The sequence below is a fragment of the Diceros bicornis genome, chromosome 15, assembly GCF_020826845.1.
Source record: "Diceros bicornis minor isolate mBicDic1 chromosome 15, mDicBic1.mat.cur, whole genome shotgun sequence".
Classification (NCBI taxonomy): Eukaryota; Metazoa; Chordata; class Mammalia; order Perissodactyla; family Rhinocerotidae; genus Diceros; species Diceros bicornis.
The window spans coordinates 37,297,832-37,440,857 of record NC_080754.1 but is presented as its reverse complement, the minus strand read 5'-3'; the positions used below and the strand labels follow the sequence as shown (position 1 = coordinate 37,440,857).

At 42.5% G+C, this 143,026-nt stretch overlaps 6 protein-coding genes and 1 long non-coding RNA gene across 11 annotated transcripts in view; 5 read left to right on the top strand and 2 right to left on the bottom strand.

Annotated features, from left to right (window-relative positions):
• The window catches only part of TBCCD1 (TBCC domain containing 1), a 23,289-nt gene extending 7,314 nt beyond the window's left edge, over window positions 1-15,975 (bottom strand). The window contains exons 1-6 of the mRNA XM_058556162.1: window positions 15,926-15,975; window positions 12,919-13,297; window positions 9,443-9,598; window positions 3,527-3,893; window positions 1,497-1,683; window positions 847-1,344 (exon numbers count right to left, since the gene is read on the bottom strand). Of these exons, the coding sequence (XP_058412145.1) occupies window positions 847-1,344; window positions 1,497-1,683; window positions 3,527-3,893; window positions 9,443-9,598; window positions 12,919-13,254 (1,544 nt within the window). The 5' untranslated portion in view covers window positions 13,255-13,297; window positions 15,926-15,975. The remainder of the gene's footprint in view (window positions 1-846; window positions 1,345-1,496; window positions 1,684-3,526; window positions 3,894-9,442; window positions 9,599-12,918; window positions 13,298-15,925) is intronic.
• Window positions 15,976-19,038: 3,063 nt separating this feature from the next.
• DNAJB11 (DnaJ heat shock protein family (Hsp40) member B11) lies at window positions 19,039-36,592 on the top strand. The gene is made up of 10 exons (XM_058556161.1): window positions 19,039-19,240; window positions 21,892-22,048; window positions 25,793-25,890; window positions 27,627-27,759; window positions 31,805-31,947; window positions 32,705-32,787; window positions 33,449-33,506; window positions 34,642-34,753; window positions 35,213-35,372; window positions 36,133-36,592. The coding sequence occupies exons 1-10, from the start codon at window positions 19,173-19,175 to the stop codon at window positions 36,195-36,197; spliced, it is 1,077 nt and encodes a 358-aa protein (XP_058412144.1). The 5' UTR covers window positions 19,039-19,172; the 3' UTR covers window positions 36,198-36,592.
• A 17,449-nt stretch (window positions 36,593-54,041) lies between these two features.
• On the bottom strand, window positions 54,042-66,632 carry LOC131414881 (uncharacterized). 2 transcript variants are annotated; one of them, XR_009222256.1, is made up of 3 exons: window positions 66,321-66,632; window positions 58,165-58,246; window positions 54,042-57,813 (listed from the first exon to the last, which is right to left on the bottom strand). It is a non-coding gene; the product is annotated as an uncharacterized LOC131414881 (long non-coding RNA). The 2 variants fall into 2 exon arrangements; XR_009222255.1 differs by having other exon boundaries at window positions 54,042-58,246.
• AHSG (alpha 2-HS glycoprotein) lies at window positions 64,863-71,824 on the top strand. Its single transcript, XM_058556159.1, has 7 exons — window positions 64,863-65,075; window positions 67,337-67,447; window positions 67,800-67,884; window positions 68,235-68,398; window positions 69,579-69,680; window positions 70,603-70,686; window positions 71,299-71,824. Exons 1-7 carry the CDS (start codon window positions 64,863-64,865, stop codon window positions 71,632-71,634), a joined length of 1,095 nt encoding a protein of 364 aa, XP_058412142.1. The 3' UTR covers window positions 71,635-71,824.
• Window positions 71,825-86,073: 14,249 nt separating this feature from the next.
• On the top strand, window positions 86,074-95,836 carry FETUB (fetuin B). Of its 3 annotated transcripts, XM_058555578.1 has the most exons (7): window positions 86,074-86,298; window positions 86,639-86,749; window positions 88,068-88,155; window positions 90,558-90,721; window positions 91,431-91,544; window positions 94,702-94,782; window positions 95,465-95,836. In XM_058555578.1, the coding sequence occupies exons 1-7, from the start codon at window positions 86,074-86,076 to the stop codon at window positions 95,834-95,836; spliced, it is 1,155 nt and encodes a 384-aa protein (XP_058411561.1). The 3 variants fall into 3 exon arrangements, with proteins under 3 accessions (XP_058411561.1, XP_058411562.1, XP_058411563.1); XM_058555579.1 differs by lacking the exon at window positions 86,639-86,749; XM_058555580.1 differs by lacking the exons at window positions 86,639-86,749; window positions 88,068-88,155 and having other exon boundaries at window positions 86,074-86,302.
• Window positions 95,837-103,303: 7,467 nt separating this feature from the next.
• On the top strand, window positions 103,304-113,196 carry HRG (histidine rich glycoprotein). The gene is made up of 7 exons (XM_058555577.1): window positions 103,304-103,495; window positions 105,232-105,348; window positions 106,209-106,308; window positions 107,491-107,657; window positions 109,197-109,277; window positions 111,084-111,185; window positions 112,276-113,196. The coding sequence occupies exons 1-7, from the start codon at window positions 103,304-103,306 to the stop codon at window positions 113,194-113,196; spliced, it is 1,680 nt and encodes a 559-aa protein (XP_058411560.1).
• A 3,693-nt stretch (window positions 113,197-116,889) lies between these two features.
• On the top strand, window positions 116,890-139,555 carry KNG1 (kininogen 1). Of its 2 annotated transcripts, XM_058555576.1 has the most exons (11): window positions 116,890-117,193; window positions 119,703-119,813; window positions 120,813-120,897; window positions 124,378-124,550; window positions 125,666-125,773; window positions 129,921-130,005; window positions 131,151-131,323; window positions 135,241-135,348; window positions 135,465-135,551; window positions 137,285-137,362; window positions 139,329-139,555. In XM_058555576.1, the coding sequence occupies exons 1-11, from the start codon at window positions 117,002-117,004 to the stop codon at window positions 139,407-139,409; spliced, it is 1,281 nt and encodes a 426-aa protein (XP_058411559.1). In that variant the 5' UTR covers window positions 116,890-117,001; the 3' UTR covers window positions 139,410-139,555. The 2 variants fall into 2 exon arrangements, with proteins under 2 accessions (XP_058411559.1, XP_058411558.1); XM_058555575.1 differs by lacking the exon at window positions 139,329-139,555 and having other exon boundaries at window positions 137,285-138,747.
• Window positions 139,556-143,026: the final 3,471 nt, after the last annotated feature.

Here is a 143,026-nt window from a genome sequence, read left to right as displayed (position 1 = left end):
CTATTGCTGTTAAAAGTATTCTGCCCAGTCCTCACTTCCTATCCAAACTCTGCTCATTCTTCAAGGTCCAACACAAATTCTACTTCCTCCATAAATCTTCCCTGACTACCCACACTATATGGTTTATATCTCTATAAACCATAGAGTGTGCCCTGGCTTCCAGAGTTCAAAGACCAACACCTTCGAAGTAACATTTTGTGGTGAACATAATAAACCACAACCATCTACTATCACAAGCATGTTATTAAAAAGAAGATATTTTAGTACCCCCAAAGTAGGAAGGAAATAATCTCAGAATAAAAGACAATATTTTAAATTGACTAAATTTAGCTTTATTTAAAAATATGGTACTTATTTTTCACATTTTACCATGGATTAGGGAAAACTTTGACAAAAACTGGCATTAGTCCATGGACCAGCATTAGGAATCCATCCTTGGAGAGTCTGTCTGTAGTGAAGCCAGGAAATCTGTATTTTTAAAAAGTTCCTTGGATGATTCTAACGTACAACCCAGTTTGGGAACCCGCCAGTATAGTGAAGTAAATTAAAAACTAAAATGAATCCATTTACGTATTGGATTATGTGGCATATTTTCATTCATATGTCTTACATCTGCCTTAACTAAACTTAAGCTTCTTAAAAGAACAGAGTCTAACATTTGAGTATCCACTCGCTCCTATCCCGCAACCAAACAGTGCCTGGAATACTGACCTGAAACGTAAGCCTTAACAAAAGACACATTATACCTTTTTTATTACTTTAGCACAGCTGTAAACATGTGCAGGTTAATTTGCTTTCCCATAGAGTTTTACATAGGACAAATTATTACTTCTAGACAACACTCACTTTGTCAAATGAGCCTCCTTCACAATTTTCTGCCAGATCTGTATCTTCTGCTCTCTTTGACCCAGTGCTTTCTGATATGCAGATGGAAGACCCCCAGGTATCTCTGTTGTGTCCCCTTCCATTTCAAAGGGAATAATAAATATGTAGAATTCGCAAGGTGGTAAGAGTCGGAAGACACTAGTGTCGCTGTTCTCTCTGCACACAATCATTGGTTTATCCCAATAGTTAGGCACTGTAGCAAGGCCGGTCCTGGCCATATGGTCCTCCAGCATTGGGTAATGAGTATGAAAAGGGGCAAAAGTTGCTGTCTGGTTCCCAGAGAGAATAAGTGGGCGTGTAGGCGTCAGAATGTGAAAGACGCAACCTGTTGTAGAAGAGATGGACAAATGACGGCAAACAGCAATGACTTTAATGTTGTCACAGCTGTGGAGGTGAAGAGCAGTCTGTACAGGGCCTAGGACGAAGGTGCTATTCCTGCACTTCTCAATTGTCACAGATCTGAAAAATGAAAAAATGAGGTCAATTCCTCTGAATGAAAATAAGATAAAAAAATATTTGACTATAATATTATTCTCTGATGGCAAAAAATGGATCAATCCTACTCCAAAGAACACGTGAAAATGTCAGAATACTACGAAGACTGAGCTTACCGTAAGGGAGAGAGCAGATATATAAAAGATTCGTTGCAACGATGAATCTTTACATGTGCTCCCACCAGAGTATCTGAGCTCTTGGCCAATGTCTGCTTGTAAACCTGGCTCATCACCACCATGCGGTGCATCCTAGGGGCCACATGAGTATTACAAGCAATCTTAGCTCTTCTGGTCGTCCCTTCAACTATTTAAGAAAAATATAAATAAATGAGATAGTTTCAAATCACAGAAAAATAAACAACCATATGAGGTTACACATGTCTACATGTCCAAAATTAGATACATGTGAGGTTTAAAAGAATGTTAGATCTGGGTGTTGGGTAAAGAGGTATTTGCTATACTATTCTCTGCTTTTCTGTATACTTGCAATATTTCATAATATTTTGTTATAAAAAAATTTTAAAACTTATAATCCATTCAAGATTGCCTATAGATCTAAGATTTTTTTCATGTCTACCCTTCAAGTTAAGTAATGTGCCTAAGGTCATATGGCTAGTAATAAGTGGCACAGCCGGCCCAACTCAAGTATCTTCTCCTGTAAGATGCCTTAATTGATCATCCCAATCCTTAAATAATCTCTTTAAATTGCCATAATACTAATTACGAACCCCTCCTAAGTTACTTACCACATCATTCCATGAATTCTATTTGGGTTCATGTCTTTACTGCCAAGATCATTACTAACTGAGAGCACATCTTCCTCTCGTACACAGTGCCTTGCACAAACTGATACTCAAAATATCTGTTGCCCTCCTAACACAGTCCCGCTATTATGTGATTGGCTTCTCAGACTGTACTTCCCTGCAAGCCATCAGGACACCCTTGTAAAGAATACTGGCCAAATGTGGAGAGGTCACAAAAGCATGCTACTATTCTTTTAAAATAATTCTTATTGTTTCCTTTTATTAGATAAGTAATACATGGTTATTGTAGAAAAATGTTAAATACTAGTAGTAAAATAAGATAAAAATAATTTGTAATCCTATCTACAACTGTTAACATTTTAAAATAATCCTAGGAGGTTAGATATCCTTCTTTTTCCTACTAGTTCCTACCCTAACAACGTCTAAAAACTTACTTGAACCTATATTTTTTTATCAACATCAAGAATTACGTAGTTATCTCCTATATATTTATGGGAGCCTTACATACCTGAGAGTCTTTGACCTCATACTAGACCAACAGCTTGTTTGGACATAGAATTCTTAGATCACAATCTTTCTGCTCAAGATTCTGTAGATGTTGCTCAACCATTTTCTGTTTTTTAGTATTGTAAAAATTTGATACAAAACTGATTTTTTTTACATTTTCACAGAATCTGTTTTTTCTTTATCTTTGAAATTCAGAGACTATGGAAGTATATTCTATTTTTTTTCATTAATTTTGCTTGGCATTTGCCTCAGTGCAGGCACTTCTCTTTAAACTTATACCTGGGCTCCTCTTCTCTAAAAACTTGTACCTGAGCCCCAAGAAGTCATTAATTAGCACCTGAACCTATCCCTTTAGCCATCGCTGGACTATTGGGAATAGATACCCCATGCAACCAAGGCCAGATTCTCTCCACTGTAAATTTAAATTTCCAATTTAGAAATATCTAGTCTGCTTGTGTCTGTGTAACTAAAAAGAACCTCGCCTCTACACCAACTCTCTGAGGTTGTAACTGTGGAATGACTAAATTCTGCTCTGGTGCATAGAAAATATGCAAGCCTCAAGCAAACGAGCACGTGAGAGTGAAAGGGAGAAAGAGTCAGAAAAGAGAAAGGCAGAGCAAAGGGAGGACTAACTGAAGGTGGAGTTTCTGTTAACTGCAGCCAAAACAACCTGGACTAACAAGTCAACTCTCTCAGACTACTGCTGCCTTGAGAAAAAAAGCCATATACAAAATAGAGATGTTCCCTTTTTCTCTTTTATAGTAGCAATATTTTTTAGGTCATCTACAGAAGATGTGTGATCATTAATACACCAGAAAATACCAGGTTCCTTAACTTGTCATTCAATTTAACATAGATTAAAATATTAAAAACTACCTTGGTGAGCCCAAGCCAATTTCTTTCCAGACTTGAGGCAAGCAGATGTACCAAATGGATTCCCAGTCAAACAGGCTCTCAACCAGGCTTCCAGCTTGTAGAAAGAAAAGGTCTTAGAGGTCTTTGAGAAGCCACTTTCTGCATGCAGTGGTTGCCACAGTGCAAGTTCATGAAGCGGATAGATCTTCCCAGCTCTACTCACTGTACCTTCAATAAGAAAGCTGAGCGCCACAACAGCTTCTCGAGAGACTAGACTACTATGGGTTGAATGAAATGATGCAGTGAGTTGTTCTGGATCTAACAGCAGCTCAAGGAGGTCTGACAGATGATCATAGACAAAAGCTTGGTGACTGTAATCATTCCAGTTCTAAAAAATATCAAAATAAAGCACTCTTAACAGAACAAAGAGATTCTACAAGACCTGAAACTTTTATATTTTAATTATTTTGTATTTATACTTTGCCTCATCCCCAAAAAGCATTTAAGGTGGCTACATAAACCTTATAAAGATTTTTTGTGCATGTGATATGTATAAACAGATTCTCTCTCCACCTTAGCTAATTCAAAAAGAATACTAATAGCAAACCCTTAGTGTGTGCCAAGCACTAAGTGTTATACAAACTTTAACATATTTAATCTTAGCAACAATCTTACAATAGATGCCATTATCATGCCTATTTAGCAGATGAGGAAATGGAGGTATAGAAATAGGTTAAGAAACTTGCCCAAGGTCACACAGCTAGTAAGTACTCTAAAAGTTTCAGGTCAAACACAAAAATAACCACCTCAGACATTCATTTGATGAAGCATTGGGTTTCTTTATTTACCTTCTCAAATTACAGAAGGAATTTCAAATTCCCCTGGATGAAACAAGATAATAGATCTTATAGTAACTAGATTTAAGAGAAGTTATAACTATGGGACTAAGCTTTGAGTTGGCAGATGTCCCAATGACTTGGCTCATTCATTTGACAGATATTTTTTGAATACCTCTCATGTGGTATGAGTAGTGATGATGATAAATTACGCAAATTGAATAAGACAAAGTTCCTGTCCTCCAGGAATTCAGAGTCTATGTAGTGAAAAGACAATATAAACAAATAACTACAACACAACGAGATAAGACCTACAGCAGAAATTTGTAAAGACATTCTATGAGCATGAGAGGAACAACAAACTCCACTTGAGGAGAAAACTCATAGTGGAGTGCTGTTTGAATAGATTTTTGATTGATGTTGGTAGTTATGCAAACAGATAAGGAAAAAAAGGCATTCTAGGCCTAGGGAACAGCATATGCAAAGGCTCATAGGAATAAAATTACCTGCTGTGTTCAGAGAACTGGAAGTTCTGAGTAGGGTGTAGGAAGCATGCTGGGCAGTGGCAGGTGAAGTTAAAATAGTAGGCAGGGGGAGAAGTCAAGATGGCGCCGTAGGCAGACTCTGAACTCACCTCCTCCCGTGGACACAGCCAATTTACAACTACTCATGGAAAAATTACCCCTGAGACAGAACTGAAAACTGGATAAGAGGAACTCCTGCAACAACGGACAATCCTAATTGAGGTGGAAGAGGCAGAAACTCCCTTCTGGAGAGGAAAAACGCCGCCTTCACAAGCTGCCAGTGTCACAGCCGCCCGGGAACAGCCCAAAGGTACGCAGCCTCCCTGGAGGAGCAGGGCCCTGAGCCAGGGAGCGCCCCCGCTGTGGGCATTTTGTGGACCCAGCACAATCCAGATGAGTGGCATAATATCTGACTTTGCCTGCTACCCTGGGGCATACCCCCAGAAAAGCAGGTTTACAAAGAAATTAAAACAGGCTCTTAAAGGGCCCACGCGCAAACTCACCCGTTTCAGAAAGCAACCTAAAAGCGCCAGAAAGAGAGGTGCACAGTGCTTTGGTGAAAAGAGACTCACCTAATAGGCCCTGAGTGCATCTCGGTGAGAGGTGAGACCTCTCCAGGGACTGGGACATTGGCGGCGGCCACTGTTGTGGCCTGGTGTGGGCGTGCTGACACAGACGCCATTGGAGTTCTCCCTGAGGCCTGCTAGCCCAGGGTTTGCCTGACCCGCTAGAGCACCGATTTAATCCAGCTCAGCTCAGGCAGCCCACCCTAGAGACTGGCTCCACCCAACAACAAGCCCTCAGGCAACTTGTGGGCCTGCATAAATTGGTGACTGGATTCTCTGCAGCCTGGCAACTGAGTGACTTCAGTGGGGCAGGGCGGGCACAAGGAGCGGGCGGAGAGTGTGGGGTGGTGGCAGAGTGTGTGGGGCTCCCGCCATGGAGAGACTGGGTCCGCTTCGGGAGGTCAGGGCGCGCACACGGGGCAGGACTGTGTTGACCGTGTGTGTGGACCTGTGGGTGGCAGGGCTTGTCAGCTGCAGAAGACTTGTGCTTCTCAAAGACCCACATAGGGGGTTTGCCCCACCTTCCAAAGCCTGAAACAACTGGACGCTCCCGTGCCTGAGGCCAGCCCCACCCAGCTGGGGCAACCTAACAATTGGGAGAAGATATTTGCAAACCATACATCTGATAAGGGCTTAATCTCCAAAATATATAAAGAACTCATGCATCTCAACAACAAAAAAACTACCAACCTAATTAAAAAATGGGCAAAAGACCTGAACAGACATTTCTCCAAAGAAGATATACAGATGGCCAAGAGACACATGAAAAGATGCTCAAAATCATTAACTATCAGGGAAATGCAAATCAAAACTACAATGAGATATCACCTCATGCCTGTCAGAATGGCTATAATTAACAAGACAGGAAACAACAAGTGTTGGAGAGGATGTGGAGAGAAGGGAACTCTCATACACTGCTGGTGGGAGTGCAAACTGGTGCAGCCACTATGGAAAACAGTACGGAGATTCCTCAAAAAATCAAGGATAGAACTACCATATGATCCAGCTATTCCACTGCTGGGTATTTATCCAAAGAACTTGAAAACACCAATGCATAAAGATACATGCACCCCTGTGTTCATTGCAGCGTTATTCACAATAGCTAAGACTTGGAAGCAACCTAAGTGCCCATCAAGGGACAAATGGATAAAGAAGCTGTGGTATATATACACAATGGAATACTACTCAGCCATAAGAAGCGATGAAATCCAGCCATTTGTGACAACATGGATGGACATTGAGGGTATTATGCAAAATGAAATAAGTCAGAGGGAGAAGGTCAAATACCGTATGATTTCCTTCATTAAGTAGTAGATAATAACAACAATAAACAAACACATAGAGACAGAGATTGGACTGGTAGTTACCAGAGGGGAAGGGGGGGAGGGAGGAGGGCGAAAGGGATAATTCGGCACATGTGTGTGGTGAGGGGTTGTAATTAGTATTTGGGTGAACATGATGTAATATATGCAGAAATAGAAGTATAATGATGTACACCTGAAATTTATACTATGTTATAAACCAATGTTACTGCAATAAACAAAAAATTTAAAAAAAGTAGGCAGGGACCAATCATGAAAGGCTTTGTATGAAATATGAAATATTGAAACATCTGGACTTTATTTTGTATGCCAGGGACTTTCAAACTATTTTCTAAATAGCTATACCTTTTTCTTTTTTTTGGTGAGGAAGATTGGCCGTGGTTAACATCTGTGCCAATCTTTCTCTATTTTATGTGTGTGTTGCCACCGCAGAATGGCTTCATGAGTGATATAGGTCCACGCCCAGGATCCGAACCCGCAAATCTGGACCACCGAAGTGGAGCCTGCCGAGCTTAACCACTACACCACTGGGCCAGCCCCCATCTTTTTTTCGTTTTAATAAACTCTCATTTGGATGCCAAAGAACATATCAAAGCAAAGCTCTCCACAGCCTCATGTGCTCTTCCTCCCTCTTGGGGCATCCCCCTCCCCGATAGCAGGCCCTGAGGTGGCTCCATGGAGTACAAGATGAAAACAACAATGGCAATGAGATTTCACTGGTAAGTTTCAATAGGAGATGGATATAATCCATCTGCATTTAGAAAGTCCAGTGTAGTAGGTGGACAACAGGCTAAAATCAGAGTGGCCAGGTAGGACCTAACTACAGAAATCAAGGCAAAAAAAAAAAAGTCATTAGGGCCTATATAAGAGGAAGAAAAGGGAGAGATTTTTAAAGAGTTATTTTGGAAGCAGAATCAGTAAGACTTGACAACTAACTAGACATAGGTGGTGAGAGAGAGAGCATGGGTGGCTGGCGGTAACTTTCACTGGCACAGGGAATACAATTTAATTCAAGTAAAGGGAGATTTTACCATAGGGACACAAAGTCATCTCCCAAACTGAAGTATAGGTAGGCCTCATCAGAACTGGAAAGCCATCTTGAACGTGGTTCTTCCTCAGGGGCCAGTGTCTCTCCGCATGTCTGTTCCATTCTTGTCTTTTTCTCTGATTACCTCAGAGTTTCTAATCCCTCATAACTTCAGGTCACTCATCAACATGGTGGCTATTCTGGTTCCAATGCCACATGAGCTGTCCGCACAAGCAACCATCACCAACTGTGTAATTTCTTCAGTCTCTGGGGATACTGATTGTGCCAGGTCATCACTTCAAATCAGACCAATTTTAAATACATACCTATGAATGGGTTACTCTAGTCAAGTATCCATCCCTGGTCCAATCAGTTGTTGGTAGAGGTTATGCTATAGCACAAACTAGTCACCATTTACTGGTGCTTACTATGCAACAAGTCTCATGCTAATATATGGCTGAATTCTCATAGCCATTTCGAAATAGGTACCATCATTACCATTTAGAGAAGGGAAGCCAAGGCCTAGAGAAGTTAACTGACTTGCCTAAAATCATGTGATATTAAGTGGCAGAGCCAATATGAATGCAGGCTACCTTAGTTCAAAACACCATCTCTACATGGTGCCCATTCAGAAGAACTACGTGTGAAAAGAGCAGGCAATGATTGGCATTTCCAAGACATCTGGACTTGGACATTCTGAATTTAAAGTATAGATAGGGCATCTTTGTGAAGAGGGAAATCTAGAATGGAGATAAACTCAGGAGCCACTGAGATATATGAAGTCATGGGAAGAGAAAGAATTACGTTGAATAAATATGTCAAGTGAGAAGACAAAATTGCCACAGACAGAATCCCGGGGGAACAGCGGCCTGTAAGGGCCAGGGGGAGAGAGGCTCATGAAGGCGAGTGAGAAGGAAAAATCAGAAGCAGAACCAGGAGGGAACAGCATCATGGAATATAAGAGTGGACAGATTCATTTGAAAAAGGAGATTATAAAAGTGCCAAACATCAGAGAGGTTTTTTTTCAGCCTCAGAACATTTTTAAAGAGGCTGCACGTGGCAATAACACTGAGATCTACATTTTAAATGTTTTCAAAATACATTTACATAAATAGGTAAAAATATTTCAGTTTTCTTTACAAAAACATGAAGAAATAAGACATTTTCTAAAACTTACAATGTGAGGCAATTAAATATAACTTCTAGGTCATATCATATATAATTACTTAAGCATGCTGAGCTTAAGTATACTTAAGCATATTACTTAAACATAGGAGAAGATATTTTCATAGAAATTTTTTCAGTATATTTCAACAGACTTTGCAAACACTACATCTTCTCATTTACCCTTAGTCAAGTAAGTAGATTCAAATTCATTAACATTTGCAAAAATGGGAATGCTAATAAGAGTACAGTGAATAATTTGCCCAAAAATCATGTAAGTAATTTTTGTGTTGTTGAAGGAACTGAAATCACTTCTCTGTTTTGATTAAGACTGCACATATTGATTTTGTTTTATAATTAGAAAAAAAAGTAAAAAGTAAAACAATCCAGCAAATCACTGGCTTATATAAGTAATCTCAACATAATTTTTAATGAAGGCAAACCATTTCCCTCACAAATTGTCCCTTTCAGAGAAAAAGGCCAAAATTTAAACAGTACCTTATTATGACAACTGGATTTTTCAGTCAGGTCAGGAGACTGAGATCTGTTTCTGGGACTAGGCCACTCTTCTCCAATCAAAGATGTCCTCAAGGAGACCTTGTTTAACTGCTGGATGTATAAGAAGAGCAGAAACTGTAGGGTGTCCACTGAAAGCTGTCCAAGAAGAAAATAAATGATGAGCACATGTCCTAAAACCACATCAATCACTAGTCTAGGACTCAGGAGATACAGCAAAACAAACTCACAACAGTTTGCTGATCCTAAGAAGACAAATGTAGAAATGCTGAATTTGATACATATGTCTCTGACACCCAGATGTAAGAGTTTCTAAAATTAATTAAACTGGAGTCACTTATCTTGGAAAGCTATGTAGCATCTATGGCCACAGACATTCTTTCCCAAAACTCATGAAGAAGAAAGGATGAAGGACATACTTTTAAAAATATATTATTTCAGCAGTTTAAAATTATAGTTAAAAAAAAAAGCCCTTAGTATTTGGATAAATAAATAAATAGAGGAAAGGAAGAAGAAAATTTAGTCAAGATGCAGAGGTTAGTTTAACCTAAGACTCACAGACTTATCAAGAAAGTTTAGGATACCAGTGCAATGCCTGAAATTGTATGTAATTTTTTGGTATATGTGCATTTTGTGGGGGAGTAGGCCTCAGATTTTCATCCAATTTTTTTTTTTTTTTTTTTTTTTTTTTTTTTTTTTTTTTTTTTTTTTTTTTGTGAGGAGATCAGCCCTGAGCTAACATCCGCCAATCCTCCTCTTTTTTCGCTGAGGAAGACGGCCCTGGGCTAACATCGGTGCCCATCTTCCTCCACTTTATATGGGACGCCGCCACAGCATGGCTTACCAAGCAGCGCGTCGGTGCGCGCCCGGGATCCGAACCAGCGAACCCCGGGCCGCCGCAGCGGAGCGCGCGCACTTAACCGCTTGCGCCACCGGGCCGGCCCCTTCATCCAATTTTTAAAGGGGTGTTTGACAAAAAAAAAATACTACTGGCCTGATAGATGTTTATAAGTCATACCTTATTTGAAGATGGTATGGTTTGAAGCTCAGGATTTGAAGCTCATGATTATCCTCATACACCCATTCCCACACACACACAGGAGAGCCAAAAAAGTGAAGTAATACATCTGAGAATATAGCTGTCTTCACTGATTGCCAACCTAGCTAAAAATTGCTATACCTAAAACTTAAAATACACATTCTCGTAGAAACTTAAAAATACAGATTCTCAGGGGCTGGCCCGGTGGTATAGCTGTTAAGTTTGCGCGCTCCAATGCGGTGGCCCGGGGTCCGCAGGTTCAGATCCCAGGCATGGACCTACACACTGCTTATCAAAGCCATGCTGTGGCGGTGTCCCATATAAAGTAGAGGAAGACGAAAAGAGCAATAAAGAGAGGAGGACTGATGACAGATGTTAGCTCAGGGCTAATGTTCCCCCCAAAAAACAAAACAAATAAAAAAATACAGATTCTCAGGATCACCCAGACCTATTCGATCAACTGTCCATGTGGAACCCCATTAATCTACATATTTTTAAAAATTTTTACTTTCTTAAACTTTTTGAGATAACTGTAGATTTACATGCAGCTCTAAGAACTAATAGAGAGATCCCATGTACACTTTACCCAGTTTCCCATCTTGCAAAACTATAGTCCAACCAGGGTATTGACACTGATGCAGTCAAGGCACAGAACATTCCCATCAACACAAGGAACTCTCATGTTGCCGTTTTATAGCCACACCCACTTCCCTCACCCCTTCCTTAACCCTGACAACCACTTATCTGTTCTCTATCCATATAATTTTGTCATTTCAAGAATGTTATATAAATGGAATCATACAGTATGTAACCTCTTGGGATTGGCTTTTTTTCACTCAGCATAATTCCCTGATTTTATACATACTTTTATTTAACTATTTGTTATATTATCATCATTCCTTCATATACCTGCCTCCCCGTGAGACTGTAAGATCCTTGTCTTTTTCATATTTATATTCCTAGTAACTAGCACAGAATCTAGCACATAATGAGCACTCAAAAAATTTGGAGCTTCTTGAAGGTTTGATTCACCTGTGTATCCACAGCATCCACTATTGTACTTAGCACATAGGAGGCACTCAATAAATGTTTAATTAATGAATAACTATAATGCCCTTCCCCTCTTGGTTGCTGGCCAAACGTTTTTTCAATTTCCAAAACCTTGTTTACATATTTCCCCATGTGGCAGAGACTGGCTAGATGCTAATTACTTTTTCTTTTCTTGCTGGGCACATAATTAGATGATACTTCCCAGCTTCCCTTGAAGTTAAATATGGTATAACTGGGTTATAGTCAATGGAATGTGGGTGGATTTATGTATACCACTTTCAAGCCTCCCAAAAAGTGAAGGACTCTGAGGTCCTGCTGGGCACGGCTGTGGCAAATTGTATTATATTTGCAATTGTTCGCTTCCCCATCCTCCGAGAGGCTTATACAACTCTACTCATGGCCACGGCATTTCCCTAGCTCCCATGAGGTAGTTTACCTTCCCATCTTATTGATTTTAGGCATGGACATGTGACAAAGCTTTAGCCAATGGAATGAAAGCTGTAGTTTGTGTCACTTCAGAGCAAAAGTTTTGAGAGGCATATCATGAGTTGGCTGCTGCTCTGTTGCTCTTCCCTTCTGTCACAAGAACAGCCACGACCTACACAGAAGCTGTTTCTTCAGCGTGGGTCCCCAAATGAGGAGACACATAGAGCCAAGCCACAGCCTGGGAGAGAGCCACAGCTAAGGTACAACCTACATGTAAAATAAGCAAGAAAGAAACCCTTGTTACTATAGGCCACTGGAATTTCATTTTTGTTTGTTTTTAACTGCAGCAAAGCTGACTAATATAATAGTGGCTCCAAAGGTAGAAGACACCTAGATCCCTGAGTCACTGCTTGGACAACAGCAGCCTAGAGACTCATCCGACCAGATGCCCTGTGTTGGATGGCTGCATGAATGAGAATAAACTGTGATTGTGCTAAGCCACTGAAATGCAGGGATTGCTTGCTACATAATTAGCCTACTTTGATTAATATACTTTCTCTGTCAAGTCTTTCCTGATTATCAGAATTAATCATTCTCTTCTTTATTCTATTTCTGTACTTTATGCATACTTTTATTATTGTACATTCCACACTATTAAATAGCACTTTTTTACACACCAGCCTCCCCTACTAGTCTATGAGCTCCATGAGGGCAGAGACGCTGTTCTAATCATCTTTGAATGATTAGAAGATGCTCACTTAAAAACAGTAAGGTGCTCTGAGTGTAACATATCAGTGGTTCATAAGCAATCTCTCACCTAAAAATATTTTTAAAGTCAATGAAAGTATTTCCCTCTTTCAATTACAGGGTTCCTGTAACATTATTGTTTTGGAAACATAACATACATACATATACAAACATACATATACATATACAACCAGACCTGATTTCTTTGCTTTTCGACTTCATCCTCAGACATGCAGTTGGACAGAATCTCAGACCATTCCAGGCGCTCCTCCGGTGTCTTCACTGCAAGACTATCAAATATTTCGAAGTAAAGCCACGCCAGATCCTTAGCCAACTGCAGCTTCCCACATGCAATGTGCCTCCATGTAGACCAGTACAGGCGTGGGTAAGCTCTCTCTGTGGCCCTGGTTCGCACATAGGTAGATATCTTCCTGAGATAGTGAAGACTGAACTTGGATGGAGGGGGGACCTGCAAGGCACCCACTATAAAAGGTTCTGCTTTCACCCAGAGGAGAACTCCGGACTGATCCATGTTATCTCTAAGGACATCTGTGTGAAAAGGTTTCTTTGCATACCTAGGAAACAAAGTTTCTTCACAAACTGATTCCAAACAAAACTCATTTGTACATTTTCTGGTAACATGACCCCTCCTTTAACGTTTTTAAATGTACTATGTCAGTTTAAAAAGCAGATCTAGTTCATCAACCAAGAGCAGAATAGATTTTTGGTCAGATCTCATTATAATCTATTTGAGCAAGAAAAATTTTGTGATAAAACAAAATTATCCTACTTGAATTGTTCCAAGTGATTGCTTTAGAAAGAGTGTGTAAATGCAAGAGGTATAAGTTGGATCTCTCCTCAGGACAAGAAGAAAAGAAGAAATGGGGAAAAGGGTCAGCCTATCATAGAAAATTTTGCTCTACTCTTAGGCGAACACTAGTCAAAATAAGGGGAATAAAATTTTCAGAGTCAAATCACTTACACATAGAGGACAATTGGTTAAAGATTTGTTAGCCGACCATATAAGCTCAATATGAAACGCTAACAGGAGGTGGCAGACAAGAATGCTCGTGTAAATGTAGGCTGCAAAAACAGATGAAGTTAAAGAATCTTTATTCTCTGTAACAGTGAACCTGCTCTGGCATATTTTATTGCGCTTCGTTCAGATGCGGTATTTTTAGATTTTTTTTATTGTTTCTTCGTTATAACAACAATACACTATTTTATGGAATATTTATAAAATATCTAAAAACAGAAGGGAAGCAAATCATCCACAGTCCCACCATCAAAGGGAAATTAGTTAATATTTTATTGTACTTCCTTCTTGTCTTTTTTTCTACACAGACTGGATGTTGGTTTTTGAATTTTCATAGTTGCGATAATACCATATATACAATCTGTATTATTTTAAAAGCTTCATAGCACTCTAAACAAATGTACCTCAGTTTACTCAACTGTTTTCCTATTTTCAGATATTTAGTAGTTTTAAAATTTTTCACAAAAATAAGATAGGCAAAATATTGATCATTGTTGAAGCTGGATGATGAGCACATGAGGGTTCATTTACCTACTCTACTTTTGTGTATGTTAAAATTTTCCACTATAAAAAGTTTAAATGTTTTCATTATTATAAAAAATGCTAAATTACCATCTTTCTACATATTTTCTGCATTATGATTATTTTCCAGAGAAAATTTTCAGATGTGCATTTGTGAAATGAAGTAATTGACCTTTCTGAAGCTCCTGACACGTATTTCTACTGCTTTCCAAAATGACTATCAAATTGTACCAACATTTGACCAAGGTACCCTCTTCATTGAACACTCCTCAGCATTAAGTAACAGCACTTAAAAAACCATATTCAGGGGCTGCCCCAGCGGCTTAGTGGTTAAGTTCCCGTGCTTTGCTTCAGTGGCCTGGGGTTTTGCAGGTTCAGACCCCCAGGTTTGGATCCCTGGCCCAGACCTACAAACTGCTCATCAAGCCACACTGTGGCTACATCCCATATACAAAACAGAGGAAGATGGGCACAGATGTTAGCTCAGAGCTAAATCTTCCTCAGCAAAAAGAGGAAGACTGGCACTGGATGTTAGCTCAGGGCCAATCTTCCTCAGAAAAAAAAAAAAACATCCTTACATGAGTGATGAAAAATGTTTTATTGCTATTATTATATTTTGCATTTGATTCTAAAAAAATCGTCCTTCTTTGGGGAATTATCTGTTCAAAAAATAGTTGATATCAATTCAGTGCTTACTATGTGCCAGGAAGCATGCTAAATATTTTGTGTTCTTCACCTCCTCTCGTCCTCACAACCGCTTGGAGATACACACAGTTATCCCCATTTTCAGATGAGAAAACTGAGGCTTGGAGAAGGGACTTACCCAAAGTCACACACTTATGTTGGCACAGCCCTGGATTAGAATTCAAGTCTGTCTGATCTGAGAACTGTGTTATTTACAAATGTACTTTAAGAACCCAGTTTTGGGAGAATCTCTGAAAAATGGGCGGGGATCCAGGAGAGGATTACCAGAATGAGTGGCCTTAGACGTGAGGCCATATAAGGGCCAGGTGAAGGAACACGGGAGCAGGAACACAAAAGAAGGGTGTGAGAGGGTAAATGGCAGCTGTCTTTAAACATGGGAATGGCTTAGCGTCGCTCCGAGTAAAACCAGACGATGGAAGTGACGTGAGGAAGATCCTGGTTCGCCCCCAAATGGAAATAGGCTGCTGCGTGAGGCCTGAGCTCTTGTCCCTAAAGTGTGCCATCAAAAGCCAGCTCCCGGGGATGAACCGTCTATTCTACCTCCGAGATTCGAGAGGGCTACATTCGTAAACACATAAACCGGGGCTCTTTCCCTCTTCAAAAGCTTCCCCGGGGTGCGCTGGGGTCAGGGTTTTTCGGGCGGGGAGATCGGCGTGAGGATCAAGGCGGTCCTCCTGAGGCTTCTCCGCCACCTCGGACGCTGTCCGGGGTAGGACGCTGTCCGGGGTAGGACGCGGTCCCAGGGGCGGGCGCGGTCCGGGAGCGGGCGCGGCGAGGGCCGCCAAAGCGCCCCGACCGGACTTCGGGAACAGAGAAGCCCCGCGTGTCAGGGTGCTTGGCGGACCCGAGACCTGATGAGCACGAAGGCAGCCTCCCCAGCCCGAGCCTGAAGCGTAACGGGCCTACCTCTCCCTCCCAGGCGCCAGCCCGCGCGAGTTACCTGAGAAGGCAGGCGCCGCTCCGCCGACCCTCCGCGCGCCGCCGCGCCCTGCTCGCCTGGCCCGCCCCTCAGCCACCGCGCAAGCGCGCGGCCTCGCATCACCGAGACCCGGAGGACTACGCTGCTAGAGCGGCCGACTGCTTCCCCCGCGGTCTGCGGAAACTTTGGCTAAGGCCAAGAGATGCTGGGACCTGGAGCCAGACCCCACCGCTTTCTGGTGTCGCGCCTTTCAACTCAGGGGAGTAGGAAGTTTTCTGTTGCTCCACGGAACTGTGGTAGCCAATAGGTGCTGGTAGGGTCGGCACACTTTGATCAGCAATAATAATGATAATGACAGCTTACATTTATAGAGAGCTTACTATGGGCTGGACACTGTGTAAAACCCCTTTGTATTATCTCAGTCTTCCCACGAGCCCTTTAAGTTAAGTACATTTGTTTTCCTGATGAGGAAACTAGGTCGTAGAGAGGTGAAAGTAACACACCCCTAAGGGCACACAGCAAGAGAGGAGCCAAGATACAAATCCAGGCCGGCGAGAGCCCCCAGGGTTAGCTCCTTAATTCTGTTAGCTTTCTCGCCATGTTACCACCTTCATGAAGCTTGTTTGCATTCCACCCAGCAGAAGACCTCACTCCTTCCTCTAAACCTTCATTTCATGATTTTTGGCCATTTCTTGCTTTCTTAGTTCGTTTATGGACTCTCTAGATGTGGGAGATACAAAGGTAAATAAGGCCATCAAGCGAAGTTTAGTTCTTCCTTTACGTGGCCTCTCTCCCCTAATAGGCACTTCCTGAAAGCAGTAAGCTGTGTTTCTCTTACCTCTGCATGAGTCACTATGTGAAGAGCATGGGCTTTGGATTCAAACAGATCTGGGTTAGGATCCAAGCTGCACGACTAAGTAGCTCAGTGACCTTCAACAGATTCTGTCATCTCTCTATGCCTTTGTTTTCTGCAACAAGTATTTACTGAGCACCACTGTGTGTCTGGCACAGTGCTAAGCACTAGGATTACAGTGTGAACAAAACAGATAAGGTCCTTGCTTTCTTGGAGTGTATATTTTAATAGGGAGAATAGATAATACATATTAAGGAAATAAATTAGGATAATTTCAGATATTAATAAATGCTATGAAGTTTGGGGGTAAGGGGATCAGTGCCAAATTTGAGCTGAAGCCTGAAGAATAAGAAGCCAGCATATGAAGATCACAGTCAAAGCAACTTTTTACTCGGTGGCAGTCTCTGTTCTAAGGTTCGGTTCTACACAGATGTGAAGAGAACAGTTCAGATTCATGGTCTCATGAAAATGGCATTCCAGTGTATGTGAGTGTGGGGGTCAGGGGTAGAAACAATAAGATAAAATAGGGTGGTGTAAGAATAAGGACTCAGGCCAGCCCTGGTGGCCTATTGGTTAAGTCCCGCGTGCTCTGCTTTGGTGGCCCGAGTTTGGTTCGCGGGCTCAGACTTACACCACTTGTCTGACAGTGGCCATGCAGCGGTGGCGGCTCACATACAAAAGATGAGGAAGATTGGCAGCGGATGTTAGCTCAGAGGGACTCTTCTTCAGCAAAAGTAAAAAAAAAAAAGGACTCAGCAGGGGCTAATTTTGATTGGTTGGTCTTCTCTGAAGTGACATTTAAGCTGATATCTGAGTTTAAAAAGGAGTCACTTATGTTAGGATCTAAGGGAAGAGTGTTTCAGGCAGAGAGAACAGCTAGAACAAACGCCATTGGCAGGAATGAGTTTGGTGTATTCAAAAAAGAGAAAGGAAACCAGTTTTGCTGGAACATGGTAAGGAGTATACTAGATGAGGGTACAGATCATATAAGGTTTTTAAAAAATTTTCTTCCAGCTTTATTGAGACATATAAGGTTTTATAAACTAGCATAAAAAGTTGGGATTTTATTCTAAGTGCACTGAAAAGCCATTCGAGTCTGAAGCAGGGGAATGACACGATCTGACATGTTTGTAAAAAAAATCATGGGGTGGGGGGCAGGAATGAACAAGAGATATTAAGAGTGGAGGCAGGGAGACCAGTTAGGAGGCCCTTGCCAGGTAAGAGATGATGTGACTTGGCCCAGAGAGGTAGTCGAGATGTACAGTAGCGGGCAGATTCAGGATATAGTTTAAGAGCAAAGATCTGGATAGGGGATGCAGGAGAGGAATCAAGGAAGACACCTAGAATTTTGTCGTTAACAACTAGGTAGTGCGTTCACTGAGATAAGCAAAAGTAGGTGGGGGGAATCAAAGAGTTCTCGTAACTGTGATAAGTTATTATTCGTTGCGTGCTTACAGTGTGCCAGACGGTTTACAAATTTTTCTCCCCCTAAAATTTCACACCACTGCCAGTAAATGTTTTGCCTCAGGTTCGTAAATAAAGAAGCTTGGCTAAAGTGGGAGGCGAGGGACGGAGGTGTTCTCACCGCTAAGAAGTGGTGGGAGCTGAATCCGAAGCTAAGTCTCTCTGCCTCCACGGCCTCTTCTCTCTGAGGTACCAGGCCTCTCCTCTGTGAAACAGAGACAATTTTCTCCTTGGCTTGTTAGGAGAAGGTGAAAAAAGATCTCCCAAGCGATGCGTCCGCCATACCATTGGCCTGGAGTAATTGTCCCCGCCCATTTCGCCCTAGTCCCTCCGCCCCTTCGCATCCAGCGCGTAGCTCATTATGAATGAAATTCCGAGACTTGTAACCGAGATAAAACGTCCCTCCCGCAATTGGTTAATGCTGGAGGAGGAGCCTCGTGATTGGTGGAGAGTCCGAGGAGGCGGGCGGGGTAAACTTCGTGTACCTCGGGTGTCCTCTATTGGCACCATTTCCCCCCACCCGTTTACGTAGTTTTCTACGACTCGCGGATGCCGGGGTGCCGGATTCCTGCGGCGGCGCGACTATCTGACGTTTCCTCTTCTCATTGGCCGGGAGCTGCGGCTGCAGTTCCGAAGCCTAACTGGCCGCCCGCACCGCCTCGAAGGTGAAGTGTACTGCGCTGATTGGCTGCGAGGCACCGGCCGCGTGTGATGTCCTGAGCAGCGATTGGCTCTCGCCTGCTGGGGGCTTCTCTCACTGGGACTCGGGACTCCCGGGAAGTGGAGGGGCAGAGGAGGGGGCAAGCTAGCTGTCGCTCTGGCCTTAGTGGGAAACCCCGGCGTGAGGTGGTTTCTCAGGGCGGGGTGGGCTGGCGAGCCGACGCGGCGGCGGAGGAGGCTGTGAGGAGCGCGTGGGACAGGGGCCGGCACAGGGACCGGCACAGAGAAATCATGGCCCCGCAGAACCTGGGCACCTTCTGCCTGTTGCTGCTGTACCTCATCGGGGCTGTGATCGCCGGGTGAGGAACAGGCACCTGTGGGCACGGGGCCCGCGAGTCAGTCTTGGCTGGGGAGGAGGCTGGGGGAGGGAGAGGGCATTGCTGTGGTGAGGCGGTGAGACAGAGGAATGGGTAATGTGGGCCAGGCTAATGGGGTGGAGAGGAGAGCAGTGCGTGACACGATGGAGAGGAGCTTAGATCCACGGGCCCTGAAGAGCTAGATTTGCCCAGAGGAGTGGGAGTTGGATGCAGTGCCAAACACAACGTGTATGTGTTGGGTGGGAGGGGGTGTGCTGAGCTAGAGAAGAGGACGATACAGTGTTGATCCTGCACGAACCGTTGAGGGACTGTCATTTAAAGTGGGTGGGTTATGATGCTAGGCCGAGTGAGGAAGGGGAGAACAGATAGGGAAGCCATCCTGGGACTGAAGGAAATTGGATTGAGGGAGCAAGGCAGACCCTTTGGAGAGCCCTTGTACTTCCCAGCTTCTTGAGATAAGGAGCCTAAACTGTCTTCGTGCCTCACTGTCTCTCTCCATGGTACATTCTTGAGAAGCTGAATGCTATTATGAGCGGGAAGAGCATTTCATCAACAGATAGTAGACTGGGATTTTAGCCTACACACTCCCACCCCATTTATGAATTATATGACCTTGAAGGAACCACCTAAATTCTCATCTGTAACATGAGGGTGATAATGCACCACCTGTCTGAAGGGAGTAGGACCGCCTGAACTCGAGGATCTTTCCAGCCTTTAAGATCCATGATCCCATAAGCCTGGTGACCACAGGATATGATATGCAAGGCTCATATTTTAGAGTGTTGGGAAGTAAGGTCTTAGCTTCTAATAACTTATAGGTTGCTCTAAATGGAGAAGATGCTACCTAGCAGAGCTTTAACATTTAAGTGCTTGTTATTCTCTTAAAAATTTTTTCCCTGTTCATATATGCTTAAACTTTATAGTTATTTTTTTTCTTGTGAAACATCTTAAATTTCTAAAAAAAATTAACTTCTCCTAGGTAATACTTTGTTTTTCTTAGTACGTTTTTGTTAGTACTTTTTACATTTAAAAGCAACAAGTACTGTAAGGTGTTTAAACAAAATGTCTCTATAAATATTGTTAATACTGTCACTTTAAACTTCAGTCCTTCATAAAGGAGTCTCTTGGAAACTGTAATGTTGATGCTGAGCTATGCCAGCCATCTTTTTCTTGTATTTTTCTGAGCTGTTACTTAACCATTTTTTTATTAAGCATATTCTATGTAAGCCTCATTCTTTATACAGTTAGCTCTTTTGTTATTAATTTTAATGAACCTTTCAATTTATTTAGTTCTTGTCACAAGAGATATCAAGTTTTCGCATTTTTAGGGGGAGCATAAAGCACCTAATTAATCCTCGTGGAACCCCTTTTGGGTGATAACTTTAAAAACTTATACATGAAATGATTAAATGATTTTCCTAAGTGTGACTAAGAGCTTATGAAATAATTTTTTTAATATTCTGTCTCACATCACCTGGCTCTCAGTACCCCAATGCATTTTTTCCCCACTGCATTTTAAAATTACCATCACTACTACATCAGCGTCTCCATTGTGAACAACTTTCCTATCCCTTTTCTTGGAAGAAGGCATTTTCAGAATAACTTCTGGTGGCTAAAGTGACTCTGGCAAAAGGAATAGATTTTTGTGGGCATGCTTATTTATTCATTTCATTCAACAAATATTTATTGGTGTCTTCTATGGGCTGGAAACAGTCCCTGCCCTGAAAGTTTATTATAGTCTTATTCTATCTTCGCATTGGCCCTTCTTGCAAAGATTCTCTTTACAATTAATTTGGTTCCAGCATAGTCCCTGGCAAGGAGGTCAGTGGATCTCTACCTTATCTCCACGCTCATGCCATATGCATATTTGCAGCTGCTGAGGCTTACAGGCTCCTGCATACGGGCTTCAGCAGCTGTCTACAATTAAGACTTGACCTAGACAAACTCGTATAACTGCTAGCAATGACTGCAAGATTGATATTTTTTCTCTCAGCAAAAAACCCCACAACTCATACATCCAAATGGGTGTAATTCTTTCTTCAAGGTTCTTATTTGGGCTTTGGCTTAACCTCTAAATTAACCTCTGAAGTTAACTTCAGTCACTTCATCTTTAACATTCCAACAGTGCTGCTGGTAGTCAGAACATTTATGTGACATAATCTTTTTGAATAAAGAAAGTCATCCTCTGAGATTATTTGACCTTTGGAAACAGTCAAAAGTCATTTGAAGTCAGTAATAGGGAGAAGAAGGAGAGAGTTAATTTGATTATACCGTTATTGGTTGAAAAGAACATGTGGCCATAAAATAAGAAAATGGTTTTCTTGACTAAAGGAATTCTGTAGATGTTTTGAATAATTCTAGCATTGTTCAAAAAATACATAGCCTCTTGAAGAGGCTTGTGAAGAAATCACAAGAAGAAATCTTGTGATTTCTTCAATATTTAAGACTCATTACAAATTATGATGTGTTCTCTTTTTAGTCTTTCTTTTTTGTGTATGTGTGTTACATGTGTACCTTCATTTTCCTACATCTTTGCTCAGACGTAAACCTAAATGTAAAGGAAAAAGCTTTGCTTTAAAAATGTAATGTATAACTCTTTAATGAAGTATCCTCTTTGTCTACCCCCTCCCCAGGCGAGATTTCTATAAGATCTTGGGGGTGCCTCGCAGTGCCTCTATAAAGGATATTAAAAAGGCCTACAGGAAACTAGCCCTGCAGCTTCATCCTGACCGGAACCCTGATGATCCACGAGCACAGGAGAAGTTCCAGGATCTGGGTGCTGCTTATGAGGTGAGTCAGGAAAAAGGGTAAAGTATGAATAAAACCTACGGATACAGAAAAGACCATGTAACACAGAGTAACACTTCTTCTTTTTAAAAATAGACAGTAGATAAAAGTAAAAGTACTGTGTGGTGCTATGTTGTACATTCATGTTAGTAAATGCCATTTCCTGCCTTTTTCATATTAGTATTTGTTTTATTAAGGAGAATAATGTTGAAAAAGGTGAGTGAAAGAAAGAAAGGAAGATTGATAGATTAATAAGTTGATTGATCATCAGGCAGTCAGTTTGGGAGCTGGAGCCAGAAAGAGAAACAAAATCTAAATGAGGATTGCAAACCATATGCCCATATGGACCAGACAAATAACATGCAGGGCAGGTATAAGATAAAACATGACAGTGGATTTTCTTACTTCCATTTTGGGAATCAACAGATATTGATGAGGACTGTGATAGACTGACACCTTCCTTGCCCCATTTCAAGGGAGTAGCTCTTATTCAACCCTAGCCAGTTTTTGCCATATACAAATGCAAACACTGTGTTGCCAGATCATTTAATTTTTCAAGAGAAGTGGAAATCCAGATTTTTATATAGATTCTCCTGATTGTAAAATTTTGGTAACTAATTGAATTTAAAAATTACTTTTCACGCAGATCAAACAAAACACAGCTATAGTTTGAATTTGGAACCTCTAATCTAGAGGTCAAAACACCTTCATGTGTATCATCTCATTTAATCTTTACTAGTACACTGTGAAATAGAGTAGAGCTGGGCATATTCTTATTCCCATTTTTTTTAAACAACACCAAAGAATATTTATTGAATGCTTAATAAACTGTTTACTCTTGAAAAACTGTTATACACAGAACCTGTCAACACTTTGGTAAAAAAATTTACAAATAAGCTATTGATAATCTTTCACATCTATTAATTTAGGAGTTAGCTCTTTTGTATGTGTTGCAATTCACCTTTCCTTTAGAAATAGAATAAGAGATCTTGGTTTTGTTTTTTTTCCTGCTTTATTGAGGTATAATTGACAAAATTGTAAGATATTTACAGTGTACATCATGATGATTTGATATACATATATATTATGAAAGGATTCAGCCCATCTGGTTAATTAACACGTCCATCACCTCACATATTTATCCTTTTTTTGGTGAGAACATTTAAGTTCTGCTTTCTTAGCAAATTTCAATAATACAATACAGTGTTATCAACTCTAGCCACCATTTATTCCCGTTTTCTAAAAGGGCACAGAAAAACAAATTTAATTCCAAAAGTCATGGAGCTAAAACTTCCAAATTCAAGTTAAATCCGTGTATGGTGAGAAGGCTGGAAACAAATCTGAACAATATTTTAGTAGTGGAAAAAACCCAAAAGGAAGGATTCCAAGGCCTCCTAGATTAAAGAAAAGAGTGAACTAAAACAGTGACCTATACAGCTGAAACCTAGAACTAATGGGGTCCATCTTTCTAATCTTGACACCTTCAGGCATCCTACAGGACTAAAATTCCTCACAAGGGGCCCACAAATAAACTTGAGAGGGTTGGTGGACCCTGTTAAATTATATGTAACATTTTGTTTCTTGTTGGTATATGGATTCCATATTTTGCACTGTATTTCCCATGAATATTCCCATTGTTTGCTAGGAACCAGTACTCAAAAATATTTTCTAGGGAAGTTGTTAAGAATTTACCATGCTCTGTATAGAATCTGCCATGTTCTTTAGCCATGACCTAGGCAGGCTATACACAGATCATTCATGAGATTGCAGTTTATTTAACTCTAAGAACCTTTCTAGTCACTAGCTCAAATTTTCTTTTTTCTTTTTATCATTCACTTGATTGCGTTTGGTCCTTAGATAAATTAGTGTTCATAAATCAGAATCCCATTAAAGTTGAAGAGTCTTTTGTGAATACAAATCTGTCTTCTCTACTGAGCTGGGATTACTTCTAGCATTTTGATTAGTTGAGACTCTGTGGATTGATTGGCCAATCAACTAAGAACCTTTTTTATTTTTTTTTAATAAAATAGTTTCCAAGACCATGGAATAAAATTGCATTCTTTAGACAGAAGAAAAGTGAGGAGGAAGTGAATGATAATAGATAACTTTAAGGGTAGTTTTTGGGGAGTTACTACAGAAGCCTCTGATGTCCAAAAAGAAACTGACTTAAAAATAGTCTTTGTTTGGGGGTTTTGAAATGGTGTTTCTTATAGGCCCAAATGTGGGGTTCTTCTCTTTGCCAAAACAAGACCAGAGAAGTAGGCTTGAAAGTGAAAATATTGGAAATCCAGATTGCATGATAAAAAGTGTTTTGATTTTCTTTTTAAGTTAACTCTGGCCATTTCTGCTTCCCCGAGGTAGCTATTGTTTTAGAATATTTACCAAAACATTTCTTTCTCTCACCTCATCTATCATAATGGCTTTAGTCAAGTACTCTGGTCACTTCTGGACTAACCCATTTTAAGAATGCTCACTCTTTTGTACACACAATTTCTTTTCATCTTTCTAAATATACCTTAAATGTTAATAAATTTTTGCTGTGGCTTCTTACACATCATTCAGATCCTGACCCAAAAGTCTGTCCTATTTACATATGCCAATCAGAGCTTCCCTTTCTTTTGCTGAGTCAACAGCACCATCTACTTCCAACTTCTTTTCCTGAGCCAACACAAGTACGGGTTTGAAATAACTTTCTCCTTCAGTCCACTGTCTAAATAGGAGTTTAAAAATATCAAAGAAAGAGTATCAAGTTATTTAGTTTTCAAATTTACATGTATGCATATACTTCAGATTGCTCTAAATAGATGGGAAGCTTTTTTTTTTTTTGAGGCAAAATTTGAAGAGTATGAAAGCTTATTTCGTTTTTACATTCGTTAGTATTATATATGAAGTGGGCCTAATGAGAAAGCATATACCTATGACTGTGTCTGTAGTTTTCTTAAACCAGTAAAACTTCAAAAAGTCTTTTCAAGCTGTGAACTTGACCTTGAGCAGCCTTCACAGAGTAGTGTCCCTTTTTACTCTCTGAGATTCTAACGTATGAGGTTATGAACTTAAATGTGTATATGGCAGACAGCATTCTTCCACAAGTGGATTTCTACATACACCAAAAAATGAAAAAGAGAATATGAAAATATAGCGGTATAGGCCTATCATTTGATTCCTTTGACTTTCCAATCTCCTAATGTGTGTGTGGGGGCTGGGTGTGTGTGTGTGTGTGTGTGTGTGTGTGTGTGTGTGGTATGGACATGTGGGGCTGAGGATATTTTAAGTCCTAATTTACTGCTTCTATCACTAATGACAATCTGTCATAGTCATATCCTAGTTTATAGTTTAGAGAGAATATAGCATAGCGGTTAACAGCATAAGCACTGGAGTCAAACTGCTTGAGAAGTAAACCTGAGGAATTCTCCTCGCCTCTTTCCTGTTACTGCCCTCACCTTCATAACCACATCGCTAATCTCTGATATGATTTTTACGTGACTAGGGGAGTTATGATAAATTTAAATTAAAAACATGAATTGAGCAACGAGGAAGTTACAAAATGAACAATACATCAAAGAATTTAGTCTGCTAAAGAAAATAACTTGATAAACATGCCTTAATACCATACATAATGAAAACTACATTCCGCTAAAATCTTAGACGCAGTATCAGAGTTAAAAATAAAACAAACCTAAATATGAATGCACCTTAACTGAATATTACCTACTCATGATCTTTTCCTCCATGGGCTTTTTTCCCCAGGTTCTGTCAGATAGTGAGAAACGGAAACAATATGATACTTATGGGGAAGAGGGATTAAAAGATGGTCATCAGAGCTCCCACGGAGACATTTTTTCTCAGTAAGTAGTTTACCGATCTGCAAAGCATTAGTGTCTGAGAGTGGATCACTTAGTGATCATTAAAGAATTATCCTTGCTCCCTTGTTCAGAAGCTTTTGATGAAGAGTGCAACTCAACTGATCCTTGACCAAAAGGTCAATCATCATCCTCCCTGTGGGAATGTCCTCTTTTGTTTTCACAAAGCTCCAGAAAAGATAGGTAGCACTGAAAGGGCTGTCCGTGTAGCCAACCATGTCAGTCAAATCAACCCTGACAGTGTTGGGGGGATGTATGTTGGAAACCAGTTCATCCTTGCCGCCTTGCTGTCATAGAATCTGCAAACTATTTAATGAGCAAAGTTATTCTTGTAAGCAGAGAGAAAGAGAAATTCCTACTCCCATACCCAGAGCTGCTTCTCTTTCACCCTATCAACAAGAGAGGGATGGTTATGATCATCAGCATTGGTGGAAGGGATTAGGGTAGAGACACTTTATCTACTGCTGCGCACAGCTTTCTGGGAGTGCTGAGTGGCTGGAATAATAAACACCATTCCTTCCCTCTCTTTGAACCCCTCTTTGTTGAGCATTTGAATTTCCATATGCCCTGATGATGCCACACACTAGAAGATCTTAATCTGGGGTTTTGTGTCAACTTATAAACAAAAAGATGTTTGAATATGCATTTCTGTGGGGAGAGGGTTCATTGCTTTCTTCAGATTCTCAAAGAGTTTTGTGCACCCTTTCCCCAAAAGAAGTAAGAATCGCTGTTGCATACAATAGCTTCCCTCCTTTAGTGTTTCAGGGTGACAGATTTTCAGGACTTGTGGAGATGTGTGAGTAATCTGATTAAGAAATCCTTCTCTTCCTCAGGATCGGTTTGGCTGTTTTGGCCTACTAGGGAAGCGTCCTGTTCCCCTTGGCTGTTAGAAGGGATGCTGAGGGATGCCACAAAGCGAAAAAGCTCTGTCCCTGCTCCTCCCCGCCAAAACCTCCCTCTCTGCTTTTAAGATTGAGGGAATCCATTCACTAAGACTAGTTGGCTACGGGGTGGAAGGGATGTTTTATAGTTGTCATCATCACTGTGCTAACATCTGAGGTTCTTTAATAACACCAAAAATTAATAGTAAGATTAGAACATCTGCACAGTTAAAGGTCACTGTTTGTGTTAATCTCAAAGTGATGCTTCTGTTACTTACAAAAATTAATTTTGGTCTTATAGAGACCACAACTTCCTTTTCCTTAAGGTCTAGAATTTTACTAAGACTGATGCTTTCGTAGTTTATTTAATTATATACCCAAGATTTTTCTATAGAACGATAGCTTCTTTCACCAAAGTTAGTTTCTAAAAAGCATATAAAGTGAACATTACAAATGTTCAAAATTACCATTAGGTTCAGCATTACATGGGTTTATATATACTATACCTTTCTCAGTAAGTCCATTATATCCTGATACTCCTCAATATTGAAACTGATTATTTCATTGATTAAGCTCAACTTTGAATTCATTGGCATACTGTATATATGCACTGTACTATATATCTGGACAACAAAGTAAAGTTTTTTGTGGTGGGGGCCAGATAGTTGATATTGTATAAATTAAAAATTGTGTGTAACATATGGCTCCAATGCATTAAAAATGTCTTTCAGTTTTGCACAATACATTGGTAGGACACAATATTTTATCAATGTGAAGAAAACTAAATTGCAAGACATGAACTCTGATTTCTTTTCCTGATGATTATACACTTATCTACAGCTTCTTTGGAGATTTTGGTTTCATGTTTGGAGGAACCCCTCGTCAGCAAGACAGAAATATTCCAAGAGGAAGTGATATTATTGTAGATCTAGAAGTCACTTTGGAAGAAGTGTATGCAGGAAATTTTGTGGAAGTAAGTTCAAACAATACAGCTGTTCATATTGACTCGCAGAACTTGTTCTTTTGACTAAAACCAAGAGATTTCTGGGTATCTTCTCTGTCTTTTAGGGGGTGGAGAGAGTAACCAGACGTATAGAATTGAATTAATCATAATCCTTGTTTCATGACACACTGTTATTGTTTCATGAACTCATCACCCAGCCCAAGAACTAAATAAAACAGAACCATGACTTACATCTCCCCACATGCTACTTCCCTACTCCATTCCCTTGCCTCTCTTCAGAGGTAACTACTGTCCTGAGTTTTGTCTTTATTGTTCCTTTGCCACTCTTGTTTGTTTGTTGTATTACATATATATGAATACCTGAGTAATACATTGTTTATTTTCATTGATTTTGACTTTGTAAAAATGGTATCATACCATACATTGTCTTCTTTTTTTTTTTAATTTTTTTTTTTTAATAATTTTATTTATTTTTTTCCCCCAAAGCCCTAGTAGATAGTTGTATGTCATAGCTGCACATCCTTCTAGTTGCTGTATGTGGGACACGACCTCAGCATGGCCGGAGAAGCGGTGCCTCGGTGCACGCCCGGGATCCGAACCTGGGCCGCCAGCAGCGGAGCGCACGCACTTAACCGCTAAGCCACGGGGCCGGCCCCATACATTGTCTTCTAGGACTGGCTTTTTTCACTGACTGTTATGTTACCAAGATTGATCCTTGTTGTTGCTTATAGCTATAATTCTGCTAAAGAGAATTTCATTGTGACCACATTGTATCAATAGGCATGTAGATTATTTCCAGTTTTTTTTGAATTCCAAAAAGTGCTTTTATGAACATTCTTATACATATATCCAGGTACACATGAGCAAGAATCTTTTGGGTGGATATACGTAAGAGTGGAATTGCTGGGTAATATGAACCAATGTTCATTTGTACAAGATGATGCCATATTGTTTTCTCAATTGATTGGTACCAGTACTTCCACCAGCAATTTATAAGAGATCCTATAAATCTGCCACCTTGCTAATATTTTAAATTATTAATATTCTCAATTTTTGCCCATCAAATGAGTATAAATATTATCTCATTGTGGTCTTGATTTACATTTTTTTGATTAATAATTCAGATAAGCATCTTCAAATATTTATTGGCCATATTTGTTTCCTCTCTTGTGAAAGGTCCATTCATGTCTTTTGCCCCTTTTTCTTTTTCCCTTTTCTTGTTGACTTCTAGGAGGAGTTTATTCTTACTACTAATGCTTTGTTGGCTGTATGTGATACAAATATATCCTATTAGCTTGTGACTTGTCCTTTCATTATATTGAAGATGTATTGAAATGAACAGAAGTAATAATTTTAATGTGGTCAAATTTATCAGTCTTTTCTTTTATGGTTAGTTTTTATGTCTTGTTTAAGAAATTCTTCTCTGGGCCCGCCCCGTGGCGTAGCAGTTAAGTGCACACACTCTCGCTGCTGGCGGCCTGGGTTTGGATCCCGGGCGCGCATCGACGCACTGCTTGTCAGGCCATGCTGTGGCGGTGTCCCACATAAAGTGGAGGAGGATCGGCATGGACGTTAGCTCAGGGCCAGTCTTCCTCAGCAAAAAGAGGAGGATTGGCATGGATGTTAGCTCAGGGCTGATCTTCCTCACACAGAAAAAAAAGAAAAAACAAAGACATTCTTCTCTGCCCTAAAATCAGAAGGCAATTCACCTATATTTCCTACTAAAGTTTTGAGATCTTTTGATTTGAAGTTATTCACCTATTTTTAAATCTGGGAAAATTATCTCCATTATATTTTAAATATTTAATCTTCTTCATTGGCCTTTCTATTCTATCTGCTCTTAACTTTCTTTAAAATATTTTTAAAAAATTCTACTTCTTTATCCTTCCCTGCTTCCTTCTAGAAGAGTGCCTCATTCTGGTCTCCCAGCTCACTATTTCAATCTTCAGCTCTATCCATTTGAGTAATATCCCATCAGCTGTGTTTTTATTTCAACTCATATTTTTATACATAATATTTCCACTTGATTCTTGTATTGTTTCTTATACTATTTCATTTTGTTAATGTTTTCCCTTATCTCCTTAAATATTACCATGCTTGTTTTAATTTCTTAGACCGTCTTCTCTAACACATTTGCCTAAAATAATGTGTTATCCAGTTGATTGTTTTTAGGAGATGGGGAGTGTGGATAGTTGGACTCCTCAGGTCTCTAGCTATTTCAGCCTTTGAGCTCATAATCCTCCCGTGGATATCTCTTTCCCTGGTAGAGTATATTAGGGCGAGCCCTTGCCTAGTGGTTTTAACTGTTTTGTTTGTTTTCTTGGAGTGTTTTTGTTTCGTTTGGTGTCTGAGGTCTATTGTTTCTGTCGAAAGGGGCCAGACAGTGCTTGTTCCAAGGCAGTTAGGAGAGAGGCAAGAGCAGAACTTCAGATGCTTTTTTCTGACATCTTCTCGCTGCCCCACTAGCTGCTGTTGCCCCTAGAGGTAGCTACCACGCTGTACACATACCAGGTCAAAACAGCCTTCTATCTCTGGAATTTTCTCACAGATTTTTTGTTATCATTATTGTTTTCTTACAGTTTTTCCAGGATTTTGGAGGAGATAGCCAGTAGCCTCTGCGTTTGTGCCATCTTGACAAGAAGCATTTTCTTAGTTGTGGCTTTTGCTCTGAATAGTTGAAAGAAGAGGACTAGACAGTTATAGAAGATGCACTGGCTTGTAATACAGTTGTTCAGTCTGAAGAATGGGAGAAAAGGGCATTAAAATATTTGGGCCATCTTTCCTTCAAGAACAGGATAGGTTGTTCAGGTGGGGGAGAAGAGGTGAGCCTCTGTTCTCCTCCAGACCTCTTGTCTGCAGTCATTGCTAATGCACAGGACACTTCACTTTTTGCAGTTCGTGTGTTCCTAAACAAACTCTTTTTAAATCCAATTATTGTAAAGGATGTAAGTGCCCTGCTGTTTAAATGACCCCGTGGTAAATTCTTTTTTAAGAAAAGATTTCCTTGAGAGAGCATAGTGGTTAAAAACATAGACTTTGGAACTAGACGGCCTGGTTTAGAATCCTGGCTCTGCCGTGTATTAGATATGTGACCTTGGGCTTGTTATTGAAGCTTTCTGTGCTTTCGTTACCTCCTCTGTAAAATGGAGATAATATCATTACCTGCTCTGTAAAATGGAGATAAGAACAGTACCCACCTCATAAGGATTAAATGAGTTCGTGTTTGTAAAAGTGATTAGAATGTTGCTTGACACATAAGTGCTATGCAGTGTTTGCTCTAATTCCTGTTATTGTTATTTATTCTGTTGCCCTGGGCTTTCCTATGTTGGTAGGCTTTAACGGATTTCTGTCCAAGCATTTGTGTCTTCCTGCTGCATGAGCACATGCCTTGTGATTAGGTGTTTGACTAATTAAACAGAGAAAATCAGGAATATATTTCTTCATATCTATTAGTTTTCACATACTTAGAAGGATCAGAAGGTGTGATTGCAGTCAGCTACAAAGAGGTGATCATTGTGTCTCTTCTTACATGTTCAAGTATTCTGAATGGAGATAGTGCTAGAAAACAGTCCTAGATTGAGTTGCCTGAAACAAAGAGGCGTTTTCATTAGGTTAGTTGTTGCTAATGCTATGGTGGTAGCCACATGCCAGCTTTTGAAGGCCATGGTTGTTCTTCAGGGGTTATGCTTTACACAGATCAGATTTCTTAAAAGATAGTAATTCTGTGAACTACTTGAACTCAGTGGTATTTAGTTGTGGCTTAGAAATGCCATCATACACATTATTTTTTGGTTCTCTTCTTTTTTACTCTCTCTCCTCTAACTTTGGAATTGGAGACATTTCAATATGCGTTTGCTTCGTTCTTGTTTGGGGGCTGATTTGTAACTCCTCAAAGACTTCTGTCAGCTTTAGGTCTCCCTGAGGGGTAGCTGGCCAGAGCAGGGGAACTTCTAACCCTGGCACCTGTGTGCACAGAGCAGAGCCCTGATCACTTGAGGAAATCGAAAGCTGTTTTACACGGGAGAGAAGCTGATGTTGTTTGTGTACTTCTTAGGTCGTTAGAAACAAACCTGTGGCAAGGCAGGCTCCTGGCAAACGAAAATGCAACTGTCGGCAAGAGATGCGCACCACCCAGCTGGGCCCGGGGCGCTTCCAAATGACCCAGGAGGTGGTCTGCGATGAGTGCCCCAATGTCAAGTAAGTGAAAGCACTTTTGTTCTACCAAGAGACGCTTTAACCATCTCATTGGTCTAATAAAGTGCTAATGGTCCATACCTAGATTTTTTTCCCTCCCTCACCGCATGCTTCTCTTTCTCTCATGTTCTACCAGAAGATAGAGCAAAGAAATGTACATTTTTATTTTTTCCAAAAGTATTTCTTCTAAATATGTTTCTGAACTAATAAGCAATGCCCTTTATTTCTGCATATACTTAACAAATGTTGATGTTTCATTTTTCCCACTAGGAATATTAGAACAATCTTATATGTCCAGCTAACATTTCAGATTAGAAAAGTCCTATTTACTGACTATGTTATAAAAACAACTTTTTAATTGAACCTTAAATTATATGTATTAAAACTAGATAAGTTATTTGTGGAATCAGGAGAAAAATCTCTCTTGCTGGATTCCTGACAACATGACCCGGTCCTTCCAGGTGCAAATGTATGTGAGTGTGAGTAGTTTTCTCTGTTACTGATCACTCAGTTCAGAGTAATCAGCCTACTGCAGGCTCCTTTGGAGGCAGCAGTTGCATGATTATGGAATGCATAGTAGCTTTGCCCTGGCCTTTGGCACGTAGAAGATGTAAATGGAGATCAGATGGCTGTGTCAACTAGAGATACAGGATAGTCTTCCAAGAAAAATCTCTGATAGAATAGATGAACTTTTAATTATCAGCGTCTGGGATGTGGTTTGTATTTTCATTTTTTTCTTTTTAAATTCTCTTTGTCTCAGACTAGTGAATGAAGAACGAACACTGGAGGTAGAAATAGAACCTGGGGTGAGAGATGGCATGGAGTACCCCTTTATTGGAGAAGGTGAAATGTTGTTATTGATGTTTTATTATCATAACTTTCTGCTCTCTGCTTGCTTGTGAATACCTCCCACCCCTACCTCACTCCATAGTTTAATGGCCGCATAGTAAATACGTATTTCATTTCCAACACTCTTCAGTCAGTTTTAGGATACAAAAAACCTTTTATGACCATCATGGTTGGTCACCTTAAGCAGTAGCTTTACTGTTTATCCTTTGAATATCATGGACAAAAGTTACTATCAAGTAGCCTAAGTTATATCTAAATTTACAGAGTTTGGACTGTAATGGATTAATTTTAACTCAGCAATGAAAGAAGATATGTAACTCTAGTTGGCATTAATAAGATGTTCTCAGAACTCACCTTTGGGGTTAAATTTAAAACTCTAAAAGAAAAAAAGCTTCAAGACTTCAGGGTCAGGAAATCAATGAATCATTCTTTGTTTAGGAAATAGGTCAAGTTACTTGTTGCTGTGCCTGAGGCACAGGTAGTCTTCACTAATAATCTGAAACTTGATACAACCAGATAGAGAGTCTGCCCTCACAGATAGACTTGACAGTCAGCCTAAGGTAGTGGCTTTAAAAAATTTTCTCAACTGCCAGATAGATTTGGGGCAGCGATTGACTTGTGTGGCTTACAGTCTGCTCTAATCTGTTCTGAACAGGTGAGCCTCACGTGGATGGGGAACCAGGAGACTTACGGTTCCGAATCAAAGTTGTCAAGTAAGTAAGCTAATGTTAAAGGCCGTCTCTTTAGCCCCTGCTTTTCAGATGAGTCAGGTTATAGGTAGCCACCAGGGCATTTCCAGGCTTTTTCCTTTGTTTCATGCCCTTAATACCCTAAATGATTGTTTGTAACTCTATAGCAATACTGGAAATTTTGGATTGGGGCCTAGAGTTGAGCCCAGTTATTTTTTCACTGAGGACCTATAAATCCAAAAGATGTTGGAAGGAAAGAATTGATAAGACAAGTAAGGAGTTGTAAAAGAGAGGCAAATGAGAATAGGGAGTCAAAGAGATCGGAGATTTAACTGATATAAGAATGGGAGACTTTTCCATAGAAAGGACCTTCTATCACATAATATGCAGCTTCTGTGCAGACAGAGCTCATGCTTTGTTGGCTTCTCTTCTCTGTGAAGTTCTGTTTAGACAAGAATTTTGCCTGGGATTCAGGCTTTCTTGTTTGTATTTCTCTCCTGTTACCACTTTGGAGAGCATTGATACTTCTGCTTCTAAGGATTCATTGAAACAAAAGTTCCCACCTAAATATGGAGAAATGGGCACCCCCTGCCTAGGGTTTTTCCCTCGCAGCACTCTTAAGCTCAATGATCTTTCCCTCAGCTTTCCTTACCAACCTTGTCTTTCTTATCACTTCCCAGAGAAACCGGAACATGTGTTGTTCCCTGAATAAACCTGGTGCCTTCTCAAGTCCTTGTCTTTGCCAGAATTTCCTCTCACCCTGTCCCCATCCTCCCCTGCACCCATATTATCTGCAACTCTAGAGCTGACCTGGCCTTTCAAGCCCAGCTCTGGAAACCTCCCCAAACCCATTCTTGATGCCCACCTCCCCCAGCTCCACTGCCAGAAGTTATCTTTCTGTCTTCTCCATAATCTAATTACTTCTAGTTTTACTTACGTGCTTTGGTTTCTGCTGATTATAAGCTCCTTAAGAGTAGAGTTTAATAAATCTTACACAACTTCATAGTCTCAATTAATACTATACACACAGGAGTATCTAATAAATGCTTATTGTCTGAAAGAGGAGTATTCATCCTTTTCCAAGATTTTTCTAAAAACTCTTTGAAGTCTTCCCACAGAAAGATGGAAGCTAATGATTTTTACCTTGTTCTGTTTTTAGGCACCCAATATTTGAAAGGAGAGGAGATGATTTATACACAAACGTGACAATCTCACTCGTTGAGTCTCTGGTGGGCTTTGATATGGATATTACTCACTTGGATGGTCACAAGGTAAACAAACCAATTTTCCTGCTTCCTGTCCTTTTCAAGCCTTCATGTGAGTGGTTTGGGGATTATTTCAGCTGCTTCAATCATTGAGAGCCGCAGGGACTCCTTTCTCAGTCTCTGCCTTGCCTCCTCTCTCACTCTCTGCTGAACGGCCAGTGGTACCAGTGCCACAGGCCTTCCAGCTGAGAGTTGAGTGCATGGCCTTTGGCAGTCTTGTTTTTATGGTCTCGATTGGCAAAAGCCTTGCTTTTTTACTTGTTTACGGGTATGGTTTTTCTTTTTCTTTTGAAAACCTTCTCTTGCTTTGGCTCTCACTGTCCTAATGATGTTTCCCTTGGCCCCTGGTCCTTCCTGCTCTGCTGAGCTGGGACATGAGCTCTGGGCACCAGTGCTCCCTGGAGGCTATGTGTTGTACTACGAGAGCACCAGCCCTGCTCCAGTCCATTCCCTTTTGCTTTCCAGGTACATATTTCCCGGGATAAGATCACCAGACCAGGAGCCAAGCTATGGAAGAAAGGGGAAGGGCTCCCCAGCTTTGACAATAACAACATCAAAGGCTCTTTGATAATCACTTTCGATGTGGATTTTCCAAAAGAACAGTTAACAGAGGAAGCAAGAGAAGGTGAGGGGTATAATGAGAGAGAGAGAAAGAGAGAGTGTGAGTGTGTGATACGTGAGTATGAGAACAGAGTGGTTAAAGAGAACAGGCAATCAAAACAAAACCCTCCAGTGACATCAGACGTCAACCACTAGCACTAGTGAACACAGACTAGGAATGAACTCGCCTTTCTGTAAAGGCAGTATTAAAAATCCTTCTGTCACTGTGTTACAAAAGGTGGTGTATGCTGGGCTTTGAAACCTAGGGAGTGATGGGTCATGTACATGTGAAACAGAATCACTTAAAAGAAACCAGCTGGACCAAACTGTAAAAGGAAAGATGAGGTAAACATTAGGAGGATTAGAGGCTTAGTGGTGAAATCTGTGATGCCTGGTTGAGAAGGGGGCCCAGTTGGTGGGTCCTAAATAGTTAAGAGAAAGGAGAACAGTGAAAGAGGTCAAAAGTGAAAAGAGGACACAGAAGGAGCAAGGGAAGACTGCTGAAGAGCTTTCTTTTCATTTCAGTCGCCTCTCTCATTTCTCGTTTGATGGGGTTTGTGGCTGTGTGCCTGAGAGAGAGAGAGAGACAAGGCATCATCTTGGATGTGCATGCACGTGTGTGGGCGTCCCGACACGTGGTGAAGTTGCACGTTGGTAGTTATTTGTTCAGTTCAGATCCACGGTTGTCGTAAGGCCTTTTGTGAGCCTCCCCATGAAACATGCTCTTTAAACTCTAGGGAAGTCACATTTTCGTTAACGGAGTCATTTGTTCATTCTTTCCTCAGGTATCAAACAGCTCCTGAAACAAGGATCAGTGCAGAAGGTATACAATGGACTGCAAGGATATTAAGAGTGAATAAAATTGGACTTTGTTTAAAATAAGTGAATCAGCGATATTTATTATCTGCAGGGTTTTTTTTTGTGTATTTTGTTTTTATTTTCAATATGCAAGTTTGGCTTAATTTTTTTCTTGTAATGATCGTCATGAAATGAATAAGAGGGCTTAAGAATATGTCCATTTGCATTCAGAAAAGAATGACCAGCAAAAGGTTTAATAATACCTCTCCCTTTGGGGATTTAATGTCTGGTGCTGCCGCCTGAGTTTCAAGAATTAAAGCCGCAAGAGGACCCAGGAGCAAAAGAGACACAATATAAAGGGTTAGCGTTGACTGTTAGCTATCTCATTCAAAATGCCAACTGGAGAAGTCTGTTTTTAAATACAGTTTGTTGTTATTTTTTTCTTGACTCCTGTTTCTTGTTGGTTTAGCTACACTGTTGTCTCTTCCATCTCCATTTTGGTCATCTTCCCTTGGTCTTCCCAGTGTCCCTCCTTGGTGCTGTGAGCTAGTTGGGTTGTCCTCCCATCAAGCAAGATGGACACACAAACCTGCAAAAGAGTGATCAAGATCCAGTCCCCCTACCCAATTAAACACACATGGCATCTTCTAGAAAGGAGCTTGAAGAAACTGAATAGATTGGAGATTGGGGTAGATGAATGAAGGTTACACAAAGATCTAATTGCCCTTGAGAAAGTATATTACCTCTCATTAATTTGGGAATAATAAAATCTGATATGGACACTTTACTGTTTAGAAAGTAGTTTTCATATATACAATCTCAGTTGACCTCATGATTAAAAAGCCTTTGGTTTGTGTTAGGAGCTAGGATTACCAGTGGCCCTAGAAAATGAATTTAAAGTAGAGTCGCAAATTATATTGCCTATCCCAGTGGCACCTAATTCAGATGGTACAAGGCTTGAGTATATTCGACTTTTGACCCTCCTTCATTTTTCTGCATTATACAGTCACATCACACTCGACTTATACTCTTGGGCTTCTTGCCTCAGCTAGAGAATGTGTCAACGCGTTGAACAATGGCTGTGGCCACGTGTGTGGAGCTGCCTTCCAGCCACCAGTATGGTTCCAGCAGCATTCTCACCTTGGCTGTACAGCAGCCAATGCTACTATTTGCCTTTTCATTGCATTTTTCCCTTGTTTTACGAAAATGAGTGGAAAAAGGAAAAAATGGAAATTTCATCAATTTAGAGCAGTAAGAACAAGGTGAAAAGCAGTACCTTTTAACCTCTATCAGACATTATTTGGACTTGAGCAGTCCAACTGTGTGTTCACCTGTGAAGGAGAAGAACAAAATTAAAAGGCCTATTTAAAATGCTGAAAATCTGTCCTAGAAATCAAATGAAACCACATAAATACGTATGTAAGTTTAGTGGGCTTTTTGTACGTTTAATATCCACTATGGATTGAATTGCCCTAGTTGAGCATTTCTTAGAAATAATCATCAGGGCAGCCCCATGGCATAGTGGTTAAGTCCAGCGCTCTCCGTTCGGCAGCCCAAGTTCATGGGTTCGGATCCCAGGTGCAGACCTACACCACTCATCAAGCCATGCTGTGGTGGTGACCCACATACACAATAGAGGAAGACTGGCACAGATGTTAGCTCAGGGCTAATCTTCCTCACCAAATAAATAAATAAATAATCATCATCAACATTTCCCTTACATATCTTAGCCCAAGAGAACCCTTGATCATTATTTGTACTTGTTAATCCCCCTTTTCCCCAAGATTTTTGCAACGGTCAGTCACATACTAAGAGCTAGAGTTACTAGTCTTGGCTAGAAAGACCCCATAGAGATAATGCTGTTGCTACAAATAAGAATGTTAACGGGACTTTGTTGTTCCTGTTTGTTTATGGTCCAGACTGCCATGATTCAACCAATTAAAAGAGAGTATTCTTTCATCATTTGACTCTTTGTGAGCTTCAGTTCACTTTAAGTGCTTTATCTAAAGCACATGGTAATGTGGAAAGGTTTGTATCCAAGTTCCATCGATTTTCCCATAATAAGCCTAGTGACAGTGGTGGTGGAGGAGATGCTGGGAAGATCACAAAACCAGCCTCCGAAGCCTGAGCTTTCTGCACTATGGTACAGAAGTTAGTGCTGTCCAGAAGTGGAGTGATGGTCCCTGCGGCAGCAAGCACCCTGCCAAGTGGACTAAAGGTATCCATCTGTCCACGAATATTGCAGAGGGGTTCCTGGACTTGGTAGGTTGTAGTTGTCAATATGTAAGTTCCCTTCAAGCCAGAAGTATTACAGAGTTTTCAAGTGTAGCACTGTGAAAACGTGTTCTCTTACTCACTAAGTAAAAAATATTTGAGAGCTTACATGGGCCAGTTTCTGTTCAAGTGCTTTATGTGGATGAGCTCATTTATATGGATTAGAAACTGTTATCCTCAATTTACGATGAAGAAATTGAATTACATCTCCCAGCTTACAAGTGGTGGGACCAGCATTTGAACCCAAGCAGTCTGCTCCAGAGAATATACTCTCAACTGCCATAAATTCATAAGTAGAGAAACTAAACACCGTGGAAGAAAGATTCTAGGTAGTGACGTGGGAGAACAGATAATAGTGTCTACAGTCCTGCAGGAAAAAATGTCATTCCAAGGAGGTACGTAATGAAGCAGAAAGGGTGCTTAGCTTGGGATCAGACTTCATCTCTGTGACACTGGTCAAGCCAGTTAACATCTCTCAACCTCAGTTTTCTCGTCTGCAAAATGGGGATAATGAAGGGTGATATTTTTGAACTTGAGCTTTTGTTCATTCCTAACACTTTATTTTGGCTACTCAGACTTCGTATTTATTTATGTTTGCTTCCTGGTCCTCAGCTGCATTCACTATTGATTAGGTTGCCAGATTTCTGAATCCTAGATGGCCGTTAGTGCTCAGAAATCACTGTTTTGGGGGAGCAGCCCGGTGGTGCAGCAGTTAAGTGCGTTGCGCTCCGCTGTGGTGGCCCGGGGTCCGTGGGTTCGGATCCCGGGAGTGCACTGACGCACTGCTTGTCGAGCCATGCTGTGGTGGCGTCCCATATAAAGTGGAGGAAGATGGTCACAGATGTCAGCTCAGGGCCAATCTTCCTCAGCAAAAAGAGGAGGATTGGCAACAGATGTTAGCTCAGGGCTAATCTGTCTCACACACACACACACAAAAAAAATCACTGTTTTTGGAAAAGGGATCAGGATTTGGAAACTTAAAAAAGAATTTGAAAAGTTGCATTGGGTGTTATTAGAAATGGGAATGGAATGAGGATGTCTATTCTGTTCCTTGAAAAAAGATAAGCTGCTACCAGCTCTAGTAATGACATCTACCCCGAACAAAAAGACATATCCAAGGACTCTGGGAGATAAGCAGAGAAGAAAAAACAGTTTGGTAAGTGTTCACTTTTTAAAAATTCTCTTCTTTCAGTCGCTGCAATTATACCAGCACTCGTGATCAGGAGTTGAAGACAGGTCACAGGCAGTGGGCACCAGTACAGCTTTCATGATTTATATGTCAGAGCTTAGACCCTTTCTCTTTCCACTAAAAGAAATCAACACTTATGAGTAGTATAACTTCAGGCATAGTTCCTCTATTAATGCAACCAGCCCGAGAATGACGTTAACTGGAGGGAGTGTGGTCACAGAGCTGTCAGTGCAAACCCCTAAAGCTGCCCTGTCCACTATGGTAACCACATGTGGCTACTGAGCACTTGAAATGTGACTAGTGCACCCCGAGAGGTACCATGAGGGTGAAATACACACTAGAGTTTGAATACTTCATACAAAAAAGAATGTAAAATATCTCAATAATTTTATATATTGATTACCTGTTGAAATGATAGTATTCTAGGTATACTTGATAAAATACATTATTAAATTGATAAATAAAATGTGTTATTAAAATTCACCTGGGGGATTTTTGTTTTGTTTTTTACTCTTTAAAATGTGGCTACTAGAAAATTTAAAATTACATATGTAGCTCACATTATATTTCTATCAATAGTGCTGCTGCCAGGTCACTCCTCAACACGGGAGAAGTTGACTGGGACTTTGGGATGAAGGGCCTCGTATTCATCCCTATTCACTCACTTCTCATTCAATTCAGTCCAATGGTCCAGACCATTAAGATATTTTGGGATCCCAACTCAATCACCCAATATTTTGTCTTTGCCCTCCATTTGATATTTTCTGTCCTCTGTATTGGCTGAGACCAAGATTTTCATCCAAACAGTGAATAAAAGTGCTGACCAAAGAATTGAAAGCCAATCCTTTGATTTTGCCATGAAAAGCCATTCTCCAGGTTGTCATTCATCAAAACATTGGGTAAAATCATATCAAAGTCCGTGACAATAACTAATTTTGCATCTAGTCATATTTTTTGTCGTGTCCATAACGATAAGCTGAGAGGCCTTGTTGAAATCCAGTTATACAACAGCCTGTTAGGTGTGTCCGACGTGACTTATTCTTAGTGAGTCCCTGTTGGGTCCTAGACATCAGCACTTTCACGTCTGGGTACTTACAATTGATGCCAAAGTTGGCTGTCCTGGTCTTACCTTTTGGGAAAATTGCCCATCTCCAGTCTTTCAGCCCCTCAATCCTCCACGGTGCCTCAAAACCATAGATAGGTTTAGCAGCCGCCTCTAGACTCCCTCAGTACTTTGGGAATTTGTCCAGTCCAGAAGACATGATTTCCCTTGAAGTTTTAAGGTGTTTCTTATCATCACCTCTTCCCTCTTGGGCTTCCATTTCCTCTTACTGATGGTCATTCTACCTTTTATATTTCAAACGTCATTCTTCTTGACAGAATATAGATGCAAAATGGGACGTTTTAGATACCATAGTGGTTAAAATGTATATGCTCTGGAATCAAACTACTTAGAATCAAATTCCAGTTCTATCACTTACTAGTTGTGCCTCAATTTCCCCATCTGTAAAATGGTAATAATTAAAGCACCTATTTCATAGGAGTGTCAAATGATTGGACAGTTACAGCTGGAGTGCCTGGCTTGGGGACAGACTGGCGAAAGGAACAAGTTAGTATCTCTGTGTTGCTTAACTGAGGTTTAGAGGGCTTATGACTTTTTTTATTTATTTCTTCCCCTCTGCAATGCATGATGTTTGTCTCCAGATGGCACTCAAATAATGCTGTGCTAGCTATAAAATCAGCCCTGGGGCTCCAGACTTCTGTCTGAGTCATTCTCTGGTTATTACCACTAAAGATCAAGCTACTAAATAAAACAACAACAGTGATCATTTTCAGTGCAAACTCAAATAAGTAATGCACCTTGACTGTGTGTGCCCTCCTCTTTTAGCCTCACTTAATCCTCATGTAGAGAAGGTAGATTCCACATGGGCTGGATTTTGATTTAGAGCTCAATTCTCTAACTCTCAATTCTCTAACCAAAAATAAAGATAAAAATAGACAAAAGATGGCTTCTGAGAACTAATAATAGTTGTGGAAATCATTGTGAGGAGCCAGGACAGATGATGAGGAACAAGTCATGTAACCAAAGCCCCTGCCTCTTCTAACAGTTAAGTCACTAAACCGGGAGAACAGGAAATGTGGTAGACAAGGCTTTCAGTAAGGCATCTGATAAGTCATCTGTGAGATGCTTAGGGACAAAGTGGAGGCATACAGTTGGACTCATAACTCACCGATTACGGTTGAACATGCTGTTCATTACAGGTGGAGCAATGTCAGCCTGGAAAGTGGAGCAGTCTCCGTTGGCGCAAAGCAGAGCTATGTTCTCAGTTTTCATCTGTTCAATACTTTTATTGGTGGTGAACATCCAGGAACAAAGTTTATAATGCCAGGTGCTTACGGCACGTGTAATTCACGGAGTTTTCACAACTCTTATATGCTTGTGGGTCCAAAAAGCCCCAGGAGAGAGGCAGTACACATCAAAGCTGCAGACAAGGTTCTGACTCTTGCATAATGCTTAGGGGAAGCAACTTAACCTGGTGGGAGAGGGTGGGGGTGCACCAGCTTCATCTGCAGCACTGCTGTGGAGGTGGGACTTGGCAGCAACACTGTCAAGGTGTCACTTGAATTGATGTCTCCCAACACAATCACAAGAGGACATGCACCAAATTTTGTGAGCAGTATAATCGTAACAAACTAAGGAGTCAGTTGAATAAAAGGTTTGTACTATCAGGGCCATTATAAGAAGCTATAAGACTTCATATTGTAATAGTTAAATGCCTCCACATTTCGTGGTTTGAAAGGAAATTTGACACTGGGGAGCAGAGAGCCTCCCCTAATTCTGCTCAGCAACTGCTACAAAAGAGAAGCTCGGATCTCACAAGAAAAAAGGTGAGCAGCCTGATGACACCACGAGAGTGATGTCCCATTACCATTGCCACGTAACAAATTGACCCAAAACTTAGTGGCTTAAAACACCATCAAAATTCATTTTTCTTGCAAATCTGCAGTAGGGGCTGGGCTTGATGAAGATAGCTCCTTCGTACCACGTGGTGTCCGCTGGGCTGGCTCAGAGGCTGGGAACTGGAATCTTTGAAGGCTGTCTATTCATATGTCTGGCAGTTGATCCTGGGAGGACTCAGGCAGCTGGAGGCTGGAACGGAGAGGCTCCTTGGGAATCTTTGTCCCCATGTGGTCTGTGCAGCTTCAGCACAGCTGGACTTCTTACATGTTGGCTCAGGGCTCCCAAGACACATGTCCCCAAAGAAAGAGAAAACAAAGGAAAAGCCTTATTTCTTTTTATGACCTAGCCTCATAATTCACATCCTTTTTGTCACATTCTATTCATGGACGCACAATGGCTCACCATATTCCAGGGGAGAGGAATTTGACTCAACCTTTTCTTTTCCTTTTTTTTTTTTTTTTTGTGAGGAAGATCAGCCCTGACCTAACATCCGATGCCAATCCTCCTCTTTTTGCTGAGGAAGACTGGCCCTGGGCTAACATCCGTGCCCATCTTCCTCTACTTTATATGGGACGCCGCCACAGCATGGCTTGATAAGCGGTGCGTCAGTGCGCGCCGGAGATCCAAACCTGCGAACCCTCCGGCCACCGAAAAGGAGTGCGCGCACTTAACCACTGCGCCATCTGGCCGGCCTCTTGACTCAACCTTTTCATGAAAGAATCTTCAAGGTTCTAAAAGACTACGTAGATCTGCAAATACTGCTGCAGATATTTTTGGAAAATACAATTTGCCCCAAGTGATCACATGAAGCGACCATAAGAGCAGCAGCCGTGAGCAGGGGACAGTGTCAGAGCAACAATGGAAGAGCCACATGGTGCTCTCAGAGTATGAAAGAGGGCATGGGAACTCAAGAAGAAGGAAGTGACTATCTGCAAGTCTGTGAGCACCACCTGTCCCTGCCATCAAGGAGGGGAGGGTTCTGGGAGCTGGAGTTTTGGAGACGGGACCTGAACCAAAGGTCACACCATTCTGGCCTCTGGGGTTATCCCCTTCTCTGCTGAGGGGCCTGGGAAACGTGGATTACACATCAGGGACCTTCAATGAGAACGTGATGGATGCTGATCGAAGCTGTGGACACTCACACTGAGAGAGATGTCAGAGGACAGATCTGGTTTCTCACCACAGCTGTCGAAACTTCTCAGAATCCAGTTCTAGGAAAAGAGGACAACTAATTGTTTCTTAAACTGCATAGCACAAGAAAAGTCTCTTAAAGTCAATTGTATCTTCTACTATGCCACAAGACTTGACATAATACAAATACTGAATTTATTCCTGCCAGCTGCCAGGCACTGTGCTAGGTGCTGAGGGAATACAAGATGCTAGAACGTGGTTCTTAGCATTCGGGGCCTCACATTCTAGTGCAGAGGTTTGCAACACTGACCACCCTCCCAGCCAAGTAATTCATATTCGATGCAGAAAACATGGGAAACATACACACAAAGGCCAGACAAGATTTGTAACATAGGACACACACAAAACAAAACTACAACAAAAATCTAATTAGCCAGAACCCAAGACTAATAAAGCCTTAATCACTGGCCAGTAGGAAATTTAAAATGTTTTAATTAAATATGGAAAGCTGAGTTAGTTTACCACAGATGGAGCACCTACAATTAAATGACGACAGAAAAACATGTTTCAACAGTTAGTCCAAAAAAAAAGAGACTGTGGCCACATCCTGCCTCCTCTGCACATCACTCATCACGTGGAGTTTGTGCCAAGAACCTTGAACGTCCAGTCTGCTGCATGAAGCAGTGGTTAAAGCTGTGTCCCCTTCACGTATGGTAATTGTCCTTATAGGGGACATTTTTAAGACATTGAAGCAAAATGTGAAGATTGCTTTGATTTTGACTTAAATTTTAGAAAATGGAAGAGATTTTAAAATTCAGAACAAGACCGTTGAGAAATAAGATCTCTAACAAACTCATAAGAATAGCTTATAAAAAGAGACTTTTCTACAGATGTGATATTTGAATATACTGAACTTGAACCTCTAGGGAGGAACTCAAAATGCAGCTAATCAGACATGTGTGTGCAGTCTGAGAATTTGAGGAAGGAAGGGGCTGCAAACCCAGACTCTCACAAAATACCATACTCTGAGTTTTTTCTGTCTTGGATGGCCTGTGAAGCACAAACCTTAGGGTGTGTCTGAAGTTTGAAGCCTAGACCTTATCAGTGTGGCTCACTTTCAAGAGGAACTGGCTGAGCTGAGAAGTAGCCATGGGCCACTAGCCATGGGCATGTTGTCCGTGGAATTTTGTTGACAGCATATGAATCCCAGAATGATCACGGAATTTCAGACTGTCTGGCCAAACTCTGGGAAATTCGTGGGTTCACTTAGTGCACAGATATCTTGTCTTTTATTTAACTCTTGCTGTAGAAACTGAGAGCCCCATCAGTAATACTGACCCAGGTTCAGGAAGGAGGCACACCCTGACCGACGTCCCCCACAGCTGCCTAGAAAGCAGTCTGTGAAACTGCAGTGTTCTCATCAGTTTGCTCAAGCGTGATCGTGCTGAGCCCCAAGTCTACTGTTCTGACTCCAACACTGACTCTGCAGTGAAACTGTCTGGATTCAAATCCTGGCTCTGCCAATTATCAGCTCTGTGACCTCGTACAAGTATCTTAACCTCTCTGAGCCTCAGTCTCCTCACCTACGTTATATTCTGAAGAGTAAACAACATGATGTATTTAAAGTACTCAGCACAGTACCTGGCGTGTAGCAAGCACTCTTTTAATATTAGTTATTGCTATGAACTGAATGTTTGTGCTCCCCCCCAGATTCATAGCTTGAAGCCCTAATCCCTAGTGTGATGGTATTTGGAGGTGGGGTCTTTGGGAGGTAATCAGGTCATGAGGGTGGAGCCCTCATGAATGAGGTTAGTGCCCTTAGAAGGAGACACATGAGAGATGATCTCTCTCTCCACCACGTGAGGAGACGACAAGAAGACAGCCATCTGCACCCAGAAGTATGTCCTCACCAGACCCTGGATCTGCCAGCACTCCCTTGATCTTGGACTTCCCAATCTCTAGAACTGTGAGAAATAAATGTCTGCAGTTTAAGCCACCCAGTCTATGGTAATTTGTTATAGAAGCCTGAGCTGACTAATATAGTTATTATGACTGTATTAGTCAATTTGCATTTCTGGTAAAACATTATATTTTTGAAACAGTAACAGGTTATCTTTCCCCAATGTAGAACAGTGAAAAACTTTCATTGACCTGCACATGTGTGGATTTCTGACCCTGTGACACCCCACCCACCCACTTTGGAAAAAAATAGGAATGTCCCTGCTGAAGGATTTCTGATGGAAACTGACACTGTATTCTCAGTCTGCTCCAAGCCCGGAAAGAAAGGAACTGCTAGGAGGGAGACATACTATTCATTAAAAGGTGAAAAGGCAAACCAACCCCACAGCCACAAGAAATGAACACAGATGTCTCCGGAGCTGCCCTGTGACGCGTGCCATCTGGCAGGGTGTTTAGACAGCAGGAAGCCACAGATTTCTTGGGCCCTTGCTGCTGGAGCTCTGATAGTCAAGACTTCTAGTGCTTGGTGTGACCCCACCAACATAAGGTTGACCAACTGTAGGGCCTGGGCCTTGGTTGCTCAGCAAGAGCCCACAAGCCCATTGTAACCACGTGCCTTGACTCCCTTCTGGGCAGGATGCCCAGCTGCTGGGATTTCTAACAATCCAAGGCCTGGCCAGCCGGTATCTTACCTTATCTCACTTAAAGAACATCACGTCTTAAAGGGACTCAGAGCCCCTCCCCTCCACGTGAACTACGGTTCCTGGGAACGCTGGTTGTACCAGGAACAGCCCCTCTTGGCAAGCATATAGCCTTTGTGTCCCCTGCCTATATAAGAAACCCCTTCCCCTCCTGCGGTTGCCGGTGCACGTTGCTGTCCAGCCGGCCGCCACTGGACCTCCCTGTAAGTTACTCCCAATAAACCTGCACGTCTCATTTGCCGACTCCGGGTCTTTTCTTTGGTCTCTCCACAACCTATCCCGCGGTGTTCACCCAACTGGGCGCGTGGCCAGACAACTGGGGAGCCAGCCAGGAGACCAGAGAAACCCCCGTGAGCACCGAGACTATGGGGGTGGGAAGGCGGAATCCGCGGGGGAAATCCCGGGTTGGGCAATGTCCCCTCTGTGGGGGCCGGTCACCATCATCCTTGATGAATGGAGCCCACTGCATGAGTACAGGGACGTCCGGAAAATGCCAAAGGGCCTAGGGGTAGTCCCGGGCATGATAAACGACGAGGAAAAGACGTCAGGAGCCCAGGCGGTGGCTGCGACGGTGGGGTGGCCCCTCCTCACTGCGGTAAGGCTCATAACAGAAGCTGAGATGGAAGCAAGAGCCAAGAGCCAAGGTGAGGCAGCTACGAGAGGAACTGAAGGTAGAAAGAGAGGCTCAACTGGTTCAAGCCAGGACAACCGAGGCGCTGTCGATATGCCTATGGGTGTCTGATGAGAAAACAGAGATCCTAGCCTGTCATTTTGCTAAGATCAAGGCACGACTGGTAGAAATGGGAAACGAATTCAGAAAGAAAGGGAGGAAAAGCATCGGGGGTGGCTTTCGCATCTCCTGGACACTGGAGCAGAAGGCATTTTGCTCTCGGGGGTGGAAATAAGCAAAATGGCCTCCGACACTTCTCCTCCGACCCTATGGCAATGCCTCTATAGCGCCGCCCAGTGGACAACCCCACCCCTACCACCACCACCCCCATCACGTGTTGCCTTGTTCCATTACATTGATGATGTCATGTTAACCTCTGAGTCTCTTCCAGACCTCCAGGAAGGCTCTCGCTCCCTTGTCACAGTGAATGACAACAAAGCACAAGGGTCCGGTTGTCTGTCAAATACTTGGGTGTTGTTTGGTTGGGTAAGACAAAAGTGGTTCCTGATGCTTTGAGAGATAAGATATAGGCTGTCTATCCTCTTTATAAGTTGGTTCAAAAGGGTGTTATCTAAGACTGGGGGACCACCGAGCAGGAGGCCTTCACCCAAGCCAAACTAGCAGTGAAACAAAGCCATCCTTGGGTGTGTTAACACAAGGACAACATGTGAATTGGACGTTTCCAGTTACTCAGACAGGTTCGGATGGGGTCTCGGGCAGAGGCAAGGCAATAAACGAGTGCCCCTTGGCTTCTGGTCCCAATTGTGGAAAGGGGCTGAAAACCAGTATAGCACCCTGGAACAGCAGTTGTGTGTTACTTACCTGGCCCCCCAGCAAGTGGAGCCCATAACCCTTCCCTGCTGGTCGCAGTCCATACTCATCTGCCCATTGTGGATTGGCTGCGGGACGCTTTCCAAAAGCCCCACTCAGGAATAGCCCAAACACAGATGTTGGTAAAGCGGCATACATACTTACAACAATGAGGGACCTTTATCACTAGTCTCCTATGTGCAGAATTGCATGCCATCCTGGGATGAGTAAGATACACCACAGAAGAAACAACCCCGTTAGATGAGGTGCCCATGCCTGAAACCCTGCCAAATGTACGGGAAGAAGGACCAATCCTGGCAGAGGCCGAGTATATGGATGCCTCCACAAGGGGCAACCCGCTCAGTGGACAGCAGTGGCCATCCAGCCTTTGTCTGACAGCATGTGGTTGGACTCTGGCTCTGGGTACAGTAGTCAATGGGCCAAATTGTGGGCTGCCTGGATGGTGTTGACTCGTGAGCCCGATCCAATATGTCTGTGCATGGACAGTGGGCAGTCTATAAAGGGCACACCCTGTGGATGGCACAATGGGCACAACAAAAGTGGACTATTAATAGTCACCTGTTGTGGGGGGCAGAACTCTGGGATGATGTCTGGCAGTGGGTCCGGGGAATGACGGTAACAGTATACCATGTGTCTGCACATCAGGCGACAACACCACCAGGAAACCAACAAGCAGACAAGTTAGCTCGGATTCGTCTCCTGGAAAAAGTGCGAGCCGAAAGAGTGGCAGAATGGTTACATGAGAAGACTGGACACAAAGGACGAAGGACCCTATGGGCTATTGCCAAGGCCTGGGGCCTCCCCCTGTGCTATGCTGACATGGTGCAGGTCTGTCAGGTGTGCCCTTCTTGTTCCTTACAAAGACCCCGGGCCATTCCTTGGGACACAGGCCAAACTGCCAGAGGCAACCAGCCCGCTGAATGCTGGCAGGTGGACTGCATCGGGCCCTTGCCTCTTTCTGATGGCTGCTGGTCTGCCCTTACTTGTGTGGACAAGTATACAGGACTGCTACAGGCATACCCCAGCAAGAGGGCCACACAAAACACCAGCATAAGAGGCTTGGAACACCTGTGCACCCCGTATGGTGTTCCCACGGACATCAATGGTAATCAAGGTATGCATTTTACTGGCCACCAGGTACAGACGTGGGCTGACCAGATGGACATACATTGGCATTTTCACCTGCCATACAACCCCACAGCCGCAGGGCCGAAGGAACCAATGAACAGCTTGCTGAAACAACAACTGAGGACAGAAGACAGGACCCTAGCCCACTGGATGAGATGCCTGACAACTGCAACATGTCAACTGAATGAATATGACAGGCGCCCCCACCCCAGTGCATATCAGGTGTTGACACGAGGACCTGATACCACAGTATGTCTACAGACAAGAGCTAATCAAGGAGACACACTACAACCACAGATGGGCACTCAGAACAACTTGCTTTTGCCTCTGCCACAAGAACTCCCCAGTGGGACCCACGTGGTCACTTGGCCCTGGGACTGGTAGGTGGGGTCCTGCTGGTATGGTCTCTTAGCCCCTTGGCAAACAGACTTATAACAGGATATCACAGTAACACCCTTCATCATGGGGAGGCTGCCCCAAACCTCCAAACTTACTAATCCAGGGCCTCCAATTCCCCAAGGTACTTTCATCCTTTCCCTCTGGTGCATCGTTGTTCCTCTCATCCTTTACCACTGCAACTACGTGTGTCTTGTTGGACAGTCATGACCTCCCTGTTTTAGTCCCCTCTAAACATCTTGCTTTCCTCCTTAGGACAACTTCTGCCAACCTTTTCACTGCTTGGGCACACATCGTTGCTGACATACAAAATCGCTCCAACTGCTGGGTATGCAGCCAGCTGCCTCTCTCTTCAACCATGGGGTTACCACGGCGTCTCCAAGCTGCCAATGCCTCTGACTGGAGAGCCCTGCGGGAGTGGAGGAACGCTGCCCACTTTCCCGTTTCTACTCCCCTCAACCTGGCAAAAGGTGTTCTTCGGCATTCTTGCCTTCCTGTTATTGATTTTTCTCTCTTGCTGTGCTCTTTATTGCTGTTGTGGTATCTGGTTACGGTGCTCCTCTATGTGTCTGGCTTGAGGGGAGGACTCTGCGGAAGAATGACGCGATGAGATTGTAAGGGCCTTTTGGACACATGGCGGGTGGAGTGTAGGGCCTGGGCCTTGCTTGCTCAGCAAAAGCCCACAAGCCCATTGCAACTTTGTTTCCTAGCTCCCTTCTGGGCAAGACACCCAGCTGCTGGGATTTGTAACAATCCAGGGCCTAGCCAGACCAGATCTTACTTTATCTCACTTAAAGAACATCATGGCTGAAAGGGACACAGAGCCCCTCCATGTGAACTACTGTTCCTGGGAACGCTGGTCATACCAGGCACAGCCCCTCTTGGCAAGCATATAGCCTTTGTGTCCCCTGCCTATATAAGAAACCCCCTCCCCCCCGCAGTTGCCGGTGCACGTTGCTGTCCAGCCGGCCGCCACTGGACCTCCCTGTAAGTAACTCCCAATAAACCTGTGTGTCTCATTCGCCATCTCCGGGTCTCTCCTTTGGTCTCTCCAAAACCTATCCTGCAGTGCTCACCCAACTGGGCGTGTGGGCAGACACCAGCTCATCCCTGTTTCCCTGGCACTTGCTTATTTCCAGTTTTAGCATTGGAAGTCCCGCATCCCAGAAACTTCTTAGTCAGGCAAACCAGGACGGTTGGTCACCCTAAGGTCCAGCATTGAAGGGGCCACGTGCACAGAAGCCCCAGCAGCTCATGTCTTTCATAACTGTCATGGGCAAGTGCAGAGTGACGGCTGGAGGGACTGGAGGGGCTAGAGCCAGGCCGAGTCCTGAGAAGGTTCCATGAAGGAGGAATCCTTGGGAATGTGCATGGAGAGCTCGAGGTGTGGCTGTTACCAGCGAGTGTGTGCAGGGGCAGGCCAGACCCTGGGGGGTCCTTCCCGGCGGTTCACAGATTGCTATCATTGAAAACAACATTCCACTTTGGACATTTATGTAGGGGACAGGGAGAAAATGAGTTTCTTTGGTAAAGTTGTAAATGCACCTCATTCTTTATATTGAAGATAAAGGAATTATTACATGTACTGACTATATGACTAAAATGTAAACTTAATTGAATTGTCTTTCATTTCATGGTTTTCCATTTATTTTAATGAATAACTTTATCCACTCATACTTAGAATATAAGCCACTTACATGGTTCTGGGCTTAAAGTCCTTTAAAAATATTTTTTAAATTATTGTTTCTGATTGTATGTTGGTGAAATCTCCCATTTTGTTTGTTTGCTTTGTTCTCTTTCTATTTCTGTTTGTCTGTTTTTGTTTGTTGCATGGTTATTCATTTTGTGAGTCTTGAGCCAGGCACCTTCTTAAGACACATAGTCAGGGTTTTCAGTTTACTTAATAACATGTATTCCTTGTTTCTGTGAATGGTGGTGTTATTCCATTTCAGAATCCCAGTATACCCTGCCTACTGACAGCAGGCAATAGCCAGCTGGCTGGTCTCAAAGTCCCTGTCACAGCCTGAGCTCGCAGGCACAAATTGCAAAAACCCTCCAGAGAGAAATCCCAGCACCGGCAAAGAACATTTTTTGGAAGATTTCTTTATTTCCACAAGAGGCCGCTGTCTACCATGGAGGGGATGGGGCCGATGAACATCCCACAGACGAAGGCGTCATGTATGGAAACTTGGACTGACCGCTGCCAGGTTTCCAGCTTGTAAATGCTCCCCTTACTGACTGGCAGCGCACACCTGCCCCTCCCCATGTGACTCAGGCAGGGGCTGTGTACTGTCTTCAGGCTGGGAAAAGCCCATGGTCTCTGGTGTATAGAGGGAGTGGGCAAAATTACATCAAGGGGGAGAGAGAGCTCGATTGTGGAAGACTTTACAGGCTTAATTTGATATAAAAATAACTAGGAGCAATTGCAGACTTTTTCAAAGGGAAACACAAGAGGAAAACAATATACTCTATTGATTCATGACACATTTATTAAGCAGCCGCTGTGTACACGAAGTTTGGAGGCCCTGGGGAACCAATGATGCCCAGAGGCCAGCTCCTGCATGGAGGAGCCCACCAGTGTGGGGTGGGGTACAGGCTTGTTCCCTCCGCACCCTCCCCACCCATCCCTGCGCTCAGACTCCTCTCGACACAGAGCTTCAGCGGGGCTTTTCAATCTACTAGGGGGAGGGGCACACAAGGAGACACCTGGGCCATCCTTGGTCCAGTGTTTGCTGTGGGCCATCTTGTTAGAAAGACCATTCCTAATGACGTGCTCAGTCCAGTGTTGAGCCATGTCCTCCACTCCCAGAGGATGGCCTCTATCATCTCCTCTCTCCTCCTCCACACGACGCCTTCTTTGAAAATGTCACCATGTGCCTCTCCTATGTAATACGGCACAGAGCTAGACCTGCCACTGCCTATCACAACACAAAAGGCAGGCAGGAGCAGAAGTCCTGCAGCAAAGAGCCCCTGTGTCATCAGGAGCACCGGATAAGGTGTGACCACTGTAAACTCGCCAGATGTGCTCTGAAAGATGACTTTTTCCTGGTTTATGAATGCATCTGAATGGAAAGTGTTAGAATGGTATGAAAGTTAAATCAGGCTTATCCAAATATTAGCAAATCACCTTTACAGGAGAATATTAGGCAATGAGATAGTTGCAAAAAATCAAAGTCGGACAGCCACGAGGGTTATGGCCCTATTTCCAGAGTAGCAGCTCCCTGGCTCTACCTAAGTAAGCAGAAGAGGTGTGTGTGTGTGTGTGTGTGTGTGTGTGTGACAGCCAGAGAAATGGTCTCCTCCCCGGAGGTTGTGGCTGTTCTCACCACAGCAGCAAAACTGGCCTCAGAGCATCAGTGACACCATCAGAGAGAGGCAGAGCAGAGGCGGAACTGAGGCTTGTAGGCGCTGGTGGGTTAGATTGCCACCCAGCAGTGGGGCTCCCAGTAGCCTGGCTGGGGTGGGGGGAGACTGGCTGACATGTTGTAAAGTGGCAATCACGTAGCATTTTATGTTAGACTGAGCAAACATGAATCATTCATATCAAGAAAGTGGAGAGCTGATGGAAGTTAGGGCCTAAGCCCTACCCCATCCACTCCAGATGACCCCGTCCCCCTCCTGCCCCCTTGCCTCAGGTTCTCTGGTCAATAACTTTTCCCTGGACTTATCTTTGAGCTCATGGACAGAGACATGAGTCCATGTCTCTGGAATAACAAACTGACTTTGGACTTACATTTCATTACATCAGAAAGTAAATCAACCTTGAACTGTTAGTTTTGGATTTTTTACAAAGAGATAATGCTGCCACCTCACCCCACCCCCCGCCCACAGTCTCCTGATTACACGTGGTCTCTGTTGGTTTAAACTTTCCTATTCCTTCTTAAATGTGATGCTCCCCAATTTCTTTTGGCTAACTGTCATATTCTCTGTTCACTTCTCAAAATGTACTGTTCATTAGCTATTTATAATGAGTGGACATTGTTGTCTAACAGCAATCAAAGGACAAGGACTATCACTGTCATTTGAGAGCACCACTCTCTCCTGCAGGGCACTGCTGACTGCCCCCGGGCACTGCTGGTCCTTGTCCTGGGCACCACCCCAACTGCTGGACACTGCCCTCTCCTGCCCCAGCTGCAGCCATGGAGCACCCAGGGTCATGCCAAGTTCGGTGCAGGCTATGGGAGAAGGTCTCGTGCTCTTCTGTGTTATAGGCTGTCAACAGGCATCAAAGCAGAAATGCTTGAACTTCCTGAGGTCCTCTGGGGACAGCCCCCCTTCAGTTCTTTCTTGAAATAGGACTCAGATAATGAGTTCAAAGCAGGGCCAATAGACAAGTCTGAGTGACGGACACTATTTTGTTGTTCCCTATGACCACAGAGGTGGCTTCAGGACCAGGTGGGCCTGTCAGTCCTGGCTTTATTGCAAGGAGGTAGGGTCTGCCCCAGAAGGCTCCCCACCCCTCCTGCAGATGATGTCCTGTCCTGTCCCGCCAGTCCCCAGACACACAGCAACACAGCCTAGGAGGAGACTGAGGCTCTGGGACTACACAAAACCTGCTAGCTATCTATGTAACTCTGTCCTATTTAATTCAGGAGAGGGGGCTCCAACTTTTAGAAGCCATGGGACATTTATATTGGAAAAGAAAAACCAAAGCATGTTGATCAAGTGGGGAAGTTTAATATTTATGAAAATCAAATGGGAACATAACAAAATGTATATTGGTGTGTCATTCATGATCCATGTTTTTAACAGAAATAAAATTTCAAATGCAAATTTCAGGATAGTAAGATTGAAGATAGAGATCGTGAGACGTGTAAAAGAAAAATGCCTTTTTCCTTTTGAGTTGTCTCTCGTGTGTTGCCAGGGAATGACTACAGGTGAGTTTATGAGTGTCAATGCTTGCACGGTTTTCTGGACCACTCCAAGCTTCTGTTTGGGGAAGCCCACCACTAGGCAATGAAATGGGGGCCATGGCAGTGTGGGGGAGTGGGCAGAGGACAGAATGTGCATCTGGTTGGAATTCTGCCTCCACCACTGGCCTGCTGTGCAAATCTCCACACAGAACTTGCATTATACAAGATGGTGATAGAGGAAGGTAGACGAGGGGGATTCCCGACTGAATTTCCTCCTGGTCTGTATTTGATCTATTATTGACCTATTTAAGTAGTTTTCATTTTATTTCAATAACCATACTTTTCAATTAAGAATTTCTATTTGATTCTTTGTTAAATCTGCCTCTCCCCGCCCCCTGCCTTGCTTGGTGATTTCTATGAATAACATGGCTAAATTTAATTTATTAGTTGGACAGGTACCTAGCAGAATGGTACTGGGAGGAAAGGACTATGAAACACCTTGAGAAAAAGGCTGCCCTTAGAAAGGCCAGCTGAGAATGGCCCTGCCCTGAAGGAGCCCACAGGAACAGCTCAGGAACAGGACTTCACATTCACAAGGATTTCTTACCACTCCTCAAGCACAGTCCATACTTCTCCATCTCTTGACTTTGCCAACATATTTCTTCCAAGCCATACTCTCATTTCTACCTGTTCAAATCCTGCCCATCCTTCAGGGTCAAATTCAAATGCGTCCTCATCCATGCTGCCTTCTTTGCTCTCCCCCTGCCCATCCTCAGCTGGGAATGATTCTCTCCTCCCGTGAATATCTACAGCACTTGGTTCCCCTATGTACCACTTAAGATCAACAGGACTACGTGATTTCAACAGGCTACGTGATTTCACTGCTCGATGCAAAATGGAAACTCAGGGCCCTTTGTTTAAAAATTATTAAAAATTTCAAGATGGCTATAGCCGAGCATTATTACACCAAGCGCAGGGCACTTCTAACACGTGCCCAGTCAGCCGGCCAGATGATTACCCTGGGAAACTCCAGGGGAAACGGAGAGGCCCACTGGGCAAATGCAATCATTTAAATACCCGTTTGAATCCCCTCCCAGAGAACCTTCCTGAGCCCCATCTCAGCGCTCCAGCACCCACATGCCTGGCTCTCCACCTTGCCGGCACGTAGCTGAGGGCTCTGCTCCCCGAGCCTCCCAGCCACCCTCACCTATACCTACTGCCCCTTATCTCTGAGTCTACCTTGTTGATTTCCATGGTTGGCCACTAGCACAAGGAACAGGGAAGAATCTATCAGATGTTTTCCATGATACTGCTACCTCCCTTTCTCTTTCTGTTCCCTCCTGTTGCCAGAAGTTGCTAACATACGGTGCCTCTTTGCCAGCATGTTGGTGCAAAGGCTGCACTCGTATTCTTCCGCCTGCTCTGCTGCTTCTCTCCGACTCGGGGGTAATATCGATGTTTACTTGATGCCAGGAATGTTAAGTGTGCCGTCTCATTTAATACTCTCAACAATCCTTTACTGCTATTATTACGCCTTTCACAGATGAGTAAACCAACTCCGTGAGGTTAAGTAACTCACCAAAGATGATAAAGCTAAGGAGCTCTTCCTCTTAGCCACTAGGTTACACTCCCACTGTATAGGCTAATCGAAGGCAAAGACCACACCTTAGTCACATCATGTCCCCATGATTTTTTTGCTTTTAGTACTCATGTGTTATTGGGGTTATCAAGAACTCCTGTTTATTGATAGCTTACCATGTGCCAGGCCCTAGGCTCAGCGTTTTGCAAATGTTATCTCACTAAATCCTCAGCTCACCTCTACTAACCAAGTTTTATTGCCCATATTTAACAAATGAAGAGACTAAGGCTTAGCAGGATTAAATCTCGTTAGGTCCCATAGCTGGTAAACAGCGGCACCAGGGACTGTCCTGACTTTAAATGCGAGGCTCCTAATCAACCTAAGCTGCTCCCATGCATCCGGCCCCTCTCTATCTTACTCACCCTTACCTTCCTGCTAGTACCCATCCTCCCACTGCCTCCGTCTCCATTAGAATCTGAGTCCTGGAGGCTCAATTGTTGCTTAGCCCACCAAATGGTTTGGCTGCCTGTTGCACAATCCCAGTGCAAAAGAGAAACTCGCCCACATTACCTGCCCTGGCCCTATGATCAGCACCTTCTCAGTTTCAAGTTTTCACCTTCTAATGTCCTAAGAACACCAGAAGCAAAGACTTTCCACGTCCCTAAGTGTTTTCTGGAGATCAGACAACAAGTAGTAAAGAAATGGCACCAGCTGAGAGCCTTGCCGGATTCAAGACATGTGGAGACTAGGTCCCCTCTTACAGGCCTTCCAATAGCCTCATACACTTTCCCTCTCAACAGTCATGAAGTCTAATCTAGATGATCTATGGAGAATGGCCTCTCTCTTTGTTGGTTTCACTGTTAATCCTTTGAGAGTCCAGATAAATCTCTGGAAACCTGGAGAAATCCTCCTGTCTTATGAGTAGCAATTGGCCTTTCCTACCTCCTTTCCTGGTATTTTCTGACTTGTCCCTCACTGGTGGACACATGTGCGTACACAGGTTGACACCCACTGAGCTATATAGTTCGACTCCCAATCACAAGATGATTCAGCCCTTTTTTTTTTTTTTTTGGCTGAGGAATATTAGCCCTGAGCTAATATCTGTTGCCAATCTTCCTCATTTTTTTGCTCGAGGAAGATTAGCCCTGAGCTCACATCTGTGCCAATTTTCCTCTACTTTATATGTGGGTCACTGCCACAGCGTGGCCAACGAGTGGTGTAGGTCCATGCCTGGGATCCAAACTCGCAAACCTGGGCTGCCAAAGTGGAATGCACCAAACTTAACCACTATGCCATGGGGCTGGCCCCGATTCATCCCACTTTATAACCATTGGTGCCAGTCTTGCCTATCCAATAAGATGATGAGGTGGTCTCAAAACAAAGTCACCTGAGAAGTAACTGAAGGAACAGAGATGATGGAGGTCAGAGGAGGATAACAGGATGCAACATGGATGTTTCTAAATACCTAAAATCCAGCATACAGGCCAGGGAACTGATTCAGTCTAGGTAGTTCCTGAGAGGAGAATCTGGATCCATTGGTGAGGTTACAAGGTAGGCAGGTGTTGACTTGACACGAAGGAAACTGGTAACTTCATAGTTACTAGAACGATTCAACAACAGAATGGGCTGCCAGGGTGGTGGAGAGATTCCTGTATCTGAACATCCTCAAGCAGACACTAGACACTGGAGGGAGGCTCCAAGTTGGGTGGGAGGCTGGCCTAGAGCCCCTCAGTGATCACACACAGGGCTTGGTCTGTGCTTAGCAGGAGGCAGGTGCTGGGGATACATGATTGAAAATGACATAGACACTGCTGTCCTCTGAGAACCTTTCCAACTCAGGGATTGTGTTCCTCCACATTTAACGTAGGTTGACAGCAGGAACCACAGCTTACACTTCTCCCGTGTGCTCATCATCGCTAAACACGGTGCTGTGGAGTCAGACCCAACAGTGAGCATCTGGAAGAATGATGCCTTCCATCTGTGTATCCTTAGCACCTAGCACAATGTAAGAAATTATTTTTGAAGTTAAGGATGTGTGTCCAGAGAATACTCAATACTAGTCAGTAAATGGATCCACAGAATCTCCAGTATTGACTCACTGTCAAGAAGACCCATTCCAACCCCAGTAATCTACATGATGGATAAAAGAGTGCCCAAATTTACTAAGGTGCAACGAATTGCTTGACTCCAGTGGCTTCATTATAACCATACCACCCTTGGATGGTAAAGCCACAGCTCTTCTGAATGTCTCTGTGTCCAAGAGCCCCAGACAGCACATGATGGGGCTCATTAGAAGACGATGGCTTCACCTCTCATCTTCCTTCTTGTCTAAAGAGTGCCACTCACCTCATTTTGAAGGTATCAAAATTTGATGACAGAAACAAGAGCAGGAGCGATGGATACGATTCTCTGCATTGACTAGCACTTCCTGGAAAACATTTAACCAGAAATAACGCAATCATTTACCTTTTATTTACCTTCTAAACCTGAAGTAGAGATAATCTCAACACTAGCCGAGTCATCACTAAAATCAACAGGTCAAAGTCTCTTCTGCAAAATTGACCTTTAGGTATTTTCTACTGACTGAAGTTATGTGGGTAAACTAATTTTTTTATTCTTTTAATTATTAACCAAACTCAATACATTTTTCTATTTCTTTTGCTTGTCTTCAAATACAGCATAGAGCCATGTTTCCTATTGTTAAAAATAATGATTTACTCGCTTTTAGACAGTGCCCAGCAACCAACCTCCTCAGCTTTCTTTGGGCCCTATATTCTTTTGGTTTGGGGTTAATAGAGAAAAAGTGATAGGACTAAATCCAGGCTCCAGCACTGTGTGGTGTGGTCAAGTTCCAGAACCTCTCTGAGCCTCTGCTTCTTCCTCTGTAAAGGAAGGCATATGAGAATAGTACAGCTCCCATGGAGTTATGAGGGTTAAAGCACAATGCTTTTGATAGAATTAGGAGTCAATAACATTAGCTCTGATGATGATATTTTCCTGAGGAGGAGCTGTTCCAGCCTCAATCCCCCACCCTTCCTTTAACCCTAAAGTGATCTCTTTTTCATGAGACAGAATGATTGGGTGGGTGTCAAGGCCACACTGAACAGTATATAGTAGGAAGTCTTCTTCCAAACAAAAGAGAATGGAAAGTTTCCCATAGTTTCTTATATGATAATGAAAAGCCTACTGCAAGGATCGCTGTGTTCTTGAGGCTGATTTCACACATAGGATCACCAGCCCAAATGGTAAAAGAACTTTCCTTGAAAAAGTAGGAAGATTTATTGAAGTACAAACTTTTTTTCTATTCTGGGTTTAGATTATGTCTCTTCCTCAAGGCTGGGAACTAAGGTGTGACAAAAGAGAGGCCTAAGGCACAAAATTTAAGGAGGTGCAACCATGAGGATGAGTGCCTCCTTAAATTTTCACCTTCACCCTCTCCTTTGCCCCATCCTAGTCCAAGCCCTACTGTTCTCCATTTATCCTCTCCATTTGGATTTGCAGAGCCAGGTCATGGTTGTGTGGGCAGGATTGGAGGAAAGCTTGCTGAGCCCTTTCTCCACCCAAAGAAAGGGAATAATCACTTCCGGTCACTGTGGTTTAATAATTTTTGCCACGCTGTGGCCAGGCCCATGTCTCCCAACTTTTTTTTTTTTTTTTTTTTTTTTAATGTTCAGTCAGCTTTCTCTCTCTTTTTTTTTTTTTTTGAGGGAGATTGGCCATGCACTAATATCTGTTGCCAATCTTCCTCTTTTTTCTTTTTTCTCCCTTAAGCCCCAGTACATAGTTGTGTATCATAGTTGTAGAGCTGTAGCTCTTCTATGCGGGAAACTACCTCAGCATGGCTTGATGAGCTGTGAGTAGGTCCCCGCCCAGGATCCAAAACAGCGAACTCCGGGCCACCAAAGCAGAATATGAGAACTTAACTGCTACGCCACTGGGCTGGCCCCCAACTTTGGTGCATTGGCACTGAGTACAAAGGGCTCTTCCAAATTATTTCCAGGGCAACTGGTGCTAAGTTACCTTCAGAAGAAACCTGATGGGACCTTGGACAAGAGTAATTTGCATTCCATTGACAGATGTTTTGCCTTGGAAAAATAAATCCCAATCTGTCTCCACAGGACAAACATGATCATAATTTCATATAACAACCTATAGATCTTGGCTAACCAGATGTTGCCGGATCAAATGGGTCAAGGTGAGCGCCTTCAGGACAGTCGGTGTCTTCTCATCACTCTGCGTCCCGGCACCTAACATCACAGGTAGCAGGTGTTCAATAAATACCCATACGAATGAAGAAGCACTAGGCTTTCCGAAATCACTACTCGGCCTTGCAGGAACTAGGCCCTTTAAGCACCAGAAAGGGCAGAGCCAGAAATCTGGCCCAATGATTTAAACACCAACCACTGCCACTTCCTCCCTGCGAAAACCAATTGTTCCTCTGGCTTTTAGTGACGTACACTTGTACATGTCTTGTTTTGTGAGAGGCTGGGTTTCTAGCTCTCACTGCTTGACTTGATATTTCACCCCCTTCTAGCTCTATCCTCCCTCTCCGAGACCCGTGTCTGCTGGCAGGGCCCCGACAGAACCAACCCCCAGCAACTCTGACCCTCAGCTTGCCACGATCCCTCTTGTCCTGGCTCCTGACTGGCAACTATAAACACTGAATTCTGCCTTGGAATAGTTCAAATGCTTCGCTGCCCCAGTGGAGAGCTCTATTGACAATTTCAGAGGACCTGGAACTCCGCTGCCATCAGCTGCCATCTTGAGAACTCCGCCATCGGCTGCACGGGGGCTCCACCCAGCAAGCACTGCCCAGTGCCCTGCTGCCATCTCCTGGAGGTGGTTGACCCTCTTCCACTCCTCAGACCTTTGGGCCTGCTCTCCTCAACCAGCTCCAACAAGCCCCTGATATCCTCAGTAAACTATCAGACATAGTTAGTGTGAATGGAAAGAATATCATTTTAATGCAGTGATGGGGGCCTCAGAGAAAAATGCACAGATAAGTAATTGAAATAATCAGATTAATGACTAGAAAACGGAACAAATGCCTATCTCCTATTGCCATGCAAAGAAGCTGGAACCAGGTGGATGAAACTGATCCAAGATCACCCACGAATATATGCATTCGGCATGTGAAAATCTTTCAAAGTTTGAAATTGGTGCTGTCAGGCACAGTGAAGTACCTATATCCTCCCTTTGGCATCCTTTGCTACAGCTTTCTTGGAAAACATAACAAAATATCATCTATTGTCTTCTTCACTATCAGTAAGTAAATGGCAACATTTCCTTCTAAGGAAACTGAAAAAATGTGAATAAGGGGCCATTTTATTCAGCATGACACCAAAGTTACTTTAGTTTGTAAGTATTAGACACATCGCATAGCTGAGATGAAACCAAAATGTATATTCATAAAATACATTTTAAAAGAGTTCTGATGATTTTCCCATATCTAAGTTCCCACAAAAGTCAGCTTGGAAACAGTAGCAGAAGATATGAGGGGCCGGCCCCGTGGCTTAGCAGTTAAGTGCGCGCGCTCTGCTACTGGTGGCCCGGGTTCGGATCCCGGGCGCGCACCGACGCACCGCTTCTCCAGCCATGCTGAGACCACGTCCCACATACAGCAACTAGAAGGATGTGCAACTGTGACATACAACTATCTACTGGGGCTTTGGGGGAGAAAAAAAAAAGGAGGAGGATTGGCAATAGATGTCAGCTCAGAGCCAGTCTTCCTCAGCAAAAAAAAGAGGAGGATTAGCACAGATGCTAGCTCAGGGCTGATCTTCCTCATAAAAAAAAAAAAAAGAAGAAGAAGAAGAAGAAATGAGGTAACAGCTGAACTGATATAGCACACATTGGAGGGGTATGAATTGGCATAGCCTTTCTGATAGGCAATTTGGCAAGAGAAATTAAGAGTTTAAAAATGTCCAAATCATTTGAATCAATAATTTCGCTAATAAGAATCTATCCTGAAAAAATAACTAGAAAGCCAAAGATTCCTGAATAATAAATTTCATTGAAGCTTTGTTTACGATAGTGATCAACTGAGAATAAACTAAATGTCCAACAATAAGAGAATGGTTAAACAAATTATGATACACACAATAGGATCATAACTAGTCATTAGAAGCATGCTTTTTAAATCTATTTAATGACATGGGAAAACATTCAAGTGATAACGTTAAATGAAAAGAAGGAGAATACAAAATTGTATATGCAGTATGATCTAAATTATATGAAAATAACTCCCTGCATAGAAAAAAAAGATGAGATGGAAATGTACCAAAATATTAACACCATTTATCTCTGGGTGATGAGACTGTGGATGAGTTTTGTTTTCCTGTTTATATGTGGTAGGACGATACGGTGAGAAACTAATTGCTCTTTACTATGTGCTTTGTTTTCCTAGCATGAGCGAAACAAGAAAATACCTAGTGCTTTAGAAATTGTCACCCATGCAAGATCCAAGAACAAAGATACCAAAAGAAACGCTCCAAGTGTAAGACAGAAATGATCAGAAAGGATGAGTGAACAGAACTTTCTTTCCTCCCCCATCCTCAGGTTGGTTGGCAGTAGAACCATCCCCAGAACAGTGTGGGAGTCCCAGAGCAGAGGAGACCCCAACCTCACTTCATGGGTGGGGTGAAGGGAAGGGGTACAGGGGTGGCACAGGGAGATATCACATCGCAGGGAGAAGCCCCCTGAGGAGCAGGGTGGCACCAGAGCAGTGGAGGGGCGATGACTGCAGGGGGTGCCTAGGCAGATGGGCTTGAAGGCAGCTTCATGAAGCCCCCCACACCCTAGGTGGGCACAGCAGCCAAACTGCCCCAGCCCTTAGCTGAGAGAAGGCTTGTAGTCTAGAAAGGGTCCCACAGCTGAGATAAGGGGACTCCTGATCAGAGGACGCAGGAGGACTGTCTTGCTACAGGTTAGATGGGGACAAGCAGGACTTTAGCCCATTGGTGGACGTGCCAGCTGGACATGCCTGAGGACCAGATGAGACAGGTTACCTGTGCAGATGGTGCCGCACAGACACTTGCAGCACAAGGCAAAGGTGGGCACCCCTTTCTGCCCTTGAGTAAGGTGGTATTAGCGTAAATCACGCCCTCCCCACTTCAGGCTTTCTTCTAACACCAGGGGGGAGAAGAAGCATAAGGGGCAAATAACCCTAAATGGAATTGGGATTCAACTGAAGTATCTGGGAGATCAGGTTACCTGGAAGTGACTAGATTACATTTTCACAAAAGAGGGCTCAGAGTCAGAAATTCAATTGTGTTGCAGAAAATAGTTATATTTTATACACCTGATTTTATGACATATGAAACACGTACTCGCTGCATATATATTTTGTGATTTTCAAACTTAATGACGATATTTTGTATTGTAAAAGATTATTTAGAAGAAAAGCATAGCATCCACAAAGAGCTGCTCAGGAGTCAAGGCCCTGAAGAAAATGAGGCATAAGGCTGATGGAAGATCGCGCCTGGTTCTGAGGGTCATCCTGCTAGATGACCAGAGCTTATTTTGTGCCTCTAAGAGCCGGGAGCCCCCTCTCGGAGAGAACGTGGAGTCCTGACACTCCTTCTGAGCCTCTGTCATTAAGATTCTGTATACGTATATAAGCAGCTGGGAGAAATTGTGAAAATAGTCCTTATAGCTAGCTACCTTCTCTGCCCCATCACACATACCCCTTCGCTTACCCCCCTCCGCACAGCAAAAAAATATCATTAAGATTCCCTGTAAAAGGCCCCCTGTTTTTTTTTAAACCAATTTTTGTTCTCTGAAGCAATACCAAACAACAGAACAAATTGACCCACACGCAATGATGACCTCTAAATATTTGAAGAACAATGTTGGTCACCATGTTAGGGCTTCTTTGCTTCAGGCTACACCAAGCCAAGTCCTTGTACGATATTTTCCAAGTCCCTTGCTATCCTGCCCACTCTCCTTAGAGGCCACACTTGGGATTGTCAAGGGTGATGCCTGGAACCAACACGGTGGCCCCGAGCTCTGGTCACCAAGACTCACTCTAATTCTGCTAAGGCGGCGAAGGGCATTAAGGAGGCATTTGTGTTCTTTGCTGTCTCTGCAGTATCTCGGCCTGTGGTGTGGGACTGGAACCCAAAGCTTTGCCAAGTGAGTGGCCATCAGACCACGGCTCCCCTCTGCTGCACTCGCACGCTGGCTGGGGGCAGGGGGCCACTGGCGCCCACCGCACTCAGCCACCCAGGAGACCCAGGGGAGTGCCCGTCAGTGCAGGGCCCTGGCAACGAAGTCTGGAGAAAAGAGGAGAAGGGAGTAGGGAACCCCACACTGCTCTGCTGGCCATGCTCTCCTCAGCCCTGCAGCAGGAACGCCCTCCTCTCACCCCCACTCCCCACTTTGGGCAGAAATATCTCCCTTCCTTCCTTCTTTTCTCCAAGGATGCTACTCAAGCTCTTGGCATCTCCTGTAGTTCTCCCTCCTCACCCTAGATCATCTTTACCTTTGCTACACTGTGGGCCTTGTCCTCCCTCCAGGACCCCTCTTGGCAGAGATAATCCTCCCCGACATTAGAGGATTTTATCAAATTGCTGAATAGCCGCCCTTTCCCCTCACAGATCCCATGGCACCCTCAGATCACAACAGAGGGCATTCCCTCTACAGCCAAACCCACAGCACTCCAGGGCCGGCTGTGCTGGCCTCTTCTCACCTTGGTGCACACCTCATCCCCTCACTGCCTCTTCTCTTGGCTGCTGTTACCATGTTCTGGCTGACTTTGGAGAATCTCCCCCGACCCCACCCCCAGCAGCATTAACTTTGGCAGATTTCTTGGGGACCAGCGATGTCCTAACCTGTTTGTTTTTCCAAGGCTGGTGTTTGCAGAGGTTGTTTTGGGAGCAGACCAGAAATCATCCCACATCCTTATGCAATTCCTCTGGCAGGCTCCAACAGATAAATAAAGCCCTCGGCCCCTCCATTGGTCTATCTTTCCCAGCAGAGCACCTTGGGTTGGTCCCGAAGCCTCCAGCCACCTGCCTACCTGCCAGCACCTCTCTGGGGCAGCCATGAAGGCCCTTGTGCTGCTCTTTTGCCTGGCTCAGCTCTGGGGCTGCCACTCTTTCCCGCATGGCCTGGGCCCAGTTTATAGGGAACTGACCTGTGACGACCCAGAAACAGAGCAAGCAGCCCTGGTGGCTGTGGACTACATCAATAGCCAGCTTCGTCAGGGCTACAAGCACGCCTTGAACCAGATTGACAAAGTGAAAGTGTCGCCTCGGGTAAGTGAGCCTGCCGTGCATCAGCCAAAAGAACCTGTGCCTGGGACTCAACCAGGTGTCTCAAAAGATCTCATCTCCCGACAGAAATGAAATGGCGGACAGGCAAACTCTCTGATTTCTTCCCAGGAGTGAGGGAGGGGGCAGGCGGAGGGCAAAAGAGGAGACATTCTGTACTATAGTCACGGGTCTCAGGGAGGGTACTGGATGGGGTGTGGGGAGGTGTGCATGAGAAGAAAAGGCTTTGAATGGTATTTGAAGATCACAGGTAGAAAGTGTGGCTTGCTAGAAAAACTAGGCCCCAAGAGACTGGATTCTAGTTTCCAACTGCCACTGACTGGAAACCACTATCTTTTCTTGCTTCCGTTTCTCTGGATGAAGACTGAAAGTCAATGAAACTAGCACTTGACCGTTGCCTACTATGTGCCAAGCCCTTTCACATTTCTCATCTTCTTAACCACCCCCCACTCCCACCCTGACCATCCTGTGTGGTAGGTATTATCCTTGTCTTACATAAGAGAAGCCAAGGCTCTGACAAATGAGGGCATTCTTTTGCTCAAGGTCATATAATCAGTAAGCATCAAGCCTGCTCTCCACAAGCTGCCTCAAGAGAGGTACCCACAACCCAGAGAGATGTCTTGGCATGAACAGGAGTCACTGCCTCACACGCTGGACAAGAAACCAGTGCAGTCTGAAGCCAGTGACAATGACGATCAAGATGGAGAATATGCCTCGGGGGTCATTTGAGAGATTTGGAGAGGTGGGGAAAAGGCATCTGTCTGCTACCTATTTTGAAATTAGATTTCATATCTGATGAAGGATAACGCTTTCAGCAAACATTGACTTCAAGCCTTCTGTGGGCAAGAACCAGTGTCAGGTGCTATGGGCAATATTAGGTTGAACCATATGAAATGGCCACTTTTGTATATTAAAAGCAGTCAAATAGAGGCATTTTAATGGTTCAACCTAATACAAAGGTGACAAGGACATAGTTTGTGCACACGAGAGATTTACAATCCAGGAAGGAAAACACGGTAAACATCAGGACATCTGGACTGACTGACATCTGATCTCACGATGGGACAAAATATTTGAAATCAGGATTGTCCCAGATGGATTTTAGGAGTGCCCCAACCGTATTGAAGTTCAATGGCGGTTCAGAGGAATCGCTGATCCCTTCAGGGAAAATAAACACAGTGTGCATATTTGAAGGAAAGGTAATGAATGGACATTGTGATTTTCACTAACCTCAGAGCTTGAGAGTTACTTTCCTTGAGAAACTCAGGAGTAGCCGGCTCCTGTTCTTGCAGCTCTGAGTCTTGGGGAAGAGAACTTGAGTACGTCTGAAGTGGTAAAACATGGCTTCCTCCGGGAGAGGGGATTCCGAGGCTTCAGGTACTGATGAGTCAGGCAGAACGGAAATGAGAGGCAAGCAGAGCTGGGCTGAAAGAGAAATAGGCATACTTGTACCTTCTAGATTTTCCGGGCTTTGAAGAAAGGATAGAGAAACAGGTAAACTGGCAGGAACAACTCCAAGGAGTATACAAGCTCCCCTATCACTACCCGCCCCGCTCTTTCCGGTCTGTAGTAGTGACTTATTGCTTTCCCAGCGTCAGAGAGGTTCCCTCTGCCCTCTCATCCCCAGCAGGGGGCAGCAGAGAGGGAAGAGAGCAGCAACTTTGCATCCTGGCATCTACAAGCTGCAAGACAAAAAGCCAAGGACAACAACTTTTCCTTCAGGAAGGAAAAGAAAATGAGGAAGGATGGAAAGTAGATGAGTAGAGGGAAGGAAGAAAGAAGTAGAGGGAGGGATAGAAAAGATAAAGAAGCGACATTAAGATTTGGTCCTACATTACCTCCTTTGCTGCTTGACTGAGAAAAACCCAAAGTTGGCCTTTTCAAAGCACTGCTCAAAAGGTGGAATTTTAAAAATTAAGTAAGTATCAACCCTCGCTTTTAGCTTCCAAACAGAGCTCAAAGTGCTGACTGTGGGTCCATCAACCTGTGCAAGCCCATGCCCTCTTCTTCCTTGCAAACACAATTTAGTGCTTGCCCAGCCAACTGAGGAAGACCAGGGAAGCCCTGGTCGTTGTCCTGTCCACTGGGCAGGCCAGAGCTAGGTGGGGTTGCAGGCGACCAGTAGGAATGACTTTTCCCTCACCTCTCCAACAGGGGGTGTGTTCAAGCCCAATGGGGCTCACACTTCAGCCTGCTCAACAGGGTCAGGGGAATAGGCTGCTCACCTCTTCACTCTGTCTCCACAGCAGCCCACCGGAGAGTGGTTCGACCTTGAAATAGACACATTGGAAACCACCTGCCATGTCCTGGACCCCACCCCCCTGGCAAACTGCTCCGTGAGGCTGCTGACCGAGCATGTGAGTGTCCCTCTTAGGGTGCCTGCGGGTGGTGCCCCAGCCAGCTCCACGGTGGTTCTGCAAAGAGCCAGCCCTTTTTATCCAGCTTCCCAGACTGCCCTCGTGGCTAGCCAGAGTGCAGTTTCTAAAACCGCCATTTGATGCTGCCTTCTGTGGGGCTGATTTTTACAACGGTTCAACTCTCATGTTGTAGCCCTCCCTGAAACCACAGTGTAATGTCTCAGCATCAGCCAGTGAAGGGGATTTTGTGAGGCTCACCTTTGACAACCATGCCTGAGGGACCGCTCCCTCCCCAGTGAGCAGTGAAGGCCAGCCCTCCTCCTGGGCCCTCACTGTGCCTTTATTTCTTCAGGCTGTGGAAGGAGACTGTAATGTCCGACTTCTGAAACAGGACGGCCAGTTTTCCGTGCGGGCTGTAAGATGTAAATCCAGTCCAGGTAGAGATGATTATTATCATTCTTATTTTTACCTTGTAGAGAGTGAGGAAGGAACCTGAATTGTTGTCAATATAATTAGTTCTAGCCACTTGGTTGGTGAAAAAATGAGAAGCCAAATTTCCTGGGTTGGGGGATTTGAAAACTCCTTTTTAAGGAGCTGTTCTCATTGGAGATGAAAATTGCCCCTTGATGAGAGGGACTCCTGCAGAATGTCAGCGTGACAGGAACCACCTGAAGGGTTAGTCAGAAGCCGTCTGGAGCATGTCTTAGCCCTGTCTAAATAAGCTGAGCTGGGGTGAATGCCGCGGAGAAGAATTACGACCCAGATCCTGGTTTCTTTCTGCGCGCAGACTCGGCCGAGGACGTGCGCAAGGTGTGCCTAGACTGCCCCCTGCTGGCCCCGCTTAACGACACCAGGGTGGTGCACGCCGCGGAGGCTGCGCTGGCCGCCTTCAACGCCCAGAGTAACGGCGCCTATTATCAGCTTGTGGAAATTTCTCGGGCTCAGCTTGTGGTAAGACTGAGCCCTTTGGACAGATTGGGCAGTTTGGTGGCACTTCGGGAGTGTACGTGGTGAAGCAGGGGTGAGGGACAGAGCAGGCACAGGAGCAGGAAGGGGAAGGCAAAGAAGGTGGTGGGAGACAGGGATTGAAAAGGTCCTGACGGGTGTGAGGATCCTGAGTGTCATGAGGACCCAAACGACCCTCAGCGCCTCCTCCGTGCTGAGCCACTCTAACATAGCACATACGCCAGGTCTAGTTAACACCAGGGCTCATGTTCAGCTGGTGGGAGTTCCCACATTATGCAGAAGCTCTCACTGTAAATTCACAGGTCTCCACATCCTTCTCACCCATCACCGCTGCACCACACCAGCGCTCTCATAATTGATTCTTATAAAGGCACGAGCCTACTTATACAGACAGGCATTCACAGGATCCTAAAATGCCTTTTGAATCATTGAAAAAAATCTAATCATCCTGTGGATAGTTTAGCACATTTGAATGCAACAGAATTGTAATATTTAAGAAAACTGGTATTCCAGATACCAACCATGGCACACTTGGAAATGCACTGGATAGGTGGTAATTCTATTAACCAGAATATGTGATTCTCAGAACACCCCTACCCCAGACTATACCAAATAACAGGTATTTTATTATTGGAAGTGTCCATATGCTCCGAGAACTATAAGAAAGAAAAGCACAAGTATCTTCCAGACTTTCACTTATATTTTTCATTTGACCCTGCTCTATACAATAGGTGGGAAGAGGTAGTCATCTCTTTACTTTCCCACCCCAACTTGGAGTAACCTGAACCTTGCATCTCAAAGTGCAGCCCCAAGAGGGAAGGCAGGGTTCCCATTCAAGTCAGTGTAAGGTCGGCCCTCTGGGTTCCTGCTTCCTATTTGAAAACTAACCTCTGTCCTGAATGATGGGTGGTGGGTCCCTGCACTTCCTTTGGGGAAGACCCCACGCTGACCTCTGTATAAAGCACTTCAGTACACAATGCCACAATAACTGCCCTGTGTAAGACATCGGGCCATGTTTCTTGGCCACACAGTGTGGTCTACGTGAATGGTGTTCCCTGGAGAGTGCAAGGCTGTGGCCCTCACTGCTTCCCTCCAGCCTCTCCTTCCCTGCCTTTTTCATGCTAAGTCGTGTTGTCTCATGAGAATTTTCATTTATTCTCATCAGCTTCTTCCAGTTTCTGTCCGTGTGGAGTTTGCAGTGGCTGCCACTGACTGTGTTGCTAAAGAGGTCATAGACCCAGCCAAGTGCAACCTGCTGGCAGAAAAGGTGAGTGGGCCAGGCCCTGGGCATAGCTGATAGTAGAACAGAACCTCCTCAGAGCAAATTAGTATCTTGGGGCTGTGGAAAAAGGTAACAGTGCAAAATACCCACTCCCCATGGGGACGGGTCATGCCAGGCCTTCCTCTGGGGTGTCACCATCCCCCCCTTAAAAGCTGTCACCAAATCATCTCACCCACTGGAGGTCCCTGGAGTTAGGAGAAAGACAGAGGCTGTTTCCTAATTAAGCCGGGTCGTGCCCAGCTGATGTGAAATATAGATTTTTTTCTAGGTATACCTATGATATGAAATCTTTCAAGCCCTTGAGCCAGTAATGTCTACTTCCAGGAATTTAGCCTAAAGAGATCATCAGAGATGTTTGACAGAAATATATCTATAAAGATTTATCATAGATACAAAATGACCCCCAAAAGAGCTGAATGTCCAACAGGTAGAAGTCATTGAATAAAATATGGCACATCAGTAAATAGAGTATTATGCAGACCCTAAAAATTGTGCTTTCCAAGAATAATGAATGATATAAGAAAATGCTATCATATTATATAGTAAGTGAAAAACACAGGATACAAAATGGTATAGACACAATGATCTCAATTTTTAAATGATATTTAATAGCATTTAAAAAGAAGAAAGAAATACATGGATGTTAGAAGTTCTCCTGGGTCACCACCATTTCTGGGATTATGGGTGATCTCTCACTCTCAAAGCATGTCTGTATTTTCTACATTCTGTGTAGGGGTATCTATTGTATATCTTCTATAAGCAGAAACTGTAAACGTTAGGAAAAAGATTTTTTTAAAAAAATGGAATTAAGAGTTTTTTTCCTTTGACATGTTGGAGTATCAGTGAAACTGGGGGAGAAATATACTTTTTGAACCAGTTCAAATAATTCCTCTCTTTCTGTGGGCAGCAATATGGCTTCTGTAAGGCGACGCTCACAGTGAAGGTCGGTGGGGAAGATGTTGCTGTGACCTGCACGTTATTTCAAACACAGGTAATGGCATCATGGATATACTTGCCCTCATCTTCAGAATACATTTTTGCAGTGCGTTAGTAATTACCGGGCGTTTGCTGCCCTGTCCTTCTGAACACCACAATATAAATAGCCCTAGGGTATGTGGAATCATCAACAAATGGAAGGACATTTCAGCCATGCCTTTTCCCACGAACTTGTGGCTACAGGGCAGAACCATCCTAGTGTGTCATTGACAAAGCCACCTTTTTATTTGCGGGAGGTGGGAGTGGTTTCCTGAGTTGCTGAGACCAAGTGACCAGATCTTTCTGGCAGCTCCCAGTGGCTGCAGGTGTAGATGACAAAGAGGGTGACACCGCTGGTGAAGGTTAGCCATAGATGGGGTGCTTTTGTTCATGGGATGTGTGTGTAAGTCCACTGTCCCCAGGAGAATTGATGAGAAAGGGGGTCAGCTACCCAACCCTCATAGCTCTGATGACAATCCTTTGCATCTAGGTAGTTCTTTCTTGCCAGATTCCTTGCAAATAAAAGTTATTACTGTGAGAGAATTGGGTGGGGTTCCACCCAGAAACATGGGTGGCCTTGTCTGGGAGATGAAATGTAGCTAACCTAAGGAAATGGGCCTCTCTCCAGCCTGTGCTCCTGCAGCCCCAACCAGACGGCACCGAAGTGGGGGTCCCCACCATTGTGGCAGAGCCAGCTGTGCCCTCACCTCCTGCAGCTTCCCTGCCTGTAGCTGCCCTGGTGGTAGGACCCGTGGTGGTGGCAGCTCAACAGCTACCCCCACCAGGGCACCGGGCACACTATGACCTGCGCCACGCCCTCACGGGTGTGGGCTCAGTGGAGTCAGCCTCGGGAGAAGCGTTCTTCGTGGACAAAACACCCAGAGTGGTGCAGCCTGGCATTGCTGTTTCTGCCAGTCCAGTAGTCCGCCCTTGCCCGGGGAGAATCAGATACTTCAAGATCTAGATGAAAGTCAGAGGTGAGAAAGTTTGGCACAGAGAACATGGCCACCATTTTGTCCAAGCCTGGGTATGGGTGGGGGCCTTGTCTGCTGTCAAGGCAAGTGCTCCATGTGGTCTCGATTAATATCAAGCCTTGACTCCCAACTTCTCTTCATTCTTCAGAGGACAAAAGCAGAGCAGGGGTGATGGTTATGTTTGCCAGCAACTTGATTGTCATTGTTTTGATGCTAGGCAACCACCATTGTATTCTCTGCCTTCCTTTGACTTCACAAAAACAATTACAACTGTGACTTTGAGAGGTGCTCTTGCCAAGCTCATAGGTGCTTGTTAATAAAAATGCCTCAAGGATCTTCCCTAATAAAGAAGGTTCTAAGCTGAAATGTGGTCGTGATTATTGCCTACTTCATCCAAGCTCACATGAGTGGTCTGTCTTCCCAACAACCACACCACAAGTGTCCCTAAGCAAAATCAAAGTGAAAATAGAAACAAAATAGAACAAAAATCTGCTGCATTGCTACTGCTCACAACCCATAGGATATGCTCATTTCCTTATGAGAAAATAATTCTTTCCATTTCATAAGGGACGGAAAATATTACTAGAGGAGGACCAAATGCCTGAACTTTGTACAGACAAACCAACCATTGGTTTTCCCCAATGACCAGGTGAGGTGAGATTGGTAATTAACACAGGAACCTCACTTTAATTATTTCTGTTCATTATTTATGTTTAAAATAACTGTTGATTGTACTGCATACACCTCATTGTATATTGATGGATTGGTCTTTCTAGCCAATCCATTTTAAGGCCTCAAGTTAAAGCTCTGGTTTGTAGTATGAATAAAGGAGGAACACCTGGACAGGTGAATCCAGTGGACATCTGTAGACACCATTCAAGTGTTCAGATAGCATAAAGGAATAAACCGTTTTTATTATAGAATAGTGCCTAGAAAATTCCCATTTTGCTCTACTAGCATTAGATTGTTCTGAGCAACCTAAGGGATGAGTCCTTTCAGATGGGATTTTAAAGAAGTGGGACTAATAACCAGTTGAGTGGCTTCACTTGAACCAAGGAGATTTAATGAAGCATTGACACTCAACTTATCACTCTTGCCTAGAGGTTTTGCCAATATTCCAGTAACCAGAGGAATGGCCAGGAGGGTGGGAAAACCATTAGGTAACTCAGAAGCCAGGGAAGATGAGGTATGGTCAGCTGGGCTAAATGCTGCAGAAAGGGCAATGAGAATGAGGATGGAGAAAAGGCCATTGGGTTAGCTGACTGACTTGGAGGTCATGGTGACCACTGGCAGATGCAGTTTCACTGGAAGGGCGAGTGGAAAGGCCTGGTTGCAGAGAGTTGACTGGTGGTTTGTGATAAGGAAGCAGAGGGGCACATGTATTCCCACTTTCAAGCGGTTTGATGGTGAAGGGTGGGAGAAATAGGATGTAATCTAAAAGAATAACTGGGTGGAGGGAAAATTTCTTTTTCAGGAAAGAAGAGTTTTGAGTGTATTTAGGGCAGAGGATAGGAAGAGATGAAAGAAGAAAGAGAGAAAGGAGATGATGGGGCAGGGTTCCGGGGAAGATATTTAGTGTAGAGCTGGAAATGGGACAGTCTGGGCAGCTCAGCCAAGGATTCCAGTCCTTCCTTGAGGGAACTTGCAAGAGGTTCCTGAAAAGGCACCTTTCACCCAGTACTAAAAGAGACTCATCCACTTTTCACCCTTGCTACACACACAGGTGTGCCTGTGAGGGAGCATGTGGAGTATTAGAGTCCTTTCCACGGCAGGTGGTGGACACCCAACCCAAAGTAGCTTAAGTAAAAAGAGGAATGTTACCTCCTTGTCTGCTGGTAATTCAAATGGATGAGTCTTACCTCAGGCACAGCTGGATCCGGGGTTCAAAAGATGTCATCTCGTTCTCTCTCTCCCACTCTCTCTCTCTCTTCATCTCCCAGCAATGCCTCCTTCAGTCTCAGCCCGATGGCCACTCGCAGCCTCACACCTACAGCAGCATTAGTGCCTAAGCCTGAAAAAAGAGAGAAGGATCATTCAAGAAGAGCCAAAGGATGAGTTTTTCCAGGGAAGAGCAGGCACAAAGGCCTAGAGGCAGGAAATTGATTGATATGGCCAGGGATGAGAAAGGAAGCTGGACTGAAGCAAGTAAGAGGAGAAGGAGGAGAGCTGTAGAAGATGAGGTTGAAGAAGTGGACGGGACCAGGTCATGAACGGCCTTGAGGTCCTTGGGAGGAGTTGGAATGTTGTTTTCAGTGCCATGGGAAATGACTAAAGGTTCTAAGCAGATCAGTGACATGATCCGATTTACGTTAAAAGATCACTCAGGTTCCTTGATTCTCAAGCTGAGAATGGGGTGAGGTGGGGTGGAGCAGTATCCCCTTTCCCCCAGAAGAAGTAGTAAGTGGAGGCATTTACTTGGGATGCTACTAGACAAAGACTAGGGATGTTAATATTCTGAAATGGACAGGACAGCCCCAACAGTGAAGTCCCAACAATGAACAATGATTAATTAATGCCCCAAATGCTAATAGCATTCACATGGTTAGTTGCAGTAGGGAAAATGGGTTGTAGCTAGGCAAGAGTAGCCACAGGATAGGAAGTGACTGGAGCTTTCTAGGGGAGAGAGAAGTGTACCTTAGTCCAAGATGGTGGGCAGCAGATATGGTAAAACAAGGATATAATTTGCATGTAGAACTCTTAGGACCTGCTGATGGATTTGATGTGGGAGTGAGAAAGAGAGGTGAAGGATAACTCTTGGATTTATGGTTCTGCAAACTGGGCAGATGGTCGTGCCATTAACTGAGGCAGGGCACTGGTTCAATTCATTTGAGTTGCCTCAACTTCTCTCCTCTGTATCTTGAAATTGTGTGGTTGATTTTTCTATGTCGGGCTAACACATGCCTTCATGTCATGCTTCTCAAGGAACCAGTGAATACAACAGACCTGCATGACCCGGGCCAAGCTGCTTCACCTTTCACCTTTCACTTCTTATTGCCTTCATTATACAAGCAGGTGTATACGACAGCCTGGCAGGGGTGTAGGGAGGATACCTTCTTGACACATTCTAGATTCTCAGTAAGTTCCTTTCCTCTCTGCTTCCTCTCCCTGTCCTCTGAATTTGGTGGCTTCAGAAGATTATGTTCTTGACCTTCTCTTAAATGTGTACTCTGTTTGGCAAGTCCATCCTCTCTCATGATTTAAACTCTCAGTCTTACACAGTAACTTCTGACTTTACAGCTCCAGCTCGGCCCTCTTTCTTTTTCTTTTCTTTTTTTTTTTTTTGTGAGGAAGATCAGCCCTGAGCTAACATCTGTGCTAGTCCTCCTCTTTTTGCTGAGGAAGACCAGCTCTGAGCTAACATCTATTGCCAATCCCCCTCCTTTTTCTTTTTTTCCCCAAAGCCCCAGTAGATAGTTGTATGTCATAGCTGCACATCCTTCTAGTTGCTGTATGTGGAACGCGGCCTCAGCATGGCCGGAGAAGCGGTGCGTCGGTGCGTGCCCGGGCTCCGAACCTGGGCCGCCAGTAGCGGAGCGCACGCACCTAACCGCTAAGCCACAGGGCCAGCCCCTTGGCCCTCTTCCTTGAATTCCAAATGTCTCCAGGATTTCCTCACAATCCCTAGAAGAGTTTCCTATGTGATTGATTTCATCTGAGAGATGCATACCTGAAGACTCAGCATAATTCAAAATGTGCATATTCTATAAAATTTTCTTCCCCAGAATAAACATAAATTAGAGAGGATGAGTTATGGAGCTGTTAAATCTATTGCGCTTACAGCACATTTTTGCATTAATGCTGCTCTATATTTTCTCATCATCATCTTTAATATTTTGCAGAGTGCTCTCTCCCAAATTAATAGCACTGTGTATGTCTCATTTACTTGCCTTCTTAGCAGCATTTTAATCACATCTAACTCATGTTCCAGAGTTATTGGATTTCAGGTATATTTTTTAGTACTTGTAACACTACCACCAATGAACAATATTTGGTGGGTGTTAGGATAATACAAATATTTACAACTATAATAACAGCAAACATTAGAATAATAGAATAGTGGTCATCAAAATCACCCCTCAAAATTTTGGTGCATGTGCAAAAAAGTGTGGTTCCCATGATGTTGACAAAGGATGATGGGTAGTTCTTTTTCATGGGACAGTCAAACAGCAATGTTGTAAACAAGGCTTACAGTGTACTTGTTTTAAAAATACTTAATCTTTGGCTAATTTTTAAGATTTGGAGAATTCAAATTGTTTCAAATTTTATATATAAGGTAAGACTTTATTGATATTTTAATATCTCACTATTTAAAATTTGCATGTTACAAAACCATGCAATGTAACTATTAAAAAATGTAACTATCTTGTATCTCCAAACCTCAACTGGTCCATTTCTCTTCCAAATTGACTCCCATCCCTGCATTTTTCCCATTTGGTTCATAACACTGAGTCGCCCAGCAATTAGAATTTCACTCATCGCAAAGTAAATTCTATTTTTTTAGTCTTTAAGATTTAGAGCAAGAATATATAACCTATGTGATATGGCGTTCTTAATATTAGTTTCTCAAATAATCATTTTCATAAAATATTGCTGGTGCTGTCATATACTATTCCTCCCACCTCTAGCCCTTCCCCTACCCACCACCTGGACGCAAAAACCCCCAAGCACCACTAGGAAAATGTAAAATACAATGCTGACTTACTGGCATTCTTATCACTATATACATATATATACACACACACACACACACACACACACATATATAATTATATAAAATATCCATTCGGTAAGTGAGGATTCCAACCCTCATCTTGTATGGCCTTCCACATTCAAGAATGTTCATAATGTTTATCACAGCATTATTTGAAAGAGCAAAAATTGTAAATAAGATAAATATTCTATCATGATGACTGGCTAGCTAAATTATGTTACATCCATTCCATGGATTACTATATAGAAACTTAAAATCATTGTTACAAAAAAGCAGCAATTCATATAGAAAATATTCACAATATATTTTGAAATGAAAAGACAGGTTTTAAAATGATCTGATTCTAATCTTATTAAAATAATTGACATATATAGGCATATTCATGTATACATACACACAGACATGGAAATTACAGAGTAACAGGAAGGAAAGCACTAAAATATTAATACTAATTTTATCAGTATTAATGAGTTATGGAATAATGAGGAGTTGTTTTTCCTCATTGTATTAATACTTTTATGTATTTCATAAACTTTATATAATGCTCATGTATTACTTTTGTAGACAAAGATATTTATTTTATTTTGTTTGCTTAGAACAGGGGTCAGCAAACTTCTTTTGTAAAGGGCCAGATAGTAAATATTTCTGGCTTCGTGGGCCTTATGGTTTCTGTTTCAACTACTCAACTCTGCTGTTGTAGCAAGAAGCACCCATCGACAATACATAAATGCATGGGCATGGCCGTGTTCCAATAAAACTTTATTTACAAAATTAACAGTGAACTGCATCTGGCCCTCAGGTTGTAGTTTGCCAAAGAACAGTGGAAATAAGGAGAAATAGAGTTGGGAGAAAAATGGTGGTCAAAGAGTGGGGCAGTTCGATGTGGAGTTGGGTGCTAGTCTCTGGAGTCAGAGTGGTCAAGCAAGAAGGAAGCTAGAGTGTTGCTGTGGGGATGATGAATTTATCTGAATAATATGCAGGGTGAGGGTGGAGGGCAGGCGTGTAAGCCAGGAGCTAAAGACTTTACAGCTGAGAGGGAGTGACCAGAAGGTCAGAAGGTGGCAGCGACAGAAAGGGAGAGGCTGCTGCAGCCATGTGGCATGAACCTCAAAGAAACAGGTTTTTATGGAAGCATAGAGGACTAACATTCTGGAAATGCCAATGTTACTAAATGTAACATCCATTCCAAAGTTCTTATGGAGAAGTTGTGTCTTGGGGGAAAACCAGGCTTGAGTTGAGCCCAGGAAATGACTAAGTTAAGAAGGTAGGTAGGCTTATTTACTAAGGAACGGGAATTTCAGAAGGCACAGTGGAAAGAAAGATTTAGACAAAAGAGGAATCCTTGATGGTATATCAATTTGAGAGAGAGGAAGCAGAGACCACAAAGAGGATGATACTGCTGAGAAAGCACAGACAACAAGAGGGATTCTGTTTGCGGTGCGGCAGGCTTGCGAGGATTAGTGTTCAGAATGAGTAAGCAGCAGTCTGCATTGATTGTTGTTTGGTAATTCAAGGTGATTGAAGGGCAGGCAGTGGGATTAATTAATTCCCAGGCCCTCAATACAGGAAACAACAGTAGTCTCTGGAGGATGGGAGGCTTTTTCCTAACTAGGTAGATGCCATCCCCTCTTCCCCCAACCCCATCTCACCCAAAGCCCATACATGGCTATGTTGCCTTAGGTCCCCATTGAGACAAGCCATGGATGCAACTGGATCAGGCAATAATGTTTTTATCATCTTTATTGCATCCTCCTTCGTATTTCCCATGATGCCTAGTCCTTGTTATTTACTTCACCACCTCTTGGTGCATTGCCTGGAGGACAAACTCAACAAGTAGGGAGGGAATAATGACTTCCTAACTGACCTTACCAGCTCCAGCCCCTCCTTCTTCCACCACGCCATACTGGGTGGCCAAATGCACGTGTGCAAAGCCCAGATTGTGGCACTCTCCTAAAAAGGAGGATTTGTATGATCACATGTCTCCACAGTGCAAACCCCAGGGAATGCACAAGATAAATCACTGGCTTGTGGGAGAAAGGTATCAGAAATCTATTTTTCTAGTTTTTAATATTTTACTATATTTATTGACTGCATATATTTGATCATATGGCAATGACTTTTCCTTTCCAATAGACTTTATTTTATGGAGTAGGTTTAGAATCACAGCAAAATTGAGCAGAAAGTACAGAGATTTCCCATATACCCATTGTCCCCCGTCGTGCATAGCCTCCCCCATTATCAACATTCCTGACCAGAGTGGTACATTTGTTATATTCAATGAACCAACGTTAACACATTGTTATCTCCCAAAGTCCATAGCTCATATTAGAGTTCACTCTAGTGTCGTACACTCTGTGGGTTTGGACAAATGTATAATGATGTGTATCCACGATTATAGTATCATACAGAATAGTTTCACTGCCCTAAAATGGTCTGTGTTCTACCTATTCATTCCCCACATCTCCTGGCAGCCACTGATCTTTTTACTGTCTCCATAGTTTTGCCTTTTCCAGAATGTCACATAGTTGGAATCACACAGTATGTATAGCCTTTTCAGATTGGCTTTTTTCACTTAGTGATATGCATTTATGATTCCTCCATGTCTTTTCATGGCTTGATAAGCTGATTTCTTTTTAGTGTTGAATAATATTCCGTTGTCTGGATGTACCACAGTTTATTTATCCATTCACCTATTGAAGGACATCTTGGTTGTTTCCGAACTTTAGAAATTATGAATAAAGCTGCTATAAACATCCATATGCAAGTTTTTATGTGGACATAAGTTTTCAACTCATTTGGGTAAATACCAAAGAGTGCAACTGCTGGATTGTATGGTAAAATATGTTTAGTTTTGTGAGAAACTGCCAAACTGTCTTGCAAAGTGGCTGGACTGTTTTGCATTCCCACCAACAATAGATGAGCATTCTTGATGCTCTACATCCGCACCAGTATTTGGTGTTGTCGGTGTTTTGGAATTTGGCCATTCTAAAAGGTGTGTAGTGATATCTTATTGTTGTTTCAATTTGCGTTTCCCTCATGACATATGATGTGGAGCATCTTTTTATACACTTCTTTGCCATCTGTATATCTTCTTTGGTGAGATTCAGGTCTTTTGCCCATTTTTTAGTCAGATTGTTCATTTTCTTATTGTTGAGTTTTAAGAGTTCTTTGAATATTTTGGCTCAAGTCCTTTATGAGATATGTCGTTTGCAAATATTTCCTCCCAGTCTGCGACTTGCCTTCTCATTCTCTTAAAGGAATCTATTTTTATTTATTTTTACCTACAAAGGAAGAAATTAAATTTTGCTAATATTTAGCATATCCATTATTGATATAAACATATATAATGAATAGTCATATATATATTGGGGATGCATATTCAGACGTTTTGTTGCTAATAGGGTGCATGATCAAAAAGTTTAGAAACTGCTAATGCATAGAATAAAGTCTAGATTCCCTATCTTGGCATTCAAGTCCTTATGAAAATCTGCTCCCTCCCATTCTCTATCCTATTTCCTATACATACAATGTTCTAGCCAAATTCAGCTACTGGGTCCCTAATCCCCAATTGACTTCTTCTGGACCTGTTTTATGGCACAGAGCCCTTACTATTCTATTTTGTGATTTTTTGTTTGCATGTCTCAGATTGTCTGGTCCATTTTTAACTCATCCTTTTATCCTTCAGCCTTCATAGGACATTGCCTTGTCCTTAGAAAGGACAACAAAAATTTTTGTTGAGATGAGACACAATAAAATGACACTATTTCCCTCTACAGCCTCTGCAGGGGAAGGGTGGAGTGAGGTGGAGGCTGCAGTTTTCCTCAGCTCCCTGTCTCTAAAGGCCAGGAATTGGTGTTGACACACTCCTGTCTCTCATTGGCTTTTAAGATGTTTTACCACCATCCCTGAAATGTTCATTCTCCTCTGCTATTGGGCTGCCCCTTCCCATCCTTGTCCCTCTTACTGTGATAAACCCAGAGACTCCCCCACATTCAATGATGGCTCTAGTATCTCTCCTCTCCTGCCCCAACCAACTTCAACACCCCTGCTGATGGCCCACCCACCTAACATCTGGATCTCTCTGCATCTTTTCACCTCTATTGCTTCTGTGTTTCTGCCACCCTCTTGTTCACACAGTCACACCCTCATGGGGCAGTTATCCTCATCCTGGATGGCAAACCTTGCTCCACCCTTAGCTGCCTTTTTGTCCACCTCTCATTCACCCTTGATCAGGTTAAACTGGGTTTTCAGCCTCACTGAGGGCTTCAGTCCCTCTCTCTCTATGTCTTCGTGCAATCTGTCAGACTCTTCTTGGTTTCCCTTGCTGGTCTGTGAGCCCCCAGCCCACAGTCAGTCATTTCAGTGACACTCACATGAGCACGCTCTGTAAGTCTTGACCTCCTGTCCTCTGGACCACATGCCTTTCCAAGGCCCAACTCCGGCTTGACTTTGCATTCCTGTTCAAGCTGCCGGGTCCAGCTAAAGGACTTCCCTTGGTCCAGCTTAAAGGACTTCAAGCTTGGCTCTTGGTGCCCTGACAGATATCACTATCCATCCTCAGATGGGGCCACAGGGCCACCCACCCTAATGCTCCTCATTTTTACTGTAGTTCCCATTCTGCACAATGGCTAATCCACATAGCATTTGCCTCTTTCAAATCCCTGATCACATTCCCACATCTCAACCCTCAATGGGTTGAGATTTCCGGTTTCCAAATAAAATAAATGTTCCCAGGTAAAAATTCCCTTCACTTCCCTCCAGAATATCTCCAAAGTTCCTGTTCTTGCCTCCTCTTTTGCCCAGAATAGATGTCTTTTTCCTCTCTCAAGTTAGTTCCCCCACTTCTGAGGTTCCTGGGTGGGTTGGGAACAACAAATACTATTTAGTTTATAGAGGAGACAGCTGGAAGGCTGGGAAGGACAAGGAAGGTAAACTATGTAATTCACATTTTTTTTTTACTTTTGCTTCTCCTGCTCCCACTTCCTTGGACACCCTCCCTGCCTTGCCCATCAGAATATTCCTATTCATCCTTCAAGCCGCAGACAGACTGTCACCTCCTCTGGGAAGCCTTTCTTGACTTCCCCAGCAGAGCTAGTTTCTCCCCTTGTTGCTTTCCTAGTATCCACTCACTGAGGGCAAGAACTGTGCCTTCCTCTCTGAAGCCATATAGGCTAGATGAAAACCCTGGCTATAAGACCTTGGGGAAGGTACTTAACCTCTCTGTTCCTCTGATATCCTCATATGAACAATGGGAATAATAGCGGTACCTACAGCCCTGGGTTGGTTGTGGACTTAAATGAGAGAGGGAACACAAATTGTTTAGCACAGGGCTTGGCACATCCTGAGAACTCATCAGTGTTATTTATTATTTATAATGCTGGGCCTTGGCAGCATGTGGGGTAAACGTTCATTCAGTATTTGTGGAAGCAAGAAAAGATAAAAGGAGGAAAAGAGGAGAGAGAAACAGACCAACCTGCTGCAGACATCATCTGTAACCAGGGCAGTGCCCAGCCTGATATTTTGGATCTGGAGCTGCTGCACAGTTTCCCACCATCTCAGGTCAAGACTTGGTACCTAAGACCCCAGAGACCAATCGCATGTGCTGCGCCTCTCCCTGCTCTGCTGCAAACAGTCCCTCACCTGTCTGACCTCTCCCTGTTCTAAAATCGACAATCTACATCGCTGCCCTGAATCACACCTGTGTTGGGTGTAGCGCAGGCCAGGAGGCCTAGTACTGAAAAGGTACCAGGATCCAGAAAAATCGGCCCTGTTTCTCCTAACCTGGGCCACTCAGCGGTGACTCCGTTCAGGTGGGCTGGGAAAAGGTGGAGCAGAGTCATGTGAGATCTGCACTGTGTGAGACAAGGTGAGGACCACAAGGAACAGTCACAGCACTGACAGCAGATGTTGTCCCCGGGCGTCATATGCACCAAGGCTGTGCCAAACACCTTGCACGTACTTCCCCTGTGACTAGTCCTTGGACCGCAGCCTCAGGAGATGGCTGCTCCTGCTATCTTCCTTTGACAGGGAAGAGCCTGGGCCATCTAATCAGGTGGCCATATCTGACGATTGACCTTAAATGAGGTATGCTGTCATGTGAAACAAAGAAAGGAAACTGTCTCATTCATAACTTTTATATTAATTACAGGTTGAAATGATAATATTTTGAACATATTGGGTTAAGCAAAATATTAAAATTAATTTCATCTGCTGCTTTTTACATTTTAAATGTGGCTACTAGAAAATTTAAACTTAAACATGTGACTTGCATTGTGTTTCTATGAAAAGCACTGGATTAGAAGATCCCCATAAGCCAGAGCCAAGATTCAAACCCAAGTTGATGTCTCCACAGCCTTGCTCTTCACTCCTGTGCTGAAATGAAACTTCTATGCTGATGCTAAAATCGTCCCCACACGTGGTGAGGACCAATCATAAGGGTCCTTGGAGTGGGGCTCCCTGGGAAAGAGGAAATATATTCCCCTCTTTCTACAAGTGGGTGCAACTGTGTGTGTGGGCGTGCGTGCACACTGGGAGTGCTGCTGTTTTATGGACAAGGAAGCTAAATTGTATGGCGCACCGTCTACCATGTCGCAGGCCCTCTGCCATGCAAATGGCAGAGATGGAATTTAAACCAAGGTCTGTCTGACTCCAGGGACTGGCCTCTTCCCCCTGCGCCTCTCCCCCGGCTCCCATACTCCACAGCCAGAAGGAGGCTGAGCTCAGGATGTTGGAAACTGCGTTGAAACCCAGATCCCTGGGCGATGGTGAGCAAGTTCCAACTTAGCGGATCTGAGGGTGATTCTCCTGGAAACGGAATGGTGTCAGGTCAAGAGAAATGCAGGAATGCCTTCCTTTCAGAGCTGAAAGTGCTCTCAGCAATTGTGTGGTTCTAAACCCGAGTCCACAGATGAGGAAGCTGGGTTTCAGAAAGCTCATGTCATCTTCGGTCACACAGCTAAGGGCTGAACCAGGATATCTGGGTCAAAGTCTGCTTTACTCTCCCGTCAGTGTTTGACTCTGTTTGAGTCCTGCCTTTCATGTTAGTGGACGTAATGGTCTTCACCTGTGCACATCCGTTGCCATTCCTCAGGTCTCAGACCATCTCCTCCTGTTTGGGCCCCTCTCCATTCTTGTGTCCTTGCTCCTTGCCAGCCTCTTTCCATACCTTGCTCAAGGCCTGTGAATGTTTGTTCACTCGCTGGCTGTAAATCTTTGTTGGACCCCAGGATTTGAACGTCTAGTTTCCAGACCCATTTCTCTAGTGTTGCTCTATTTGAAAACTATGCCTGATGCCCATCTCTGAGGAGCTGGGATCATTAGATTTGGGTTTGTAAATCAAGCCTTGAAAACTGTTTATTTGCAGAAATTACTTAGGGGCTGTATCTTATTAATCTAGTTAGTCTTATGAACCCTTGATTCCAGAGAGCCTAACACAGTCCCTGGCCTTGTGGAGTTGCTCAGTAAGTACTGTGGAATTTCAAGTAACTATCACGATTGTACTTATAACAATAGCTACCACGGTGCGCCAAACGTGGGTCTAGCCCTCCGTGTATATATAATCTCTTATGAGACAGGTGCTATGCTTAGCCCATTTTACAGATCTGGTAACTGTGGCTTAAATGGTTCCAAATTCATTCAGCTGGCAATTAAAAGTTACACTTAGGCTATTGTTATAATGTTTGGTGTGATTAAAAGTATTCTAAACTAGAAAGTTTCTGTAGTGGTTCTGCCGCTAATTCATTTATGATTTTTGTTTAGGCACTCCACCTTCCTAAACCTCAGTTTTGTCCTGGGCAATGTGCTCGTTAGGTTCACTAAATTACCATTCAGGGTGCTTTTCACTGAGTCTATGTACTACCACCAAGTGACTGACAATGCTGTGATTTAGCTCTCCAAGAGCATGGTTGTCAAATGAGAAAAAACTATTTTCCACTCAACTTTTTAATAAAAATTCAAATTTTATCACAATAGCTAATTACAGTAATCCTAACTAGCAACAAATATCATTATATTTAAGTTTAGTGTGAAATTAAAGTTGTAAATAAACACAGATAATAGTAAATGCCTTGCTTGTGTTTAGTTCGCTGTTCTCAGCAGTGGCTTACCACACCCTGAATTTTGGTTCAGGCCAGAAGGACATTTCTTTCAATCCATTTGGAAGATCTCCACTTCCAGTCAAAATCTTCAAACCTCTGACAGTTTCTTATCAAAAAACCTCACAGATAGCTATCCTTATCTACTAGTGCAGCAATTCTAAAACTGTATTTTGTGGGTTAATAATAAGTGTTACAAAAACCTCTCTTATATCAAGTAAGTACAGGAAATTGTGGTAGAAATAGGTTTCTTCACCTCAAATCTTCGGAGAGCCTTTGACATGCTCATGTATGTCGAGACTCTCCAGGACTGTGCATTTACGGATGCAGTGGTTCCTAATCTTATTGAGCACAGAACATTGAAGATGGGAGTGGGATGAGGCGGTGAGGGGAGAGTGAGGTGGGGAAGAATCTCATGAACTAGAGTTCTATGCCTCACCTTCTGTGACATCCTAATCTAGAAGCTTACCTCTACTCTTGGCTCTTGTCTCTCATAACAAACTGCCTCTGATGTGTGTATGTTTTTTTGTTTTGTTTTTGGTGAGGAAGTTTGGCCCTGAGCTAACAATTGTACCAATTCTCCTCTATTTTGTATGTGGGTCACTGCCACAGCATGATTTGATCCATGTCTGTCATCCAAACCCGGGAACCCCGGCCGGATTGTGCCGAACTTAACCACTACACCACCAGGCCAGCCCCTGTTATTTTTTAATAGAAGGTTGTTAAAGATATTTGTGTTTGTATATGTCCAATCAGTGGAAACTTCCTGAACCCCAAGCAGAAGCTGAAAGAGAAAAGCAAGTGTTCCCACCAATGTATTACCGGGATTCGAGCCCACCTTCCAATCATTATCCATCTCTTCACGATAGTATTAGGTTTTAGCCTCTCAACAAGTTTACTTCCACGTAGCTCCACAGAAGAAAGTGGAGATTTGGGATACAATGTGAGAACTATTGATAGATCATTCACTTTTTAAAACTTAAATGAAGTCTTTGTTTTAAAAAACCTAAATAAGGCTAAGTAGAAGACTTTCTAGCCAGATCCCAAAGTGCTTTATGAATCTCACTGGTGCTTCATGTAGGTGATGTGGGGTTACACTGCTTGTCCTGATCTAACGAGAACGGTGCACACAGGAGGTCAGGCAGGAAGTCTGAACTCACTGAGCACCATTGAGACTGTACCCCAGGCTCCAAGGGTGGCTGAGGATATCAGCTGAAGGGAAGGTGCTAGGGGAGATGGAGACATGACAGTCCTCCATATTCTGCTTCCAGTGGAGCCATGGACATAAACCAAAATTCAATCATGATCTCCTAGGAACTTTGACCCAAGTGTTTGTTATGAGTTCTAAGGAAAAGGTTAGGAAACCTAAATTTGTTTACATGTACCATGAATGTGAGATTACTCAGGGTCTAAGGTTAGAAACATTGACAAATACCACCAAAAGTACTGACTCAGAAAAATCCACATTTAGAATTTGAGGTAAGATGAGATTTCACGTTTCAAATTCTGGTCACTGGTTCAGATTGTGATTATGAAACTGCTCACGTTGGCCTTACAGAGCCCTATAAGCAACCCTGACCCTGCAGCTCCACATACTGACCCATCCTGGGCCTGTTCCCCACAGAATGGGTCTGCTCCTTCCCTTGGCGCTCTGCGCCCTGGCCGCATGCTACAGGGCTGCATCTCTACCCCGGCAGGCCCACAACCCCTCGCCTCTCCTCTCCCGTGGCTGCAATGACTCAGATGTGCTGAAATTCTCGGACTTCGCCCTGCAGGACATCAACAAGGACCGGAGAAAAGGCTTTGTGCTGAGTCTCAACCGAGTGAATGATGTCTACCAACACAAACAGGCAAGTGACAGTCCCCTCTTGGGCAGGTGTTTGCACAAGCTGTGGAAGCCAGGGGTTGGGAGTCCAGAGACACTTGTTGGCAGGTGCTCTCCAAATTGGAAACCCTGCCAAGAACGCACTGCTTTGCTCTGTCAGGGTGTGCTACATGCTCTTATTGTTATTAGGAACAAGTGCTAGTAGTATCCTACTCTGACACTTGTCGAGTGTTCCACAGTTTGTAAGGAATCTTCACAAACATGATAGCCTTTGGCTGTGCCGTAAAACAGAGCCTTTTTCAGCCAGTCTTTCGGGGTTTCTGCTTCATGTGGGATGTGATGCATTTCTCTACTCCTTCCCACAGAGTGGTCATGGTTCAGTGTTCTATCTCACTCTGGATGTGTTAGAGACTGACTGCCATGTGCTCAGCAAGAAGGCATGGAAGGACTGTGGTGAGAGGACGCTGCATGAATCAGTAAGTGCTTTTTTCCAGGGGTTCCAGGGGAGAAACTAGATGTACTCTGTCTACAGGGTACAGATTGTTCAATGTGCACCATCTTTAAATGTCTCTCTTTATAGTCTCTTGGGCATGGTACCCATGTGGTTATTTTAATGTTATAGACAGAACAAAGTTTCACATGTCAGATGGGTTTCCAGAAGTATCATTGTGGTCATGGAGACCAGAACTGCAAAGTTACTCAAAAACTGTGTGATGAGTCCAGTTTTCCACCTCCCAGATTCTTCTGCAGGCTTATATCAGTGTTTAAATTGTGAGAAAGGAATTGAAGGTGAAGAACTCTGTATGTACGTTTAAAGTAGACTGTATAAGCAAGGGAAGGAAGTGCTTTTTGTTTTTACTGTTTTGTTTTAATGAGGCTGGAGGGAACAAGTTAACAGTATGAGAGATTTAAAGTGTGTCATGGAAAGAGAAATACTTTCCTTGAAACATAGAACCTTAAGGGCCTCAGAAATTATCCTTTAAAGATAACCATGGAAGATGATTAAAACTAATATCATCAGTTTTCATTTGATTCTTAGTTATTTGGGGAATATTTCCATTGACTGATATGAAACTTTATAAGTCTAGTACAGTGATATGTGTTTAGAAGTAAACTATTTGACCAAGACATCTTTCTCTAATCATTTAACCAGACTCATCAAACTGCACCTACCTGATTTTGAAAAGCAAGTAGTCTATTTACCATGTTGTGAATTATATTTGTAAAGGTGACACTAGCTTCTATAACACATACACTGAAAAAGGTATACTGATTCCAAGATAGAAGTTTATTTCTCACTCATGTAAAATTTAAAATAGAAATTCCTGATCAAGAGGGGGCTTTCCTCCAGGAGTTACTTGGAGACCCAGGTTCCTTCCATGTTGTGGCTCTAGACTCTGCCACCTTCAACTCATGGCTTCTACGGTCACCATACTCATCTGCATCAAGCTATGGAAAGATAAAAAGCATAGAGGACAGGTCGCACGTGGGAGATCTTCGTGGGCCAGACCTGGAAATAATTACAATCACTTCTGCTCACCTTCCTGTGGTTAGAACTCAGTTATTCACATCACATCTACCTGGGAAGGAGGCTGGAAAATGTAGTCCAGCTGTGTCCCAGGGAAAGGTTAGACTGTTTGATGATCAGCTGCTAGTTGCTCATATCCACAGTAACCAAAATTGACCTTAAGTTTTTTATTATTTAAAAATAAAATGTCCAATTTTATTTTGGGGGATATTTTAAAAAGTCAGAGTTTGTTCCACCATGTCATAAAATGTGTTTGTTGGTTCCAGGTTTATGGTCAATGCAAAGCAATATATTACACTAACTTGGTAGAAAGAATTTTCTATACAGCTGCTTATAACTGTACTCTTCGCCCAGGTAAGAGAGCACTCTGATTTTGTTAATTTTAATTAAAAAAATGGGAAAAAAGCATTAAACAGGGCTATGCCCAGAGTGTATAAGATTCTCCCATCCTCACTTCCTATTCATACCACGGCCATGTTCTTAACATATCCAATACTTGCACTGCTCCTCTTCCCACAATTAATCTTCCTAAATCACCTGCAATAGCTCTCCATTGTGTACTGCATCAAATCCTAAATATTTAGTGTGACTTAAATGGCATAATCTCTATGACTGGTTGCCAGGCTCCCTTTCTAGCTATTTCTGCCATTATTCCTCTGACTACACCATATCTGCACTCCATTCAACTGGATGCCTCACTATTTTCTGAGGACACATCACACTTTCCACTCTCTGCATCTTGCTCCTGCCTCTCCCTCTGCTGAGGATGCCCTCCCTTGATAACCTCTGCCCTTGGAACTCACATCCATTCTTTAAGGACCATTGCAAATGCTGCTTCTTCCGCCATGTCCTCTATTCCAGAAAGGAATGGTGCTTTCCTGTTCTCATTCCTATAAAACTTCAGCCTAACCACTCATGGGGCACAGACATGCACTGCCTTGATTTGGGGTCTTGTGTCTTATATCATGTAGAACATATTATCCCTTCTTCCTCACTGCTACACCCCTCCTCCAGTTCCTATCAAGTGTAAGAAGTCCATAATAATGTTGAATAAATGAATAAATGCACATGTGTTCATTCTGGGTCCTTCTTTGGAAAGCTAGCATCCATGGCATGGGAAAATAGGATATAGCTGCTCGTCAAACTATTATGTGCCTGTGACTCCCCTGGTGGATCTTGTTCAAATGCAGATTCTGATTCTATAGTTCTGGGGCAAGGCCTGAGATTCTGCATTTCTAACAAGCTGCAGGTGATAACAATGCTGCTGGTTCCTTTGAAGGACAAGGCAACAGAGCAAATATTTTATTAGCCATAGCTTAAGCTTCCTGGTTGTAAAGATAAGACTCACCTAAAATAAATTAGAGAACAACAAAAAATAAATCAGATCAAGACTTAAATGGAAATCATAGGGCCCAGAGGTATGGGAGGTCAGGAAGCGACACGTAGGGATGGTGCCAGGAGTGACAAGTCGTGGATGTAACTCCTCCGTAATACACCCAAATAAACACACACTTGATCAGACCAATACGTTTGCTCTACAAAAACAACTTCTAGACAAGTTCCCAAGCCTGGCTTTCACATTAGTTTTGCCACCCCCGGCTCCTCCCAATCAAATTCTGGCTGTACCTGTTACCCCACAAAATTGGGGTAACAAATTCTGTTGCGTAGTGCACATAAAAAAAAAAGTTGATTATTATGGCATCAACTTTTGGGAAAAGAAATCAGCTTTATTGCTAGATCCATCTACAAGCAGACAGGGTCATATGATCTCAGATCTGTCTCCTTCATCCAGGGCTTGGGGTAAAATTTATGGGATGAAGGGCAGGGCGGTCTGAAGTGTGGAGATAGATGATTGGGGGTAAGGAGAAGTGAGGTAATTGATGATCTGTGCAAGCATAATCAAGCTTCATGGCTCTTCATAGGACACATGTTCACAAAATGGCGGCATTACCATGATCTAAGGGTGGAGTTTTTAGATCCTCAATGTCAAAAAGGTCACTTATTGAGCATTTGCATAGGCCCAGTTGATGGGTTCGTGGTCTCAACCAGTCTGAAATGGACAAGGGGGGACTCAGCTCCTGAAACACAACTCTTAATTACTCTGTTGATAAGATGGAGTCAGTTGAACTGGTCCTAGAGGGCCCGTGGTTACATACCGTTAGTGTGATTATTCTATCCAGACACACAGCAATTTGCCCAATTTTTGTTTTCTGGCTCACTTGCATTTTCTAACCAAAGAGGATGTGCTTCCACCTTTCATATGTCATTCAACAAGCATTTACTCATTCATTCATTCAGCAAGCATTTACTAAGCACTTACCATGCGTTAGACATTGTCAGGTATAGGGCACTAAAAGGTGAATAAGACATGACAATAATGAAATCCCGACCTGTTAAGATACTCCATCTGCTTTACAGAGGCAATGATGATGGAAGATATTGAGCTAAATGGAAAAAAAAAATTTATGGAAATATACTATTACGTGTTTTTGAACAAAATTCCTAGGGCCAATAAATTTGTATGAGGTGAAAAAAATCTTGCTTTGATTTTGTTTTACTTATGAAAGTAATACATGCTCATTGCAGAAAGTAACTTTCTCTCCAGAAAATACCTTTTCTGCTCCATCCACTCCACACTCAATCGAAACTATTTATCTTTTTTTTGTTTTAATCTGCCTCTGTTTTGGTCATATGATTTATAGGATTGAAAATAAATAAGGGGTTTATTTTTGAACTGCTCTCTTTGGCATCAACAGTTTCTCGAAGAGCGATTTCCAATATGTGCCCCGACTGCCCAGGCCCTGTTGACTTGTCATATTCCAGTGTTTTGGAAGCTGCCCTTGAGTCTCTTGCACAATACAACAACAAGAGCACCTCGAAGCAGTATTCTCTTGTCAGAGTCATCAAGGCTTCTAGCCAGGTGAGGCTGAAATGCCCAGTTACACCAACAATGTCTCTCATAACTGCTGCTATCGATTCCTTAGCTGAGAGGAGAATATCAGGGCACTGCTTTTGGTTACAGCCCAAGAGCCTTTTCTTCATTCTCTACTGTGGTAGACCTGATGCACATTCAATCATGTTTCAGTTTCTGAGTTGTTCCATGGAATTTCCACCAAAGTTGTGTGACTCCATTTTACTTCATTGGCCTTAAGGCAAGAAGGGAAATGGATTCATAGACTCCTTGGAGAATTCTACTTAGGGTCACTATTCAGTGCTACCTTTTCATATCTGATTGACCACAGACTACTTAGTAAGTCAAACTTATACTCCATGCTAAAGCCTTAAGTAGATGTTGTGTTTTTTGGGTTAAAGGAAGTGGAAGCTTATTTGTATTTAGATGATGTTGATATCTGTTATATAGAGAAAAACTAATCTAAAAAACAATTCTACGTAACGAAAAAAACTAACCAAGAGAAGGAGTTTAGGACCCATTCAAGTCCTTAAGAAGGGAAGAAAGGTATGGTGATTATGTTTTCTAAATAACAAAATCCTAATACATGGTTTGATCATGGTGGGGATTACAGGGACAACAGAATAACCGTGTTGACAATGACTCTGGACATGTAGGGTTTCTGTTGCCCCCACATAAGTAGGTTGATTTTTATTTCTCAACTCTTGTCTCATCCCAGTGGGTGTTTGGCCCTGCCTACTTTGTGCAATATTTAATCACAGAGTCACCATGTACCAAATCCCAGGCTGAGTCTGCTGCCAGCAAATGTCCACTTCAGCTCCCTGACTCTGATGTAAGTACTCCTGAATGTCTTCCTTTGTCCAACAAATGTGTCATAGATCATCTACTAATATTTGTTGATCATCAACTACATAACAGGTGTTGTAAAGCTTCCTCAAGAAGCTTGAAGTGTGGTTGGCCATGAGTCAGGCCCATGGACAATCTCCACAGTATTTTCTAAAGACCAAAATACGTGGTATTGCAGTAACCAATAATACAAGATTTGAGAGGAGGAAATTAAGCTAATCTGTGTTGGTCAGGGAAGAGAAGGTAGATCTTAACCTGGACCTTGAAGGAAGGTTAGGGGAAGGAGAGAGGAGGGCAATCTAGGATGCAGAAAGAGTGTAAATTGAGGCAGGAATGCACTGGGTATTTTGCTAGGAATCCAGTGCATGACACACCCAGTGCAGAGGACTCTGCATGAAAAGATCAAGATGCTTCAGTGCCACTGTCTTAAGAAGTTGTTTTTGATACCATGTGACCTTATGACTGAAAGGTGGGAGGGGGAAAACTTAGCAGAGACTGACACTTCAAAGGTTGGTCTGAATGGAGTGTTCAGCATGGTGTGCAATGTGAGACTGCACCAGCTAAGAGGGGTGAGTGAAACAACATCTTCAAGTTCAGGACTTAATCTGTTGCTCAGGTGCTGGAAAGAGAAGAGATGGATTAGTAGTAGGGTATGTAACACTTAACTTTTATTTAACTCTAAATCAATTTTGAGCCTAAATCAATTTTAGTCAACAGTGTGATGCAACTGTAAAATGTGGTCATGGAGGGCAATGAAAATATAGAGAGACTTTACGTAGTGCCCTGCTTTGATCTGAACAGATGCAGTACAGCATGTGGTTCCATTCCATAGGACCCCTTTAAGGAGGACAAAATCAAATGGACATCCATTCATGGGCATGTAGCCAAGATGGTGAGGGGACCTCAACCATCTAGAACATTCCTGGAGGGAGTGTAAATTGGCACAAGCTTTTGGCAGGCAATTGGGCAATAATCACAAAAAGCCTTACAAAACTGGTTTGTTGCGTATTCTGAACTCGTTCTAGCAAACATCAAAAAACAGCCTCTGAACCTGCTCTATGGAATCTTCCTTCTCCACTTCTTAATAACTTCTTGGTCAGGTCTCATAGTTTCCTGGTCACTTTCAGCTATAAGACCAATCTGATTTAGGCAATTAAGATTCACATTTAGGTATTAAAAAGTTCGGTCAAGTCTAAATCTAAAGAACTATCTCACATACAATTCACAAATGCCCTCACTTTAGCTTAGGGTTGATTTATGACTCAGATTCCACTGTGGGAAAGAGATCAAGGTCTCTTTATTCCTTCTTTCTCCCCTTCCTGCTCTCTAACTAAAATCTCTCTTGCTTCAACTTTGGCTCCTCCAGGTTCATGTGGAGAGAGGAGAGTAAAAGAAAGGGTCAAAGTCTTTTTTATATAACTACTCCTGCCGACACTAGCATCTCATTGACACCTTCTATATGGCAGTCCCCAGTACCGGCTCTCTAATGGGATACAGGTGTGGGTCCTTCAGGAAGTCCTTCCTTGGCCTCTTGGGCCTCCCCACCACCAACCAGTTCCTGCCCCACAGGCTCTTATATGCACCTTGGAATGGCAGGCTGCCCCTTGGACCCAAAACACTTGTCCCATGGAACACTTATACATCTTTCTATCCCAAGAACGAGAACAGTCTGCCCCAATTCTGCTCTCTTCATCCTGCCATTGTGGGCTGCTCCAGCCAGTTACTCACCTTCAGAATTCTTTAAGAGAGAAACAGACAATGCATTAGTCTCCATTGATACATGTGCTCCCAAACTCCAGAGGACACATGTCAAACTCACCCATAAACTGTCTCACTGGGCTGGGTTCTGGTGTCAGTACGGGGTGGGCCTGTTGGTTTCAGCAGAGCACAAGACTCATCCAGGAGGGAGTGGCCAGGCTCTATTTTTTGCCTGCATCCTGAATTTCTACAGGGGAATCTCTTAGAGCACCTCACCTGGACTTGGTGTTGGGGTAAAGCAGGGAAAAGCTATAGCACCGTTCAGCAAGGATTCCATGTTTCAATGAACTTTCCCACTAGAAGGGGTTTCTAATCTTTTTACACCATCTGGGAGATGGCTGCAGGACCTGTTTGGCCATGGGAGCTCTTCTAAATACAGAGTACTTATCATCTGTTTTCCTGAGATTTGGAGTTTTAGAAAAAATTCTAAGACAACAGGAAAAGTCCTATTTAACATTCTGTTACACTTGAAAATGTATATATTCTCTGATCTAACAAGTCCATGCTTGGGAATTTATTCTGTGGAAACAAGCAAGGATGCATGAGAAGCTTGTTCATTGTAGAATCATTTATAATTATAAAAACAACCTAAAGTTGAAAAAAAGAATTGTTTAAAGTATAGTACATTCATACAGTGGAATGTTAGCACTTAAAAATAAGATCATAGAACAATATTTAAAGACATGGAAATATTTTCACAATGTATTAAATGAAAAAAAGATTTAAAAGCCAATCTGAAAATATAATCCCATTTTTGTAAAAGAAAAAACACAAATACCTAGAAAAAAGACTTAAAGAATATCAATAAAAATGTTAAGGGTAACTATCATTGAGTGGTACGGTTATGGATGGTTTTTTCTTTTCTGTGTACATCTCTATATTTTCTACAATGAACATTTATTATTTTTAAATAAAGAAGAATTGAAACACCTGGAAATGGTTTTAATTGGAGAAAAGAAAATTCAGGCAGGATAAAAAAACTGTCTTCAAATATATAAAAGGCCACTATGGAAAAAAATCAATTTTTCTGATGGCACCACATATAGAATCAGGAACAAGAGGTAGGTGTTATAAAAAGATGGATTTCAGTGCAATACCATCAAAGTATTTTCTAGACATCAGAGTTCTCCCAAGATGGAATGGGTTTTCCAGCACCAGAAGTATTTGAGCCTGGTCTAGATAATGACTTAGTGGGGGGGTGTCTAGAGAAGACAACTACCTTGACCACCTGATACATTGAAGGAGCCAAAAAAACGTTGGTAAATTGTGAGTCAACAGAATTGGAAAGCAACTTATTTTCCTATTATAATCATGAAGAATCTCCATAATCATGTGACATTTTGTGTTTTTTGTTTTTTTTTTTTTTTACTTTTTATTTACTCCAGCCTGTTGGTCATTGTGAAGGCTCTCTGAGCAGAAACATAAAAAAGTTTGTCTCAGTGTCCTGCAAAATCTTTGAACCACAGGTATTTTTCAATCTCTTTTGGTGGGTTTTCTGTACAGGAAAAAAAAATACGGTTTATCGTTTAGCTGTTCCTGCCCCACTCTCCCTCTTTTCTCTCCAAGTCTTATATTCTCCATTATGCAGGCTGCTCCAAGTCCAGGTCCACTGGGTGGCTGACTAAAGACCAGAGCACGGCCATGCAGAATAAAACAAAAGCCCATTTAGAACAACTCTCTAGATGCTAAATTCAGTGTCCCAAAGAAACCTTACCCTGACCCCTAGGTAGAAGGTTTTCCATGGAAATATTTAGTCACTTTCCGGAAGTATTGGTATAAGAGGCAGCCTGGTATAGTTGAGAGGGTGGCTGAAACAGGCCACCTGCATTCAAGTCCTGCTCTGCCGCCTGCTGCCACCAGCGGGGGCAGGGAGACAGCTCACTGAGGACTTTGAACAAGCCATTTAACCTCTCTGGACCATTGTTCAGCTCTGAATTTGTGAGACTTGCAGTCAAGCCTCTACAGGTCTTGGTTCCCCGGGCCCTTATCTGTTTTGCTTTGTAACCCGTTAGCCAGAGGCCCATCTCTCTAGTTGGCCTCCGTTTGAAACATTCCATAAGAAAGGCACAGAACAGCTTAGCCTGCTACCAGGCATGGCAGGGATTCCCCTGGGGAACATTCCCTTATTTGAAAGCATTCTTATTTCAGGATCCCACCCCCAGAGGTGAAAACTCTGCTGCCGACCAGAGATCTGTGAACCTCCCCGAGGTGATAGAGCCCCAGAAGAAAAACACAGCTCCCACCAACTCACCCTCCAAAGCTGTGTCTAAAGGATCTGTCCAATACCTCCCTGAGTTGGTTGATGAGAAGCCCAAAGAGTCCCAGGAAGCGGGCCCCGCTTTCCCTGTCCAGCTGGATCTAACCACGAATCCCCAGGGAGAAACCCTGGATCTCTCCTTCCTCATCGCGTGGCCTGTGGAAAAGAAGCTGGTTGTCCTGCCTTTCCCCAAAAAAGAACAACGCTCTGCTGAGTGCCCAGGACCAGCCCAAGTGGACAACCCTTTGGTTCTCCCACCATGAGAACTACGTAGAGGATTCCATGGGGATGCAGTGCCCTGCAGGAGATGAGAAATGGTGGGGAAGGGGGAGAGAGAGACATAGAGTTCAAAAGTAGAGAGTAGCTAATAAAACATGTCTTCCTGACTCCTCTTGGTCTCATCATGTCATCTGGAAGTGGAAATAATGAGATTAAACTGTCACTTGTACACTAGACTGCATCCCTTCTAAACTATCCAAGGCCTCATGCCAAGGATAGATGCTTCTCGTATCTTCCTCCCTCCCTTTCTAATGGTTCCTTACTTTTAGCGAAGTGTCTCTGATATAGGGCCTGCTATACTTAGGAATCCCTTCCTCTTTCTGGGCAAGACCAGACTGTGATTCTTTTGATCAAAATGAGATAAAAATTGAAGGATTCCAGGAGACTGGGATTCATCACAGAGTTTCACTCTCCCTTTATTCCATAAAGATTTCACTACCAAGTATTGTTCAGACATTGTCTTCACAGCCTTCAACCTGAAGGGGAAATATTTTTTCTTACCTGTCTGAACAGCCTCCAAACTCCAGAACTTAAAAACTCACTTAGCATTGGGGGTAGATGGAAGACACGTTTGCCTGTGGCCTGTGGTTGTGCCTGGGGAGAACCAGACATTGTTCCAAGTTGGGGAACTTTCTTGCTCTTTTAAGTAGTTTTGGTGAGAGCAGAAATTAAGGGCCTGTATAACACTCATTCCCACTTTCTTCACTTAAAAAATATATATATACACACACACACATATAATATATATAACATTATATACACATGTGTAATATATACATATACACACACACACACGTATCTTTTGAAATTTGACCAGTGTTATGGGCTAAACTGTGTTCCTGCAAAATTCATATGTTGAAGTCCTAACCCTCAGTACCTCAGAATATGACTATATTTGGAGATAGGTCTTTCTAAGAGGTAATTAAGTTAAAATGAAGTCATTGGGGTGGGCCCTAATCCAATATGACTGGTGTCCTTATAAGAAGAGGCCATTAGGACACAGATGAGCACAGATGAAAGACCATGTGGGGACATAGAAAGAAGGTGGCCATCTATAAGCCAAGGAGAAAGGCCTCAGAAGAAACCAACCCTGTCGACACTTTGATTTCAAACTTATAGCCTTCAGAACTGTGAGAAAATTAATTTCTGTTGTTTAAGCCATCCAGTTTGTGGTACTTTGTTATGCAGCCCTAGGAAACTAATACACCAGGGAATCTGCAGATGTAACTATTGTCCTCCATTCTGACAGCTGTTTCTTAGAAGAGGCATATAGGCCTTGGCATAATTTGCTTAAGAGCAGTAGACAATATTCACACACTATTACTCTTATCTGCTTCCTACAAGGAGGAAAAATGATTAAGTAGGGACGTCATGTGGGGTCTTAGACCCTGTTTCAATCAGGGTCTGGCAAGAAACACAGTTTTACTTAGTTCAACTGAAAAGACTTTAGTGAATGCAATGAAGCCTTGTGGGCCAAATTAAGGGAGCAACAAGGGATACTGAGGCACCTGGAGACTAGCAACAGCGGGAAGCCTTTACCACTCTAGGCCTGAGAAGGCAGCCGGAGGAGTGGCCTGACCAAGCCCAGGATGAGCTGAAGCTGTGCAGGAGGGGCCATCTGGTAGGAGCTACTCTGGTGGCGGGACGCGGCCACTGCCAGAACTTGGTGCTGGAGCAAAGAATAAACACCCTGACCTCTCCCTCCCTCCCTCTGATCTCCTCCTCCCATTCGGTCTCTGAACCCAACAGTAAACTAGCCGGCAGGGGAGCCTGGATTATCCAAGCCACATGAGTCAGCCTCCTGAGACAGACCCAGGCAGAGAAAGGCGAAGAATGGACTTAGTGGTGAACAGAGGAAAACCATTACCATCGCACGTAGGGGATTTCCTCTGAGGTGTTCCGTAATACCCTCCTATACTGAAAAAAGGGTGAGGAAGGATCCTAGATGTTGTGTCCCTCTTTGGGTCCCTTGTTGGATGGATGAGAGCACCATCAACTGAGATACAGGATACAGGATGAAAAGTAGGTTTGACTGGAGAGTTGTTGAGTTGATTAAATCAAAGGAAGCATCTCCGTTCACATTCACTTCTCCTCTTTCAAGCTTCTGGCAATGCTGACTCTTGCTCTTTCTTCAGACTTTCTCAAGTAGACTTGGGCCTATGTCTTCCAGGTCCTTCTCCTACCCTTCTGACGACTTCCTCTAAGGCATTCGGGTTCCTCTTTGGTTCATCTCTCAGATGCTGTTTCTCTAGCTTTTGGTCTTAATCTTCTTTTCTTACTCTGCAAACTCCATGCAGGCAAGCTAATGCAATAGTCTTGCCAATAGTCTCAAAATGCTGCAACATTAATCACTTGAGGCCCTTGTAATCAAATAATCAGTGCTTTGCAAATTGCAAGCATTAATCTTCTATGCTGAAACTTCAAGAGTTGGGCATTTTGATTTATGTGGTGTATTAGAGTTCTCTTTAATGAATCTTCAAAAATAACTTCTTCAACAATAAGAAAATGAATGACCCATTTTAAAAATGGGCAACAGATTTGAATAGACACCTCAGCAAAAAAAAAAGTTATATAATGGCAAATAAGCATATGAAAAGATGTGCCACATCATATGCCGTTAGAGAATTGAAAACTAAAACAATGAGGTACCACTATACAGCTATTAGAATGGCCAAAATCCAGAACACTGACAACACCCAAGGCTGGTGAGAATGTGGAGCAACAGGAACTCTCATGCGTTGCTGTTGGGAATGCAAAATAGTACAGACACTTTGGAAGACAGTTGGAAAATTTCTTACAAAACTAAACATACTCTTATCATATGATCCAGCAATCATGCTCCTTAGTATTACCCAAATGAATTGAAAACTTATGTCCACATAAAAAGTTGTACATGGGTGTTTATAGCAGCTGTACTCAAAATTGCCAAAACTTGGAAGAAACCAAGATGTCTTTCAGTAGTTGAGTAGACAAACTGTGGTAGATACAGACAATGGAATATTATTTAGTGCTAAAAAGAAATGAGCTATCACGCCAGAAAAAGACATGGAGGAACCTTAAATGCATGTCACTAAGTGAAAGAAGCCAATCTGAAAAGGCTGCATATTCTATGATTCCAACAACCTGACATTCTGGAAAAGGCAAAACTACAGAAACAATAAAAGGATCAGTGGGTGCCAGGGGTTGGGGAGAGGGAGAGATGAATAGGCAGAGCACAGAGTATTTTAGGGCAGTGCAACTATTCTGTATGGTACTATAATGATGGACACAGGCCATTATACATTTGTCCAAACCCATAGAATGTGCCGCACCAAGAGTGAACCCTAATATGAGCAATGGACTGTGGGTGATAATGATGTGTTAACGTAGGTTCACGAATTATGGAAAATGTACCATCCTGGTGCAAATATTAATAATGAAGGAGGCTGTAGGTGTGGGCAGTGGACAGGGAGTATATAGGAATCTTCTTTTTTTTTTTTACTTTTTTAATTTTTTATTTTTGTGTGTGAGGAAGATCAGCCCTGAGCTAACATCTGCCAATCCTCCTCTTTTTGCTGAAGAAGACTGGCCCTGGGCTAACATCCATGCCCATCTTCCTCCACTTTATATGGGACGCCACCACAGCATGGCTTGACAAGCGGTGCGTCGGTGCGCGCCCGGGACCGGGATCCGAAACGGCGAACCCCAGGCTGCTGCAGCAGAGCGTGCGCACTTAACCGCTTGCGCCACGGGGCCGGCTCCGGGAGTCTTCTTTTTTTAAAAAGTGCTTTTTATTACAAAAAAGCTGAATGTTATAAAATTCTGTCAACTGATCCAATGATTTCCAAAGAAATCAGAAATTTACAAGGATGTACATTGTAGCATTATTTATAAGAACAAATAATTGGAAGCAACATACATAACCAAAAAATAGGAGAATATTAATATATTATAAACATATATAGCATACAATATGATCTCTGTGAATAATCTTTCACGTGATCTCTGAAAATAATCTTTCTGAAGAATATTTAATGATTTGAGAAAGTCCTCATTTTAAATACTGTATTTTTCCCTTAAGGGGAAATACAGTATTTAAAATGAATACATATTTTGGTGGTGAACATGATGTAATCTATGCAGAAATAGAAGTACAATGATGTACACCTGAAACTTTTACAATGTTATAAACCAATGTTACTGCAATAAACAAAAAATTAAAAAAAAAAAAAAATGAATACAGGCCGGCCCCGTGGCTTAGCGGTTAAGTGCTCGTGCTCCGCTACTGGCGGCCTGGGTTCGGATCCCAGGCGCACACCGGCGCACCTCTTCTCTGGCCATGCTGAGGCTGCGTCCCACATACAGCAACTAAAAGGATGTGCAGCTATGACATACAACTATCTACTGGGGCTTTGAGGGAAAAAATAAATAAATAAAATTATTTAAAAAAATGAATATAACAAGAATTTTTGTTACAAGTCCTTCCCTTGGGAAAGGGTTTGGAGGATGAGGGATAGGGGAGAGAGATTTTTATTTTACATATTGTGTAATATTCTGTCTTTTTTTTTTTTTACTTTGTGCAGGGATTATATTTATGACTAAAAACTATAACTAAAATAACTCAAAAAATAAAATTGTATTTTCAAGAAAATAAAAACAACATTTATAAAGCTTATATGGCTTCTTTTAATATCCCCAAAAAATAGAGGTTGTAAGTAAATACTCAACCATAGCAGAGGGAAAAAAATACCTGTATGTAGAGAATAATTCCAATAATGTAAAAACATATATATTACAGATATTCAAGTAGAAAAAAATCTATGAATAAATACATAATAGTTAATGATTTCCCTCAGGGTAGTGGAATTAGAGTTGACTTTTTCTTTATACTTTTTATATTTTTCACATTTTTTGCAAAGAGCATGTGTTCTATTATGAGAAAAAAAACCTTTAAATAATAAAAATTCTATTAACTGACTTTTTCTGATACTATGGAAGAAGCCGAATGCCAGAACCAGTAGGTGGAGGTGAAGATCTATCTACCTCCATCTGCCCCTTAAGCATCTTGTGAAAAATCACCCATCCCCTCTCAATTCCACAGCTGAGGCCATTCTCTGGCTCAGGACTGTCAGGAAGCTTTCCCAAAGCCAGTAAGAAGCTTCACCAAAGCCAAATGTCACTTCCTAGATCATGAGACAGTTCCCCAGGACAACTGTCTCTCCTACTCATCATCATTCTGCCTCCTTCTGACGGTCGCCAGCCTAGCACCTGCAATCTGCTTCCTAAGACGTCTCATCTGAAGCTACCCCAGTTAGTGGGATGGCACCACTAGCGTTTTATCTGTAATTAAGATTCAATACAGCAAGAAGAAGAGAATGCATGGCTCTTGTGAGTACCTGTAAGTCTGAGCAAGACAGTACCGTAGGAAAAGCTTATTCTCATCCTTGGTCCCTTTTGCTATTCCCATCCCTCTCCCTCCACCAGCATTTGGCTTGCCCAGAGCACTCCCTGTTGGGTATGGCCAATATAGCAATAATAGAAAGGCTTAGTGAAGGAGCTCAACTCATTGAAACATAAAACAGTTTTTGTTTTAATCAATTGCTTTCCTGCTGCCCAGCTAGGTTGGAGCCTCTTAATAACATCTTGACCAGATTCCATGCTATTCCTGCATTCTAAGTTACACTGGAGCGGTCCTATTTGGGTATTTAAAAGCTAGTGTTGTTAATATTAAAAGTTCAATCTAAAACATAATTCAGAATGTGTTTCTTCCACTTTTAGCACTTGCTAAACCAATCTGTGACTCTGGGAAGTAAGGTCTGCTTTTCAAATACCCCTCCCCTTTGCCTCTCTCTTCAAACCCTTCCCTTTCCTTCAGGTTCTACCTAGAGCCCCAGTACTTCTCAACCTTGACTGCACATTGGAATCATCTGGGAGTTTTCAAACTACCAATACCTGGGTTCACCCCCAGAGATCCTGATTTAATTGCTCCGGTGGGGAAGCCTGGACATAAGGATTTTTTTTTTGAAGCAGATTGGCCCTGAGCTAACATCTGTTGCCAATCTTCCTCTTTTTCTTTTTTTCCTCCCCAAAGCCCCAGTACATAGTTGTGTATCATAGTTGTAGTGTTGTAGCTCTTCTGTGTGAGACGTCACCTCCGTATGGCTTGATGAGTGGTGAATATGTCGGCGCGCCGGATCCGAACCAGCGAACCCTGGGCCACCAAAGTGGAAGGCGCGAACTTAACTGCTATGCCACCAGGTCAGCACCAGACATACGGATTTTTAAAAGCTCCTTGGGGGATTCTAGTATGACGCCACAGCTGAGAACCATTGCTGTAGACCCTTACAAGCACTCGCTGCAAAGAGAGCAGGGAGGAAGGGAGATGCCGTTTAAGTGACTGCTATTGGGGAGGGAATCTGCGCTGGTTCCCACTGGTCCTTTCTGATGCTGCTGGGCTCTGCTAATATGAAGGGTTCATACAAGTATATTGGTTTCTTTGGAGGGGTAGGGCTTGGGATCAGCTTAATCCCAGCTCTGTCCCCCAAGGCTGAGCCCCCTCCCCCAGTGGCATATTCCCTCTAACTCCTTCTCTGGGATGGGCATCAAATGGCTTGACTCCTACCCTTACCATGGTTCTCTTCCACGTGAACCAACTTTCTTTGGCACGCTTTAAGGGCCACGGAGAACTGGAATGATACAAGGGGCCCCCAACTTCTTCCCAGGCACACATAATAGTAATAACAATGATAATCAAAGCATCATTTATTCAGCACCTGAATATGTGCCAAGTATTGTGTTGGTTACTTTATATATGTTTTCTTATTATCACTCAATCATGTCAAGAGGTATTAATCCCCATTTTATAAATGAGGAAACTAAGAATCAAAGGAGTTTTATAGCTTACCCAGCATCACACAGTAAGAGAGTTAACAGAGCAGGGTTGAAATTCAGATCTGACTCCAAAGTAACAGCATCTTAATCATTCTATTCTACCTGAACTCAGTTCCTTTCATGATGTTAACCTTTTAATATGTTACCTCCCTTAAATAATGCAGCTGCACTCTACTGAGGACTTTCGGGGATGATGGTAGAGAATTCTGACTGAGACAGGCAGGCAGATGGAGGAAAATTACTTTGCTTCTAACCCCACCCCCCACACCAACGTAGGCAGTGCTTGTGGTCAAAAACATACTCTGGATCTGCATACCTTCTAGAAATATTCAGATTTGTGCAGGCATAGTTTTCGCCCACTCACCAGCAGTATGTTTCAACTTTCTGTCCTCAGGACCCACTAATCATTTACAGCCTGTTGACAGATATTTTGACCAGGGGTCAAGGTAAACACCCCCAGTTACATAACAAAAATGTATAAAAACTTTGTCTAATCAATAGTGTGTGTGTTTTAGAAAGTCTGCATAACATTCTCTGCTGTGATACAGCATAGCGAGGGATGGTTTTTACATTTTAACAAAATGAAGGCATTCACTGCAGCCCTGCTTTTGACCCTTTTGGTCACGCTGCAGTACTCTTGGGCTGTGAGTCCTATAGGCTGCGATGCTGTTGACTCCGTGGCTGAGAAAGCTCTAGACCTGATCAATGAAATACGACGGGATGGCTACCTTTTCCAGTTGCTGCGGATCACTGATGCCCACTTGGACAAAACGGTGAGGAACTGCCAATGGCAGAGCTCAGTTGGGAGACCATGCACTGGGGGTCTAGCCCCTAAATGTGACTCTAGCCCCTAAATCTACTGTTTTGCACAATAGAATGGCTCTGGTCAGGGTTTTGTGTTTAGTTTCTGTTGCTGCTCTAGACTATTCTTTTTTCCTTCAAATTAGCGTTTGTTATTAGTATGTCCTTGACTATGAATCAATCTATAAGCACTTACAAGCACTTATGTGGAGCCCAATCAGATGCTAAGTACTATAAGAGAAAAATCAGAATAAACCATGGGCCTTGCCCTAGAGGAAATAATAATCAGCTTGCATGTACACACAGGCAAACTGTGTAAGATGAGATATATATTTCAGTGACCAAGTGAGTGGTGTAGATGCTGGAGCAATCTAATGAAAGGAGATCTATTAAGATTGGATGGGAGAAGGCTTCATTTGGGTCCTGAAGAATGAGCAGGATTTGAATAGGAAGATAGCCTGGGTTAAAAGCATTCCAGGCATACCTGGATGTGGGTAGGGAATCAAGAAGGAGGGTATTAGAGAGTAACTGAACATAAGCTTGGGGGTTCCAGAAGTTCTATGTGGACTTTGGAGCAGCTATCAGGTTGGAAGAGAGACTGTAGGTTTGTTTGAAGCAAAGCAAGCCTGTTGTCTTCACTTAGATTATATGCTTATTTGGAATGGATTTGAGCGCTTGATAGAGATTATGGAGGGATGCCTCCCCCCCCACCTCCCCAAAAATAACTTACGCTGTGGTGGAACCACTGAAATCAGGGAGGCCAGACCACGGAACACCACAGAGGACAAGCAGAGAAGTTGATACTGGTTAAAGTATTAGAGATGGAGGCGCCACAGGTTGCAGACAACAAGAGTGAAGGAATTTAGGATTCAACCAGCAATTTAGAGATCATTAGTCCCATTCCAGGCTCTCTGCCACATGCGTAGGACATAGGATGAATCGGCACAGTGCTACTTCCGAGTGGTAGTATAGAAAGTGGATGGGTAGGTGGGGAGGGGGCACAATGTGGGTGCAGGTGACAGGGACATGAACTCGGAAGCTATTTCACATGTTCGGGAACAAGGAAATGAAGATCAGACCCAGGCAGTGGGACTAAGGGCAATGAGAATGAAGACATGAGACATTTCAAAGAAAGACCATTCAAGGCCTGATGACTGAATAGGAAAAGCAAAGAAAAGGAAGAAATCAAATTTGATGTCACATTTTTAAGCCCAAGACTAAGGCAATAAATAATTAACGATGCCACTGACAAAAGATAAGGGAAGTTGAGATAGGGAGCTGGTCTGCAATGGAAGAGAGTAGTTTTAGCTTTGGGCAAGTCGAAATCAAGGCGAGAAATCTAAGTTCAGGAATAGAGCTGGATGAGAGGACACAGCTACACATACAGATTGGAGGCCCTTATGCGGCTGTCATCACTTATAATTCTAGGGTTGCACCTTCAACACCTCCACCCAAACGAACACTGCTATTTAGTGATGGCTTTTTAAAGCTCATGGGCAAAGCAACATCATGACCAGTTAAAAAGAACATTTGGAAGTAACTCTTTGAAGCTATTTATTCAAATAAATAGATCAAATAACACAAAGGTAGGACATCCGCAATGATTTGAAGAGGAACAGGAATTCTGTTTAAGAAATACATTGCTTTTATTGAAAACGCGCTTGGCTCCCACGTGCTACTCACCTGTTGCTTTCTTGGCATTCCTCAGGAATCTACAGCTGTCTATTATTTAGTCTTAGATGTCAAAGAATCCAACTGTCCGGTGTTATCCAGGAAACACGGTGGTGAATGTGAGTCAGATGTTTCTGGACGTCCATCTGATATAGTAAGTAAACAGGGTACTATTCCCCTCCTCTTATCATTCTTGACTTCTGTCTACTCTGCTTACCCTGGGTAACCACATGCCTGAGCTAACACAGTAAAAGAGTAAGAGCAGCTCTGCCTCTTGACTCATGAAGACTACGTTGACCTTGAGTAATATTCTCTTGAGAGCCGTACCTGGGAACCCAGTTCAAGATAAGTCAGTGGGGCTTGTGGTCCTATAGGATAGCATGACCAGCTGTGAGACCTCGGGCAAATCACCTAATGTTGCTAGACTTTTGTCTCCTCATCTGTAAAATAAAAGGAGGGGTTTGGAGTAGATGAACTCTAAGGTCCTTTCCAGTCCTGACAGTCTATGAGTCTAAGAACCTATGAACTTGTAATTATGTCCTATAAAGGCTGGTCCCACTAGCAGGAATGGCCAAAGGGTTTAGTTGCAGTTACTGTGAGGAATAGGGTCTTGTTCTGCATATTGCACGTGGGTGCTCAGATCCCAGTCTCTCTGCCACAGGAGGAGAACACAAAAATGAGTAAGCACAGATATAAGATTTCAGTTCCAGAAAATAACATGTTTACACATCTAGGAGTTTTAGCATTTTTTCCCCTTGAAAATGTTTGGAATATGGTCATGATCGATTTAAACAGTTTCTTCCTGGTTCTCATGAGGGTTTTAGATGGCTATAGCATCTAGCACACAGAAACAGACTAAGAAAATACAGGTTTTGAGAGAGGATTTGGTGAGAGAAACCACAAATAAATTTTAAACGGATAGTAGGAGTATGTTGTCTCACTTTACTTTTTTATTCCCTCGTGTTCAACCTGAGGAAAGCAGTATGCAATGACACAAACCCCTCTTGCTTACAGGTGATCGGACAATGCAAGGTAATAGCTGCAACAAGTTTGGATGAATCTCAGGATCTTAAGGATCTTAGAGTGTATCACTTTAACTGCACCACAAGTTCTGGTATGGTAATCTGTTAAAATGCTACTTAATTCTAGATTAATATAAAATTTAATCATACAGTGGTATTTATCATATAATACTATGATATACATATCAGAAATGGTCTCTACCTTCATGGACTTGATTATTACTCACTCTCTTGAGAAGAGAAAGGAGAAGGTTTTCCCTGTTCTTGGTACACTTCATTTAAAGAAATTCAATATATAAAAATAGAAATCTATGAAAGGCAGTAGAGCATCATTGTAGAGAATATGGCCTCTGCAGTCAGATTTGCTAGAGTTTGAATGCCAACCTCATCACTTACTAATTGTGTGGTCTTGAGGTCAAGTCGCTTAACCTCTGTAAGTTTTCCTTCTTGGTAAAATGAGGATAATTATAGTATTAGCCCTTTGTATCTTTGTTAGAATTAAAATAAGATGATCTGTGTGGTACGCTTTGCAAAGTACTTTGCACTCAGTAAGTATTGACTTCAACATCTAAAAATTATGTATTACTCTACAGTTTACAAAGCAGTTGCACATGTGTTATCTCATTTAACTTCAGAACAAGACTATGAAGTAGATTGTGATGCTTTATATTTTAGAGATAAAGTAACTGAGGCTGAAAGAGGCTCAATGACTTGGCCTTGAGAACACAGCCAAAATGTGGGGAACGCATGACCCTATCCCACCAGGGTTGACTCTAAATTCCATGCTCTTTTATTTACTTTTTCAAAAAGAATTATTACAGAATTCCTTTAAAAATAGCAAATCTCAACATGATTCAATATACACAAATTCAACAGCCAAGCAACTCCTTCAGGAGGTTGCCTTAAAGAAAGATCAAGCTGTATCTTCTGCTCTCTCTGAGCAAAACTTTATGTTGATGATTCCTCTCCCTCTTTGGCAGAGACAGAAAGAGCTCATTAAAATATTAACACTTTATGAGTGATGGGGGGCATTATGAATAGAGGTCACAACAGAGACTTGAGCATCAGAAGGATCGGAGTTTAAGTTTAGCTCTGCTATTGATTGGCTGATTTGATCTTGAACAAGTTACTTAGCTTCTTCAACCCTCGATTTGCCCATCTGTAAAATGGAAGCTATTGTTATTCTTGCCACCATGCTTATATGTGTTAAGTCCCAGCATTGACACTGCCGCTTCCAACCCAGTAACTGCAAAGCTGCCATCTTCTTTCTCCAGTCTCTTCGGCACTGGCCAATACCAAAGACAGCCCCGTATTCATCGATTTCTTTGAGGATACTGAGCTCTACAAAAAACAAGCTGACAAAGCCCTTGAGAAGTACAAGAGGGAGAATGATGATTTTGCCTCTTTCAGAGTGGACAAAGTGGAGAGAGTAGCCAGAGCGGTGAGTCTCCACTCACGTCCAGCTAGAGTCTGAGGGCCCAGACTCCAGCCTGGCAGGCGCAAACTCAGCAGCACTGACGCTTTCTACCGACCTCATTTGGGCAGCTGCCTCTCAAATTGAGGCACCTGTTGCAGCCTCCACAGACAGGCAGCAAATACCAAAGAACTGCCCTCCTGCAGTTTTTTATTTTTTGGAGTAGTGGGGAGTGTGAATAGAGGGGAGGGAAAACCACAATCAAGAAAGAGGGAAAGAGGGCTGGCCCGGTGGCATAGTGGTTTAAGTTCGGTGTGCTCTGCTTCGTCAGCCTGGGGTTCGTGGGTTCAAATCCCAGGTGCAGACCTGCACTGCTTGTCAAGCCATGCTGTGGTGGCAACCCACATACAAAAAATAGAGGAAGATGGGCACAGATGTTGGCTCAGGGACAATCTGCCTCAAGCAAAAGGAGGAGGATTGGCAACAGATGTTAGTGCAGGGCCAATCTTCCACACACACACACACACACACACACACACACACACAAAGAAAAGAAAGAAAGAGAGAAAGATAGAAGAGCATATTAGGGTTATGTGAGTCATTAAAAATCACCTGGTCCTGGGGCAGGCCCCCATGCCTAGTGGTTAAGTTCAGCACGCTCCACTTCAGTGGCCTGGGTTCGGTTCCTGGGTGTGGACCTACACCACTTGGCTGTGGCCGTGCAGTAGCGGCAACCCACATACAAAGTAGAGGAAGATTGCCACAGATGTTAGCTCAGGGTGAATCTTCCTCAAGCAAAAAGAGGAAGATTGGCACAGATGTTAGCTCAGGGCAAATCTTCCTCAGCAGAAAAAAAAAAATCATCTGGTCCTAACCTCCTTGTGTTATGATGGGAAACTGAGGCTCAGAGTAACTACCTCACCATACCCAGTGGTGTGGCTGGAGCTAGACAGTTCTCCTACCTCCCAGTCCAGGGACCCAAGCACCTCCCACCCAGAGTGGTATTGCAGAGCAGCTAGTTGACGTGTGTCACGCATTTTGAAAATGCAAAGTTAAATAGATTATGGTGCATACAAGCAATGGAGTGAATACAGTGCAATTACTAAAAAGAATGTTTTGGACCTACATGCATTAGAAAGAGTTTCAAGACATATTGCAGAGGGAAAAAGCAGATTACAGAACAATATTTAGTCTATGAGCCCGTTTATGTCAAATAATCAGATATATGTGTATATGTGCAACATATTTAGGTAAAGACTAGAAAGAGAAACACATCAAACAGATGATAGTAGTGTCTTTGAGAAGGAGAAGGTGGAGTGCAGGAAGGGTGATTTTTCACACTATGCTTGATTATGTCTGTATTATTTGAAACTTTTCAATGAAATAGTATTCACCTTATTACGTGGTAAATTTTAAAAAGGCAGAGACCATAAGAAAAATGGCACATATTGGTGATTTTGAATCTTCACATTACTTTACAGTATATTAGATAGTAGATATCAATTAAAAAAATTTTTTTTTGCACTTTTCATCTTCCTGAAACTGCTTTGATCCAATCTGTTCCAGAGAGGAGGGGAAAGAACCAATTACTATGTGGACTTCTCTGTGAGGAACTGCTCCATTCACCATTTTCCCAGACCCTCTAAGGTGAGTAATGTCTGTGAAATACTAAGTGACATTTAGAGAGTGCTTACTGTGTGCCAGGCACACTTATAAATGCTTTACACTTATGTTAACTTATTAACTCCACCACCACTCTATGAGGTAGATACTATTTTTATCCCTGATTTACAGATGGGGAAACTAAGGCACAGAAAAGTTAAGTGAATCATGAGAATATGATTTTATAATATACATGATATATAACTAAACTTAAAACTAAGTTTCTAAACCCATTAGGATTAAAGACTTTGCTAAAACTGATAACTAGCTTATATTAAGAACCTACACCCAAGGGTGCTTTCATTCACTGCATCTTGTTTACTCCTCTCAGTGACCCCATGTGACAAATGGGGAGGTAACTGAGGCTCAGCAAAGTAAGGGTCTTGCCCATATTCACAACCAAGCTGAGATTAGAATTCAGCTCTCCTGTTCTCAGCCCACTGGAATTTTCCCCCTAATCATTTATAAATTGATACTCAAGAACCTGCAATAAGATCTTAATAATATTCAGCATTTTTATGGCGATAGTTTACAAAACACGTTCACATACATTATTGCCTCGTTGGAGCCCCGTGACAACCCCCCTGAGGAGAAGCAAGTGTCTGCCCCCATTTCCCTGGGACAGGAGGGCCTAGACATTTTACCACTTGCCTAAGGGCACTTAGCTAGAAAGTGTTAGAACACAGGATCTGAATGGTGGCCTTCTGATTTCGAGTCCAGGACTTTTCTGAAGTTTAACAGCACATTCTTCAGGGTCGGAAGAGAGGAAGCATTCATTAGTTCATTCTTGGGCTGTTCAACTTTTCAATCTGAAGCAGTTCTAGGATCCTGCTTAGTGGCTACCACAAAAGACATCTCCCTCCCCCTTTCCCATCCCCAAAAAACACTTAAATATCTTTGCACGGGTAATGAAAACCCAGTGCAGAAACATGGCTGCTGGAGAAGAGGCATCTCAGTGCTAACTGTTTTACAGTATTATCTCATTTAATTAAGTCCTCCCACAACCTGTGGGCAGATAGTTTTACACCCATTTTACAGATAAAGATTGAGTTTCAGAAATTTTAGAAATTTCAACTTGCCTAAAGTCACACAACAAGTAAATGGTGAAGCGAGGATTAACATAGGTCTGTCTGGCTCCAAAACTGTACTCAGAACCACTTAACAATCTCTTCTGGCAAAGAGTTTTCTTCTTGTCCTAGTCTAACTTTGACAGCTGGGTTTAGGGGCCTCTGGAGCACAGGGTTGCCAGCTAGTTGTAGCCCCTATACTTAGAGTAGGGCCAGTTGATGGTCACTTTGATGGGGTCCATGCAAACCTTCTTTGTACTGGCTCCCTTCTTTCCAATACTTTCCTCCAAAGAATGGGTTAAAGTTGTGCAAATCCTCTCCTATACCACTCTTCCTTCTCTCTAGGCACAGGTAACTCAGGTCTTCAGTGCAGAAGGGTTGGCCTAAAGGCAAGGCATCAATGACGTGGTATTCCTCACTACCATCCGTGGGGAAGCCCGGTGCTGGTGGTCACTGGGGGAAGAGAACCACAGCAACTTGTAATGAAACGCTTTGGAACCTGCACTTTCCCAATAGTATTGACTAGGAAAGGTTGTTAAATAACTGGTGGAGATATTTGATAATATTACCCAGATTTTTCTAAAGTTTTTCTCCTTTCCCAAATGTCTGGAAGTTCATAACTCTAGCTGGGCACCTTCACACCACCTGTGCATGCACACACACACACACACACACACACATACACACACATACATACACTAACAGGCTTCTCTTTTCTTTATAGGTCTTTGGTTTCTGCAGAGCAGTTTTGTCCTATGAGGTAGGAGTCTCTGACTTGGAAACCCCAGAAGACATTGTCGTCAACTGTGAAGTTTTCAATTTTGAGGTAGGTTACCTAAGTAGCCTTTTCATGAGCAAGGCCAGCCTAAGTGATATTCTCACACACATAGTGTATTTTGTTCTTGTGGTTCTGTGTGTGGGTGAGAGAGAGAGAAGGAGAGAGAGAGAGAGATGAGATGGGGTGGGTGGAGAAATACAGACAGTAGGACCCTGGGGAAAGGAGTGCAATTTCTAGTGTGACACAAAAAGTATAAAAATTTTTCCAGAATTGAGGAGGGGTAAGATTTTGCAGAAGAGTAAAGTCATGACCAGCTAACCTTTAATGAATTTGAAAATGGCCTTTGTAGTCAGGACTCCAGTGCTGCGACTTCATAATTCTTAGCTTTTATTATTAGGCTTAGAACCTAAGGGAAATGAATTAGCCCCAAATTTATTTTATAAAGGTATATAAAATAAGATGCAAAACAACATTTTACATCTGTCCCAGAAAGCTTTGTTCTATACCAAAATATTCTTCACATTATTTTTTTATATCAGCAAAAAAACTTAAAATAATTCAAACGTCCATGTGCCAAACCAAAAAAAAAGGGATCAATTTTGTCACCATGAACACGGCTCCCTAGGTTTTTTAAAATATTAAAATCTAAACAAGGAGGAAAGTGAAGGGGTGAAGTGCTCAACCTTTAGAAATAAGAGACGCTTATATCACAAAGCCTCAGACTCTGTTGAGAATACGAATTATAAGGCACTAGTTTTCCAAATGTTGGTCTACAGATGAGTGCTATTCCATAATATAGTTTCACCACTTTATTTTGAAATGAGAAAAATACAGAAAGTTTTTCATAATATAACATTTATTCCATCTAAGGACCATCCTTTACTCTGAGATTATCTTTCTGACTCTTGTGTTGTCAAAATAGTATTCCTTTTGTGATATAATGATGGTGGTAGGTGATAGTTTTTGTCTGTATTTTAAATGCCAACTTGGCTAGATAAAAATTGAGAACCCTTTTTTGGTACTTTTAAAATTGATTTGGGGAATCCAAAAGTCTGGAAGCCATTGGTCTAAATCAAGTTAAACATCTAACTTCTTTTGTGTTGCATGATAATATTCACTTTTCTGTGTCCTTTACTAGGAACATAGATACATCCATGGTAAACGACCCCATTTGGGCCATCCCCCCCACTCTGGTGGGCATGAGCATTCTCCTGCTGGCAAGCCTCCATTTAAGCCAAATGGATTCAGGGATAACCATCCACATGATCTTGGATGCCCACCTCCTGTTGAAGGCAAAGATTACTCAGACAGACCACCAGTTCAAGCAGGAGCTCCTCCACTATTGCCTCCTTCAGGGTCAAAATGTCATCACCCCCATTTTGGCACCAGTGAGACAGATGGACCTCCTCATAACCATGGCGAGCACCCTCCTCATGGACCCCCTCCCCATGGACCCCCTCCCCATGGACATCCTCCTCATGGACCCCCTCCCCATGGACCCCCTCCCCATGGACCCCCTCCCCATGGACCCCCTCCCCATGGACATCCTCCTCATGGACCCCCTCCTCATGGGCCCCCTCCCCATGGGCCCCCTCCTCATGGGCCCCCTCCCCATGGACCCCCTCCCCATGGACCCCCTCCCCATGGACCCCCTCCTCATGGACACCCTCCCCATGGACACCCTCATCACGGACACCATCACCATGGACACCATCCCCATGGCCATGGTTTCTATGACCATGGACCCTGTGACCCACCACCTCACTGGGGCCATGGCCCCCCACCTAGGCACCCAGAAGGAAGAGGTCCAGGTAAAGGACACTTTCCCTTCCATTGGAGACAAATTGGATATGTTTACCGACTCCCTCCACTAAAGAAAGGTGAAGTTCTTCCTCTTCCTGAAGCCAATTTTCCCAGCTTCTCATTGCCACACCACAAGGATCCTCTAAAGCCAGAGATTCAGCCCTTCCTTCAATCAGCCTCTGAATCATGTCCAGGGAAGTTTAAGAGTGAGTTTCTACAAGTCTCAGAGTTTTTTGCATCTACTATTCCAAAATAAAATCTGATTTCCTTGATGGGTAAAAATGAATAATGTTCTGAATTAGAACCATAAATAAAATGTGACCAGTAATAAATGCAAAATTAGAAGTTATTTTAACCTTTTTTCATACTCAGGATATGGCAAAATGTGGGTAGGGGAGGAGATGGCATGAGAAGAGAGAGACAAATGGAAAGGAGAGAAAAGATCTCAGTGATACAAGTCAGAAGATAATTCTCTCACTGGCCACTACATCTCTTGAGGCAAATCTCTGAGCCTCAGAATTTCTTTCTTTCCTGGACTTAACTCTTAGTTCTAGAGTATTTCCTCTATTAGTACTTATACTGTAGCTGGGCATAACAAGAAGGTATATATTATCACTTAAAGATTATTCTTATAAAAGTGATCCATATTCTCTCCTACTTGTTATTTCTAGTCCTCCAAATTTCCTTTCTGAAAAATCAGTTCTAAATTCAATTATGAGGCAAAAAAAGTTGGGTTATAAATTGCAAAGAAGGTTGTAGGCATGAATCATGACCACAAATTCAGGTGCACAGGAAATATCGCTTTATTTTAGGAACAAATTAATTTCTATTTCAGGTTGCCATCCTACTGGGCTAACGGGAAACTCACTCTCAGTCCTTCTTGGAGTTCCCCCACCCTGCTACTCCCCACACAAAATTATGTCACAGTTCTAGACTCTCACACAGTGCCAGGGTGTTTGGTGGCGGGCACAAGAAGGAGGTCTGATTCTTCATCACTGGTCCACAAGGGCCCCCTGCTTACTACCCTGTTCACATCGCTCTTTGGGTCTAGTTTATCTGCTACTTATGTATCAAACTGGGGATATATGAGTCCCTGTAAAACTGCTCACGGATGTGACTGCCAAGAGATACCATATAGCTCTTCTCTCCCCGAGATCATCTGCCTTCCATGCTACATGTCCAGAAAGCAGGGCAGAGGTGTCCTCTGCTTCGGGACCCCCAGACTCCTCTGTTTTCATCTCTTCTTCCCAGACTAGGGGCTCTCTAGTCTCAGATAACTTCTCTTTATTCATTTTTGATGCTAGAGGACTCTTTTTCTACACCTTAATCCTCTTTATTTTCCCTTCTTCCCAAATCAGGGCTCAAGCATTCAGACACAGTCTAAAAAGACTTCAGGTTCTCTCTAGCTGATTTACTGAAGCAGTTTCAGATGTGTGGTGATGGCAGAAGGTGGATTTTAGTGGGGCGGGGCTCCGGGGTGGGGGGCGTGGGTAGAGAAAAAACTAAGGGTGAGAAAGACTTGGATAAGTTCTTAGGCTGGGAAGAAGGAGGGGTCCAGAAAGATGGAGAAGTTAAACCTGGGGAAGTTAGGATGTGATTGATGGTGCACGGTCCAGAAGGAGTTGGAAAGGAATGCAAGGCTGATCCCGGCGAGTGTTTCAAGTGAAGACTCAGAAACAGGACTTGGCAGTGTATATAGGCAGGATAATAAACAGGAAAGAATATGATTGGGAGGAGGCCGATCTGGATTCTAATCCCAGTCCCACAATTTACTGACTATCAGATCCTAAGAAGGTTACTAAGCCTCTTTGGGCCTCATTTTCCTTCTCTAAAAAATGATGACGGTGGAGGCCCATTTCCCTTTCCTCTTTGGAGTATGGCTAGACTTCATTTCCTGGAGCCATGATGATGACACTCCAAATATTTAATAACCAATATGTCACAAGCATTGACCCATCAGACCAGATACAACAACCAGTCAGGACAGTCGCCAGCCATAAACAACCAGAGTGGCACCAGCTGAATGTCGCCCTGCAGACTCACATTCCTCCACATGAATACAGGGTTGACTCCTTGAACAGGGAACCGCGAAAGGTGAAATCTGGGAAGACCAAAAAAATACTTAGGTTAATAAGTCACAGAAGCATTTGAGTAGTGCTTTATAATTTATAAAGTATTTTCACAAACATTGCTTGAGTTATTGAAAATATTACCTGGAAAATATAGGATTGAAGGCTCTCAATTCATTACAATTAAATGCGTTCGTAATATGCAAACACAGTTGCCTCAAGTGAATAACAGAGTCAGAAACAATTCCTACTCTGGGGAGCTTACATTGTACTAGAGGTTGCGACAACATACCATTGATTGCTCCTTTTCTAGATTTTTTTGCTACGTGACAGCTAAAAAGTATATGAATGTTTGTTAGAATTAGTAAATTGTGGGATTAGAACCCAGATTGGCCTCCTCCCAGGTCATTTTCTTTCCTGTTGATTATCCTGCCTATACACACTGCCAAGTCCTGTTTCTGAGTCTTCACTTGAAACGCCCACCATGATCAGCTTTGTGTTCCTTTCCGCCTCCGTCTGCACCGTGCACTGTCAGTCAGGCCCTCACTCTCCCAGATTCAGCTTCCCCGTCTTTGCGGGCCCCTCCTTCTTCCCAGCCTAAGAATTTACCCAAGTCTTTTCCACCCTTGTGTTTTTTCCCCCCTATACTCAGCCCTCCACCTCCCTGAACTCACACTGGAATCTACCTTTTGCCATCACCATGACCTGAAACTGCTTTAGTAAGTTGCAGATTAACCATCCCACTCTAAGTTTAGATATAATTTATGAGGACTAATTAACAGGCCCTGCACATATATTATCTCATTCACTCCTCAAAAAACCCTGATGAGACATTATGACTTTCTGCATTTTACAGATGAGGAAACTGTAAGCAGAGAGGTTACATGACCCTGACTTGCTCAGGATCACATAGCAATTAATTAGCACAGCTAGATTGGAATCCAGGTTGGATTTACTGGCAAGCTCATGTTTCTGCCACTCCACTATAAGGCCACCATTTAGCCCACAGTGATCCCTCTTTTCCAGGGGCTTTCAGGGAGACTGAATGGCAAAGCAAGAGACTCTATCAACAACAACAAAGCAGTCAAACGTCTTTTTTTGCAGGAGAGGGATGGTTAGACTTGAGGGCAAACATCTACTAAGGGCTACCCTAGACCTCCTCTCCCCGAACAGTCTAACTTGATCAGAAAAGTTGCTTAGGCTTGATGAGTGAAAGACACTCATATCCACCAAACCAGAAACAAGAAGCAAGGACAGAGGATAAGGGGCTTCACTCAACCCATCTCTTATGCTTCTCCCCTGTCTCCTCTACCCTGGGGAGCATTTTCCTTTCTAGAACTAATACAGTTGAGTGGAAAGAAACTGGCCTGGCCAGAGACCAGATAGGACGCCCATATTTTATTTTTAGTTGCACCAGTGTCCTGGTGTAGGACTCACAGGACTCACTGTGTCCCTGTGCATGGGCTCCCCAGGCATGCAATATGATTGGTAGCAGCCTGCTTCTCTGCAGCTAGACATCCTGCAAAGGAATTTTATTGAAAGGTGTCTGCACATGGTACTCATTGTTGCATTGTTGTCACTTGTAGTGACCTTTGTAAATGACTTTGGGAAAGTCACAAGGCAATGACAGAGGTGGTTGGTGTTTTTTTTTCTCCTCCTTTATTAGAGTCTGCTCTGATTTGCTATACAAAGTTGTGCAATCACCTGGAAATGTGCTCTGTGCACCCACATGCTTCTCAAATGCAAACAAGCAGGTCACTGACCCCTGTGTTGTAATAGTCCAGCCTGAAATCTTCTTGGATAACCCAGCAGAGCCATTTGTCCTTTTGGAATAGGGCAAATAGTGTACGGCAGCAGGAATCCAACCAGTGCCCCAGAGCGCTGAGGCAGAGAGTGGAGCGCAGAGGAGATAAGAGGCTGGAGATCGCTAAAATCAGCATTCAAGTTGGCTCCCAATTCTTGGTGAAACTCCCAAAGGGAGACTGTTAAGTCATGAAATTAATTGCCATCATTTTCCTTTGCTCCAGGCTGCTACTAAGTGTAACCCAGGAGTCCTTGCAAGAAATCGACTGCAATGATGAGGATGTATTTAAGGCTGTGGACACGGCTCTGAAGAAATATAACAATGGGAAACAAAGTGGCTACCAGTTTGTGTTGTACCGCGTCATGGAGGTCACCAAGACGGTGAGTGGGCTGGTTGAACCTTGAGGTCATTTGGGATTTGTGCTGTCGCTCAGAGCCCGGACCTCACACAAACACACACACACACACACACGCACACGCCAATCACCAAAGAACTGATAATTAAAGGAAGAAGCTTACAGCTCTTATAAAAGACTGACACCACTCTCCGGCCTGGGGGTGGAGGGCACGGTATGACTAGTGGTTGGGCCACCAAGGTTAGCAGCCTGGGAGATCAGAGGAGCAGTATCCCAAGGTGAAATGAAACAAGGGTAGATGGAGTAATTTGAAAGAGACTATGCAGAGTGGGAGAATCCAGGAACTCAGTCAGGCTGCAGCAAGAGGATTTACTGGGTGACTGGCCCTAGATTGAAATATAAAGACCTCCAGAGCTAGGGTGGGGAAGGGGTGCTTAAGGGGGCACGTCTAACAAATATTGCATTATCTCGCTTATATGTGGAACCTAAAAAAGTTGAACTCACAGAAACAGAAAGTAGAATGGTGGTTGCCAGGAGCTGGGAGGTGAGGGAAATGGGGAGATGTTGGTCAAAGGGTACAAACTTCCAGTTATAAGATGAATAAGTCCTGGGGATCTGATGTACTGCATGGTGACTATAGTTAATAATACTGGGCCCGGCCCCGTGGCTTAGCGGTTAAGTGCACGCGCTCCGCTGCTGGCGGCCCGGGTTCTGATCCCGGGCGCGCACCGACGCACCGCTTCTCCCGCCATGCTGAGGCCGCGTCCCACATGCAGCAACTAGAAGGCTGTGCAACTACGACATACAACTATCTACTGGTGCTTTGGGGGAAAATAAATAAATAAATATTTAAAAAAAAATAAAAATAATACTGTATCGTATACTCAAAATTGCTGAAAGACTATATCTTAAATGTTCTCACCACACATATAAAAAACACAACTATGTGAGGTGATGGATGTGTTAATTAGCTTGCTTGTGGTAATCATTTCACATTGTATACATATATCAAATCATCAAGTTGTACACTTTAAATACATGCAATGTTTATTTGTCAATTATACCTCAATAAAGCTAGGGGAAAGGGAGGGGGGTACATCTAAGAGGAGTCAGAAGTGAGATTACCATGGTTCTACTGCATCAAACAAAATATCTACTGTGAAGTCTGCACAGCTGAATGCATCAAAGGTGACAGCAATGTTCTAGTTGGTTTTTAATATTTTTTTCGCTGACTGATGCACTCCTGTTGGAGACAAATCTTGATAGGATGTGTGATTTCAAGAAATACTAATCTTTCAACAGTTTGTTTAAATGAATTTCGCTGTAAAACACTGTTATCTCTGTGATAGTTAAGCAATTGTTTACTTTGGTAGAGAAAAAAATCCCCCCATTTGACATGATGAGGATAAAGAAAGAAGCCCAGTGGACATGTTTTTTTTTTTTTTTTCTGAAAGTAAAATGGAGCCATTCTGTTTCACAAACTAGTGTGGTCATGTGAGTCCTCGTGCTGTCAAGCCACAGTTTGTTGTTGTTGTCTTTATTGGCTGACATCCATGGCAAATGTGGTTTTTGTTCTAAAAGGTCTGGAGAATCACTCTTTATCTTTGCTTTTGCCATGTAGGCACCACCTATACCACTATCACCTACTGCTTTATCAAAATCTGAGACCTAGAAGGAACCTCAGAGACTACCTTGTTTGACACCATCATTTCTCGGATGCAAATACTGTGACCCACGCAGGCTCTAAGAGAGCACTGCCTCGGGAGTCAGGAGACCTGTGATCTGGGGCTGGCTCTGCCTTTCCAAGGTGGGGAGGCTGCCTAAGCCGTGCCCTATCTACTCGGGGCCTCCTTTCTTTCACCTGCAAAGTGAGGGGCTGGACAGCATCGCCTCTCAGGTCCCTTGCTGCTCGACATGCCAGGATTTTGCATCTGAAAGCTCATCTAAGTCAGCACCTTCGCACTTTAAGAGTTTTGTATATTATTTCATGACATGCTAGAATAAATAGAAAACAAACAAAGCAAATAAAAATACTAAAACTACCCATAATTATCCCCACTGTCCAGAAACAACTGTTAACATTTTTTTCAAAAATGAATAAAGCTCTCTTTTTCTTTGTTTTCTAATTGTAAAAACGATATATGTTTGTTAAAAAGAATAGACAATTCTGGAATGTTGGTATAAAGAAGTGAAAGACAACTGTACTCCCACCACTGAGAGACACACATTTTAACAGCTTTGCTGCATAATTTTCCAGACTTTTAAAAATCATACATTTACATATAAATTGGTTTCCTTAAAAATGGGCTAATACTATGTATACTACTTTGTAACTTAAAATATATGTATTTGTAAATATATTATGAACATTCTTCCAAGTAAATATTTATAACTTTCAGGATTTTTAATAAATGTTTTGCCTTAATTGAATCAAATCAAGATCAAATATTCATAACTGCACCAGATCCCACTCCAATGATTTTCTGTTGGGTCAGTTGGATGAACCCTACGTATCTTTGGTTGCTTTTTTTCAGGATGACCCTGACACATTTTATTCCTTCAAGTACCAAATCAAGGAGGGTGATTGTCCTGTTGGAAATGGCACAACCTGGCAGGATTGCGACTACAAAGATTCTGAGCAAGCTGTAAGTATGTTGACAGTTCCTGAGCCTCCAATTTTCTCCGAGCCTGCTAGATTATTCTACTGGTGCTTTTGGGGTGATTAATATTGCTGAGTCTGTTTGTGAGGGATGCACATAAACCCTCAAATGTGTAGACAAGTCAAATGCTTGATGTATTCTGCATAGAGAGAAAAGGCGTGGAGAAGCCAGTGGTTAAACATGAAGTAAGCCCACCCATAAGAAGGGGACTCTAATGACCAGTTGGGACATGTGGACCAGGCCCCAGAGAGACAACAGATCAGCATTTGGGCTGAGATCGAGGCTGGTGAGGGGAGAGTGTAGTGCTTCAATTGAACAGGCCTGAGTACAAATCCTCATCTGCCTCCAACTAGCTGACCACTGGGAACCCTGTGCTCTCTTATAACAGGGACTTAAAATTGACCTCATCAGGAGATGAGGTTGTTGGAGAATGAAATGATCCATTATGCAAAGGACCTTGTTTTAATAACAGTGGCTATCTTAACCAGATGCCTAACATGTGCCTGGCACACCACAGCTGGTTGTCTCGCCTTAATTAAGGGAGATTGTAGGTGGTATCTGCCAGGAAGCAAGCCACATGTTTCACAGTCCATGGAATCACCTCTTTAATGTCAAAACACCGGCATGTGTACGCAGTTTGAACACTGAAATTGACAGGTAAATCAAGAGAAGAGTTTGGCAGGCTGGTCCTAAGGCGTTGTGTACATTTTGGTGAAAAAGAAATATGTTCAGGGCTCAAAACAAAGACTCACGCTTTAAAACCTCACCATTTATACTGCCCTTCCTCCAACATCTCCCAAATATCAATGGATTCTAAAAAATAATCATTAGGCTACAAAAACATTCATTCTTGTGTCTCAAAACTCTGTTAGAAAAAACCTTGACAATTTAAAAAAAAAAGGAAAACCATATTTAGCAAGAGTATTAGGTGGACTTCTCCCCCTGAAAGATTAAGGTAAATGGTCTCCGGTTTTTTCTTTTTAGGCCACAGGAGAATGCACAGCGACCATAAGGAAGAGTGAGGATATGAGGTTCTCCGTGGCTACCCAAACCTGCCAGATTACTCCAGGTAGCTGATCCATCCGGTGGCTGGAGGGGAAAAAATGAATCATTTCTGTGTGCCAGGAACACAACCCAGACCAAGTCCCCTCCCAGAGGGCAGCCATAGGGGTGCCATTTGCAGCCTTGGGGGCGGGGGGCTGGGAGGGTGGAGCCGCAGAGTCCGGAGGTTGGGGCCAGGCTTGTGCCAGTCATCCCCTCAGCCCTATCCTGACTCTCTTCCTCGAGTGCAGCATTGTATTAGGTGTGTGCAAGGGCCCTGCAAAGGTGAGTAGATGCAAAAACTGCCTTGATTGGAGGCAGCATCCTAGAGTGAGGAAAGCACGGGCTTTGAGGTCGGACCTGGCCTGGAATCTTTCAAAGCTCCTCACCTGCTTGGCTTTCCTCTTCCTTATCTATCAAAGAGGATAACAGTAATTCCCACTTCATGGGATTGTTATAGACTGAAACTAGATGATATGCCTGAGGGTACAATCATCATAATGTGTGAATGATGATCAGGATGAAAGTAATCCTAGCTAACATTTATTAAGCTCTTATTGCCAGCCACATTCTGATCACTTTCCATGTATTAACTTATTTAATCCTCACAACAACTCTATGAAGAAAGTATTAATATCCCCATTTTACAGATGAGGAAACTGAGGCCCACAGCAGTTAAGTATCTGACCCAAGATCCCACAGCAAATAATTAGCAGAGTTGGTATAGCAGACCCTCAATAAACAAAATTCCTTTAGAATAAAGTATGGAGCAACTTATCACCAACTATAAGCACTATTAGCTCCTTCCCTTTTGTGGCAGAGGTGCCAGTTACAGAAGAATGGGCACATCTAGGTGATGTCAATCATAAAAGCCGTCCCAGAACTGGCCTTCTGCAAGGTAGGGTTTTAGTACATGAGGCTCCATAAGAGCATCTCAGTCACACTATTGAACCTCACCGTAGTGGCAGTTGTTCCATTCTGGCCTTCGTCATCCGTATAGAGCCCACAAAAACTATATCCCTTGAGTTCCAGTTCTTGCAAGAAGTTGTAGTCGAAGAAAAGTGGAAAAGAAATCACAAGTAATTTAAAAAAAATTTTTGGAGTAGCTTTTCATTATTCAGTTTAATAACTCTATCTCATAAGCAGATTTTAACAGTATCCAGAACACAGCACTTCTACACTACGAGAGGAAAAGCCCTTTGCCATATTTTCAGAAATTACTACGAGGTCCACAATCCCTTATCTGAAACCCAGATTTGGCCAGATGTGTTTCAGAATTTGACATTTTAAATCTTTGTTTTAATTAAAAATCATCCCTCTAGAAATGTTGGAGCAGGGTGAAAAATCATTCTGTCACCCAGAAAAACTGACTTTCCATCACCCTCCTCCCCTCACCCTCAAAAGACTGCTTCATCTCTTCTCTTAGCCCCGGTCAGAGCTGCCCTGGAGGTCAGGCAAACGAGACTCTGGTCTTTCCTCCATCTCATCTTTCACCTCCTGTGTTCCATCTTTTTTTTTTTTTTTTGAGGAAGATTGGCTCCATGCTAACATCTGTTGCCAATCTTCCTCTTTTTCTTTTTTTTTCCTCCCCAAGGCCCCAGTAGATAGTTGCATGTCATAGTTGTAGATCCTTCTAGTTGCTCTATGTGGGACGCCACCTCAGCATGGCTTGATGGGCTGTGAGTATGTCCACACCCAGGATCGGAACCAGCGAACCCTGGGCCGCAGAAGTGGAGTGCGCAAACTTAACTGCTGCACCACAGGCTGGCCCCTCCTGTGTTCATCTTTTTTTTTTTGGTTCTTCCATCAGTAATTCTCCTCCTTTCCCATGTAACCCTCCATGTTTTTGACTTTGCCTGTTAGCCTGGTTCAACATAACTTCTGCAGGGAGAGGAGGGGAAAAGCTGTGAATATTCACCTAGCAAATCTTTTTCCTGACACACACACTTACGGAGAGAAAGCCAGAAAGGAGTTGCAAGTGCAGCCGTGTTGACCTGCAAAACTGAGGGACAGTGTATAGAACACTATTGGCCCCCTCATTCTGTGTGGATCTTACACACTCGGGCAGCAAAACCCCTGGGGGAAGGGGCCCAGGACTCCTTCACTACCTTCCCTGTCTGGCAGCCTGTGCCTCTCCCGACCAGCGGGTGAGGGCTATCTGTTATGAACATTACTTGGTAATTTAATATAAACTCACTTCTTTTTTAATATTTTACATGGTTTTATTAAAACCCCTTCAGGGCTGGCCTGGCGGTGTAGTGGTTAAGTTCAGTGTGCTCCGCTTCAGCAGCCGGGGTTCTTGGGTTTGGATCCCAGGCACAGACCTACACTACCCATCAAGCGATGCTGTGGTGGTGACCCACGTGCAAAATGGAGGAAGATGGGCACAGATGTTAGCTCAGGACCACTCTTCCTCAAGCAAAAAGAGGAAAATTGGCAACAGGTGTTAGCTCAGGGACACTCTTCCTCACGAGAAAAATAAGTAAATAAAACCCCTTCAGTGGCTCCCCTTTCTTACAGCAGACCATTCTTAAATCACTTCAGAGGGTCTATGAACACCCTGAAACTACGTGGAGAACGTTGTGAATGCGCATTTCCCTGGGGAGGGCACCATAGCTTTCATCAGCTCCACCCAGGAGTACATGGCCCTTGAAGTATAGTTAGCGACACCAGGCATCCAGGGTGGGGCCCAGGCTCAACAGCAGAGGACTCTCTCTACCGACTGTTCAGACCTCAGTCACCCCTCCCTGCCTCCCTCTTTAAGCTCTGGCAAAATGTGTATGCACCGCCTTCCACACTGCTGTCCCTGCCTCATCCTGCTTTCTCGGGAGCCATCCGTTCCTCCTCCTTAGACCTCACACCTCATGTTGCCAGGTTGTCCTGGACCACTCTTCTCTCTTCTTAGCTCAGGCCTCGTCTCCTCAGGAAATTCTTCCCTGAGCTCACTCCAGGCTCCCGGCTTTCCAAGCTCTTGTCGCATTATATTGAAATGATCCATCTGCAAGTCTGTCTCTCCCACTAGACTTTGCCCAACCCTTCACGGCAGTGGCTGTTATTAATGTGCCCACGTGGCCTAGCCCAGTACCTGGCATATTACAGTAGGTGCAAAATACAATGTTTCTTGGATTGAATTGATACAAAACGTGTTATCCCCTGAGCCAGGCTTCAAGGAACTTTAATTAGCACTGAAAAGTAAATAATAATATATCTATACTGTTTTACTTTTTATAAGAGGATAAATTCATGTATTACTTCTATAATTTGAAATGACTTTTAAATAAATTTAAAATAATCATGCACAATAGTATGCATGTAAGATGTTCCTAAGTAATGATCAGTGTTTTTCTCTGACTAAAAAGTGGTCTTACGTTCTTTTCCTAATGCATACTAGGATTTACTGGAAAGTTTGTTTATGATGGCCTTCTAAATTATCTTGCTCATTTAGGGCAATGTATCTGAAAGCGGGTTTCGCTCCTTAACGCTGCCTCTTTGCCTGCTCTTTGTCAAGCCGAGGGCCCTGTGGTGACAGCCCAGTACGAATGCCTTGGCTGCCTGCACCCCATATCAACTGCAAGCCCCGACTTGGAACCCGTTCTGAGACATGCTGTGCAATATTTTAACAACAACACGGGTCATTCCCACCTCTTTGCTCTTAGAGAAGTAAAAAAAGCTCAAAGACAGGTTTGTTCTTTAATTTTTCATTTTGCATGGTATTGTTAAAACGTGTTAGATCTTTATATTTAGGGTTTCATTACCTAAAGTAAACCATTGGCCGAAGGAAAACGTATGATTCCATGACGGGGTGGTGAGGAGCTCTCCTCTGGTCTCGTATGACTAGCATCGGAGGCAAAGGGCTTTCTCTCTAGCCAGTGATTCAGACACTGCAATATGTAAAGGGAAAAACGGGGGCCGCTCAGACCCCCTTCCTGTGAGATTTGTTTCTAATGAGCGGGTAGTCAGCATTGCATGTTCTTCCTAGAGATGGTGAGATGGAAAAGTCATTCTGGCCTTAATTAAGATTTTAAGAAAACTATATCACCTAGCTATCATGAGTCAAACTTGGCTCCAAAATGTTAAATTGTGCTAGAAAGGTTGGCACAGCTTTCTGGGTACCCTCTAAATTACAGTTTCCATATCATCAGAAAAAGAAAGAAATCTGGTCTTTTCATTCCTTCAGTTCACAAAGCCTTTGCTGAGAGTTGACTGGTTCCTTGTGTTTCAGCCCCTATTTATGAGGGGCTCACTTTGGTCGGTAACACTCCCTGCTTTTAATAGACCTTCCAACCGGCCTTCACGCAAGCTGCATGTTCCACTCAGATACGTCCACATCCAGCTAGCAGGGTGGGACTAGCCCAGGATCAAGCGGCAGAAATCTTATTGCCTGGCAGTCTGGGAACCTGAGATCTTACCAGTAAAGGCCACTCCAGCTCCAAAGTTTTCTTTATCCATCTACAAGAGCATTATTAATATTTCACAAAATTCAATAGAACATTTTTTTTTTCTGCTGCCTAGCCAAGGAAATATCGCTAGGTCTTACTTAAGGAAATACAGTAACTCCATCTATATATTGTTTTTCATTTTCAGGTGTGTAGGAGTGCGTGTGTGTGTGTGTTGTGTTGAGGGATGTGAGAGTCAGAAAGTGCTCAACATTTCTTCAGTAATGACTTTTGCCTACTACTAATAATACTTTACATTTATGAGCACTTCTGATATGCCAAACAGTATTCTAAGGTCTTCATAACACTGTCAATGATGTTTAAACTGTCCTTTAAATATCCAATCCAAAACTGTTTCAGGTGGTGGCTGGATGGAACTATGATATTACTTACTCAGTTGTACAAACTAATTGTTCCAAGGCGAATTTTCTATTCTTAACTCCAGACTGCAAGTCCCTTTTGAATGGTGTAAGTAAACAAAAATCTAATTATAAGTCTTAGCATTTTGTGTCCAGTGTTTACAGGTGTGGAAACTCTCAACTGTGTAGGAAGACCCAGTCACTAAAATTTTAGATGACAGTCACCAGTTCACATTCACATTTACGAGGGAACTCTGAAGCTCAGGTGACTGGTTAAGCTGCCTTACCTACCTGGTCAAGGAATCTGCACATCTAGCAATAAGCATTTACAGATATGACCAGGGACTAGGAATAGCCTGAGACAAAATGATGCCATGATCAAGTTTGTCTTTTCATGTCTTCACACTTTCCTGTCTCCTTCTCTTCCCCATGTGCCCCCGAGCTCTACCCAGGACAATCCCTCACTTTAAACTTGTCTCTGCTTCTTTTCTCACCTTCCCTCCCCTACCTTATCTTTACTAAAAACATCCTGAGTCTCTGTCCCTTAGTGACCCTTCCTAGGATGGTCTTGTTATCTGAACCAAACATATGTTAAAAGAGAGCGTGTCACAGTGGCAGTAGTTGGTGCATGTTAAGATGGCTAAGGCCTGATGACCTTCCCGGGGATATTTGTATTTTAGCAGAAGACTGTGCTTTAAGCAAGGGATTGCTGAAAACACTTTAGTCTACTAATTTTACTTCTAAAATTCTATTATATGGGAAGAAAATGAGAAATCCAGACAGCAAGATGTTAATTTCAGCATTATTATTAATAGAAAAAATTGGAAATAACTTCTATTTTCAACATTAGGGAATAGTTAAGTAAATTACAGTATATCCATACAGTAGAATATGTGCAGTCACTAAAACTATGTTTACAGAGTTTTTAGTGACTTAGTAAAAGGATTATAATATGTTAAGTAAAAAACAAAAAAAGCAGGATACAAAACTATATGTAAAATTTCATTCAAATATATAAAGAAAATGTAAACATAAAAAGTGATGGGAAACAAATACGCCAAAATATAAAATATAGTTAACTTTCAGCTGAAACTATGGGTGCTTTTTCGGATTCTTTACAGTTTTGGAACTCTTCTGACTCTTCCCAATTTCTAAGAGAGAATGTATTTATTTCATAATTGGGAAAAAAAGTAAAAGGGATACTATTAAGGGAGTGAAAGGACAACCCACAGAATGGGAGAAAATATTTGCAAATCACATATCTGATGAGGGTTTATTATGTAAAATATATGAAGAATGCATATACAATACAACAACAAAAAGACAATCAGCCCAATTTAAAAATGAGCAAAGGATTTAAATAGACATTTCTCTAAAGAAGATATACAAATGACCAATAAGCACATGAAAAGATACTCAACTTCATAGCCATCAGGAGAATGTAAATACAAACCACAAATTTTTTTAATTCCTTTCCTATTTTTGGACATTTGGGTTGCTCCCATTTTTTATTATAATTAATAACTCACCAAATTTTTGAGGATAAAGCTATTTCTGTATCTGTTACTTTTTCCTCAGATAAAGTCCTGGCCTTACACATAGTATAAAATTGTATAAAAGCTCTTAAAACTCTCTCTCTATAGGTTAACTATTTGCCAAATACACCAATTTACATCCTATCAGCAATGTATACCCTTGATAGAATTCAGTATTATTTTTTTTAACTTAGCTAATTTCATAGACAAAAACATTTTTAGTTTTCATTTTCTCAATCAAAATGTAGTAAATATGCATTTATTTAACCGTTATGTTTTCATACATTTGTAAGAAATTCATGGGTGGAATTTACAAACTGTCTTCTAGATCCTTTGCCCATTTCTCTTTGGGATAAATCTTAATTCAGAAAATAGTCTTTATATGTTAAAGGTATCAGTGCTTTGTCATATTTTCTCAGTTGTTTACTTTTTAGTTTTCATTATGGTATTTCTGACTTACAACTAGTTTTGTGTATGGGTGACCAAATCTACCCATATTTTCTTTTTCAATTCTTCCATCATTTGTTCAGCAGTCACTTTGTTTCTTTTTCTAGTTTGTCTACAGTCAGTATTTTTAAAAGCTTTCAAACCTATCTGGAATTAATTGTGATATATTATGTGAGGTATCTAAATTGATTTTTTTCAAGATAATAACCAGATATCTCGACATTCTTTCCTTCTACATAAATCTGTGACAACCTTTATCCCATAATATTTTCTTACAAAAAATTTGTTCTCTAGTCTATGTTCTTTGTCATGTTAAGGAAGCATCCTTACATTTCTGATCTTTAGAGGTTTGTTTTTAAATAAGGAATCGGTGTTGAATTTAGAAAATGCTTTAGTATGTGTATTGAAATATCATATTATGTTTTTCTAATTTAATCTGTTATATTATTTTGACAAGTTTCCTAATAGTAATCTCTAGATTCCTAAACCAAATCCTATTTGTTTAGTGTTAATTATTCTTTAAATGTGCATTTGGATTCTATTTCTAGTTTATTTAAGAATTCTACATCTGTATTTATAAGTGAAAGTGATTTAACAGTTTTCTTGGTGTGTTTGTGTGTGCATTATTTTTTCAGGTTTTGGAATTCAGATTATAGTTTTATAGAATGAGTTGGGAAGTTTGCTACTATTTTCTATATTCAGAAACAGTTTATATAGCATGGAAATATATATATTTCTTTAATTTTTAAAATTATTCATCTATAAAACATTTATGTTGTTTGGAGGTGAAAAGTAGAATGAAAGTTGAGAGTAATGATAGCATTTTCTATTTCTTCTTCAGTACTTGATCCATTCAAGTTTCCTTCCTGTTGTTAAATGTGTTGGTTATTTACAGTTTTCCAGAAAAGCATCTCTTTTTTGGAGACTTGAATTAGTGTACACTTGTTCATAGTACTCTCTTATATTTTTATACTTCTCTGTATCCTTTCCTAGGTTGCCTTTTTTTTGCATTTGACTTTTTTTCCTTACCCCAACAATGGTCATTTGGGTTTATATATTAGTGCGAGTGCTTTCTGTTTTCTAATTCATGGGTTTTGCTTTTATCTTTATTGTTTCTTCCTTCTTGTTTTCCTTAAGACTGTTTATTATTCTTTTTTTTTTTCCCTAACTGCTTGAGATAAACACCTAGATTTGGAGTTGTTTTGTTTTCTTTGTTTCTTGCCTCTCTTTTTAAATTATGAAAGCTTATAAAGCAGTGAGTTAACTCTGAATGCTGCTCTGGCAACATTATGTGGAATTCTCATTTTTCTTGTTTTGTTTTTTATTTTTTTCCTTATCCAAGGAAGACCCTAACTATTTAGGCAAGTGTGTTTATATTTCCAAGTAGTTTGTTTTTTGTTTATTTATTCATTTATTTATTTGTTTAAAATTATGTTATTAATTTTTAGGGAGTTTTTTTTTTCTTTTTGGTGCTGAAGTCAAAGAACATGGCCTGTATTGTTTCGGATTTGCAAAATTTATTGAGCCTTTCAGTTAAAAGTATTTGCATCATACTTATGAAAGTAGCATTTTAAATCATGCATACTGTATGAAAATACCATTTAAATAAATCTTTATTACATATTCAAGTCTTCTATGACCTTATTTATTTTTTTTATCCATTTGGCCTGTCAGATACATAGTTATATATTAAATTTTCCCACCACAATTATTTTTATCCATTTCTATTCATATATCTGTATTCTGCTTTATGTATTTTGATTCCATGCTTCTAGACTACATTTTTTATTAAAATAAAATTATCTTTTTTACAACCTTTATGAGTTTTTTGTTGCCTTAAACTTTACTTTGTCCAACATTAATAAAACTGTAGGTCCTTTTTTGTTCATATTTGCCTCATATAGCTTTGCTCATCCATTATGTTTAATCTTTATCTTTTTTATTATGAGATTATTTTTGAAGATGTAATACATTGATTTTGTTTTTAGCTTAATCTGAAATCCTTTGCCTTTCTAAAAGAAAATTTTACCCATTCACTTATATGGTTACTATTTCTATATGAGGTATTCCTGTCACCTTATTTCATGTTTCCGTATGCTGGTGGATGTGTGTTTGTTGTTGTTGATGCTAGTACTTAATTGTTTCTTATTCTCTCTTTTGCAATTAGACTATGCGATGATCTGTAAAGTTGATACCCTATTCTTAATTTTACTAGTTGTTTAAAGGTTCTTAAAAACGTTTTTAATTTATGCACATATATTTTTTAAAAACCAGGATATCGGTGAATGTACGGGGAAAGCACAAGTGGATATTCAGCTAAGAGTTGCTTCTTTCTCACAGAACTGTAACCTTTTACCAGGTATGTGATAATACACGTGGCTGCTCCAAGAGTGCCTGTCGGTCCCAGACAACTGGCTAGGACTTTTCATACAAACCGTGCTTTGGTTCCCATGATATGCCACAGTCTGTATGACCAACAGACCTTCCTGAGAACACTGTACCCCATCTCTGCTCAGCTGTGCTGCAGCAGGTGCAGCGAGACTGCTCTGCAAGTAGCCAGAAGGGAATATGGTGACAAAAGGGAAAATTTATGTTCCCTGGGCAAAGCTGGCCTCCGGGTATAAGCTCAGCTTGTCTTCCTTGTGTGCAAGATGTCCCTATGTCAGGTGTTGTAAATTGGGGTAGCCATATCTCTTTTTATACACTCAGTAATAATCCTTCAATTAAAGATTTTTTTTTCCTGCATGTTATAATGGGGGGAAAGGGAGAGAGTGAGAGTTTATGGTCAAGTCAGTATTTCTTTTGTGTGTGTGTGTGAGGAAGATTAGCCCTGAGCTAACATGCAATGCCAATCTTCCTCTTTTTTTGTTGAGGAAAATTGGCCCTGGGCTAACAGCCGTGCCCATCTTCCGCTATTTTATATGGGACGCCACCACAGCATGGCTTGACAAGTGGCGCATTGGTGCGCGCCGGGATCTGAACGTGGGAACCCCAGGGCCACCGAAGCAGTGCGCGTGCACTTAACCGCTGCGCCACCGGGCCAGCCCCTCAAGTCAGTATTTCTTATATCAAGAGTTGGCTTTTCTCTTACTTGGAAGATAATTGCATACTTTCCACAGTAAAAAGCATTACTCAAGCTGCCTGCTCACTAGAATCACAGGACTTAAAATTTTCCCACTAGAAAGTCATTCCTTTAAGTTAAGCATTGCTGTTTAGAGTTTCTATCAAAAATGCAAAAACTTAGGAACTAAGTGCAGCATATTGACTGAGTCATCAACTAACACCTTCTGACTGAATGTTCCCCTAAACACACTTGGCTCTGAGGAGAGGAAAATAGGAAAGGCAGTAAGGCAAAGGGCAGGTAGACAACCTCCATCCACCCACTACTGGGCCTTGGGCTGCCATGTAGCCCTCTATAAATGGATGCTGGATCATGCGTGGGAGAGGTGCTAGGCTAGACTGCTCCTTCAGTGCACACGCTGACTTAAAACCTGATTCTTTCAGGGGAGGATTTTGTACAACCACCTTCCAGGATTTGCGCTGGCTGCCCCATAGATATACCTGTCAACAGCACAGAACTGGAGGAGCCTCTGAATCATTCCATTGCAAAGCTTAACGCAGAGAATAACGGAACTTTCTATTTCAAGATTGACATTGTGAAAAAAGCAAAAGCACAGGTCTGTAAATTATACTACAAAAATGGTGATATTATAGTTTACATGCAAATTGCTTACTAATTTTGTCACTGATCTTGGCTTTGGATTGGGAAACAGTATACCTGGTGAATGGACTTGGTAGATTTGAATTTCAAGTCCCAACCTCGCTGCATGCTTGGTGTATGATCATGGACAAGTCATTTAGAACATTCTCTCCATTTTCTCTCTGTAAAGGACTGAGGTGAGAATCATATAAGATAATGTATGTCAATCACTTTTCAAACTCTAAAGTGCTGTATTAATACTAGCAACTATTACATAATTAATAAAATTCAGGGCTAGGAAAAGCAAGACTTACTCTCTGCCCTTCTAGACTCATCTTTCATTGTAGCATCACTTAGTGCCCTGGGCTTGGCCACATCAGTCAGTCTCTTCACGCTCTTATCTCCATGTGTTTCTCCCCTGCCTGGGGTGCCTTCCCTGCTACAAATGTACCCTCTAGGGATTCATCTCTCCTTCTACGCCCTGTCAGTAGAGGATAGGAGTGTCCTGTCTGGGGGTCAGGAGACCCAGCTCTACCACAGCATCAGCCCCTCAGCCCCCTGGTGACCCACCGCAATCACTCAGACTCACTCAGCCTTTGCGGCCCCATCTGTAAAATGAGTGGCTGGATTAGAAGAGCCCAAATCCCTTCCACCTCCAACTGCCTATACGACCAATGTATTCAGGGACAGATTCCTATTCTAGAACCTCAAAACTGGCTTCCCTAAATACAAGCTAAAGGAAAGTAATCAAAATGGAACCAAACAGTTATAACAAATCAATGTGATCATTACAATCCAATAAAAAAAAAATCTCACCAAAAAAGGTTCATACTTTTGGCTCAGTAATTGAATTTCTAGAAATCTAAACTAGGAGTCTTTATATACAATGATATTCATTGCAGCTTTAACTATAAAATCAAAAAGATGGTAAACTGTCAAAATGATCATTAATATAGAAATGATCAGATATATCTGACATATCCTTACAACGGAATATTAAGCAGCAATTTGAAAGTGTCTCTGTGAGGAGTTCCTGAGGTGGGAAATGTCTAGTGTTCAAATATGCAGTGAAAAACAAGAGGCCATAAAATTAAATATACCTTCTGTTCTCAATCATGTTATAAAAAAGTACAGAAAACAATACTGAAAAGAAACAAATACCTCAGACTATTCACAGTGGTGGTTTTTACATGATGGTACAAGGGGCTATTTATTTTCATCTTTCTAATTTCTTGTGTTAGTTCTATAACTGGAAAAAAACCCTAAACAAACGGTATTAAAATAAATCAAAACTGACGCTTTGATCTCTCCCTAACTCAGGCACTTATTCCTGTCCTGGATGCCACCACCCCCTGTCCCTGATTTCACTGGCACGTGACCCAAACTAGGCTTACTTGAAGGGGATACCAATCCATGCTATGCCTGTATTTGTCAGCTTTTCTTCTCACTCTCTATTTCTGCTTTCCTATGAAAGTCCCTTGTTCTTAATGATGCAGGAATAGTACAGTACTCCACCATATACTGCAGGGTGGAGGTTTGCTGTCAAGGAGAGAACCACTTATCCTCAAATAGGAATATCTAGTCCTCTTAGTAGTTACAGTTCTCTCTGTAAATTAACTAATCAACATCTAGCATGTGTGTGTGTTTGTTGATGCTACGGATGCTAGGGAAACAACAATGGGTAATGCTGTGAATTGAAGGGAACCGACATCCCTCCTGTTGCCCATCAATCTGGACTATTGTGAGAATTTCAAACTTACTTTTAGGAGCAATTTGACTGCCTGGACATGGTCACTCAAGGCAGCCTTGGTGGAAGCAGCCAATATACTGGCATTCAATTTACTGTAAGATGAATTTGGTAAAAGCCAACCTCCAAATGACCAATTTGCCAAATTGCTAAAGATTTATTTTACAGTTTTAGTCTTGCCTTGGCCTTGCATGTTTAGTCTTGTTTGAATGCATGCCCATTTCAAGTTGGTTTTATATTTCAAATACCAAGAACTTCTCAAATCCTCCATTTTCACATGTGAATGATTGCGATTTCTGTCATATGCCGTTTATTTTGCCCTGCTTGTCCCAGCTGCTGTCAGATGAATATATTCTTTGCTCTCCTCGACCTCCTCCTACCACACTTTCTCCATGCTTTTAAAAAACGTAAAGAGATAGGGAAGACTGTTGTGGTTTGCTTTTACAAAAATGTGATCATACTATCACCTTATAACTTCATTTTTTCCATAATGGTCATCCCACCAGGTCAACAGACATATATGATGTATTCTTTTTGATAGCTATGTAATGTTACACACACACACACACACACACACACACACACACACACACACACACAGTGTTAGTCTGCTCAGGCTCCCATAACAAAATATCATAGACTGAGTGACTTAAACAACAGGAGTTTATTTCTCACGGTTCTGGTGGCTGGAAAATCCAAAAATCAGCCAATTCAGTTTCCTGGTGAGGGCTCTCTTCCTGGCTTGCAGATAGCTACCTCCTTGCTATGTCCTCACATTTCAGAGAGAGATAGAGCTCTGGTGTCTCATTCTCTTCTTATAAGGACACTAAACCCATCATGGGGCCACCACCCACATGACCTCATCTAAACCTAATTACCGGGGCCGGCCTCGTGGCTTAGCAGTTAAGTGTGCTCGCTCCGCTACTGGCGGCCCAGGTTCGGAGCCCGGGCGCGCACCGACGCACGGTTTCTCCGGCCATGCTGAGGCCATATCCCACATACAGCAACTAGAAGGATGTGCAACTGTGACGTACAACTATCTACTGGGGCTTTGGGGGAAAAAAAAGGAGGAGGATTGGCAATAGATGTTAGCTCAGAGCCGGTCTTTCTCAGCAAAAAGAAGAGGATTAGCACGGATGTTAGCTCAGAGCTGATCGTCCTCAAAAAATAAATAAATAAATAAATAAAATAAACCTAATTACCTCCAAAAGGCCCCACCTCCTAATGCCATCACATTGGAGGTTAGAGTTTCAGTATATGAATTTGGGGAGGATACATTTAATCCATAACACACACACATACACGCACACATTTAAATCCTAGAATTAAATACTGAATAACTTGGTCTAGAAATTGGGCCATATCAACTTTTTAATGTATAATTTAAAAACATTTTTATAAAGTGTATTTTTCAAGTATACAAGAGATACAAGATATGGCATTTTAAAATGAGTTAAAAAACTATACTTGGGATTTTGTTGAAGTCAGAGTATGTTAAAAACAAGTGTTTAATTTTTTAAATAAATAAATAAAGTGTGCCTCTTCCAGACCAAAAAAAAAAAAAAAGAAAATTGGGCCACAAAATGCTTAAAAGACAGCATTGTATAACAATTAAAACTGTTGCTAGAAACAAAAACAGTTTCTTAATATAAAAAATTAAGAGAAGCAAACTAGAAAATCCAAATAATTTTTCTAATCACATAATTTAATCTACATAATTTCTATAGTGATACTAACTCTAATTTTCTGACTCAAGATTTGGCAGGACAATAAGACGTGTTTAAAGAAAATTTTTAAGTTTTTCTTCCTACATTTCTTAGATTCTATTACCACTTGAGCCCTTGAATTACTGGTGAATTTTGCAGCTGCTGAACAATAAAACTCAGAAAAATATAAAAATAAAAATTATAGCCTGCTTTTCTTTTCCCGTTTAGGAAAGGAAATAAGACCAACCAAGCCAAATATTTCACACGTGCCTACAAACTGAAAGTTTTGTTGTCAAACATTTGTACTTTTTTGTGTAACTCTCAGTTGGTCAGCATATAATTAAAATGTCAATATTTTCCCCTAAAAGTCCTTCGGGTAAAAATATATGATTTATTTACAATATTAATTAAGCTCCTACTTTGTGCTAATTAATCTTCCAGGTGGTGGCTGGAATGAAGTATTTTATTGAATTCACAGCCAGGGAAACCACATGTTCCAAGGAACGTAATGACGAGTTGACCGATAGTTGTGAGATCCATAAATCTGGAGTGAGTAATAACGCAATTGTCTACTATTTCCTACACATCTATTTGATGTTTTATACTTGTTTAAGTATCTCGTGAATAACACTGTTCTGTCTTTTGGCTTCTGTTTTCACGGATAGCAAATTCTAGACTGTAAGGCTGTAGTCTATGTGATACCCTGGGAGAAGAAAATTTACCCTACTGTCAACTGTCAATCACTACAAACGGTATGATTCTAATTACAGTCAGCTTGGATCAATTTTGCTCATTCTGAAAAGTCATATTTTGGGTTTGAAAATGAACCATTATTTAAATGAATGGGGAGACTATCTTTTTTAAAATGGGGAGAAGTCAGGGGCCAGCCTGGTGGCATAGCGTTTAAGTATGCATGCTCTGCTTTGGTGGCCCAGGGTTCACAGGTTTGGATCCCAAGCATGGACCGATGCATGGCTTATCAAGCCACGCTGTGGCAGCATCCCGTATACAAAATAGAGGAAGATGGGCACAGATGTTAGCTCAGGGCTAATCTTCCTCAGCAAAAAGAGGAGGATTGGCAATGGATGTTAGCTCAGAGCCAGTCTTCCTCACAAAAAATTTAAAAAAATAAATAAAATGGGGAGAAGTGTCACATTTCTGTGCTGATCTCTCTTTTTTATGGCTAGAAAGGAGAGCAGCAGTCCTCTTACTCACTTCTCACACATTGTCAGTGTCCCATCATCCAATAGGCTTTCTCTTAGTGAAGTGTAGTCCCTGCTATGGAGAGCCAACACCAGCTATGCACCTTCAAGATGTGCCTGAGGTAAGGCACAGTGCTCCACTGCCCTCTGTTTACGTCCAAGGAGCTTGGGAAAAATGCGATCTCAGACCTCACTCCACATCTACTGAATCAAAATCTGCATTTTAACACGATCCCCAGGGGATTCATACCCACGTTCAAGTTTGAGAAGCATTCGTTTGCATTATCTTTTTTAATTCTTAAAAGAACCCTGGGAAGTAAGTAATACTTTCCCCATTGTCTAGGATGAGACACTAAAAATAATGAAGATGCCAAGGTCCTGGAGTAAATAATATTACCAGTGCTTCCTCTGTCCCAGGCACTATACTGAGGACTTCACACATATTTTCCCTCCTGACAACTCTATGAGGCCGGTGCTGCTATTATTCCTATTTTACAGAGGAGAAAAATGAAGTCAGCGGCACTTGGATTCAAATCTAGGTCAAATCGGAGCCCAATCTGTTCACCAGGATGCTGATAACTAGTAGGGTCTGGCTTGTTTGGCTCCAAAGGCCATGCTCTTTACACCACTGAACACTGCCTCCAACCATCACGTTCTCACTGGTAGTGAAGGTGTAGGTAGATATAATGCGAAATCCATACCTTCAATGCAAGTTGCTGCGTCTCCCTTTTTTTTGATTTAGGTTTTTGCCATGTGTAGGTATGTATATAATTGAACACAAACGTTATACAAAGGTTGCCTTTCAAGCTTATGAACATGTCCTAATGTGTTTCAGCCCAATAAAGTGATCATGGATATACGCTACCTATATGTTTACCTCATAAAGCCACTTAGGGCCTTTTAGGATAAAAGCAGTAATTGGGCTAATAGAAATAGTATCAGTTAATAAATAATGTGCCATGGCTTTACATAATCATAGGCTTAGGAAGTACTCTAGAGATTATGTAGTTCACCCAACCAATTGTTCCAGATGAAGAAAAAGCTCTCCAGCTTAGAATATTATTGGAAACAACAATCAATATCAACAAATTATAAGATCAACCAAAAGAGGAAAAAATGTTATTCATTTTCATCCTTTCTGGAATATTAATATAGTATTTAAAATCTGACAAAGACTTGCCCCATTGTAAACTGAAATAGCATTGCTAGGTCTCAGTTCCTTCTTTCTTCATTGATAGTGTGATTTTCACAGTAATGCATTCATCTTAATATTTCCTGTTTAGATCTCATTGCTGAAAAGGCCTCCAGGTTTTTCACCTTTCCGAGCAGCACAAGTGGTGGAAACAAAAGAAGGAACAACTGTAAGTCCACTCCACACTTCCGTGGCACCTGTACAAGACGAAGAGCAGGATTCAGGAAAAGAACAAGGACCCACTCGTGGGCATGGCAGGGGCCATGGAAAGCAAATAAAACATGGCCTTGGCCATGGTTATAAACACGAGCATGACCAAGGCCCTGGGCACCAAAGGGGACATGGCCTTGGCCATGGACATCAAAAGCAACATGGCCTTGGCCATGGACATCAACAGAAAATTAACTATGGTCTTGAACACCAAGGGACTCATGGCCTTGGCCATGGACATAAACGTGAACATGGTCGTGGCCATGTAAAACATAAAAATAAAGGAAAAAACAAAGGAAAGCACAATGGTTGGAAAACAGAGCATTTGGCAAGTTCTTCTGAAGATAGTACTACGTCTTCTGCACAGACACAAGAGGAGTCAGAAGGGCCAACACCCCTCCCTTCCCTAGCCCAGCCAGGTGTAGCAGTTACCTTTCCTGACTTTCAGGACTCAGCTCTCTTTGCAACTGTGATGACTAATACCCCACTAGCTCCCACAGATAGTGATGATGATTGGATCCCTGACGTCCAGATAGAGCCAAATAGCCTGTCATTTAACCTGATATCTGATTTTCCAGAAACAACCCCCCCCAAATGTCCTGGACGCCCCTGGAAGCCAGTTGATAGAATGAATCCAACTGTGGAATCTAAAGAATTTCATGATTTCAGTCTCTCTGATGCTCTTAATTAATTTATGCAGCCACAGGTATTTCTTTAACACTTTATCATCCCTCTCCCCAGTGTCCAAATATCCTGATATAAGGCACCAAAAACCATGAAGCTTCAGAACAGCCTAGATAGAAGTGGTGAGACTCCCAGTGGGGACACTGTCAATCTCTATGGATGACATAAAACTGTGTGCAGAATTCTAAATCCTTTCTGAGTCTTCCTCACAAGTTTTCTTAACTAGCACAGAAAATAGACAAACTAATGTGCCTTATGGCCTACTGCAATTTGCTTTTCTGATAATGAACGTGTACCTTAAAACGCACGTCATCAATTTTCATACAAAGATTCTTGACATTCTGAATAAACTACAGCATCTGGTCCCCAAACACATGTGAAAATAAGGGAAGTCAAGAGACTGAATGTTGAAATTCTTAATGGGGAAAAAATAATAATAAAACCTCCAAGAGGGACAACAAGAAAGGCAGATTGGCCAAAGGGAGGACAGGGAGAAGTCAATTAATTGACTTTCTGTTTCCAAAAGTGGCTAGTTACATCCAATAGTTACTCCCACTTGACAAAGCAATTCTGAGAATTCTCTTTCTGGGTGAGAGTGTTTCTCATGAATCAATAATTTCTGTTTACTCATTAACCACTCTTCGCAACAAGGCTTTCAAATAGGAGTTTTCTGTTTGTTTATTTGTTGCTGAGGCTAGATTGAGTAATCCTTAGTTTTCAGCCGCTCTAAGTTTAGATAAGGATGGAAAGCAGAGAATGTAATACAGAGGCAGACTTGCGAAGGAAACTTTTTTTTATAATTGACAAGGGAAAATCACAAGATATGATGCTAATTTTGTTCAGAAATTTTATGAGGAAATTCCTCTCTAGCCCCACTTTATAATCACATCATCTTCTTGCTACAACATTGAAGAACATTGATTTTTGCAAAAGAGAATAATATGACTGTCTTTAGTTGCCTTAAAATGCGTGGGGGGCATACATTTTAATCCTGGCTGTGCTTTGCCTAGAGAAACAAGGCTTTGAAAGCCACACTCACCTGTGGATGCACCTGTCACTGCTCCTTCAATTTTTCGGATGCATTTAAGCCTCTGAGTTTTTATTTCATTTCAAATATTGTCTGTAGTTTTAAATAAAGAACCAATGATGTCAGGAACAAGTCTCACGTTGTCAACTGGTTGCTTCACTTGTCTCTTATTGAATGATCACATCAGATTAACGGAGTTTTACTATACTTACAGAAGCACCTAAGGTCCTGCGAGTACGTGGGCCGACCCCGGAAGGCAGGGGCAGAGCCAGCATCTGAGAGTGAGGTCTCTTGACCAGTGGGCAGAATCTCCACACCTGGCACAATAACCCCAACAACCTCTGTCAGCAACCCCACGTTGGAAGGACAAGAAGATGGGATAGAATTTAAATAGAGAAGAATGCCATGTTATCACTCTGTTGCTGGGTGAAATAAAGTTCCGTCTCCCTGTTCTCACTCCTGGTTAAGTGGTCTCCTTTCAGCCACACCCATCCTGCAGCAGAGCCCAGCTGATCAGAGACCCAGTGCTGCGGCTCTACCACAGAGGCTCTTAGCCTGACTCGGGAGCACTCTTGCTCGCCATGGCGGGAATCTCTTGGGTGGGGCTTCCCTACCACCAAGGCCTCGTCCTCATTGCTAAATCAAGGGTTAGCGGGTCCTGTTTCCACCAGGAATCTAAGGACTCTCTCTCACTCCCCTCCCTCCTCCTTCTCCTATTTCCCAGCCCAAAGCTGAGAGTAATCTGTCTTGTTCTATATGACCCAGATAATTACCAAAAAAGAAAAAAAAAAACTTCCTTGTTAATGTGTTGTCTACCAACTTCTCATTATCAGAAAATATCTAACCTCAAAAAAGTTTAAAGAAAATTTAAAATTACCTTTCTGGTCTTGGTAAAGGAGAAAATAGAAAGCCACTAGAATAAAAAGGGATAGAGATTTTAAATTTTCTGTAGTAAAATACATTTATTGAATGCCTATTACAGCCATTTACCGTGCTAGACAATTTCCTTTTGGTGTGTAACTTAATCCTCACAACCACTCTGAAGTCCCTGTGCTCACCTTTTACAATGAGGAAACTGTGGCTCACAAAGCCCTGCCCAGTTTCACACAGTTAATATGTGACAGAGCTGGCATTCATACTCAGACCTTTTGAACTCCATTACACCATATCATCATGAGGCTTTATTATCAATGTTGTCATTACAAAAAACAACACATCAAGATAATTTCTGATTCTGAGATGATCATTACCTCAATCCAAAAACCCTTATGAGGGGCCGGCCCTGTGACCTAGTCGTTAAGTTCAGCATGCTGCGCTTCAGCAGCCTGGGTTCGGTTCCCAGGCGCGGACCTAGACCCCTCTACTCATCGGCGACCACACTGTGGTAGCGACGACCAACATACAAAATGGAGGAAGAGTGGCACAGATGTTAGCTCGGGGCAAATCTTCCTCAAACAAAAAGAGGAAGATTGGCAACAGATGTTAGCTCAGGACCAATCTTCCTCAGCAAAAGTAAATAAATAAACCTTATGAACTATCTAATTGTGGCTGGTGCTGTTCTGAGAACTGCTCAGGGTAAACGATAACTGAACCAAGCAGCAGGCATTGACTGTTTACCATATGGTTAGCACTAGGTCCTGAGAAGAAGAGAACTAAATTTCAAAAGACATAAATCGGGGCTGGCCCCGTGGCTTAGCGGTTACGTGAGTGCACTCCACTGCTGGCGGCCCGGGGTTCAGATCCCGGGCGCGCACCGACGCATCGCTTCTCCGGCCATGCTGAGGCCACGTCCTACATACAGCAACTAGAAGGATGTGCAGCTATGACGTACAACTATCTACTGGGGCTTTGGGGGATAAAAACTAAAACTAAAAAAAAAAAAATTACAAAAGACATAAATCCTTTCCCTCAAAGACCTTACAATCACATTGGGAAGCAAGACTAAAGCATATGGAACAGACATTTAATCCAAGCCATGATCATCTGTGGAGCAGTGAGCAGACCTCACTAATGTGATACGAAGATGTTGAAGAGCTGGAGAGAAACTTGGAAAGATAAAATGAAGCCCAACTGGGAGTTTAGATTGAAGTAGGCAGTAGAGTGCATTTTACATTTCTTGAGCTAAGATTATCACCGACTAGGTGCCCCAAGAAACTCCAGGGTGGGTTTGGAAGCATTTAACTATTTTTCCAAGTGTGTTTCTCCTTTTGTATGTTAAGGAGATGTAACCACCAACCACCCTGAAACTGCCCAAGCCTCACCACGAGAGCTACACCCATGACCTTTGCCTTATTTTTAACGCTGAGATCTCTCCAGGAGGAGCTTAGGCCTCATTATTGTAACCTGCAGTGTATGTGGAAGCATGTTTTCCAACTGAGCCTGCGCAAGCGAATATTCCCCTCTCCCTTTTGAATATTCATTCCTCATCCGAAATAAAGGTCCCTCTTTCCCTTGGTTCGAGGACGCCGTGACTTTGGAAATGATTCCTTGTGGCCTCCTATTTGCTGCAAATACACTTTACTTTGTGAGACAACTTCCACTGGTGTAGAGTCTTATTTAAGTCACCAGGAGGCGAGCCCGCTTGGTTCGGTAACAGGATGCGCTAAAAGAGTGTTTAAGACCCATTATTCTGAAGATTCTGGGTAGCACTGATTGGAGTGAGACGAGACTGGACTCCAGGCAGTATTCCAAGTATCTCTAGACCATCACGTTTTAACAGAAGAATGACCACTCAGTACTCACTTTCAACAGCATGAAGTATTTCCACTTCAGACCTTTGTAAGATAAAATAATCATGACTTTCCTGTGACCCAGCACTTACCTTTCACTCTTTTTAAATATCTGCACCCTCCTCCCACTCTGGAGCCAATGGCACACCCGTGTTTATGACCTTGGCTCTGGACAGCTTCATCCATTTATGCTTCTCTTCAGTGCATGAGTTTCCTCTTATCAAGTCCAACCCACATTCCTCACATTGTCCAGGCCTAGCACCTCAAGCAGGATGCCCTGATTGGCTTTTTACCTCATCTTCCATTTCCTGTTTCTAAGCCTCGTTCCAAAGGACTTAATGCTTGTTAGACTCATCCCAATCTGACCTGCACTCATGCTCCACTCCCTCTGCTGGTGCTCTGTGTCCTTACCATGTGGGAGAGGCCAGATCTCCGCAAGGCTCCTATGACAATACTTCAGAGGATCCAGGAGATATGATCAGCCCACTCTTTTGGAAGTCCCAGTGTCTCCCTATAATAAATGAGATGATCAGAAAGCAAAATATTATCTAAATACCTTGCAAAAATGCTGTTGTTAAATTGTTTACCTTCCGCCTTTATTTTACAAGAGTCTCAATTTTAATATCATTCTGTCTTTTGCAAAACTTGAACTGGAGGTATTGCCCAGTATGTTCACATTGGAGGCGATATAGTGAAGTGGTTGAGAATCAGTGTTCTGCAGTTAGACAGCCTGAGTCCAAAAGCTGGCAATTTATTTAACTTTTCAAGACACCAGTTTCCTCATCTGAAATGTTGGGTTAATAATATACTCACATCATAGGTGTGTTGAGACTTAAAAGAGAGAATTCTTTTAATTGGCATAATGCTTAGCACGTGACAAGCACTCAATAAAGGGTAGCTACGATTGCATTACTAGGACATATGCACTACATTACTTTTAGAGTTTAACTCTAGGGGAAAATACGCTTTGTCAGACAAAGATGTGTTTAACACGGCATACATCTCTTTTGCCTTACAGCTGTGCTCAGGATTCAAATGTTGTAATCAGCTCATATCAAGTGGCTGGTAATATCTACTCCCTCTTTTCGAATTCCAAGGGTTCTCAATTTTGGCTGTACATTAGCCTCACCTAGGGAGCTCTAGACCATATGAATCCAAATCTCTGAGAGTAGTTCTGAGTACC

What these genes read in the sequence shown, in the direction of transcription:
- DNAJB11 (XM_058556161.1), top strand. Translation starts at nt 19,173, where the DNA reads ATGGCCCCGCAGAACCTGGGCACCTTCTGCCTGTTGCTGCTGTACCTC. An exon ending in CACGGAGACATTTTTTCTCA is followed by an intron (nt 25,891 to 27,626) that starts GTAAGTAGTTTA and finishes ACTTATCTACAG; the next exon opens with CTTCTTTGGAGATTTTGGTT. An exon ending in AACAGAGGAAGCAAGAGAAG is followed by an intron (nt 35,373 to 36,132) that starts GTGAGGGGTATA and finishes TTCTTTCCTCAG; the next exon opens with GTATCAAACAGCTCCTGAAA.
- HRG (XM_058555577.1), top strand. Translation starts at nt 103,304, where the DNA reads ATGAAGGCATTCACTGCAGCCCTGCTTTTGACCCTTTTGGTCACGCTG. An exon ending in ATGCCCACTTGGACAAAACG is followed by an intron (nt 103,496 to 105,231) that starts GTGAGGAACTGC and finishes GGCATTCCTCAG; the next exon opens with GAATCTACAGCTGTCTATTA. An exon ending in CTGGACGTCCATCTGATATA is followed by an intron (nt 105,349 to 106,208) that starts GTAAGTAAACAG and finishes TCTTGCTTACAG; the next exon opens with GTGATCGGACAATGCAAGGT.
- AHSG (XM_058556159.1), top strand. Translation starts at nt 64,863, where the DNA reads ATGAAGGCCCTTGTGCTGCTCTTTTGCCTGGCTCAGCTCTGGGGCTGC. An exon ending in TGAGGCTGCTGACCGAGCAT is followed by an intron (nt 67,448 to 67,799) that starts GTGAGTGTCCCT and finishes TTATTTCTTCAG; the next exon opens with GCTGTGGAAGGAGACTGTAA. An exon ending in GCAACCTGCTGGCAGAAAAG is followed by an intron (nt 69,681 to 70,602) that starts GTGAGTGGGCCA and finishes TTCTGTGGGCAG; the next exon opens with CAATATGGCTTCTGTAAGGC.
- FETUB (XM_058555578.1), top strand. Translation starts at nt 86,074, where the DNA reads ATGGGTCTGCTCCTTCCCTTGGCGCTCTGCGCCCTGGCCGCATGCTAC. An exon ending in ATGTCTACCAACACAAACAG is followed by an intron (nt 86,299 to 86,638) that starts GCAAGTGACAGT and finishes TCCTTCCCACAG; the next exon opens with AGTGGTCATGGTTCAGTGTT. An exon ending in TTCAGCTCCCTGACTCTGAT is followed by an intron (nt 91,545 to 94,701) that starts GTAAGTACTCCT and finishes TATTTACTCCAG; the next exon opens with CCTGTTGGTCATTGTGAAGG.
- KNG1 (XM_058555575.1), top strand. Translation starts at nt 117,002, where the DNA reads ATGAAATTAATTGCCATCATTTTCCTTTGCTCCAGGCTGCTACTAAGT. An exon ending in TCATGGAGGTCACCAAGACG is followed by an intron (nt 117,194 to 119,702) that starts GTGAGTGGGCTG and finishes GCTTTTTTTCAG; the next exon opens with GATGACCCTGACACATTTTA. An exon ending in TAAAAAAAGCTCAAAGACAG is followed by an intron (nt 124,551 to 125,665) that starts GTTTGTTCTTTA and finishes AAACTGTTTCAG; the next exon opens with GTGGTGGCTGGATGGAACTA.